The 144,179-nt window shown below is 43.9% G+C and overlaps 5 protein-coding genes, 2 long non-coding RNA genes and 1 pseudogene across 9 annotated transcripts in view; 7 read left to right on the top strand and 1 right to left on the bottom strand.

The window, feature by feature from the left end:
- The first annotated feature begins 46,453 nt into the window (after positions 1–46,453).
- On the top strand, positions 46,454–56,458 carry LOC123191917 (DNA ligase 1-like; annotated as a pseudogene).
- Positions 55,008–61,204, top strand: LOC123186181 (uncharacterized). Of its 2 annotated transcripts, none has more exons than XM_044597967.1 (10): positions 55,008–55,308; positions 56,544–56,962; positions 58,114–58,843; positions 59,025–59,105; positions 59,266–59,361; positions 59,735–59,845; positions 59,999–60,097; positions 60,265–60,393; positions 60,477–60,640; positions 60,725–61,204. In XM_044597967.1, exons 2-10 carry the CDS (start codon positions 56,579–56,581, stop codon positions 61,025–61,027), a joined length of 2,097 nt encoding a protein of 698 aa, XP_044453902.1. In that variant the 5' UTR covers positions 55,008–55,308; positions 56,544–56,578; the 3' UTR covers positions 61,028–61,204. The 2 variants fall into 2 exon arrangements, with proteins under 2 accessions (XP_044453902.1, XP_044453901.1); XM_044597966.1 differs by having other exon boundaries at positions 55,009–55,308; positions 60,256–60,393.
- Positions 61,205–66,646: 5,442 nt separating this feature from the next.
- LOC123186180 (CRIB domain-containing protein RIC10) lies at positions 66,647–69,571 on the top strand. Of its 2 annotated transcripts, none has more exons than XM_044597964.1 (5): positions 66,647–66,697; positions 66,779–66,890; positions 66,992–67,107; positions 67,180–67,261; positions 69,207–69,571. In XM_044597964.1, the coding sequence occupies exons 2-5, from the start codon at positions 66,827–66,829 to the stop codon at positions 69,458–69,460; spliced, it is 516 nt and encodes a 171-aa protein (XP_044453899.1). In that variant the 5' UTR covers positions 66,647–66,697; positions 66,779–66,826; the 3' UTR covers positions 69,461–69,571. The 2 variants fall into 2 exon arrangements, with proteins under 2 accessions (XP_044453899.1, XP_044453900.1); XM_044597965.1 differs by having other exon boundaries at positions 66,672–66,690.
- Positions 69,572–73,478: 3,907 nt separating this feature from the next.
- LOC123186179 (uncharacterized) lies at positions 73,479–77,858 on the top strand. The gene is made up of 4 exons (XR_006493565.1): positions 73,479–73,623; positions 75,929–75,992; positions 76,850–77,543; positions 77,649–77,858. It is a non-coding gene; the product is annotated as an uncharacterized lncRNA (long non-coding RNA).
- LOC123186178 (vascular-related unknown protein 4) lies at positions 76,295–77,153 on the bottom strand. The gene is made up of 3 exons (XM_044597962.1): positions 76,845–77,153; positions 76,653–76,727; positions 76,295–76,542 (listed from the first exon to the last, which is right to left on the bottom strand). The coding sequence occupies exons 1-3, from the start codon at positions 77,151–77,153 to the stop codon at positions 76,375–76,377; spliced, it is 552 nt and encodes a 183-aa protein (XP_044453897.1). The 3' UTR covers positions 76,295–76,374.
- A 9,766-nt stretch (positions 77,859–87,624) lies between the features above and the next one.
- Positions 87,625–88,680, top strand: LOC123190514 (ABC transporter I family member 1). Its single transcript, XM_044603168.1, has one exon. It carries the CDS (start codon positions 87,839–87,841, stop codon positions 88,511–88,513), a length of 675 nt encoding a protein of 224 aa, XP_044459103.1. The 5' UTR covers positions 87,625–87,838; the 3' UTR covers positions 88,514–88,680.
- Positions 88,681–89,347: 667 nt separating this feature from the next.
- LOC123190515 (uncharacterized) lies at positions 89,348–97,872 on the top strand. The gene is made up of 6 exons (XR_006496370.1): positions 89,348–90,647; positions 92,570–92,676; positions 95,137–95,255; positions 95,660–95,736; positions 95,828–96,094; positions 96,763–97,872. It is a non-coding gene; the product is annotated as an uncharacterized lncRNA (long non-coding RNA).
- A 40,832-nt stretch (positions 97,873–138,704) lies between these two features.
- Positions 138,705–144,179, top strand: part of LOC123190512 (homeobox-leucine zipper protein ROC2) — a 6,715-nt gene continuing 1,240 nt past the window's right edge. The window contains exons 1-6 of the mRNA XM_044603166.1: positions 138,705–139,366; positions 140,565–140,863; positions 142,004–142,121; positions 142,622–143,221; positions 143,323–143,791; positions 143,881–144,152. Of these exons, the coding sequence (XP_044459101.1) occupies positions 139,271–139,366; positions 140,565–140,863; positions 142,004–142,121; positions 142,622–143,221; positions 143,323–143,791; positions 143,881–144,152 (1,854 nt within the window). The 5' untranslated portion in view covers positions 138,705–139,270. The remainder of the gene's footprint in view (positions 139,367–140,564; positions 140,864–142,003; positions 142,122–142,621; positions 143,222–143,322; positions 143,792–143,880; positions 144,153–144,179) is intronic.

Genomic DNA, 144,179 nt, shown 5'->3' with positions numbered 1-144,179 from the left:
GAGACTATCTTCTCCCTTTTTTGTCTTCTCCACAACCACCATTCTATTCCACCTATAGTGCTATGTCCATGGCTCACGCTCATGTATTGCGTGAAGATTGAAAAAGTTGGAGAACATCAAAAGTATGAAACAATTGCTTGGCTTGTCATTGGGTTTGTGCATGATTTAAATATTTTGTGTGGTGAAGATGGAGCATAGCCAGACTATATGACTTTGTAGGGATAGCTTTCTTTGGCCATGTTATTTTGAGAAGACATGATTGCTTAGTTAGTATGCTTGAAGTATTATTGTTTTTATGTCAATAATAAACTTTTGTCTTGAATCTTATGGATCTGAATATTCATGCCACAATTAAGAAGAATTACATTGAAATTAAGCCAACTAGCATTCCACATCAAAAATTATCTTTTTTATCATTTACCTACTCGACGACGAGCAGGAATTAAGCTTGGGGATGCTTGATACGTCTCCAACGTATCTATAATTTTTGATTGCTCCATGCTATATTATCTATTGTTTTGGGAAATATTGGGCTTTATTATCCACTTTTATATTCTTTTTGGGACTAGCCTATTAACCGGAGGCCCAGCCCAGATTTTCTGTTTTATGCCTATTTCAGTGTTTTGAAGAAAAGGAATATCAGACGGAGTCGAAATGGAACGAAATCAACTGGAGAAGTTATTTTTGGAAGGGAACACACCTGATGGACTTGGACCCCACATCAAGGAAGGAACGAGGTGCTCACGAGGGTGGGGGGCACCCCCCTAGGGCGCGCCCCCCTGTCTCGTGGGACCCTCGTGGCTCCCTTGACGTACCTCCTGCACCCATATATACCTACGTGACCTAAAACTTCCAGAACAGAGATTAGATCAGGAGTTCCGCCGCCAGAAGCCTCTGTAGCCACCAAAAGTCAATCGGGACCCTGTTCCGGCACCCTGCCGGAGGGGGGAACCCTCACCGGTGGAAATCTTCATCATCCCGGCGCTCTCCATGACGAGGAGGGAGTAGTTCTCCCTCGGGGCTGAGGGTATGTACCAGTAGCTATGTGTTTGATCTCTCTCTCTCTCTCTCTTGTTCTTGATTTGGCACGATCTTGATGTATCGCGAGCTTTGCTATTATAGTTGGATCTTATGTTTCTCCTCCCCCTCTTCTCTCTTGTAATGAATTGAGTTTTCCCCTTGAAGTAATCTTACCGGATTGAGTCTTTAAAGACTTGAGAACACTTGATGTATGTCTTGCCGTGGATATCTGTGGTGACAATGGGATACCACGTGCCACTTGATGTATGTTTTGGTGACCAACTTGCGGGTTTCGTGACATTGGGAACCTATGCATAGGGGTTGGCACACGTTTTCGTCGTGATTCTCCGGTAGAACTTTGGGGCACTCTTTGAGGTCCTTTGTGTTGGTTGAATAGATGAATCTGAGATTGTGTGATGCATATCGTATAATCATACCCACGGATACTTGAGGTGACATTGGAGTATCTAGGTGACATTAGGGTTTTGGTTGATTTGTGTCTTAAGGTGTTATTCTAGTACGAACTCTAGGGCTGTTAGTGACAATTATAGGAATGGCCCAATGGATTGATTGGAAAGAATAACTTTGAGGTGGTTTCGTACCCTACCATAATCTCTTCGTTCGTTCTCCGCTATTAGTGACTTTGGAGTGACTCTTCGTTGCATGTTGAGGGATAATTATGTGATCCAATCATGTTAGTATTGTTGAGGGAAGTTAGACTAGCTAAAGTATGAACCCTAGGCCTTGTTTCCACACATTGCAATACCGTTTACGCTCACGTTTATCACTTGCTACCTTGCTGTTTTTGTTATTTCAGATTACAAAAACTATTATCTACTATCTATATTGCACTTGTATCACCATCTCTTCGCCAAACTAGTGCACCTATACAATTTACCATTGTATTGGGTGTGTTGGGGACACAAGAGACTTTTTGTTATTTGGTTACAGGGTTGCTTGAGAGAGACCATCTTCATCCTATGCCTCCTACGGATTGATAAACCTTAGGTCATCCACTTGAGGGAAATTTGCTACTGTCCTACAAACCTCTGCACTTGGAGGCCCAACAACGTCTACAAGAAGAAGGTTGTGTAGTAGACATCAGAAATGATATAGAATTTCTAGGTAGCATAAAAGGATACTTGAATAAGAATTTTTCAATAAATGACCTTGGTGAAGCTACTTATATATTGGGCATCAAGATCTATAGGGATAGATCGAGACGCTTAATAAGACTTTCACAAAGCACATACCTTGACAAGATTTTGAAGAAGTTCAAAATAGATCAGTCAAAGAAAGGGTTCTTGCCTGTGTTGCAAGGTGTAAAGTTGAGTAAGATTCAAAGCCCGACCACTTCAGAAGACAGAGAGAGAATGGAAGTCATTCCCTATGCCTCAGCCATAGGTTCTATAAAGTATGCCATGTTGTGTACCAGACCTATGATATACCTTGCCATCAGTTTGGCAAGGGAGTAAAATAGTGATCTAGGAATAGATCACTGGACAGCGATCGAAATTATCATTAGAGGACTAAAGAAATATTTCTCAGTTATGGAAGTGATAAACAGTTCATCGTAAAGAGTTACGTCAATGCAAGATTTTACATCGATCCAGATGAATCTGAGTCTCAATCTGGATACATATTGAAAGTGGGAGCAATTAGCTAGAGTAGCTCCACGCAGAGCATTGTAGACATAGAAATTTAAAAAATACATCTGGATTTGAATGTGACAGACCCATTGACTAAATCTCTCTTACAAGGAAAACATGATCACACCTTAGTACTCTTTGGGTGTTAATCACATGGCGATGTGAATTAGATTACTGACTCTTGTAAACCCTTTGGGTGTTGGTCACAAAGCGATGTGAACTATGGGTGTTAATCACACGGTGATGTGAACTATTGGTGTTAAATCACATGGCAATTTGAACTAAACTATTGACTCTAGTGCAAGTGGGAGACTGAAGGAAATATGCCCTGGAGGCAATAATAAAGTTGTTATTTATATTTCCTTATATCATGATAAATGTTTATTATTCATGCTAGAATTGTATTAACCGGAAACTTGATACATGTGTGAATACATAGACAAAACAAAGTGTCCCTAGTATGCCTCTACTTCACAAGCTCGTTAATCAAAGATGGTTAAGTTTCCTAACCATAGACATGTGTTCTCATTTGATGAACGGGATCACTTCATTAGGAGAATGATGTGATGTACAAGACCCATCCGTAAGCTTACCATAATGATCGTTGAGTTTTATTGCTATTGCTTTCATCATGACTTATACATATTCCTCTTACTATGAGATTATGCAACTCCTGAATACCGGACGAACTCCTTATGTGCTATCAAACTTCACAACATAACTGGGTGATTAAAAAGATGCTCTACAGGTGTCTCCGAAGGTCTTTGTTGGGTTGGCATAGATCGAGATTAGGATTTGTCACTCCGAGTATCAGAGAGGTATCTCTGGGCCCTCTCGGTAATGCACATCACCATAAGCCTTGCAAGCAATGCGACTAATGAGTTAGTTGTGGAATTATGCTTATAGAACGAGTAAAGAGACTTGCCGGTAATGAGATTGAACTAGGTATGATGATACCGACGATCGAATCTCGGACAAGTAACATACCGATGACAAAGGGAATAACGTATGTTGTTTTGCGGTTTGATCGATAAATATCTTCGTAGAGTATGTGGCAACCAATATGAGCATCTAGGTTCCACTATTGGTTATTGATCGGAGATGTGTCTCGGTCATGTCTACATAGTTCTCGAACCCGTAGGGTCCGCATGCTTAAAGTTCGATGACAATTTGTATTATGAGTTATGTGTTTTGGTGATCGAACTTTGTTCGGCCTCCCGGATGACATCACAGACATGATGAGGAGTCTCGAAATGGTCGAGAGGTAAATATTGATATATTGGAACGTAGTATTCGGACACCAGAAGGGTTTGGGAGTGTATCGGGTACATACTGGAGTACCGGAGGGGTTACCAGAACTCCCCCCGGTGGAAGATATGGGCCATATGGGCCATATGAGGGAGGCTAACCAGCACACAAGGGGCTGGTGCGCCCCCCCCCCACAAGGGAGGAGGCCAAATTGGTTTAGGGAAGGGGGTGCCATCCCCTTTCCTTCTCCTACTCCCACTCCTTCCTTCTCCCTCCAGTGAAGAAAGGAAAAGGGGGGCGAATACTACTATGACTAGGAGTCCTAGTAGGACTCCCCCATGGCGCGCCCCTCTTGGCCGGCCACCCCCACATGGCGCGCTCCCTTATATACGGGGGCGGGGGGCACCCCAAAGGCACATCAATTGTTCTCTTAGCCGTGTGCGGTGCCCCCTCCACAGTTTACTCCTCCGGTCATAGCGTCATAGTGCTTAGGCAAAGCCCTGCGCGGATCACATCACCATCACCATCACCACGTCGTCGTGCTGACGGAACTCTCCCTCGACCCTTTGCTGGATCAAGAGTTTGAGGGACGTCATCGAGCTGAATGTGTGCTGAACTCGGAGGTGTCGTACATTTGATACTAGATCGGTTGGATCATGAAGACGTTCGACTACATCAACCGCGTTAACCTAATGCTTCCGCTTTCGGTCTATGAGGGTATGTGGACACACTCTCCCCCTCTCATTGCTATGCATCTCCTAGATAGATCTTGCGTGTTCGTAGGAATTTTTTTGAAATTGCATGCTACGTTACCCAACAGTGGCATCCGAGCTAGGTCTATGCGTAGATGATATGCACGAGTAAAACACAAAGAGTTCTGGGTGATAATAGTCATACTGCTTACCACCAATGTCTTATTTGATTCGGTGGTATTGTTGGATGAAGCGACCCGGACCAACATTACATGACCATGTTCATGAGACATGTCGTGGAATTGTCACGGCAGATGTCCTAGTGTGAGGACTTTGTCATGAGGCCAGCACATCTATGTGGTAGCTTGAGAGGGGTTGAGCGGAATCGAGAGATGGAACACGCAAGACAAAGATTTTGACAGCTTCGGGCCCCGGGAAACATCATCCGGTAACAACCCTACATGTTGTTTGTGGCTAGTTCTCATTATCATCATGAGGGAGTCACCGTAAACCGGCCCTCCTAGTTATGTCTAATCCTTAAGATTATTTCTCCTTGATTGTCCCTCTTTGGGGAGCCCTGCCTCTCCTTATATAAGTTAGAGGGGCGGGTTACATGTGGAGTCCTATTAGGATTAGGACTAGTCTACCTTCTAATACAAACTAGATACAAGTCCGGGTCTTAACTCCTTGTAAGGTAAATGTTCCTCATGTCTTTCCTATTAAACTGGCCCACCATTAACATAAACCGACCTTCTGGGCCTTGGGCCTTATCATCCATCTGTCCCACCAGCAGGGTTACCAGTGAGTCATAATGCTCAGGCAGGTTGCTTGTAAACCGTCTGGTTAGTGCGGGTCACTAGTGAATCACCAAGTCCGGCTGGGTTATACTTCCGGCCGGGTTACACCGCGGGGTATATGCCCGACATTAGCCCCCAAGTTTAGCTTGGATTTATACATGGTAAACTTACGCTGCAAAATAAAGACAAGAAAAAATTTGACAGGTTGTGCTCTGGATTAAGAATTCTTGTAAACCAGCACCTGAACATCCTTAAACCTTGTCATTTACTTCTTCTAGAAAATCCGGGTCAATAGACCAGCTTCATAATCAATTTTCTTGTAGAATAAATATTGTAAATAAAGAATCCATTTGGATCGGCCTTCAATGCTCTGACTTGAAAAAAATATTGGTCTTCAAATATTCAACAGATATTCAGCCGGCTTGAAAATGTAGAACTTGCCAAGCTATGATTTCCAAAATTGGCGGGTTATAAAAACTGGTAATTCTGGGTCATGATTGTTGCCAACGCCGGTTCATGATTATGGATGACGCCAGGTTATGATTGTTGCAGACACCGGGTCAATCTGGTTTATTCAAAACTGAGAATTTGAAGATTTTTCTCCCGTATATCCATATTACATGTAGCTCCCAAGTGTCGGGTTGTCATGCTTGCAGCAACCTGGGACTCTTAATTGCCTTATGCTCATAAAAATTTCAACTAGTGTAGCCCCCAAGGGCCAGGTCATTATGCAATAATGAGCAGGGACTTTGTAAATATTATCATGTAAACTTGAGCAGCAACGTGTAGCCCCCAAGGGCCGGCTCAGTAAGATAATAGTGAGCTGGGACTTTATATATACTTCTTGGAAAAAGAAAATCATATGATGTAAGCCCCATCATGGGGCTTGAACCCGTGTCCATAAGGTTAAGAGCTTTGTGTTTTACCAATTGAGAAGTGGACCCTTCAATATAACAGATTAAGATTTGTGTACCTTGAATTTTTGACAGGAGCAATTAGTAGCCCCCAAGGGTCGGCTCATTATGATGTGATGAGTCGGGTCTTCAATGAGGCAAGTAAAATGTCTTTGCATTAGCCCCCAAGTGCCATGGTGCATGCTTGCAGCGACATGAGACTTGCATATTTTATGTAATCTCAACTTGAATGATGTAGCCCCCAAGTGTCGGGTTGTAAGCCTGCAGTGACTTGGGATTCCTTCAATTGTAGAATAAATCATATCCATTGATAATATAATAGCCATTGTGCTAAAGCTACTTTGACAACCTTATAATCATAATACTGGTTACTGATAACCATAATAAAATCCAGCCATGTTGGCTATTTGAAGATTTAAATAATATAATCCAATGATTTATGAGCGCATGATTCCAATGGCGCAATCCAAATGTATACTAGCAACTTATAATCCCAAGCCAGTCCGGGTTAATAAACACTGGATAATTTATCATTATACTGGTGACTTATAGTCGAAAGTCGGGCCGGGTTAATAAACGCCGATGATTTATAATCATGCTTTATTCAACCTGTTTCTGCATACAACAAGTTTAAAGTGTCCCAGCGGTTTACCACCGGACGGGTCATAATGCCCGACATATAACCCGGGTTTATAACCAAGGCTGCTCTTAAGAATAATCAAATATGAAATATATCATATCTGTGACATTGAATCACATCATTGGTTTAGCAACTTTTTTGTAGTACGGGTGATAACCCAAATCTTGAGTACTGGTAACTCCTCCCATGTCTTGTCGGTTTATAGTAAAACCGTACTGGGTTGTAATAAACACCGGATTATCCATATATAACACTGGCGACTTGTAGTCGAAACCAGACCGGGTCAATAAACGCCGGATTATAACTGATCATGTACTGACAACTTGTAGTCGAAAGCCAAGCCGGGTCAATAAACGCCGGTTTATCATAAGATATTATAAACCTCATTAAAGGAGAAAAAACTTGGCAAATAAAAGCATAAAAAGAACATGCGAGGCTTTTCATGGGCTGCCAGGCCCAAAATCAAGGCTTTTCATGGGCTGCCAGGCCACTGAGTGAAACCATTTTACAAAGCCTTTTAAGATGGACCTCAATCATTAACCAATCATAGTTTTAACTTTGACAAGTTCAGGGTCTATGACATTGACTTGTCAAACGTTCGGCGGGTCATACCAGGTTTACCTGGATGGAGTGGCTTACTTAAAAAGGCAGGATAGCCCAGGGTTTTATGTGAATACAACTGGCTTCCAAGCCTGGCTTGATAGCCTATTACAAGTGTAGACTCTTTGTTCTTTGAGAAGCAAAGAGCCCCCAAGCAATATTTTGAGTTGTGCTCAGTGGGTGCCTATGGTTGAGTTGTGCTTTTGCAACACTCTCTTTGGCCCTAAGTAATTTCCCTGGTGGCCTTACGCCGATCAAGAGGTGTAGCTATGGTTCAATCACGACCAAGCCCCCAAGTGATTTCTCTGGTGGCCTTACGCCTATCAAGAGGTGTAGCTATGGTTCGAATATGACCAATCCCCCAAGTGATTTTTATATATGGCTTTATAAGCCAGATCAATGGGTAAATAGGACTCCGCTTTATAAACAGAAGCCCCCACGTGATCAATAATATGATAAGCCAATAAGGCAGGATACCCATGTTTGAACCGCGCATCATGGCAGCAGGTCCTCTTCGGCAACCTTTAACTTTTTGCAAAAAGATAAATTCTTCTTGAACCGGGATTTTGAACAGGATATTGAGAGCGTTAGAGCTTTATGGGAGACATCTTTCCCTTGTACTGGATCTTAAACCGGAATCTTCATTTTCAGCCGGAAATTGTCTGACGGCCTTTAATCTCGAATTTGCGAGAGATTAATTCTTTTTGAATCAGAAATTCCTAAACCAGAATTGAGAGCCTTAGAGCCTTGTGGGAAAACAGATTTCCCTTGAACCGGAAATTTTCTGACGGCCTTTAAATTTTCATCAATATGGTAGTAGCCTCCGGGACCGGGTTATCTTTCCTTCCAACGTCCTGGGGTTCTTGAATTCACTGGAAAAAAAACATTTGCTGAGTCATATCATTGTAGCCCCCGAGTCTCAAGGTGACTCGAAGAGTTGGCTTGAGATTCTCCATATTTGACCGTGATAGAAACCGGAATAAGTTGTATATCATTGGTGTTGATAGCACGATGTGAATCCACAGAAGGTTGAGGTGACCGTGGTGGGTTATAAATGATCCCATATGAGCCGTGTCAGCAACTCGGCCAATGGTTCCTTCCAACTGGCTATTTGAAGTTATCCAAACTATAGTGGCAGTGACTTGTGCGCCTACCCGTTGAGCCATCCAGTGCAGACGGCGGCTAATGATAATTTGCCTCCAATTTGTTGAAAGAAAACGGGGCTACCCAAGCAGTGACTTGCTCATACTTAATAAACCGCTCATGCAGACAGGTGCGGCCATGGTTTGTCAATGTAGACAGACGGTAAAGACGTCCACAATATTAGAGGTGTCTCGGACAGATGAACCAGCCACGGCGTTGTAAACCGGTGCGGATGGGTGAGTCAATCGCGGCGTTGTAAGCTGGTGCGGACATGAGAGTCGGCCGTGGCGTTATAAGCCAGAGCGGACGAGAGAGTTGGTCGCGGCGTTGTAAGCTGGTGCAGATGGGTGAGTTAATCACAGGCGCGGTAAGTTGCCCAGACGGGCGAGTTAGCCACATGTGTGGATGTAGCGGGGGCGGTGACTTGCTCGCATATCCGTCCAGCAACACGACACGGATAAGCATTGGTGCAAAAATAATATTGGCGCACGCCCCTTGCGACGCCTTTGCAACAAATAATGGTCCTGCGAAAAAAAACACAGGCTAGAGTAATTGTTCTCAAACAATTTAACATGTACTAATAAAATATATATAAAGGATTGCACCTGGTTTTTTTCATTGGTTGTGCAACTAGCAAGCAGTACCATGCTCGTTTGTCTGCACGTACCAACTGTTTCTTGATTGACTAATACTGCTATTATATGGCCTGATGCTTCACGCGGGGTGACCCTCTTCTTCTCCTTTCTTTTAATCCTCACATGAGGTGAATGAGTCTCCTTTGGCAAACCCATATTTTATGCTCGCATCTCTCTTGTAGTTGGCAGATATATCCTCCACGTTTCAACCTCATCTTTTGGTTATCACAAACCATCACGTACTACTCAAGATTTGTCTTGCAAGTCCAGATGGCAACGGGGACGAAACCCATCGGGTTTTGCCTTCCCAAACCCATCCCCACGAGAAAATCGCAAACCCGTCTCTGTCCCCATCACCGTGCACGGGGCTAGTTTTCCGCCCGTCCCCTAAACACATCGGGTTTCGGGGAACCCACGGGGAACCCACGAGAAAATCAAAATATTTAAACAAACATAGTGGCGACAAAGAATAACATTTCAACAGCAAAATAAGCACATTTCAGCAGCATAACTAAAGCAAATTTCAACAAAAAACAACCCCACTTGGGACGTGAAGAGGCCACCATTGAGTTCGTCACCGGTGGCGACGCCCTTTCTCCAGATCAGACCGGCGGCAGGGGAGAAGACGTGGAGGGAGGAGGCTCGCCGGCGCAGATCGTGGTCGGCGGATCTTGCGAGATGGGATCGAGCCAGGCGACGCCTGGGGTCCTACATTTAGGGTTAGGTATTATGTGGGAGAGAGAGATGAGGGCTCGAGCGAGGGGGAAAGGAGCGGGCGATACTAGATGTTTGGCCTTCGACACTAGGGGGTGGGGGGCTCGGTAGTTTTGGGTTGGGCAGCGCAGGAGCACTGGTTGGTAAAAAATGTATTTTGCCGGGTTTGCCGGGTTTCGGGTTCAGGGACTACCGAAACAGGTGCAAACCCACAAAACATGTTGGGTTGTATAATGTGCCCAACAACAGCCCCGCGGGGATGAAAAGACGCCCATCCCCGTCCCCTAATAGGGTAAAAACCCGCGGGGACGCGGGTTTCGGGGCCCCGTTGCCATCTTGACTTGCAAGGCACTAAGATGTACAATCTCCTCTTGACACTTCAATTTCTGCCTCACTGATTAAGGAGGACTGCTTACAAAATTCTTCTTTCATTCCTTCAAAATCCCCATTACTGATCTGAGCTCGTCCTTTAAACTGACTAATTTGCTCAAAATAATATACTCCAGTCTCCTTTGTCTGCAGCAGAGGCGAACCCGGCTCAAAACGGATCGTCGCGGCTCAGTAAGCGCGGGCAGCGGGTTACGACAACTTGGAGCGGTGCGGCGCGGGAGACGGCGCAGGGCCGGACATGGTCGCGGTTGCTGTAACTCGAGGGTAGCGCAAAGTGAGGCACCTGGCTCGAGGACAAGGATAGACCCAGTAATGGCTAGGAGAAACCACGACGGGTTAGCGCAACGGCTCAAGCTAGCGACTTAAAGGCCGCGGGCGGGTCTCAGCCGTGGAAGCAGCAGGCGCTGGTGGCTCACGGATGTGAGAGGAGGTTCGGGGCTGGCACGCTATCTTGCCAGACGAGAGGGCGATCCAGGTGCGCTGCAGTGGAAAAGGCGGAGCTCAGTATGGAGGTCAGGCCGGTCTGAAACGGTCGTTTAATGCGGCGGCCGCGGCAGACCGGAGGACTTTTTGCAGACCATGCTAGCTTTGGAGACGAGAGCGGCGACTCAAGCTCCCCGACGAGGTTTGGCTGCAGGGGCACCCAAGCGAAGGCGGCTCAAAGCAGCAACAAGGGCGGAGGCGCTCGGATGGCGCCGTGACACTGGAGCAGCAGGAGGCATTCATCAGCACGAGGGACAGCGGTGGCGCAAGTGAGCCGGGCGGATGAGCATGAGTCACGCCGGCGGCTCACAGCAGAAGCAAGGCCGCGGGAACGGCGGCTTGCTGTAGCGCTGGCGGTTTGGAAGCGTGATCTCGCGACAGCAGAGGCGCAGTCGGTCAACGAGACCGGTCGCAGGAGAGGCCCAAGCCTGTGGACCATCCGTGTCCGGGTCGTTGAGAAAAACCACTTGACTAACTAGTCAATTGGAAAACTAATTCAATGGGTTTGTCTAGGGCACATCTAGATGTGCTCTAATTATTGCACATCTAAGTGAGTGAATCAAGCATAAAGAGAAAAAAAATATCCACACGAATCTCAACGTAAGATCAATGACATAGGACTTAGATGTGCAATACTTATGGCACATCTAGATGTGCTTTAGCAAAACTGTAATTCAATAGTACTCAACAGTATTAATCTTCATTGCGTACTATTGGGAATATCTTAGCATTGATTTGGCCTTCACGCTTAAAATAATAGGAGCAACCATTAACCCTTCAGGACTCGTAGCTTGGGACTTCTCTATTCTGAGTAGCAACAACCTGGCCGATTGGATCATTGCCTGAATACACAGTAGCAATCGGACACGACCACCAATCCTGCAATGGAAACCGCTAACAGCTTTGGCAGACTGCCACAGTAGTTTGGCTTCGGCGGAAAAAATTTCCCCTCAATCTCGGCGATTTACGGCGCTTGCGCTCAGTCAGCCCTGATTTCTTTTAATCTTCAGATATTGAACACGCCATTTTGACTGTTCGTCTTGGAGACGATGTAGATACTTCCCAACCGGTTCTTCTTCATCTAAAAAATTTCGAACTTCTTGATCCCTAAGAAAGGTCCCTCCAAGAACTCATCGCCACCGTACGCAAGCCTCATGGTGGGCGTCAAATGTCGTGGAATTGTCACGGCAGATGTCCTAGTGTGAGGACTTTGCCGTGAGGCCAACGCATCTATGTGGTAGCATGAGAGGGGTTGAGTGGAATCGAGAGACGCAACACGCAAGACAAAGATTTAGACAGCTTTGGGCCCTGGGAAACATCATCCGGTAACAACCCTACATACTGTTTGTGGCTAGGTCTCATTATCATCATGAGGGAGTCACCGTAAACTGGCTCTCCTAGTTATGTCTAATCCTTAAGATTATTTCTCCTTGCTTGTCCCTCTTTGGGGAGCCTTGCCCCTCCTTATAAAGTTAGAGGGGCGGGTTACATGTGGAGTCCTATTAGGCTTAGGACTAGTCTATCTTCTAATACAAACCGCATACAAGTCCGGGTCTTAACTCCTTGTAAGGTAAATGTTCCTCACGCCTTTCCTCTTAAACTGGCCCACCATTAACATAAACCAGCCTTCTGGGCCTTGGGCCTTGTAATCTGTTTGTCCTTCCAGCCGGGTTACCAGTGAGTCATAATGTTCAGGCAGGTTGCTTGTAAACCGTCTGGTCAGTGCGGGTCGCCAGTAAATCGCCAAGTCTGGCCGGGTTACACCGCGGGGTATATACCCGACAAGACCGGTTCTACCGATGTGTTTTTAAACATAGGTGGCTGGCGGGTGTCTATTTCTCCAACTTTAGTTGAATCGAATTTGACTACGGCCAGTCCTTGTTGAAGGTTAAAATAGTACACTTGACGAAAAATTGTTGTGGTTTTGATGCGTAGGTAAGAACGGTTCTTGCTAGAAGCCCGTAGCAGCCACGTAAAACTTGCAACAACAAAGTAGAGGACGTCTAACTTGTTTTCGCATGGCATGTTGTGATGTGATATGGTCAAGACATGATGTGATATAAGTTATTGTATGAGATTATCATGTTTTGTAGAAGTTATCGGCAACTGGCAGGAGCCTTATGGTTGTCGCTTTAATGTATGAAATGCAATCGACATGTAATTGCTTTACTTTATCACTATGCGGTAGTGACAGTAGTAGAAGCAATAGTTGGCGAGACAACAATGACGCTACGATGGAGATCAAGGTGTCAAGCCGGTGACGATGGAGATCATGACGGTGCTTTGGATATGGAGATCAAAGGCACAAGATGATGATGGTCATATCATGTCACATATGTAGATTGCATGTGATGTTTATCTTTTATGCATCTTATTTTCCTTAGTACGGCGGTAGCATTATAAGATGATCCCTCACTAAATTTCAAGGTACAAGTGTTCTCCCTGAGTATGCACCGTTGCGACAGTTCGTCGTGCCGAGACACCACGTGATGATCGGGTGCGATAATCTCTATGTTCACATACAACGGGTGCAAGCCAGTTTTGCACATGCAGAATACTCGGGTTAAAGTTGACGAGCCTAGCATATGCAGATATGGCCTCGGGACACTAAGACCGAAAGGTCAAACGTGAATCATATAGTATATATGATCAACATAGAGATGTTCACCATTTAAAACTATTCCATCTCACATGATGATCGGACATGGTTCAGTTGATATGGATCACGTGATCATTTAGATGACTAGAGGTATGTCTATCTAAGTGGGAGTTCTTAAGTAATATGATTAATTGAACTTAATTTATCATGAACTTAGTCATGATAGTATTTGCACATCTATGTAGTAGATCAATAGCTCGCGTATAGCTCCCCTGTTTTATTTTTGATATGTTCCTAGAGAAAACTAAGTTGAAAGATGATACTAGCAATGATGTGGACTGGGTCCGTGATCTGAGGATTATCCTCATTGCTGCACAAAAGAATTATGTCCTTGATGCACCGCTAGGTGACAGGCCTGTTGCAGGAGTTGATGCAGACATTATGAACGTTTGACAAGCTCGATACGATGAGTACTTGATAGTTTAGTGCACCATACTTTACGGCTTAGAACCGGGACTTCAAAAACGTTTTGAACGCCACGAAGCATATGATATGTTCCAAGAGCTGAAATTGGTATTTCAGACTCATGTCCGTGTTAAGAGGTATGAGACCTCTGACAAGTACTTTGCCTATCAGAAGGAGGAGAATAGCTTAGCTAGTGAGCATGTGCTCAGAATGTTTGAGTACTACAATCACTTGAATCAAGTGGGATTTAATCTTCTAGATAAGATAGTGGTTGACAGAGTTCTCTAGTCACTATCACCAAGTTACTAGAACTTCATGATGAACTATAATATGCGAGGGATAACGGAAACGATTCCCAAGCTCTTCGCGATGCTGAAATCGGCGAAGGTAGAAATCGAGAAAAAGCATCAAGTGTTGATGGTTGACAAGACCACTAGTTTGAAGTAAAAGGGCAAGGGTAAGAAAGGGAACATCAAGAAGAATGGCAAGCAAGTTGCCACTCCCGTGAAGAAGCCCAAAGCTAGACCTTAGCCTGAAACTGAGTGCTTCTACTGCAAAGGGAATGGTCACTAGAAGCGGAACTACCCCAAATACTTGGCAGATAAGAAGGATGGCAAAGTGAACAAAAGTATGTTTGATATACATGTTATGATGTGTACTTTACTAGTGTTCATAGTAACCCCAAGGTATTTGATACCGGTGAAGTTGCTATGATTAGTAACTCAAAACAGGAGTTGCAAAATGAACAAAGACTAGTTAAGGGCAAGGTGACGACGTGTGTTGGAAATGATTCCAAGGTTGATAAGATCACCATCGCACACTCCTTTTACCTTTGGTATTAGTGTTGAACCTAAAATAAAATGGTATTTGGTATTTGCGTTGAGCATGAATATGATTGGATCATGTTTATTGCAATATGGTTATTCACTTAAATCAAAGAATAATTGTTGTTCTGTTTACATGAATAAAACCTTCTATGGTCATACACTTAATATATATGGTTTATTGAATATCGATCGTAGTGATACACATATTCATAATATTGATGCCAAAATATGCAAAGTTAATAATGATAGTGTAACTTATTTGTGGCACTGCCGTTTAGGTCATATTGGTGTAAAGCGCATAACGAAACTCCATGTTGATGGGCTTTTGGAATCACTTGATTATGAATCAATTGATGCTTGCAAACCATGCCTCATGGGCAAGATGACTAAAATTCCGTTCTCCGGAACAATGGAGCGAGCCACTGACTTATCGGAAATAATACATACTGATGTATGCGGTCCGATGAGTGTTGAGGCTCGCGGTGGGTATCATTATTTTCTGACCTTCACAAATGATTTGAGCAGATATGAGTATATCTACTTAATGAAACATAAGTCTGAAAGTTCAAAGAATTTTAGAGTGAAGTGGAGAATCATCATAACAAGGAAATAAAGTTTCTACGATCTAATCAAGGAGGCGTATATTTGAGTTACGAGTTTGGTCTTCATTTGAAACAATGCGTAATAGTTTCGCAACTCACGCCAGCTGGAACACCACAGCGTGATGGTGTATCCGAACGTTGTAACCATACTTTATTAGATATGGTGCGATCTATGATGTTTCTTACCGATTTACCACTATTGTTTTGGGGTTATGCATTAGAGACAACAGCATTCTCATTAAATAGGGCATCGTCTAAATCCGTTGAGACGACACCATATGAACTAAACGTTTGGCAAGAAACCTAAGCTATCGTTTCTTAAAGTTTGGAGTTGCAATTCTTATGTGAAAAAGCTTCAGCCTGATAAGCTCGAACCCAAATCGGAGAAGTACATCTTCATAGGATACCCGAAAGAAACTATTGGGTACACCTTCTATCACAGATCCGAGGGCAAGATCTTTATTGCTAAGAATGGATCCTTTCTAGAGAGGGAGTTTCTCTCGAAAGAAGTGAGTGGGAGGAAAGAAGAACTTGATGAGGTAGTTGTGCCTTCTCTCGAATTGGAAAGTAGTTCATCACAGAAATCAGTTCCAATGATGCCTACACCAATAAGTAAGGAAGTTAATGATGATGATCATGAAACTTCAGATCAAGTTACTACCGAACCTCGTAGGTCAACCAGAGTATGTTGCACACCAGTGTGGTACAGTAATCTGATACGTCTCCAACGTATCTATAATTTTTGATTGCTCCATGCTATATTATCTACTATTTTGGACATTATTGGGCTTTATTATCCACTTTTAGATTATTTTTGAGACTAACCTATTAACCGGAGGCCCAGCCCAGAATTGCTGTTTTTTGCCTGTTTTAGGGTTTCGAAGAAAAGGAATATCAAACAGAGTCCAAACGGAATGAAACCTTCGGGAACGTGATTTTCTCAATGAACAAGACCCTGGAGACTTGGACCCTACGTCAAGAAAGAAAAGAGGAGGCCACGAGGTAGGGGGCGCGCCTGCCTACCCCAGGCGCGCCCTCCACCCTCGTGGGCCCCTGTTGCTCCACCGATGTACTCCTTCCTCCTATATATATCCATGTACCCCGAAACGATAAGATACGGAGCCAAAACCCTAATTCCACCGCTGTAACTTTCTGTATCCACGATATCCCATCTTGGGGCCTGTTCCGGAGCTCCACCGGAGGGGGCATCGATCATGGAGGGCTTCTACATCAACACCATAGCCTCTCCGATGAAGTGTGAGTAGTTTACCTCAGACCTTCAGGTCCATAGTTAGTATCTAGATGGCTTCTTCTCTCTTTTTGGATCTCAATACAATGTTCTCCCCCTCTCTTGTGGAGAACTATTCGATGTAATCTTCTTTTTGCGGTGTGTTTGTTGAGACGGATGAATTGTGGGTTTATGATCAAGTCTATCTATGAACAATATTTAAATCTTCTCTGAATTCTTTTATGTATGATTGGTTATCTTTGCAAGTCTCTTCGAATTATTAGTTTGGTTTGGCCTACTAGATTTATCTTTCTTGCAATGGGAGAAGTGCTTAGCTTTGGGTTCAATCTTGCGGTGTCCTTTCCCAGTGATAGTAGGGGAAGCAAGGCTGAAAGCACAAGTGCTCCCTGGGTGGTTTTGGTAATTAATGTCAACATATATCTTGTTGGACTAACACTTTTACCTAGTATGTTTCAGATAAGTTCAACAATGGAGTGGCATGGACTAGAGGATGTGGAACCCCTTCAAGATGCTAAGGACAAAGGATTGGCTCAAGCTTCAAGATCAAGACTCTACATTTTCTATTTTAGTGATCCAAGATCACATTGAGTCTATAGGAAAAGCCAATACTATCAAGAGGGGATGAGGTGTTGCTTAATGGCTTGCTTGCTCAAAGTGCTTAGTGATATGCTCCAAAACCCTCAACTACCTTCCCACATCCACATATGACCTAAACCAAAAGTCAAACTCGGCCCCACCGATTCTATCTATCCGGCGCCACCGAGTTTCAGATGTCATAGCCACTGCCACAAACCCTAGCAAATCGGTTTCACCGATAGGGATCTCGGTCTCACCGAGATGGGATTGTAATCTCTCTGTGTATGTCCATTACCAAAATCGGTCTCACCGAGTTTGAGCAATCGGTACTACCGAGATTACAATGCAAACCCTCTGGTTAGCTTATTACCAAAATCGGTCCCACCGAGTTTGTGTAATCGGTCTCACCGAGTTTGCCTGACCAACTCTCTGGTTAGCTTATTACCAAAATCGGTCCCACCGAGTTTGTGTAATCGGTCACACCGAGATTACGTTATGCCCTAACCCTAACCATATCGGTCCTACCGAGTTGCATCTCAGTCCCACCGAAAATCCTAACGGTCACTAGGTTTGCTGAATCGGTCCGACCGAGTTTAACCATTCGGTCCCACCGAGTTTGGCAAATTGTGTGTAACGGTTAGATTTTGTGTGGAGGCTATATATACCCCTCCACCCACTCTTCATTCGTGGAGAGAGCCATCAGAACATACCTACACTTCCAATACACATTTTCTGAGAGAGAACCACCTACACTTGTGTTGAGGTCAAGATATTCCATTCCAACCATATGAATCTTGATCTCTAGCCTTCCCAAGTTGCTTTCCACTCAAATCTTCTTTCCACCAAATCCAAATCCTGTGAGAGAGAGTTGAGTGTTGGGGAGACTATCATTTGAAGCACAAGAGCAAGGAGTTCATCATCAACACACCATTTGTTACTTCTTGGAGAGTGGTGTCTCCTAGATTGGCTAGGTGTCACTTGGGAGCCTCCAACAAGATTGTGGAGTTGAACCAAGGAGTTTGTAAGGGCAAGGAGATCGCCTACTTCGTGAAGATCTACCGCTAGTGAGGCAAGTCCTTCGTGGGCGACGGCCGTGATGGAATAGACAAGGTTGCTTCTTCGTGGACCCTTCGTGGGTGGAGCCCTCCGTGGACTCGCGCAACCGTTACCCTCCGTGGGTTGAAGTCTCCATCAACGTGGATGTACGATAGCACCACCTATCGGAACCACGACAAAAACATCCGTGTCTCCAATTGCGTTTGAATACTCCAAACCCTTCTCTTTACATTCTTGCAAGTTGCATGCTTTACTTTCCGCTGCTCATATACTCATTGCATGCTTGCTTGATATGTATTGTGTTTGTTAAACTTGTGCTTAAACTCCACTTAAACTTAAGAATATTAAAAACTGCAACTTTTGGCACTTAGTGTCTAATCACCCCCCTCTAGACACCTCTTCTCGATCCTTTCAATTGGTATCAGAGCTTTGGTCTCCATTGCCTTGGTTTAAACACCATTGGAGGAAGATGGATGTGTCTACTTTGGGGAGTCTTAGACATAGAGTGCCTATTCTTGATGGAGAGTATTTTCATGAGTGGAAAAATGAAATGCTTGAGATTTTCAATGAATATCATTTGAACAAGTACATTACTAGCCCTTGTGCACCTCATGTTGATCCTTTGCACCCTACCCTAGATGAAGATATTGACATGATTCGCAATCTTAGAACTGTTGAGCTCATCATTAGAGGCTTGCCTAGAAACTTGATTAGATGTTTGCCTACTCTCAAGTGTGCCTACACCATATGGAGATTTCTTGAGGAACGATTTCCAGATTATTCCTTGAAAAATTTAGACGAAATTCTCCATAAGTCTATTGCCTTGAGTAAGATGAACTCTAGTGATCCTAGCTTTGGTGATTGTCTATTTGAGCTTACCAATCTCATGCGTGCTAAAGGAAATGTTGGAATCATTAGCGATATCATATCCGAAGCTATTAGAATTCATAAAGGTAACCATTGTGATGATCATTTATCTAATGAATTACCCTCTCTAGGAATTGATCAATCACAAGATGATGTTGAACATGGATACTATGATGAAGATGATGATAGTGACTATGATCTTGATGATGCAATGAGGCATTTTGGTCTTATGGCAAATCTTCGCGGCTACATGGCTGGAGGAAAGGAATGGGTCCTTGATAGTGGATGTACTGATCATATGACCGGAGATAAAGATATGTTCCGTGAGCTTGCTGAAAACGACGGCCCTCGAAAATATGTCACTTTTGGTGATAATTCAAAGGGTAAGGTGGTTGGCCTTGGTAAGGTGGCCATCTCACATGATAGCTCCATACAAAATGTCATGCTCGTTGAATCCCTTGGATACAATTTACTTTCAGTTTCTAGACTTGCGGATTTCGGTTTCAATGTCTTATTCACTGAAGTAGATTGCCAAGTGTTTCGTAGAGACAATCATAAAATGGTCTTTACCGGTATACGTAGAGGAGATCTTTACATTGTTGATTTCACTAAAAAGGCTCAACCTAGAACTTGCTTAATTACCAAATCTTCTAAAGGCTGGTTGTGGCATAGAAGACTAGGTCATGTTGGTATGCGAAATCTTGATAAGCTTATTAAAGGTGATCATATCCTTGGAATAAAAGATGTCATATTTGACAAGGATAGACTTTGTAGTGCTTGTCAAGCAGGGAAACAAGTTGGAGGAAGTCACCGCGCGAAGAACATCATGACCACAAGAAGACCACTCGAGCTACTTCACATGGATCTCTTTGGTCCAAATGCCTACAAGAGTCTCGGTGGTAACTCATTTGGTCTAGTCATAGTTGATGATTTTTCAAGATTTACGTGGGTGTTCTTTCTTGATGACAAATCGCATGTCCAAAAGATCTTCAAAAACTTCGCTAGGAAGGCCCAAAATCAGTTTGACGTGAAGATCAAGAAGGTTCGGAGCGACAACGAAACGGAGTTCAAGAACGCAAATGTGGACACCTTTCTTGACGAAGAAGGGATTTCACACGAGTTCTCGGCTATGTACACACCTCAACAAAATGGAGTTGTTGAAAGGAAGAACCGGACTCTTATCGAGATGGCAAGAACGATGCTTGATGAGTACAAAACGCCAAAGCACTTTTGGGCGGAAGCGGTTGAGACAGCTTGTCATGCAACAAATCGCTTGTATCTTCACAAGCTACTCGGGGCATACGAGCTCCTCACCGATAACAAACCCCAAGTTGGATACTTTCGAGTATTCGGCTCAAAGTGCTACATTCTTGATAAGCATCGTCGTTCTAAATTTGCTCCTAAATCTCATGAAGGTTTCCTACTTGGTTATGGCTCAAACTCTCACACTTACCGTGTCTACAACAATTTCACCCGAAAGGTTGAAGAGACGGTAGATGTGAAGTTTGATGAATCTAACGGCTCGCAAGTAGAGCAATTGCCAATTGATGTAGGAGACAAAGACCCTTCGGAAGCAATTCAAGACTTGTCCATTGGCAAGATTCGTCCAACGGAAGTGAAGGAGAGTACCTCGTCCGTCCAAGTGGAAGCTTCTACCTCATGACAAGGTGAACCAAGAGTTGATACGGAAGCATCCACAAGTGGGACACGCCAAGATGAAGAAAACGAGGAAGCGCACCAAGATGAACATCAACAACCTCCTTCTCCACCACGACAAGAGAACGACAACGTCAACAATGAAGAAGGCCAAGAAGAAGCACAAGATGAAGAGGATGTTCCACCCCGACCCAAGCAAAAGCTTTCACGAGTTCGAGCAAGAATTGCTAAGGATCATCCCGTCGAGCAAATCTACAATGATATCCAAACCGGGAGAATCACTCGCTCTAAAACTCGTTTAGCTAACTTTTGTGAACATTACTCATTCATCTCTAGCATTGAACCTATGAAGGTTGAAGAAGCATTGGAGGATCCGGACTGGATAAACGCTATGCATGAAGAGCTACACAACTTTGAGAGAAATCAAGTGTGGACATTGGTCGAGAAGCCCGACAACAACCACAACATCATTGGTACCAAATGGGTGTTTCGCAACAAGCAAGATGAAGATGGACAAGTGGTTCGCAACAAAGCACGTCTCGTCGCCCAAGGCTACACACAAGTTGAAGGTATGGACTATGGTGAGACATATGCTCCCGTTGCTAGACTTGAGTCCATTCGCATCTTACTTGCTTATGCTAATCACCATGATATCACCTTGTACCAAATGGACATTAAAAGTGCTTTTCTAAATGGCAAAATTGAGGAGGAAGTTTATGTTAAGCAACCTCCCGGCTTCGTCAATCCTAAGAAACCTAATCATGTTTACAAACTTCACAAAGCCCTTTATGGTCTTAAACAAGCTCCTAGAGCATGGTATAAATGCTTGACCAAGTTCCTTATTGAAAAAGGCTTTGAAATTGGTAAAATTGATTCTACTCTTTTTACTAAAAGGGTTAATGGAGAACTATTTGTGTGCCAAATTTATGTTGATGATATCATATTTGGTTCAACTAACCCTCATTTTAGTGAGAAGTTTGGAAAGCTAATGTCGGAGAAGTTTGAGATGTCTATGATGAGTGAACTCAAATTCTTTCTCGGTTTGCAAATCAAGCAAACTAAGGAAGGTACCTTTGTCTCTCAAACGAAGTACACCAAGGACTTATTCAAGAAGTTCAATATGCAAGAATGCAAAGGTATGACTACACCCATGCCTACTAGTGGACATCTTGATTTGACCAAAGATGGTGAACCGGTTGATCAAAAGGTTTATCGCTCTATGATTGGTTCATTGTTATATCTATGTGCCTCTCGTCCCGATATTATGCTAAGTGTGTGCATGTGTGCACGATATCAAGCTGCTCCTAAAGAGTGTCATCTTAAGGCTGTGAAAAGGATAGTGAGATACCTAATCCATACACCAAATTTTGGCATTTGGTATCCTAAGAGGTCCTCTTTTGATCTTGTTGGCTACTCCGATTCGGACTATGCCGGAGACAAGGTTGATAGAAAATCCACTTCGGGTACTTGTCAATTCCTTGGTAGATCTCTTGTGTCTTGGTCTTCCAAGAAACAAAACTCGGTATCCTTATCCACCGCCGAAGCGGAATACATTGCCGCTGGTTCATGTTGTGCTCAATTACTTTGGATGACCCAAACTCTTAAAGATTATGGGATATATGTGAAACATGTTCCATTGCTATGTGACAATGAAAGTGCTATTAAGATTGCTCACAATCCCGTGCAACATTCTCGAACTAAGCATATTGAAGTTCGTCATCATTTCATTCGAGATCATGTTGCAAAAGGGGACATTAACCTTAAGCATGTTCGCACCGATAAGCAATTGGCGGATATATTCACTAAACCACTTGATGAGAAAGTGTTTTGCAGGTTGAGAGGTGAATTGAACATCATTGATGCTTCAAACTTGGAGTAGGAACTCCATTTGATACATGCGGGGCATGAGCCTATGACTAATCCTCGATATTTCTCTTATGATGCTATTCATATGTCTTGGATATATTTGTACCTTGCATGTTATCTAACCCGTGTAGGTACTTGGTTGAATCTAAATCTATGAGATTGCAACTCACTCACATCTTGAGCAATCTCTACATCACCAAGTCTCTACACAATGGTGGTTGAAGACAAGGAAGCACGAAACCATTCAAACATATCCTTTGGCAAATTCTATGTTGAGTCTCATGATTGTCATTTTGGATACACAAGTGCTCTTCCTTGCAAAGCTAACCCATGTAGGTAGATGAACTCAAACTCCAAGTGGTGCTCCCAACCCTTGATGAACTACATCAACCTTGAGCAACCCACACAAGTTCAACTACATGAGCAAGATCAACACCACCACCCAAGGTATGTTATTCCATCTTAGAGAAGCTTTACTCCAAGTCATGAGTCAAAGCAACTCGACAAGATGTGAATACATCAAAAGGCTTAAACGAAAAATGGTAACCCCATTTTGAGCTTAAGCGATGAGTATGACCTATGATCAAGTGCTCTCACTTGACTCCTAAGTCAATATACTCTAACATAGGTGACTTTGTCGCCGACCATCTCTAGATGAAGTTCTAAAAAAACTTCATCTAGAACTTTTAGTTTCTTTTCTTTCCTTTTTGTTCTGCATTTTCGGCATCCAATTCATTGCAAATCTTTCAGTAAATTCCTTGCATATCCTTGTGAGATCTTACTTGTCTAGTGAGCTGAGGTGACAAGTGGTTGCACTCTAATGAACTCGGTCACACCGGTTTGTTCTCTTTGGCCCAACAGAAATCTTTAGGTGCAACCGAAGCACACAACTCGGAGTCACTGATTCCACCACAGGGAAACCAACTCGCTACTTATTCCTGATTTCTGTTTGCTCCAGCTCCACTCAATGATTCTTGTCCTCTACCAGCATCATATTAGACATGCTGCTTTGCTCTGTGACTCGAGGACCAACCCATTTGTATCACATGTCCAGAAGAGCCCTTCTTGGAAATTGATGTCAAAGGGGGAGAGAGAGATCACATCAAAGCTTAATCCCTCCTATAGGGGGAGAAAGAGAGAATACTCAGGGGGAGTGAGTTTCTCAACTAGGAGAAAGTAATATCATCAAAGACCCCTGATGCTTGGTGTTCAAGAGGAGAGATGTCACATGTCTTTAAGAGGGGAAAGACATGTTTGGTTGCTTGCTTTAGCTCAAGCTCTGTTGTTTCCTTTTTTTGTTGCTCTGATTTTCTGTTCCCTATCTTCTCCCAATATCCCATGCAGATTCAGGGGGAGCAAGACATCTAAGGGAAGGAAATCTCTGATTTTATTGCATATCTTTACCTTTGGGGACATGTCTATATCCAATGTGGTACTTAGTACTCACTCTACATGTCATCCCAGTCTTGGTTCTCTTGTGGTTTCTCTTGCTTGCTCTGGTCAGTAGGTGTATCTGTGTTATTTAACCTTGTTTGCGCAGGTTCATCCCATCCTAAGCCAACTCAAGACCACAAGGTAAGTATATGCATCACAGTCATGTGAATGAGAAGTTCTTGCTGATGTACATACTGTTTGCAAGAAGGACTCATGAGCATGAAGGTACATTTCTCACATTCACATCATTTGCTCTGATGCATATAGCCAAGATACATGTAACACATTGCTTACTCTGTCATGTTTACGCATTCACATGCTCCTATATTCAATATTCACATGATTGCATACATGTAGGGGGAGCCTATGCATGTTACATGTCTTTCCAAAGCTTTACTTGCTATTCTCTATATCTTTATCTAAAGCTTTGATGTATGTTGTCATCAATTACCAAAAAGGGGGAGATTGAAAGCACAAGTGCTCCCTGGGTGGTTTTGGTAATTAATGTCAACATATCTCTTGTTGGACTAACACTTTTACCTAGTATGTTTCAGATAAGTTCAACAATGGAGTGGCATGGACTAGAGGATGTGGAACCCCTTCAAGATGCTAAGGACAAAGGATTGGCTCAAGCTTCAAGATCAAGACTCTACATTTTCTATTTTAGTGATCCAAGATCACATTGAGTCTATAGGAAAAGCCAATACTATCAAGAGGGGATGAGGTGTTGCTTAATGGCTTGCTTGCTCAAAGTGCTTAGTGATATGCTCCAAAACCCTCAACTACCTTCCCACATCCACATATGACCTAAACCAAAAGTCAAACTCGGCCCCACCAATTCTATCTATCTGGCGCCACCGAGTTTCAGATGTCATAGCCACTGCCACAAACCCTAGCAAATCGGTTTCACCGATAGGGATCTCGGTCTCACCGAGATGGGATTGTAATCTCTCTGTGTATGTCCATTACCAAAATCGGTCTCACCGAGTTTGAGCAATCGGTACTACCGAGATTACAATGCAAACCCTCTGGTTAGCTTATTACCAAAATCGGTCCCACCGAGTTTGTGTAATCGGTCACACCGAGTTTGCCTGACCAACTCTCTGGTTAGCTTATTACCAAAATCGGTCCCACCGAGTTTGTGTAATCGGTCACACCGAGATTACGTTATGCCCTAACCATATCGGTCCTACCGAGTTGCATCTCAGTCCCACCGAAAATCCTAACGGTCACTAGGTTTGCTGAATCGGTCCGACCGAGTTTAACCATTCGGTCCCACCGAGTTTGGCAAATTGTGTGTAACGGTTAGATTTTGTGTGGAGGCTATATATACCCCTCCACCCACTCTTCATTCGTGGAGAGAGCCATCAGAACATACCTACACTTCCAATACACATTTTCTGAGAGAGAACCACCTACACTTGTGTTGAGGTCAAGATATTCCATTCCAACCATATGAATCTTGATCTCTAGCCTTCCCAAGTTGCTTTCCACTCAAATCTTCTTTCCACCAAATCCAAATCCTGTGAGAGAGAGTTGAGTGTTGGGGAGACTATCATTTGAAGCACAAGAGCAAGGAGTTCATCATCAACACACCATTTGTTACTTCTTGGAGAGTGGTGTCTCCTAGATTGGCTAGGTGTCACTTGGGAGCCTCCAACAAGATTGTGGAGTTGAACCAAGGAGTTTGTAAGGGCAAGGAGATCGCCTACTTCGTGAAGATCTACCGCTAGTGAGGCAAGTCCTTTGTGGGCGACGGCCGTGATGGAATAGACAAGGTTGCTTCTTCGTGGACCCTTCATGGGTGGAGCCCTCCGTGGACTCGCGCAACCGTTACCCTCCGTGGGTTGAAGTCTCCATCAACGTGGATGTACGATAGCACCACCTATCGGAACCACAACAAAAACATCCGTGTCTCTAATTGCATTTGAATACTCCAAACCCTTCTCTTTACATTCTTGCAAGTTGCATGCTTTACTTTCCGCTGCTCATATACTCATTGAATGCTTGCTTGATATGTATTGTGTTTGTTAAACTTGTGCTTAAACTCCACTTAAACTTAAGAATATTAAAAACTGCAACTTTTGGCACTTAGTGTCAAATCACCCCCCTCTAGACACCTCTTCTCGATCCTTTCAAAGGCACGTATTGTATTGTTGCCATCGAGGATAACAAGATGGGGTTTTCTTCATATTGCATGAGTCTATCCCTCTACATCATGTCATCTTGCTTAAGGCGTTACTCTATTTTTAACTTAATACTATAGATGCATGCTGGATAGCGGTCGATGAGTGGAGTAATAGTAGTAGATGCAAGCAGGAGTCGGTTTACTTGTGTCGGACGTGATGCCTATATACATGATCATACCTAGATATTCTCATAACTATGCTCAATTCTGTCAATTGCTCAACAGTAATTTGTTCACCCACCATAGAATACTTGCTCCCGAGAGAAGCCACTAGTGAAACCTATGGCCCCCGGGTCTATCTTTATCATATTGATCTCCTACTACTTAGTTATTTCCTTTGTTATTTACTTTGCCTTTATTTTACTTTGCATCTTTTATCATAAAAATACCAAAAATATTATCTTATCATATCTATCAGATCTCACTCTCGTAAGTGGCCTTATAGGGATTGACAACCCCTATTTGCGTTGGTTGCGAGGATTTTTTTTGTGCAGGTACGAGGGACTGGCGCATAGCCTCCTACTGGATTGATACCTTGGTTCTCAAAAACTGAGGGAAATACTTACGCTACTTTGCTGCATCATCCCTTCCTCTTCGGGGAAAACCAACGCAATGCTCAAGAGGTAGCAAGAAGGATTTCTGGCGCCGTTGCCGGGGAGGTCTATGCAAAATTCAACATACCAAGTACCCATCACATACCCTTATCTCCCGCATTACATTATTTGCCATTTGCCTCTCATTTTCCTCTCCCCCACTTCACCCTTGCCGTTTTATTCGCTCTCTCTCTCTCTATTCTCCATCTCTTTCCCTATTTGCCTCTTTTTGCCCGCTTGCTTTTTGTTTGCTTGTGTGTTAGTTTGCTTGCTTGTCACGATGGCTCAAGATAATACTAAATTATGTGATTTCACCAATACCAACAACAATGATTTTATTAGCACTCTGATTGCTCCTCTTAACGATGTTGAATCTTGTGAAATTAATACTGCTTTGCTGAATCTTGTGATGAAAGATCCGTTTTCCGGCCTTCCTAGTGAAGATGCTGCTACCCATCTAAATAGCTTCGTTGATTTGTGTGACATGCAAAAGAAGAAAGATGTGGATAATGATATTGTTAAATTGAAGCTATTTCCTTTTTCGCTTAGAGATCGTGCTAAAGCTTGGTTTTCGTCTTTGCCTAAAAATAGTATTGATTCATGGAACAAGTGCAAAGATGCTTTTATCTCCAAGTATTTTCCTCCCGCTAAGATCATCTCTCTTAGAAACGATATTATGAAATTTAAGCAACTTGATCATGAACATGTTACACAAGCTTGGGAAAGAATGAAACTAATGATACGTAATTTCCCTACTCATGGTTTAAATTTGTGGATGATTATACAAATTTTTTATGCCGGATTGAATTTTGCTTCTAGAAATCTTTTAGATTCGGACGCGGGAGGCACTTTTATGGAAATCACTTTAGGAGAAGCTACTAAACTCCTAGATAATATTATGGTTAATTACTCAATGGCATACTGAAAGATCTACTAATAAAAAGGTGCATGTGATAGAAGAAATTAATGTTTTGAGTGGAAAGATGGATGAACTTATGAAATTATTTGCTAATAAGAGTGTTTCTTCTGATCCTAATGATGTGCCCTTGTCTACTTTGATTGAGAATAATAATGAATCTATGGATGTGAATTTTGTTGGTAGGAACAATTTTGGTAACAACGCGTATAGAGGAAATTTTAATCCTAGGCCTTATCCTAGTAATCCCTCTAATAATTATGGTAATTCCTACAACAATTCTTATGGAAATTATAATAAGATGCCCTCTGATTTTGAATCTAATATTAAAGAATTTATTACTTTGCAAAAGAATTTTAATGCTATGATTGAAGAAAAATTGCTTAAGATTGATGATTTGGCTAGGAACGTTGATATAATTGCTCTTGATGTTGATTCTTTGAAACTTAGATCTATTCCACCTAAGCATAGTATCAATCAGTCTCTCAAAGCCATGAGAATTTCCATTGATGAGTGCAAAGAAAGAACCACTAGGATGCGTGCTAAGAAAGATGTCTTTATAAGAGCGTGTTCTTCTAGTTCCTACGAAAATAAAGATGAAGATCTAAAAGTTATTGATGTGTCCCCTATTAAATCTTTGTTTTGCAATATGAATCTTGATAATGATGGGACTAATATGATCCACCTTTACCTAGAAGGCGTTCCAAGAATTCGGAATTTTTTGATCTTTGATGCTAAATTTGATAAAAGTGGGATTGAAGAAATTAAAACCCTAGATGTTGCTAAACCCACTATTATGTATTTCAAGGAATTTAACTATGAAAATTGCTCTTTGATTGATTGTATTTCCTTGTTGCAATCCGTGCTAAATTCTCCTCACGCTTATAGTCAAAATAAAGCGTTTACTAAACATATCGTTGATGCCTTGATGCGATCTTATGAAGACATAGATTGCAATCCTTCATGTCCTATTATTCTTGGTAGACCTTTCCTTAGAACGATTGGTGCAATTATTGATATGAAGGAAGGAAATATTAGATTCCAATTTCCATTAGGGAAAGGCGTGGAACACTTTCCTAGAAAGAAAATTAAATTACCTTATGAATCTATTATGAGAGCCACTTATGGATTGCCTACCAAAGATGGCAATACCTAGATCTATTCTTGCTTGTTATGCCTAGCTAGGGGCGTTAAACGATAGCACTTGTTGGGAGGCAACCCAATTTTATTTTTATTCCTTGCTTTTTGCTACTATTTAGTAATAAATAATTTATATAGCCTCTGTTTTGGTTGTGTTTTTTGTGTTTAATTAGTTTTTGTGCCGAGTAGAACCGTTGGGAAGACTTGGGGAAAGTCTTGTTGAACTTGCTGTAAAAAACAGAAACTTTAGCGCTCTAGAGAACTACTCTCATTTTTATTTGGAAAGTTATATTTAGTTAATTATTTTTGAAGATTATTAATAGATAAATTCCTCACGTCCAGAAATTTATTTTAGAATTTTTCGGGTTCCAGATCTTGTGCTAGCAACAGATTACTACAGACTGTTCTGTTTTTGACAGATTCTGTTTTTCGTGTGTTGTTTGCTTATTTTGATGAATCTATGGCTAGTAAAATAGTTTATAAACCATAGAGAAGTTGGAATACAGTAGGCATAACACCAATATAAATAAAGAATGAGTTCATTACAGTACCTTGAAGTGGTCTTTTATTTTCTTTCGTTAACGGAGCTCACGAGATTTTCTACTTTAAGTTTTGTGTTGTGAAGTTTTCAAGTTTTGGGTAAAGATTTGATGGATTATGGAACAAGGAGTGGCAAGAGCCTAAGCTTGGGGATGCTGATGGAACCCTCAAGATAATCTAAGGACACCTAAAAGCCAAAGCTTGGGGATGCCCCGGAAGGCATCCCCTCTTTCGTCTACTTCTATCGGTAACTTTACTTGGAGCTATATTTTTATTCGCCACATGATATGTGTTTTGCTTGGAGCGTCTTGTATTATTTGAGTATTTTCTTTTTAGTTTACCACAGTCATCCTTGCTGTACACACCTTTTGAGAGAGCCATACATGATTTGGAATTTGTTAGAATACTCTATGTGCTTCGCTTATATCTTTTGAGTTATATAATTTTCTCTAGTACTTCACTTATATCTTTTAGAGCACGGTGGTGGATTTGTTTTATAAAAACTATTGATCTCTCATGCTTCACTTAGATTGTTTTGAGAGTCTTAATGGCATGGTAATTTGCTTAAAATCCTAATATGCTAGGTATTCAAAGTTAGTAAAATTTTCTTAAGGGTGTTCTGAATACTAAGAGAAGTTTGATGCTTGATGATTGTTTTGAGATATAGAGGTAATAATATCAAAGTCGTGCTATTTGAGTAGTTGTTAAATTGAGAAATACTTGTGTTGAAGTTTGCAAGTCTCGTAGCATGCATGTATGGTAAACGTTATGCAACAAATTTGAAACATGAGGTGTTATTTGATTGTCTTCCATATGAGTGGCGGTCGGGGACGAGCGATGGTCTTTTCCTACCAATCTATCCCCCTAGGAGCATGCGCGTAGTACCGAGGTTTTTGATGAATTGTAGATTTTTGCAATAAGTATGTGAGTTCTTTATGACTAATGTTGAGTCCATGGATTATATGCACTCTCACCCTTCCATCCTTGCTAGGCTCTTCGGTACCGTGCATTGCCCTTTCTCACATTGAGAGTTGGCGCAAACTTCGCCGGTGCATCCAAACCCCATGATATGATACGCTCTTTCACACATAAACCTCCTTATATCTTCCTCAAAACAGCCACCATACCTACCTATTATGGCATTTCCATAGCCATTTTGAGATATATTGCCATGCAACTTTCCATCATTCCGTTCATCATGACACATTCATTATTATCATATTGCTTAGCATAATCATGTAGTTGACATAGTATTTGTGGCAAAGCCACCGTTCATAATTCTTTCATACATGTCACTCTTGGTCCATTGCATATCCCGGTACACCGCCGGAGGCATTCATATATAGTCATTTTTGTTCTAGTATCGAGTTGTAATCATTGAGTTGTAAAAAAATAGAAGTGTGATGATCATCATTTTCTATAGCATTGTCCTAAGTGAGGAATATAAAAAAAGAAAGGCCATAAAAAAGAGAAGGCCCAAAAAAAGAAAAAAAGAAAGAGAAAGGCCATAAAAAAGAGAAAGGCCACAAAAAATGAGAGAAAAAGAGAGAAGGTACAATGTTACTATCCTTTGCCACACTTGTGCTTCAAAGTAGCACCATAATCTTCATGATAGAGAGTCTCTTGTTTTGTAACTTTCATATACTAGTGGGAATTTTTCATTATAGAACTTGGCTTGTATATTCCAACAATGGGCCTCCTCAAGTGCCCTAGGTCTTCATGAGCAAGCAAGTTGGATGCACACCCACTAGTTTCTTTTGTTGAGCTTTCATACATTTATAGCTCTAGTGCATCCGTTGCATGGCAATCCCTACTCCTTGCATTAACATCAATTGGTGGGCATCTCCATAGCCCATTGATTAGCCTCGTTGATGTGAGACTTTCTCCTTTTTTGTCTTCTCCACATAACCCCCCTCATTATATTCTATTCCACCCACAGTGCTATGTCCATGGCTCGCGCTCATATATTGCGTGAAAGTTTATAGGTTTGAGATTACTAAAGTATGAAACAATTGCTTGGCTTGTCATCGGGGTTGTGCATGATGAGAGCATTCTTGTGTGACGAAAATAAAACATGACTAAACTATATGATTTTGTAGGGATGAACTTTCTTTCGCCATGTTATTTTGAGAAGACATAATTGCTTTGTTAGTATGCTTGAAGTGTTATTATTTTTATGTCAATATGAACTTTTGTCTTGAATCTTTCGGATCTGAATATTCATACCACAATTAAGAAGAATTACATTAAAATTATGCCAAGTAGCACTCCGCATCAAAAATTCTGTTTTTATGATTTACCTACTTGAGGACGAGCAGGAATTAAGCTTGGGGATGCTTGATACGTCTCCAATGTATCTATAATTTTTGATTGCTCCATGCTATATTATCTACTGTTTTGGACATTATTGGGCTTCATTATCCACTTTTAAATTATTTTTGGGACTAACCTATTAACCGGAGGCCCAGCCCAGAATTGTTGTTTTTTGCCTGTTTTAGGGTTTTGAAGAAAAGGAATATCAAACGGAGTCCAAATGGATTGAAACCTTCAGGAATGTGATTTTCTCAACGAACAAGACCCGGGAGACTTGGACCCTACGTCAAGAAAGAAAAGAGGAGGCCACGAGGTAGGGGGCGCGCCTGCCTACCCCAGGCGCGCCCTCCACCCTCGTGGGCCCCCTGTTGCTCCACCGACGTACTCCTTCCTCCTATATATATCCATGTACCCCCAAACGATCAGATACGGAGCCAAAACCCTAATTCCACCGCTGTAACTTTCTGTATCCACGAGATCCCATCTTGGGGCCTATTCCGGAGCTCCGCCGGAGGGGGCATCGATCACGGAGGGCTTCTACATCAACACCATAGCCTCTCCGATGAAGTGTAAGTAGTTTACCTCAGACCTTAGGGTCCATAGTTAGTACCTAGATGGCTTCTTCTCTCTTTCTGCATCTCAATACAATGTTCTCCCCCTCTCTTGTGGAGAACTATTCGATGTAATCTTCTTTTTGCGGTGTGTTTGTTGAGACCGATGAATTGTGGGTTTATGATCAAGTCTATCTATGAACAATATTTGAATCTTCTCTGAATTCTTTTATGTATGATTGGTTATCTTTGCAAGTCTCTTCGAATTATCAGTTTGGTTTGGCCTACTAGATTGATCTTTATTGCAATGGAAGAAGTTCTTAGCTTTGGGTTCAATCTTGCGGTGTCCTTTCCCAGTGACAGTAGGGGCAGTAAGGCACGTATTGTATTGTTGCCATCGAGGATAACAGGATGGGGTTTTCTTCATATTGCATGAGTCTATCCCTCTACATCATGTCATCTTGCTTAAGCGTTACTCTGTTTTTAATTTAATACTCTAGATGCATGCTGGATAGCGGTCGATGAGTGGAGTAATAGTAGTAGATGCAGGTAGGAGTCGGTCTACTTGTCTCGGACGTGATGCCTATATAAATGATCATACCTAGATATTCTCATAACTATGCTCAATTCTGTCAATTGCTCAACAGTAATTTGTTCACCCACCGTATAGAATACTTATGCTCTTGAGAGAAGCCACTAGTGAAACCTATGGCCCCCGGGTCTATCTTTATCATATTGATATCCTACTACTTAGTTATTTCCTTTGCCTTTATTTTACTTTGCATCTTTTATCATAAAAATACCAAAAATATTGTCTTACCATATCTATCAGATCTCACTCTCGTAAGTGGCCTTATAGGGATTGACAACCCCTATTTGTGTTGGTTTCGAGGATTTATTTGTTTTGTGCAGGTACGAGGGACTCGCGCGTAGCCTCCTACTGGATTGATACCTTGGTTCTCAAAAACTAAGGGAAATATTTACGCTACTTTGCTGCATCTGTTGGGGAACATAGTAATTTCAAAAAAAATTCCTACGCACACACAAGATCATGATGATGCATAGCAACGAGAGGGGAGAGTGTTAGCACAACGCGGTTGATGTAGTCATACGTCTTCACGGCCCGACCGATCAAGCACCGAAACTACTGCACCTCTGAGTTCTAGCACACGTTCAGCTCGATGACGATCCCCGGACTCCGATCCAGCAGAATGTCGGGGAAGAGTTCCATCAGCACGACAGCGTGATGACGATCTTGATGTTCTACCGTCGCAGGGCTTCGCCTAAGCACTGCTACAATATTATTGAGGATTATGGTGGAGGGGTGCACCGCACACGGCTAAGAGATCAATGATCAATTGTTGTGTCCATGGGGTGCCCCCTGCCCCTGTATATAAAGGAGCAAGGGGGAGGAGGTGCGGCTAGGCAAGGGGCGCGCCAGGAGGAGTCCTACTCCTACCGAGAGTAGGACTCCCCCCTTTTTTCCATGTTGGACTAGGACTTGGGGGGAGGAGAGAGAGAGGGGAAAGGAAAGGGGGGGCGCCGCCCCCCCTCCTTGTCCAATTCGGACTTGGGGGGAGGGGCACGCAACTGCCCCTTGGCCTCCTCTCCTCTTCCTCCAATAGGCCCATTAAGGCCCATTAGGTTACCGGGGGGTTCCGGTAACCTCCCGGAACTCCAGTAAAATGCTGATTTCACCCGGAACACTTCCGATGTCCAAACATAGGCTTCCAATATATCAATCTTCATGTCTTGACCATTTTGAGACTCCTCGTCATGTCCGTGATCATATCCGGGACTCCGAACAACCTTCGGTACATCAAAACATATAAACTCATAATGAAATTGTCATCGTAATGTTAAGCGTGCGGACCCTACGGGTTTGAGAACAATGTAGACATGACCGAGACACGTCTCTGGTCAATAACCAATAGCGGAACCTGGATGCTCATATTGGCTCCTACATATTCTATGAAGATCTTTATCGGTCAGACCACATAACAACATACATTGTTCCCTTTGTCATCGGTATGTTACTTGCCCGAGATTCGATCATCGGTATCTTAATACCAATTTCAATCTCGTTACCGGCAAGTCTCTTTACTCGTTCTGCAATACATCATCCCGAAACTAACTAATTTGTTGCAATGCTTGCAAGGCTTAAGTGATGTGCATTACCGAGAGGGCCCAGAGATACCTCTCCGACAATCGGAGTGACAAATCCTAATCTCGAAATACGCCAACCCAACAAGTACCTTCGAAGACACCTATAAAGCACCTTTATAATCACCCAGTTATGTTGTGACGTTTGGTAGCACACAAAGTGTTCCTCCGGTAAATGGGAGTTGCATAATCTCATAGTCATAGGAACATGTATAAGTCATGAAGAAAGCAATAGCAACATATTAAACGATCAAGTGCTAAGCTAACGGAATGGGTCAAGTCAATCACATCATTCTCCTAATGATGTGATCCCGTTAATCAAATGACAACTCATGTCTATGGCTAGGAAACATAACCATCTTTGATCAATGTGCTAGTTAAGTAGAGGCATACTAGTGACACTCTATTTGTTTATGTATTCACACAATTATTATGTTTCCTATTTAATACAATTCTAGTATGAAAAATAAACATTTATCATGATATAAGGAAATAAATAATAACTTTATTATTGCCTCTAGGGCATATTTCCTTCAGTCTCCCACTTGCACTAGAGTCAATAATCTAGATTACACAGTAATGATTCTAACACCCATGGAGCCTTGGTGTTGATCATGTTTTGCTCGTGGAAGAGGCTTAGTCAGCGGGTCTGCAACATACAGATCCGTATGTATCTTGCAAATTTCTATGTCTCCCACTTGGACTAAATCCCGAATGGAATTGAAGCGTCTCTTGATGTGTTTGGTTCTCTTGTGAAATCTGGATTCCTTCGCCAAGGCAATTGCACCAGTATTGTCACAAAAGATTTTCATTGGACCCGATGCACTAGGTATGACACCTAGATTGGATATGAACTCCTTCATCCAAACTCCTTCATTTGCTGCTTCCGAAGCAGCTATGTACTCCGCTTCACATGTAGATCCCGCCATGACGCTTTGTTTAGAACTGCACCAACTGACAGCTCCACCGTTCAATGTAAACACGTATCCAATTTGCGATTTAGAATCGTCCGGATCAGTGTCAAAGCTTGCATGAACGTAACCATTTACAATGAGCTCTTTGTCACCTCCATATACGAGAAACATATCCTTAGTCCTTTTCAGGTACTTCAGGATGTTCTTGACTGCTGTCCAGTGATCCACTCCTGGATTACTTTGGTACCTCCCTGCTAGACTTATAGCAAGGCACACATCAGGTCTGGTACACAACATTGCATACATGATAGAGCCTATGGCTGAAGCATAAGGAACATCTTTCATTTTCTCTCTATCTTCTGCGGAGGTCGAACATTGAGTCTTACTCAACTTCACACCTTGTAACACAGGCAAGAACTCTTTCTTTGCTTGATCCATTTTGAACTTCTTCAAAATTTTGTCAAGGTATGTGCTTTGTGAAAGTTCAATTAAGCGTCTTGATCTATCTCTATAGATCTTAATGCCCAATATGTAAGCAGCTTCACCGAGGTCTGTCATTGAAAAACTCTTATTCAAGTATCCCTTTATGCTATCTAGAAATTCTATATCATTTCCAATCAGTAATATGTCATCCACATATAATATCAGAAATGCTATAGAGCTCCCACTCACTTTCTTGTAAATACAGGCTTCTCCAAAAGTTTGTACAAAACCAAATGCTTTGATCACACTATCAAAGCGTTTATTCCAACTCCGAGAGGCTTGCACCAGTCCATAAATGGATCGCTGGAGTTTGCACCAGTGCATAAATGGATCGCTGGAGTTTGCACACTTTGTTAGCTCCCTTTGGATCGACAAAACCTTCCGGTTGTATCATATACAACTGTTCTTCCAGAAATCCATTCAGGAATGCAGTTTTTACATCCATAAGCCAAATTTCATAATCATAAAATGAGGCAATTGCTAACATGATTTGGACAGACTTAAGCATCGCTACGGGTGAGAAGGTCTCGTCGTAGTCAATCCCTTGAACTTGTCGAAAAACCTTTCGCAACAAGTCGAGCTTTGTAGACAGTAACATTACCGTCAGCGTCAGTCTTCTTCTTGAAGATCCATTTATTCTCAATTGCTTGCCAATCAACGAGCAAGTCAACCAAAGTCCACACTTTGTTCTCATACATGGATCCCATCTCAGATTTCATGGCTTCTAGCCATTTTGCGGAATCTGGGCTCACCATCGCTTCTTCATAGTTCGTAGGTTCATCATGATCTAGTAGCATGACTTCCAGAACAGGATTACCATACCACTCTGGTGCGGATCTTACTCTGGTTGATCTACGAGGTTCGGTAGTAACTTGATCTGAAGTTTCATGATCATTATCATTAGCTTCCTCACTAATTGGTGTATGTGTCGCAGAAACCGGTTTCTGTGATGTACTACTTTCCAATAAGGGAGCAGGTACAGTTACCTCATCAAGTTCTACTTTCCTCCCACTCACTTCTTTCGAGAGAAACTCCTTCTCTAGAAAGGATCCATTCTTAGCAACGAATGTCTTGCCTACGGATCTGTGATAGAAGGTGTACCCAACAGTCTCCTTTGGGTATCCTATGAAGACACATTTCTCCGATTTGGGTTCGAGCTTATTAGGTTGAGGCTTTTTCACATAAGCATCGCAGCCCCAAACTTTCAGAAACGACAACTTTGGTTTCTTGCCAAACCACAGTTCATAAGGCGTCGTCTCAATGGATTTTGATGGTGCCCTATTTAACGTGAATGCGGCCATCTCTAAAGCATAACCCCAAAACGATAGCGGTAAATCAGTAAGAGACATCATAGATCGCACCATATATAGTAAAGAATGATTACGACGTTTAGACACACCATTACGCTGTGGTGTTCCGGGTGGCGTGAGTTGTGAAACTATTCCGCATTGTTTCAAATGTAGACCAAACTCATAACTCAAATATTCTCCTCCATGATCAGATCATAGAAACTTTATTTTTCTTGTTACGATGATTTTCAACTTCACTCTGAAATTCTTTGAACTTTTCAAATGTTTCAGACTTATGCTTCATTAAGTAGATATACCCATATCTGCTTAAATCATGTGTGAAGGTGAGAAAATAACTATATCCGCCACGAGCCTCAACATTCATCGGACCACATACATCTGTATGTATGATTTCCAACAAATCTGTTGCTCTCTCCATAGTACCGGAGAACGGTGATTTAGTCATCTTGCCCATGAGGCACGGTTCGCAAGTACCAAGTGATTCATAATCAAGTGGTTCTAAAAGTCCATCAGTATAGAGTTTCTTCATGCGCTTTACACTGATATGACCTAAGCGGCAGTGTCACAAATAAGTTGCACTATCATTATCAACTCTGCATCTTTTGGTTTCAACATTATGAATATGTGTATCACTACTATCGAGATTCATCAAAAATAGACCACTCTTCAAGGGTGCATGACCATAAAAGATATTACTCATATAAATAGAACAACCATTATTCTCTGATTTAAATGAATAACTGTCTTGCATCAAACAAGATCCAGGTATAATGTTCATGCTCAACGCTGGCACCAAATAACAAGTATTTAGGTCTAATATTAATCCCGAAGGTAGATGTAGAGGTAGCGTGTCGACCGCGATCACATCGACTTTGGAACCATTTCCCACACGCATCGTCACCTCGTCCTTCGCCAGTGTTCGCTTAATTTGTAGTCCCTGTTTCGAGTTGCAAATATTAGCAACGAAATCAGTATCAAATACCCAGGTGCTACTGTGAGCTCTAGTAAGGTACACATCAATAACATGTATATAACATATACCTTTGTTCACCTTGCCATCCTTCTTATCCGCCAAGTACTTGGGGCAGTTCCACTTCTAGTGACCAGTCTGCTTGTAGTAGAAGCACTTAGTTTCAGGCTTAGGTCCAGATTTGGGTTTCTTCTCCTGAGCAGCAACTTGCTTGCTGTTCTTCTTGAAGTTCCCCTTCTTCTTCCCTTTGCCCTTTTTCTTGAAACTAGTGGTCTTGCTGACCATCAACACTTGATGCGCTTTCTTGATTTCTACCTCCGCAACCTTTAGCATTGCAAAGAGCTCAGGAATTGTCTTGTTCATCCCTTGCATATTATAGTTCATCATGAAGCTCTTGTAGCTTGGTGGCAGTGATTGGAGAATTCCGTCAATGACGCTATCATCCGGAAGATTAACTCCCATTTGAATCAAGTGATTATTATACCCAGACATTTTGAGTATATGCTCACTGACAGAACTGTTCTCCTCCATCTTGCAGCTATAGAACTTATTGGAGACTTTATATTTCTCAATCAGGGCATTTGCTTGAAATATTACTTCAACTCCTGGAACATCTCATATGCTCCATGACGTTCAAAACATCGTTGAAGACCCGGTTCTAAGCCGTAAAGCATGGCACACTGAACTATCGAGTAGTCATCAACTTTGCTCTGCCACACGTTCATAACATCTGGTGTTGCTCCAGCAGCAGGCCTGGCACCCAGCGGTGCTTCTAGGACGTAATTCTTCTGTGCAGCAATGAGGATAATCCTCAAGTTACGGACCTCGTCCATGTAATTGCTACCATCATCTTTCAACTTTGCTTTCTCAAGGAACGCATTAAAATTCAACGGAACAACAGCACGGGCCATCTATCTACAATCAAACATAAACAAGCAAGATACTATCAGGTACTAAGTTCATGATAAATTTAAGTTCAATTAATCATATTACTTAAGAACTCCCACTTAGAAAGACATCCCTCTAATCCTCTAAGTGATCACGTGATCCAAATCAACTAAACCATAACCGATCATCACGTGAAATGGAGTAGTTTTCAATGGTGAACATCACTATGTTGATCATATCTACTATATGATCCACGCTCGACATTTCGGTCTCAGTGTTCCAAGGCCATATCTACATATGCTAGGCTCGTCAAGTTTAACCTGAGTATTCTGCGTGTGCAAAACTGGCTTGCACCCGTTGTAGATGGACGTAGAGCTTATCACACCCGATCATCACGTGGTGTCTGGGCACGACAAACTTTGGCAACGGTGCATACTCAGGGAGAACACTTTTATCTTGAAATTTAGTGAGAGATCATCTTATAATGCTACCGTCAATCAAAGCAAGATAAGATGCATAAAAGATAAACATCACATGCAATCAATATAAGTGATATGATATGGCCATCATCATCTTGTGCTTGTGATCTCCATCTCCGAAGCACCGTTATGATCACCATCGTCACCGGCGCGACACCTTGATCTCCATCATAGCATCGTTGTCGTTTCGTCAATCTTATGCTTCTACGACTATCGCTACCGCTTAGTGATAAAGTAAAGCATTACAGGGCGATTGCATTGCATACAATAAAGCGACAACCATATGGCTCCTGCCAGTTGCTAATAACTCGGTTACGAAACATGATCATCTCATACAATAAAATTTAGCATCATGTCTTGACCATATCACATCACAACATGCCCTGCAAAAACAAGTTAGACGTCCTCTACTTTGTTGTTGCAAGTTTTACGTGGCTGCTACGGGCTTAGCAAGAACCGTTCTTACCTACGCATCAAAACCACAACGATAGTTTGTCAAGTTGGTGTTGTTTTAACCTTTGCAAGGACCGGGCGTAGCAACACTCGGTTCAACTAAAGTTGGAGAAACTTACACCTGCCAGCCACCTATGTGCAAAGCACGTCGGTAGAACCAGTCTCGCGTAAGCATACGCATAATGTCGGTCTGGGCCACTTCATCCAACAATACCGCCGAACCAAAGTATGACATGCTGGTAAGCAGTATGACTTATATCGCCCACAACTCACTTGTGTTCTACTCGTGCATATAACATCAACGCATAAAACCTGGCTCTGATACCACTGTTGGGGAACATAGTAATTTCAAAAAAATTCCTACGCACACGCAAGATCATGGTGATGCATAGCAACGAGAGGGGAGAGTGTTGTCCACGTACCCTCGTAGACCGAAAGTGGAAGCGTTAGCACAACGCGATTGATGTAGTCGTACGTCTTCATGGCCCGATCGATCAAGCACCGAAACTACGGCACCTCCGAGTTCTAGCACACGTTCAGCTCGATGACAATCCCCAGACTCCGATCCAGCAGAATGCCGGGGAAGAGTTCCGTCAGCACGACGGCGTGATGATGACCTTGATGTTCTACCGTCGCAGGGCTTCGCCTAAGCAATGCTACAATATTATCGAGGATTATGGTGGAGGGGGGCACCGCACACGGCTAAGAGATCAATGATCAATTGGTGTGTCCATAGGGTGCCCCCTGCCCCTGTATATAAAGGAGCAAGGGGGAGGAGGTGCGGCCAGGCAAGGGGCGCGCGAGGAGGAGTCCTACTCCTACCGGGAGTAGGACTCCCCCCTTTTTTCCATGTTGGACTAGGACTTGGGGGGAAGGAGAGAGAGACGGGAAAGGAAAGGGGGGGGCGCCCCCCTCCTTGTCCAATTCAGACTTGGGGGGAGGGGCGTGCGGCTGCCCCTTGGCCTCCTCTCCTCTTCCTCCACTAGGCCCATTAAGGCCCATTAGGTTACCGCGGGGTCCGGTAACCTCCCGGTACTCCGGTAAAATGCCGATTTCACCCGGAACACTTCTGATGTCCAAACATAGGCTTCCAATATATCAATCTTCATTTCTCGAACATTTTGAGACTCCTCGTCATGTCCGTGATCACATCCGGGACTCCGAACAACCTTCGGTACATCAAAACATATAAACTCATAATGAAACTGTCATCGTAACGTTAAGCGTGCGGACCCTACGGGTTCGAGAACAATGTAGACATGGCCGAGACACGTCTCCGGTCAATAACCAATAGCAGAACCTAGATGCTCATATTGGCTCCTACATATTCTACAAAGATCTTTATCGGTCAGACCGCATAACAACATACACTGTTCCCTTTGTCATCGGTATGTTACTTGCCTGAGATTCGATCGTCGGTATCTTAATACCTAGTTCAATCTCGTTACTGGCAAGTCTCTTTACTCGTTCTGTAATACATCATCCCGCAACTAACTCATTAGTTGCAACGCTTGCAAGGCTTAAGTGATATGCATTACCGAGAGGGCCCAGAGATACCTCTTCGACAATCGGAGTGACAAATCCTAATCTCGAAATACGCCAACCCAACAAGTACCTTCGGAGACACCTGTAAAGCACCATTATAATCACCCAGTTACGTTGTGACGTTTGGTAGCACATAAAGTGTTCCTCCGGTAAACGGGAGTTGCATAATCTCATAGTCATAGGAACATGTATATAAGTCATGAAGAAAGCAATAGCAACATACTAAACGATCAAGTGCTAAGCTAACGGAATGGGTCAAGTCAATCACATCATTCTCCTAATGATGTGATCCCGTTAATCAAATGACAACTCATGTCTATGGCTAGGAAACATAACCATCTTTGATCAATGAGCTAGTTAAGTAGAGGCATACTAGTGACACTCTGTTTGTCTATGTATTCACACAAGTATTATGTTTCCGGTTTAATACAATTCTAGCATGAATAATAAACATTTATCACGATATAAGAAAATAAATAATAACTTTATTATTGCCTCTAGGGCATATTTCCTTCAGCATCATCCCTTCCTCTTCGGGGAAAACCAACGCAGTGCTCAAGAGGTAGCATAATCCTGTTTTGGAAGTCATGTTACTAGACCATGATGAACGTACGAACTATGAGGAAGCGATGATGAACCCAGATTTCGATAAATGGCTTGAGGCCATGAAATCTGAGATATGATCCATGTATGAGAAAAAAGTGTGGACTTTGATGGACTTGCCTGATGATCGGCAAGCCATTGAGAATAAATGGATCTTTAAGAGGAAGACGGACGCTGATGGTAGTGTTACGATCTACAAAGCTCGACTTGTCACAAAAGGTTTTTTGACGAGTTCAAGGTGTTGACTACGATGGGATTTTCTCACTCGTAGTGATGCTAAAGTCTGTCTGAATCATGTTAGCAATTACCACATTTTATGAAATCTAGCAAATGGATGTCAAAACTGCATTCCTTAATGGATTTCTTAAAGAAGAGTTGTATATGATGCAACCAGAAGGTTTCATCGATCCTAAAGGTGCTAACAAAGTGTGCAAACTCCAGCGATTCATCTATGGACTTGAGCAAGCATCTCAGAGTTGGAATATATGCTTTGATAAGGTGATCAAAGCATATGGTTTTATACAAACTTATGGTAAAGCCTGTATTTACAAGAAAGTGAGTGGGAGCTCTATAGCATTTTTGATATTATATGTGGATGACATATTATTGATTGGAAATGATATAGAATTTCTGGATAGCATAAAAGGATACTTGAATAAGAATTTTTCAATGAAAGACCTCGGTGAAGCTACTTATATATTGGGCATCAAGATCTATAGGGATAGATCGAGACGCTTAATAAGACTTTCACAAAGCACATACCTTGACAAGATTTTGAAGAAGTTTAAAATAGATCAGTCAAAGAAAGGGTTCTTGCCTGTGTTGCAAGGTGTAAAGTTGAGTAAGACTCAAAGCCCGACCACGGCAGAAGATAGAGAGAGAATGAAAGTCATTCCCTATGCCTCAGCCATAGGTCCTATAAAGTATGCCATGTTGTGTACCATACCTATTTTATACCTTGCCATGAGTTTGGCAAGGGAGTACAATAGTGATCTAGGAGTGGATCACTGGACAGCGGTCGAAATTATCCTTAGAGGACTAAGGAAATATTTCTCAGTTATGGAAGTGATAAAGAGTTCATCGTAAAGAGTTACATCGATGCAAGCTTTTAAACCGATCCAGATGACTCTGAGTCTCAATCTGGATACATATTGAAAGTGGGAGAAATTAGCTAGAGTAGCTCCATGCATAGAAATTTGCAAAATACATACGGATCTGAATGTGACAGACCCGTTGATTAAACCTCTCTCACAAGCAAAACATGATCACACCTTAGTACTCTTTGGGTGTTAATCACATGGCAATGTGAATTAGATTACTGACTCTAGTAAAACCTTTGGGTGTTAGTCACATAGCGATGTGAACTATGGGTGTTAATCACATGGTGATGTGAACTATTGGTGTTAAATCACATGGCGATGTGAACTAGATTATTGACTCTAGTGCAAGTGGGAGACTGAAGGAAATATGCCCTGGACGCAATAATAAAGTTGTTATTTATATTTCCTTATATCATGATAAATGTTTATTATTCATGATAGAATTGTATTAACCGTAAACTTGATACACGTCTGAATACATAGACCAAACAAGTCTCCCTAGTATGCCTCTACTTGAGTAGCTCGTTAATCAAAGATGGTTAAGTTTCCTAACCATATACATGTGTTGTCATTTGATGAATGGGATCACATCATTAATAGAATGATGTGATGGAAAAGACCCATCCGTTAGCTTAGCATAATGATCGTTGAGTTTTATTGCTATTTCTTTCTTCATGACTTATACATATTCCTCTGACTATGAGATTATGCAACTCCCGAATACTGGAGGAACACCTTGTGCGCTATCAAACATCATAACGTAACTGGGTGATTAATAAGATGCTCTACAGGTGTCTCCGAAGGTGTTCGTTGGGTTGGCATAGATCGAAATTAGGATTTGTCACTCTGAGTATCAGAGAGGTATCTCTGGGCCCTCTCGGTAATGCACATCACTATAAGCCTTGCAAGCAATGTGACTAATGAGTTAGTTGTGGAATGATGCATTACAGAATGAGTAAAGAGACTTGCCGGTAATGAGATTGAACTAGGTATGATGATACCGACGATCGAATGTCGGGCAAGTAACATACCGCTGACAAAGGGAATAACGTATGTTGTTTTACGGTTTGACCGATAAAGATCTTCGTAGAATATGTGGGAACCAATATGAGCATCCAGGTTCCGCTATTGGTTATTGATCAGAGATGTGTCTCGGTCATGTCTGCATAGTTCTTGAACTCGTAGGATCCGCGTGCTTAACGTTCAATGACGATTTGTATTATGAGTTATGTGTTTTGGTGACCGAAGTTTGTTCGGAGTCCCAGATGAGATCGCGGACATGACGAGGAGTCTCGAAATTGGTCGAGAGGTAAAGATTGATATATTGGAAGGTAGTATTCGGACACGGGGAAGGGTTCCGGAGTGTATCGGGTACATACCGGTGTACCGGAGGGGTTACCGGAACCCCCCAATGGAAAATATGGGCCATAGGAGGGAGGCTAACCAGCACATAAGGGGCTGGTGCGCCCCCCACAAGGGAGGAGGCCGAATTGGTTTAGGGAAGGGGGTGCCACCCCCCTTTCCTTCTCCTACTCCTTCCTTTTCCCTCCGCTGAAGAAAGGAAAGGGGGGGGGCGAATCCTACTAGGACTCCTAGTCCTAGTAGGACTCCCCCCATGGCACACCCCTCTTGACCGGCCACCCCATCCTCCCCTCCTTTATATACAGGGGCGGGGGCACCCCAAAGGCACATCAATTGTTCTCTTAGCCGTGTGCAGTGGCCCCCTCCACAGTTTAATCCTCCAGTCATAGTGTCATAGTGCTTAGGAGAAGCCCTACACAGATCACATCACCATCACCGTCACCACGCTGTCGTGTTGACGGAACTCTCCCTCAACCCTCTACTGGATCAAGAGTTCGAGGGACGCCATCAAGCTGAACGTGTGCTGAACTCGGAGGTGTCGTACATTCGGTACTAGATCGGTTGGATCGTGAAGACGTTCGACTACATCAACCGTGTTAACCTAACGCTTCCGCTTTCGGTCTACGATGGTACGTGGACACACTCTCCCCCTCTCATTGCCATGCATCTCCTAGATAGATCTTGCGTGTTCATAGGAATTTTTTTGAAATTGCATGCTACGTTCCCCAACACTTTGACCCATTGGTATGATCATGTCTCGCCTTATTATTGTATAAATTCACTATGTATCATGCTTTTGTTATTCCTAACACAAGGATGGGTGTATCCATGTTCATTGTTTGTAAATGTTTTAGTTGAGCATAGATCAACATGTGGGATACAACTAGAGGTTTTTTTGATAAGATTGATGTATCCGTCTTCTCACTTTGAGAGGGGGTGTAGATTCTTGTGGAACCCACAATAATGGTGTCGGTGTTGTCATCGTCGCATTGGAAATTTGGCCATGTGGGAAGAATGATCTAATGCCCTATATATATGGAAGAGAGAACCCCCACTAGGATTTTTTTTATTTTTGATATAGCAAATTAGTATAGTGCTACATTTTCTCTTGTGATAACCGTTGGTTTACTTGTTGGGCCATACCTTTCTTTTCTCAAGGCAAGGATGGTAACATATGAACACAATATGCGCATGTTTCTTGGTTTACTAAATTTTCATAACGGAATCTCCGAATTTGTAAGCCTCATCAAGACAATTTTTTTGGCAAATTCTTGAGAAGGATAAACATGGGGAGCACATGAAGGTCTATTAGTGGATAATTCAGATAAGGTATCACAACCGAATTGCCTGGCTAGATGAATATATACAAATATGCAAGTGTGCCTCCCCAAAATATTATGAATGTGGCCACTCTATACATATTCCTAGCATTGATGTATGATGTGTACATGTCTGTACAATATTTAAATATAAATATGGGATAAATAGTGTTCTACTTTCTTCCATAAAGAGCTTATATGGAAGTTATATTTATGATGGTTCTTAGATCTATAACAAAAGGGCCTTGTAGGAGTGTTTTTAATATAACTAATACATGTTGGAATAATAATTGAATAGTCATAACAAAAATCCAAACTTGGAAAGGTTTTCATACGTAGATTCAACTCACGAGTGAAACTTGAGTGGTATTATATGCCACTATTACCATTGCAAAATATTATGCTAATGTATCATATATCTCATATTGTATTGCAAAGGGAGAAGTACCAGCCATTAGTAAAGGACCAATCATGGTATGTCATAAGAAACAGTATAACACTATGGGCATGGTGGATAATAAGCAAAATGTCAAGGTAAAGGAAGAGGATGAGGAAGATATGAATACAAAAGTGAAAAGGAAGCAAAATAAAGATGAAGGTGATAAGAAAATAGAGGAGAAGCAAAATTCCTCGAAGAGGAAGATGGCTAAGTACAAGGAGGAGAAAGAAAAGAAATCAAGAGTTGTTGATAAGAAGGATGATAAGGAGAAGGAGAGGGAGAGGGAGGATCAGAGGAAATAAAAGGTAAATGAGAAGAATGTGAAGTCGCATAAGGAAAGAAAGGAGGAGAATGAGAATGAGAAAGAAGAGCAGGAGCAGCAAGAAATTCAAAAGGAGAAAGAGGAGGAATAAAAGGAGATAAATGAGCAGAAGGGAAGGAAGGAGATTGATAAAGAGGAAGAGGGGTGAAAGAAGAGGCATGAGAAAGACCAGGATGGCAAAAAAATCGCCCACTTCTTTAGGGCATTGACATCCCATTCATTTATGGACATGTGGCAAGTTTTCTTGATCACCAACAAACAAAAAAGACTAACTCATTTTAGCCATTCCATTTTTAACTACCATATTTGCATGATTGCTGCGAAGGTTATATTTTCCATTGTGGTTCAGTTTTAGAAATTGTGCTCTCTAATTGTATAGATTTAAAACGATAGATATATCTATTTCACCCAATAGATTCTTAGTTCAATTAGTGATTGATATGTTTCAAACATGGACTATACAATGTTTTCTGCCGTTGAGAAGGATAAACAAGATAACATATCCAAAATATAAACTACTTCATGAATGTTGATATTTTTCTGTAGATTATAAATAAAAGAGACATATGTAACATTTCCGCAAAATATAATGTCAATTGAGCGATGACTGATAGCTTGGAAATAATTAGTACATGTAGTACTTTATTTATTGGTATGAGATGGCTTGATTTTGTAAAATGATTCTTATATTCTTGTTATCGTGCTAATGTTTGTCTATGTGCACATCAAACTGTAAGAAGAATCAGAGCATCGTCCACCCAAGAAGTCCAAGGCTAAGGTGATATGGTCGCCATCTGGTGATTCATCTTCTAAGGCAGCAGCATCAAGTGATAATTTGGCAGGTAATTAAGAATAGCAGTACAATGGATTGATTTCATATTAGCTATTGTGTTGGCTGAATGTTGTCAAATGATTCCTAGGCTCTTGTTATCTACCTAACCTATATGCACATCCATTGTAAGCAGAGTTGGCCAGTCGTCCATCCAAAGAATACAAGGTTGAGGGCAAAAGCTCTGATGCTCCCTTAATTGTTTATACCAGGTATGTTGCTTCAGCATCTAAAAGAGTTCCCCTCAAAAAAGCGTCTGAAGGAGCAGCGTCAGGTGAAAATTTGGATAGTATCTAAGAAGCCTCGGATGGAGAATCGAATTCAAAATGAGTAGTCCTACTTGTTTTACGCACACACACACATATATATTGGCTTAAGATGGCTTAGATGTTGTGTTAGTCTTGGCTCTGCTAGCTAGATATCACTACTAGGGAAAAGGCTAGCAGCAGCGTGGGTTTTAGGCCTATCAGCAGCGCGGGTGCCCGCGCTACCAATAAGGCGCTACAGCTAACTCTTAGTAGTAGCGCTATCTGTACCCGCGCTACTACTATTGACTATAGCAGCAGCGCTTTTCAGGAACGCGCTGCTATTAGTTAGTTGTAGCGATTTTCTGGTCCCGTGCTACTGTTATATCTTTCACCATTTCCCCACTCCAGCTTCGATAAACTGTAATTTCCAGATACTAGGTACTACTAGATATCAATTTCATAAAGCATTATAGGTACTAGGTAGTACTCCCTCGGTTCAAAATTACTCGTCGTGGTTTTAGTTCAAATTTGAACTCAAACCACGACGAGTAATTTCGAACCGAGGGAGTACTAGATAACAATTTCATATATACTCAACATGCATCCTCCGTTGGGGAACGTAGTAATTTCAAAAAAATTCCTACGCACACGTAAGATCATGGTGATGCATAGCAACGATAGGGGAGAGTGTTGTCTACGTACCCTCGTAGACCGAAGCGGAAGCATTGACGCAACGTAGAGGAAGTAGTCGTACGTCTTCCCGATCCGACCGATCCAAGCACCGTTACTCCGGCACCTCCGAGTTCTTGGCACACGTTCAGCTCGATGACGATCCCCGGGCTCCGATCCAGCAAAGCGTCGGGGAGGAGTTCCGTCAGCACGACGGCGTGGTGACGATCTTGATGTTCTACCGTCGCAGGGCTTCGCCTAAGCACCGCTACAATATGACCGAGGTGGAATATGGTGGAGGGGGGCACCGCACACGGCTAAGGAACGATCACGAAGATCAACTTGTGTGTTCTAGGGTGCCCCCTTGCCCCCGTATATAAAGGAGTGGAGGAGGGGAGGGCTGGCCCTCTCTATGGCGCGCCCTAGGGGAGTCCTACTCCCACCGGGAGTAGGATTCCCCCTTTCCTGGTCCAACTAGGAGTCCTTCCATGTAGTAGGAGTAGGAGATAAGGAAGGGGAAGGGAGAAGGGAAGGAAGGAGGAGGCGCAGCCCCTCCCCCTAGTCCAATTCGGACTAGGCCTTGGGGGGGCGCGGCCTGCCCTAGGCAGCCCCTCTCTCTTTCCCGTATGGCCCAATAAGGCCAAATACTTCTCCTGGCGAATTCCCGTAACTCTCCGGTACTCCGAAAATACCCGAACCACTCGGAACCTTTCCGATGTCCGAATATAGTCGTCCAATATATCGATCTTTATGTCTTGACCATTTCGAGACTCCTCGTCATGTCCCCGATCTCATCCGGGACTCCGAACTCCTTCGGTACATCAAAACTCATAAACTCATTATATAACTGTCATCGAAACCTTAAGCGTGCGGACCCTACGGTTCGAGAACAATGTAGACATGACCGAGACACGTCTCCAGTCAATAACCAATAGCGGGACCTGGATGCCCATATTGGCTCGTACATATTCTACGAAGATCTTTATCGGTCAGAGCACATAACAACATACGTTGTTCCCTTTGTCATCGGTATGTTACTTGCCCGAGATTCGATCGTCGGTATCTCAATACCTAGTTCAATCTTGTTACCGGCAAGTCTCTTTACTCGTTCCGTAATACATCATCTCATAACTAACTCATTAGTTGCAATGCTTGCAAGGCTTATGTGATATGCATTACCGAGAGGGAGATACCTCTCCGACAATCGGAGTGACAAATCCTAATCTCAAAATACGCCAACCCAACAAGTACCTTCGGAGACACCTGTAGAGCACCTTTATAATCACCCAGTTACGTTGTGACGTTTGGTAGCACACAAAGTGTTCCTCCGGTAAACGGGAGTTGCATAATCTCATAGTCATAGGAACATGTATAAGTCATGAAGAAAGCAATAGCAACAAACTAAACGATCAAGTGCTAAGCTAACGGAATGGGTCAAGTCAATCAGATCATTCATCTAATGATGTGATCCCATTAATCAAATAACAACTCTTTATTTATGGTTAGGAAACATAACCATCTTTGATTAATGAGCTAGTCAAGTAGAGGCATACTAGTGACACTCTGTTTGTCTATGTATTCACACAAGTATTATGTTTCCGGTTAATACAATTCTAGCATGAATAATAAACATTTATCATGATATAAGGAAATAAATAATAACTTTATTATTGCCTCTAGGGCATATTTCCTTCATCCTCAAGCAGTACAAGGTGACATCAACGACAATCATCATATTTAGTTTTAGATGATATCGACGACGATCATCATATGTAGTTCTACATGATATCGGCGACGATCATCATATGTAGTTCTAGATGATATAGCCACACACACATATGTAGTTCTAGATGATATCAACGACGATCATCATCCTCAAGCCTGGGCGGTGGGTGTTCCTGCTAGTAATTAGGATGGCATGTCCAACACGAAGATTCTTGCCAACGAGGAATCTCTTCCACCCAACCGAGTTCAAGTGTGTGCGGCCATCTGTGTCCATGCGGTAAGTACAGGTGGTGACGGAGCCCCTTGCGGTAAGGCGTAGTCCAACTGAGCCTTCTTCATCAGGCTCGATACCACAACTCACAGATAGGTTCTTTGGCAATCTCTGAATAAGAAAAACATATCAATTAATAAATAGCCTCACACATACTCTTGCAAATATATTTCTATTAAGTCTAGATTTCTACACTATTAAAAGACACGGTACTACGCATTTGTACTAATTAATCATGAATTCTACTAATAAGTATATATGGATTATCTACACTATTAATAGTTCCTTGGATTCTACACTAATAAGCATGTGATCAGACTCTACACTAAAGTATATCATTGACTAGATTCCACAAAGCATATCATTGGACTCTACACTAAGCATATCATCGAATTCACTAAGCATATAATCGGATAATTTGCATTTGTAAGTATAACAATAAAGCATATATATATCATCAAATTACTACATGCAGTACGTATAACATACCATTTCATGTCGATCGACCATGGTACTTGTCAGGCGGGTCACGAATGGCACCCTGACAAAGTCATCACGTGGTGGAATTATGTCCCATAGGTTGCACACCTCCTCCTCGCTCAGCCTCATTCTTTGAGCTATGATGGCTTCATGAAGTGGGTTCTCATCATCTTCATTGAGTGGGTCCTTATTATTTTCATCATCTTCATCATCTTCCACCAGGTTGATATAAATGACAACCAGCTTGGGTCTTTCTGCTCTGAAGGAGAATCTGATCAACTCACCACCAGTAAGACGCATGCGAGCGAGGAAACGGGCACATCCATCTCCTCCAATCTGCGACATATTGTGTCCTTTCTCGACCTCCATAGTGTACGTCCCCCCAGGAGCCTCAAATGTCACAGTGTCTCCTGTCAGCTTGTTGAATTTCAACCTCACATTGCATGGGACGATCTGTGTAAGAAAAGCAAAATGACACAATGCAGTAATGCCAACACTAAAAATAAAATAGTTGTTACATTTCATCTAATTTCTTACCGCCGCATGACGAAAACTCAAATGGAAGTAGATGTTGAACAGCTTGCCAGTTGCAAGGCTGCTAGCGCACCTTGACTTGCACAGTCGACATAGTGGTGCTGGTGGTGGCGCCATTTTCCTAAAGCAATATGAGCAAAGGATTAACGATTCACTTCACAGGAAAGAAAAACAGTAGCATGCGATATTTTTGGTTCTTCCGCGAGAAACAATTTTATGGACAATTATAATCCTAATTTGGCCCCTATTGCCTAAGATAATTGTTTAAACAAACAAGTGGCAAATTTAACTAAATTGGCACCTACATTTTTCCAAAAAATAACTTATTACAAAAAAACTAAATCGAGCATACTAAATCAACTAAATCAACTAGCATACTAAATCAACTAGCATACTAAATCCACTAGCATACTAAATCAACTAAATCAAAATGTTCTAAATCAACTAGCCTACTAAATCAACTAAATCAACTAGCCTACTAAATAAACTAAATCAAAATGTTCTAAATCAACTAAATCAACTAGCCTACTAAATCAACTGAATCATATCAACTAAATCAAAATGTTACATATGAAATCCTACTAAATCAAAATGTATCAGGGAGGAGGGACAAGGAGGGGCGACTCGAGGAGGGAGAAGATAGTAGGACGGAGGAGGAAGGCGGAGCGAGGAGGGGCCGACCGGCGGCGAGTGGAGGGAGGACGGATCGAGGAGGAAGGCGGAGCGAGGAGGGGCCGGCCAGCGGCGAGTGGAGGGAGGACGGAGGAGGAGGCCGGTACCGAGTCCAGCGAGGAGGATGAGGCGACAGCGGCGCAAATCGGGGGAGGGGCGACGGGGGATGACCGGCGGCGCGGGGGGTGAGGAGGAGACCGAGTGAGTATGTGTGAGTGTGATCTGTGGATGAGGCTAGTGAGTGGGGGGAGATGGAATGGCATAGCAGTGGCGCACTATAGGGAAATGCGCTACTGCTAAACGACCTATCAGTAGCGCCTTTCGGCGTGGACGCGCTACTGCAATGTGTCAGTATGTAAAAATAGACATAGGCATAAAAATACATTGATCATCAATGGTCTTTTTGTGTACAATCTGATTTGTCAATAGGAATCCTCGCCGGTTGGTTTAAGAACTGGCAAGGATTCCTATTGCGGCCACAGATCCTACACATAGAGTTCAATGAAGACCAAGTGCTTGTGAAAGTTGTAGAAGAAACATATTTAAGGTGGGTAAAAGGCATAGTAAACACAATCAATTTCCAATGTTCAACAAGAGAAATGGTGAAAACCAACCTCACAGAGGTAAAACTTATTTTCTTCCTTCCTTCCTTCCTTGCTCCTGTAAGCGTGCTCTTCTATTATACTGCTAGTACTAATTCGAACAAACTTGAAGTGAACTATCTTGATATAAGTCTGCATCTCTTTATACTAGTTGTAATCTAGTTTACGGGAAGGCTGGGATAAACGTTGCACCAAAAAAAGGCTCACGTCCCACTTTATATATAAAGCAATGATGATGCAAATCAAGCCATACAACATGAACCGGCAATATACGCACACAAGGCTAGATACAAGGATGTTAAGGACAACTACACAACCCCGAAAACTCGAAGCACACTACACGAGGAAGCAACTTGGAGACGTCGGAGCTCTCAACCGTGAACGAGTCACCGCGAAGAGATGAAGTCGTGCACGACGAGCCGTGTACTTCAAGGGCGCGCCATCAAGAAGGGCAAGACATTGGAGCGCCGCCACCGCCTGATCCAAGGATTAAGGTTTCCCTCGAAGCAACATGAAGGACGAAGAGTAGCCACGACAACGCCTTCAACAAGGAAATGACGCCCATAGCCGTTGCCTCCGTCGTCCTGGCAGAGCCAGAGCAGGCTTCCACCCTGGCAAGCACTTCTCCTTCAAAACATAGTACAACAGGCTATGGCTCCTGCGCCAACGCCACCGACCACCGGACTCTGGCTACCACGCCGCCCACATGGCCAAGTCACCTAGTCAATACCCGAGCCGCGAGCTCTGCCCCTAAGCACCGCAGCTCCCACCACCAAGGCCGCCGCCCCGACATCCATAGCTCAAACTTCACCCTTGCCCCACGCTTGCAACCAAGATGACAAAAGAGACGGCCGGGAAGGCACCACCTTCCCAACCCCTGGACAACGCCCAAGACCACACTCACCCCCGGTCTAGCCATCTCTAGCCTCCACCACCCCACCTTGCGCCTCCGGGCAAAGGAGAGCTCCCCAGTAGCGCACCACCACTAGACAGGAGGCAAGGATGATGTCAAGGCACCCCTGCCGATAGAACATCCCTCAACGATGGGCGAAATTGGAAAAGTCTAGCCCTTTGGGCACCCTGCACACGCCTATCTTGGGGATGGAGCGGACCCGCTCTCAGATCGACACCGCCACCGAAGACCGCGCCATCCACCACCGCTACATCTGTCGTGAGCAGCAGGTGTCGCAACTCCCTCGACGAGGGCGGCCACGAAGGCAGCAGCGGCCTTGCTGCACCCAGATATGTGTCGACAGCCTCGGCCGCCGCAGCCCCGCCCCCGCCACATACCTGGGCTCCTCGACGCCGCTGGCTCCTGCCCGACGCCCACTAAGATCCGACGCCTCATCACGGCGCCGACGCACGCAGATCGGGCGAGGTCTGCTGTGCTGCCGCCACCAGCCACGAGGTTGGGAGAGTTGGGCGGGGATTGCGCAGGGGTCCGCTCCGCAGCCACCTTCCTTGGAGGCTGTCCGGACTTTACAGGTGGCGCCTCCGGCGGCTACACGACGAGAAGGGGGAAGAAGGGGAGTCGGTGGCACGCAAGGATCCCCCCCCCCCCCCCCCCCCCCCCGTGTCGCCAGACGCGGGAGAATTACTATTACAATCCCAGGATAAACGTCGCAGAGGCGTCCAGTAACTCAAAGGGAGAAGGAAGACGCCATGGAGAAGACGCGGAGGTTCAAATCCGAGAGGCCCTCCACCGTCAAGGAAATGAAGCTCACCGATGTCTAAGTCTCGTACTTCATGGTAACTACCGTCTTCCTCCTGAGTCACAATGCACATGTTCAAAGCCAAGCATTTAGTATCCCTCTCTTTTTACTCTCTGTATTACTTGTTGACAATACTCATATGTACAACTATTTGACTCCATTGCTCGCTTACTGATCGACTTGGGACACTTTAGATCATCCTAAACATGTTCATCGAAAATTTCCTCCCGAAGGACAGCAGGTAGATGATGCTGTGGGACCCGCAGGCGAAGCCATGGAAGGTGCGGGACGGGTACACCAGCGGCGTGTGCCCCCATGCGGCATTCAATACCGGGTGGGGCGTGCTCGTCATGGAGAACAACCTGGAGAGGTGGGACGTGTGCGTCTTCGAGCTCCTGGGCCATGACTACAACATCAAGCTGCACATCTACAGGGCCGTGCCGGAGATGACCCCTGCGTCATCGCCACAAACCCAGTCACAGACGAGTGATTGTGTGCCTGAAAGTGGCAGACATGTTATATTGTCGTTGTCAAAACATAACGTTTGGAATTATGTGTTTCCGTTTGTTCGCCGTGACCTAGGGTTTTTCCCTTGCCCCGAATTCCCTTTTATATGTATATATATGTAATCCCGAAATATTTGAAAGTTCCATCCAGCCGCCGGGCCGCCGCCCCAACCCATCTAAATCTCATCGAGATCTTCTCCCGTCCTCACAACCAACGAACCTCCATCTAAATCCACATCCAGATCTTCTCCCGTCCTCTCCTTCGAATTTGAATCGATCGAACACCCCTTGGAGAGGCCTGTATTCTGATCCATCGAGATCGCGATTGGTTCACTGCTACGCGCTTGGTAAGCCCTACTACGGTATATCTGATCTATGCTAGATCAACAAAATCTTTAGCTTTTCAATCACCTTGGCGTTCTACAAATCCATGGTGTGCATCGTGATTTTGTTCTTTCCACCCCAAGAAATGGTGTTCGTTGTTCCTACATGATTTAGTTCAGCGTAGATTCAACTTGTGGGATATAATTACAGGTTTTACCGGTTGACAAGATTGAATTCCTTCTTCTCTCGCCCTGGGCGTATGTTCCTAATGATGCATTCTGTTTTATGCTACCTCTTCTCCAGTGATAGTCGTTGTGTTGCTAGTTAGGCCATACTTTTCTTGTCTCAAGACAAGGATGGTGCAAATTTGAATCATCCATATATGCATGCTCTTGATTTCCTGAATTTGCACAAGAATGGTCGAATTTGTAAATCTCTTCAAGAAAAATAAATGTGTTAATTTGGCAAATACTCTAAAAGGATAAAAAAAAGGGGACCACTGTTAATGGATAGATCAGACAGGGTATCAAAACCGCATTACCTAGCGACATGGATATATACAGATATACAAGTATGCCGCGACACAAAATTATGTGTGCATGTAGCCACTATATATATATATATATATATATATATATATATATATATATATATATATATATGTTAATATGTATGTATGTATACTTGTGTGCACTGGTGAAGCATCGTTAGGGCAAAAGTGTGTCGTTGCCCGCCTCAGCCTTTCTAGATACACCCAGCACAACCTCACCTCGCCCTGCTCAGCAAGAGGTGGGGCGGAGGTCTAGCCGAAAAGATTAGCTTAGTAGAAGCGTGAAGTAGTGCCAAGGGCGACCCATCTCTCGTGCCGTGGTGGCGTGGCCACAGCCATGCCCAGGCAGCGGCGAGCGACTTTTTTATTCTCCTGTGAGGTCAGCCACCATGTATTTCCTTTGTAGCTCCGCCACTGCTTGTGTGTCCAACATTCAAATATAAATATGGGATACATTTTGTTCTTTTTCCATCCCTCAAGAGCTTATATAGTAATTATATTTATGTTGATTGTTAGTTTTATAACAAAGGAGTCTGTAGGAGTGTTCTTGAAAATAAGTAATGCAGTTGGGAATATCCAATGCAAACAAACTTGTGTTTTATGTAGATTCAGCTCTCGAGTAAAACTTGAGTATATATATACATCATTGTTACCTTCGCCAAAAGTGTTATACTAATATATGCATATATTTCTCCTATTGTATTGCAGAGACAGAAGTGTGTGGCATATGTAAAGGTCCAATCATGGTACACCATCAAAAGCAATATAGCACTATGGGTATGATAGATGATAAGCAGAATGTGAAAGTGAAAGAAGAGGGTGGTGAAAATACGAATGCGAAAGAGAAAAAGAAACAAAGCAAAGAAGAAGGTGATAAGAAAAAGGAGGTGAAGAAGATGACTAAGTATAAGGAGAAGAAAGAGAGAACGAGGGGTAATGACAAGGATAATGAGAAGGAGAAGGAGGATCAGAGGAAAAGGAAGGAAAATGAGAAGAAGATGAGGGCACATAAGGAAAGAGAGAAGAAGGAGAATGATAAAGAGGAGGAGTTGAAGGGGCAGAATGACACAAAAAATTGCCCACAGTTCTTTAGGTTCCTAATGACCAGTTCATCTATGGAACAAGAGGTAAGTTTTCTTGATTCATAACAGAAATTAAGGAGACTAACCCATTTTTGGTCCTCCATTTTTATGTATCGTATTTTCATGATTGTTGTGAAGGTTCTCTTTCCGTTTGCTGTCCACTTTAGGAATGGTGCTTACTAATTTGACAAAGTTAAAATGGTACATATTTCATCAGAATTTTTGTTCGATTAGTCATTGATATTTTTCAAATATGGACTATACTATGTGGTCTGACTTTGAAAAGGAATAAAAGAGAGATAACATATCCGCAACATATATGAGTATGTCATCCAATATATAAACTAGTTCATCAAAGTTGATTTTATTCGTATTTATAGTTTTGTAGATTGTAAAGAAAAGAGACACATGTAAATTTTCCCCCAAAATATAATGCCAAGTGAGAGTGACCGAGACAATATATGCTTGTTTGGATAGGGGCTTGGACCCAAGCCTTGAATTCGTTTAGACTGATTATTTACACCATTAACTATTACCAAACTCTTGAAATCAATCTCCAACACTACTATCAAACATGTCACTACTAAAGGGGCAGAACTGATCGCTTTTGATGGGTGCCAGGATCAGCACTAATCTGTTGTCTGTGGAGACTCATCCATCACTCGTGGGATAGAGCCCATCAGTGGAGTGCCTATGTTTTAAATAGCGGGCTATGGCATTTAGCGGCGACCCTTAAAAACAGCTATAGCTGGCTATAGCGGGCTATAGCGGAGCTATAGCGGCAAATTCTACGTGAAATCATTTAGTGGCAACACCCTCAAACAGCTATAGCGGGGCCATAGCCGGCTATTTAAAACTATGTAAGACACGGACAGTCGCTCGTCACTGACCATGTCAGCACTCTGACGTATATATGACCGTCCTTATGTGGTGACAAGTTAAATGCTATGTATTCATAGCATGCAGCACATATCATTTTTCACTATAACAAACATTTCATATATTCAGAACATTTGCTTGAAAGATTCTGAAAAACTGCATCATCACATAGACAGAAACTCATTACACATTCATCTGAACATAAAATCCATCGGCCATTTGTAAGACATAGCACACAACCTTTTTATATTATTTTTTAGTTTTGGGTTGTGCTCGACATACTTAGTCATTGATTTATATGATAACATATGTTGCAGACAATTCCCGAAGACTGCCACAAATACTTGGAAGAGTGTACAGGAACAGTTTCACTGAGAGGTCCAAGCGGAAATTTATGGCCCGTAGAGCTGGCTAAAATCTCCGGGGAGCTATGCTTTGCATGTGGATGGAAGGAGTTCCTCTGCGACCATCGCATCGTGTATGGCTACCTGCTGGTTTTCCGTTATGATGGGAACTCACAGTTCTCAGTCACGGTATTCTTGCCATCATCCTGCGAGGCACCGTATGCGTTTCTAGCCCAGCCGCAGCGCATGGGCGCCACCGCTGTGGCAGCAAAGGATGAGAATGGGCACACGGGCACCAATGCAGATGGTACTGCCCCGCAAGAAGAAGACTCTCACATTGGCACAGGTGCAGATGGTACTCCACAAAATGAAGGAGAAGAAGAAGATGCTTCAGAAGAATATGAAGGGAGCGACAACATGAGTGTCGATGCTGACGGCGCTGGTCCACAAAAGGAAGAAGAAGATGCATTATCAGAGAATCCGGATAATGAGGAAGAAAGTGAATGGCGCAGCTCACCATCGCAGCAACAGAAGGAGGATCAAGACAAGATCGACAATGGTTTTGTGGTCGGGAAGAGGACTAGGTTCAGGAAGGTTGATGATATCATGACAGAAGTGGTCGGATCCAAGAAGTCCAAGGCTAAGGAAGGGAAAAGACATGAAGCTCAATCTAGTGATTCGAAGTCTGAAGGAGAAGCATTAGGTGACAGTTTAGAAAGTAATTAAGAAGAACCCTCCCACACTGATCGATTGATTTCAAAATTATTAGTACCACTTCTACTTTTTACATATATGTTGGTTTGAAATGGTTTAATGTTGTCAAATGATTCTTATGATGGTTTTATCGAGCTAATTGTGACTGTGTGCACATCAATTAAAAGCAGAATCGGGGCTTCGTCCACCCAGGAAGTCCAAGGCTACTCAGGAGAAAAGGCCTGAAGCTCCATCAGGTGATAGTTTGGCAGGTAACCAAGAATAACCCTCCGATGGATGATTGATTTCAAAATAATTGGTAGTACTACTTTTTACATACATATTGGTGTGAGATGGCTTGGTGTTGTAAAATGATTTATGTGCTCTTGTTATCGAGCTAACATGTACATGTGTGCACATCGATGTAAGCAGAATTGGTCCATTGTTCACCCAAGAAGTCCAAGGCTGAGGGGAAAAGGTCTACTGCTTTAGCTTCTAAAGGAGCAGCATCAAGTGACAGATTGAAAGGTAATTAAGAGGAAGCCTCTGATCGAGAATCGGTTTCAAAATAAGTAGAATTTTTCTTGCAGGTAAAAAAGTATTACTTGTTTCACACACATGTATTAGTTTGGGATGGCTTAAATGTGTGTCAGTTTTCATTCTGCTATCTAGATAGCAATGGTCTTGTACCGTAAAATGATTCCTATATAAGCATTAGGTGACAGTTTAGCAAGTATTAAGAAGAACCCTTCCACACTGATCGATTGATTTCAAAACTATTATTACCATTACTTTTTACACGTATATTGGTTTGAAACGATTTAATGTTGTAAAATGATTCTTATGCTCTTTTTATGGAGCTAACCTGTGTCTCTGTGCACATCAATCCAATTATAAGCAGAATCAAAGCGTTGTCCACCCAGGAAGCCCAAGGCTGCGAAGGGGAAAAGGCCTCAAGGTCCATGTGGCCATTCGGAGTCTGAGGGAGCAGAATCAGGTGACAGTTTGGCAGGTAACTAGAATAACCCAATCAATGATTGATTTCAAAATAACTGGTGCTGCTTTTTACGTATATATTGCTATGAGATGGCTTGGTGTTGTAAAATGATTTCTGTGCTCTTATTGTCGTGCTAAAATGTACATGTGTGCATATTGATGTAAGCAGAATTGGTCCGTCGTCCACCCAAGAAGTCCAGGGCTGAGGGGAAAGGGTCTGCTGCTTCATCAGCTTCTAAAGGAATGACGTCAAGTCACAGTTTGGCAGGTAATTAACTTGAAGCCTCCGATCGAGTATTGGTTTGAGATGGCTTAAATGCTGTGTCAGTTTTGACTCTGCTATTTAGATAGCAATGGTCTTCTCCGCTGAAAAAAGATAGCAATGGTCAATTGGTCATGTCATCGAGCTAACTTGCGCGCATATAGTTCATACAGGTGTACTTGCGCCAGAATCCGTATGCAAGGACTTAACCAAATTACACAAATCTTTTGGTAAAAAATATAGTATGAAGGCTCAGTTCCCGATGTTCAATAACAGCAATAGTGAAAACCAACCTGGTAGAGGTAAATCTTCTTCCTTCCTACGCTGATTACAACAAAATTTGAACTGAACTATCTTAGTAATTTGCATCTTCTTTTATACTTAGTTATCGTCAAGGTTCAGAGAAGGCCGGAATTAAAGTCGCAGAGACGTCAAGTAACCCAAAGGGACAAGGAATATGCTATGGACAGGGCACAGAGGTTCCAATCCAAGAGGCCCTTCGTGATCAAGGAAATAAAGCACACCGATGTCTATGTGTCGTACTTCATGGTAATTGATTGAATTCTTCTCTGGATGGATACACATATTCTAAAACTGCATTGCTCGCTTACTGATCGACCTGGGACACTGCAGATCATTCCAGAAATGTTCGTTGAAAATTTCCTCCCGAAGGAAAGCAGGAAGATGACGCTGTGGGACCCACAGGCGAAGCCGTGGAAGGTGTGGTACGAGTACACCGGCGGGGAGTGTCCCCGTGCGGCGTTCAGCGCCGGGTGGGGCGCGCTCGCCATGGAGAACTACCTGGAGAACAGGGACTTGTGTGTGTTCGAGCTCCTGGATGATGACTACAACATCAAGCTGCACGTCTATAGGGCCGTGCTGGATATCACCCCCTTCGCCCTGGCCCCAAAACATCATCAACAGGGTTGTGCATAGCCCTTTGTTTTTGTTCTAGTATATCGTTGATGATGGAGGTGTGTGTTGGTGACTATTTTGTTGAATTATTATCAGATCATATTACTTGGTGAATCGTGTTTTTGGCTGTTTTATTGAATATTGGCATTCATTGCTTTTCTTGTCGTAGCAAATATCAATATATATGTGATTTCTTTACAGAGAAAGCCATTAGATAGCTCTTTTTTACTGCATTGTTGATCAAAAATGGTACAAGAAAGTTCGGCAGTTCGGTCCAATTAAGGCACATTTCTTCTTGCGTCACTCGCTTAAGTACGGGATGCCAGATCTCTTAAAACTTTTTTTGAGGAAAGCTGTCATGGGCTCATGGCCGATTTTATTGATCAGGATTCAAAGATATATCATTTTCTAAGGCAGCCAAAATCAGGAGGATCGTCAAGCCATTGATGGTTACCCTTGGTAAACTTTGCCAGATTATGAGTAGCCCTATTGGCCTCCCTAGGGGAATGTGAAAAAACTACCCGAGAGAAATTGTGACAAAGAAAAGTACGCTCTTCATATATAGCAGCCGCCACACCTAGAGAGTTTCCGCCATTGTGCATGAAACTTCCATGCAATCACTTTCAACTAATAGTCTATTGCACCCTACGTTCCCAGCAAGAATCAAACCGTCTCGAAGGGCGGTAGCTTCAACAGTAGGGGCATCCAGTGGCGGACCTCGAGTTTGACGACAGGGGGTGCTAACCTTATCACTTACAATAAAAGTACCATGTATAACCATAAAAAATTATCAGTTTAGCATTTTAACCCTATAATACACGTAGAATTAGACTAATTACTACTAGGTAAAAAAAGTTTAGCATTTTGGAGGGGATGCATGGCACCCCCACTAGATGAGCCACTGGGGCCATCATCAACAAATGGGAGGTTCCAGCTTCCTCCTATGACAGGAACAACATGATGATCCCGGACGAATGTGCATGTCCATCCCGAGCCAGTGTCCTCGTTGAAGGTAGCGTCAACATTCAGATTTACAAAATCTTCAGGTGGTTTAATCCATCCTTGTCTAACAATCTGAGCACTACTCAATTTGTTAACTCTTGCAAAAAAAAATTGAGACCAACTCTTGCAAAATTTAATGCCAGCACAGAGATAGACTGGGCCGATCTAACCGGCGCTTGCAAGCTGTCACCACGAGTACATTTCCTTCGCTCCCACCAAGCATACCAGGCAACAACAACGACTAGATCACACCTTCAAACACCTACCAGATACGGTGCAGCATTCTCATCCATTAGCAGTCGCTCGAGAGGCCCAATTCCATCAGCCACTTCAAAGCAAGTGTCTTCAATAATTTGCATCATTCCAAGGCATGACCATATTTCCTTTACTCTACCACATTTGAAGAAGACATGATTCATACTTTCACAGTCCACTGAACATATAGGGCATTGGCTAAAATTCTGCATATGCCGATTTGCAAGGCCAACATAGGAAGGAATCGCCCCATATAAAGCACGCCAACAATGTATCTTCACCTTAACAGGTGTTTTCAAGGCCCACAAAGCTCTCCAGATAGGGTTGGTCGACGAAGAATTATTAGGCCTTGTCATCCGTAGTTTTCGACCATGCTAATTATTGCATTCAATATAATAAGCAGACTTGACCGTAAAAATTCGATTCTTATTATAGTGCCATGACACAAAATCCTCCATCATCACAATGGCCAGCGGGATTTCAGAATTCTTTCCACGTCAATGGCCCAAAATAGTTCTCTACCCAATGCTTCATCCTATACACGGTTTTCATCATCAATTAGTTCAGCAACCTTTGTAATTACTATATTTCCTCTCCTTGTCATTAATTACCTTCCTAGTTGGCCTCCTAGGAATCCAACAATCATTCCAAATATCAATTTTATTACCATCTCACACCCTCCAAATATGTCATCTTTTAAAAGTTCGAATTCCTGCCCAAATGCTTTGCCAAGTGTATAGGAGCTTCCCTTTTTCAGTTCACAATTTAATAGAACACCTGAGGGAAAATACTTAGCACGAAGAACTTGGGCGCATAAAGAATTTGGCGCACAAAGCAACCTCCAACATTGTTTTTACAAGATAGCAAGATTGAAACTCTCCAAATCCTTGAAACTCATACCTCCTTGTTTCTTTGGGATACACATTTTCCACCATGCAAACCAGTGCATATGCTTCTGTTGGTCAACATATCCCCACTAGAATTGGGACATTGCAGAGATTATCCCTTTACAAATCCGTTGGAAAACCTGCAAACTGACATGACATATGTTGGTATAGCTTGAATGATGGATTTCAATAATGTTTCCTTTTCGCCAAAAGATAGCATTTTTTCCTTCCAACTGTAGAGAAGTATGCAAACTCTATCAATAAGATACTGAAATTGTTTGAAAGGGGGTATTATTTTCTTAGTTCTCTATCAACTTGACAACTTGTAGGCTTTGATAAAACAGTCCACTTGTGAGCCGTCAGACCCCGTTTTGTCCCTTCTACTGAAAACAAGGGTTTGGCTGATTTTCTGAAACAAAATATACACTTATTTGTTACTATTAATTTGAACTGGATCACGCCAACAATTTTGAAACGGAGGAAGTACTATTTTATTCTAGCTGAGACATCAATAATAACAACGTTCCCGGTATGGGCCCCTCATAGAAGAGATTAAGGAGCTTCTTGACTCTCGGGATGAATTTCGTTTGTGTTGGGCTAGGCATTGCGCAAATCGCGCAGCACATAATCTAGCTAGGGATGGTTGCCTTAATAAGTTGTGCAAGATCTGGTTTTCAATTCCCCCCTCTTGTATTCATGACATTGTTGTGGGTGAAGCCGCTTAGTTAATAAATTGGCAGCGATGTTCCCCTAAAAAAACGCCGGGTGACAAGAAACTCACTTTCCCTGGTCGTCCTAGATACCTTTTGTGCGCCACAAAATAATACTTGAATCTTTGCCAAGAAGTGAAGAAACCAGGCACATCAAAACTATAATTTCTTCAAATTACATTATCTGTGTTACTAGTGGAGAAAACTGTTGACAAATCTTCATATAGTGCCAACGCTGATTTTTTAATTACCTGAAAGATTCTTGAAATGTATTTCCTAGTCACTCTTGACTTCTCTTTCGAAGTGAATCACTCTTGATTTCTACTGCGGGACTATATATCATTATCTCTTTCCTTAGGTCCATGAATTACCCCACTAATATGTATAACAAATTTGCCTGCTTATTTTATCCCGGTCGTAGAACTTAGAATGACACAATCCCTTGTCAAAATGCATCCTTCTAGACACCTCTAATTTGAACATACCAAAGATCGAAAATGGTGTCCTGGACAAAAATTGTAGGATGCTCCAAATTCATCTTTCAGTATGAACTATGACTAAGGAGAAGCATTAACATTGACACCCACAAACTCTGTGAGGTATGCACATCAATCCTTTAGACACAGTTCATCAATCTGTCATTACACATCCCGTGTTTGATTCATGCTGCACGAGACGAGGTCATGGTACCTGTTTGATACATCTTTGTCATTTCTAGTTCTCATATTTGAATATCGTAATCTACTGCTATAGAGACACAGCCTGTGAGTTTCTCGTTTATGAGAAGTAAGTGACAACTTACCCCCTGATGTACCTTTCCGTCTAGCTAGGCCTTGCAAACTAACCTAAATAATTTCATCTGCCAAGTACAGCCTCATTTCTTGCACGTAGATAGACTCCGGACTAAATAAATTTCCACAGGAGGAGCCCCCACCAGGAAAATCAAGATCGTCTACAACACATCCTTCCCCCACTCAACGCCACCACAGCGAGCCGACGGGCAAAGTCCACACGATGTCAACGACAGGCAGGGAGTTCCTACTTGTGGATGGTGTCCTGATGCATTCATGTATGTAGTCCATATGAAAATATGTTGGAAAATTAGGCAAATTCATGGTTAGTTCTATTAAATAATTTATGACTAGAATGGTAATTAGCATGCGAAGCTCTAGCATACTGGATTGTCGAAACAACAACATCGCTCATGCAACAACTATCATAATTAGAGACAAGATCAGATCACGGTACACGTACTAATTGTCCGTAGATGAAGTTGCCATGACTGTTGCAGGAGCGACGATGTTGTTGACGTCGATGTTGGTGGTGACAACTTGTCCCGTGTTCACGAACTTCCGCAATCGCGTGGAGCGCTTCCCGAAAACCTTATTCACCATCTCCCGGTGTAGGATCAAAAGGGTGAGAGATTTCGAAGACCTGCTCTCCCGTTGCCGGCGATCGGGTGGAGTAGACTACGGTGATGGCGCAAGTAGAGAGAGGAGGCAAAACCCTAACTCGATTTCTGTGTGTCTTTGGGCATGGCCGGTAGCAGTATATATAATATATAGGACCAGAGGCAGTATCGTGCGGTGATCACGATCACAAACCTACTTTGGATTCTATGTTGTATACTTACCAAACAAGAAATAATTAACTTGTCACCAATACATCAAAAAATAAAACTGTAAAAGAAAGTTGCACCTATGCAAGGCAATGGACCGGTTTTCGGCAGACCATTCACGCATAGGTCGCATGTGTGCCCCGCCCCTGTCCGGCTAGGCAAGTGAGGGCGCTTGTGGTCTTCTATTTCTCTCCTCAACACCCCACATAAAGTGGCGAAGAGAACCCACTATATATACAGGTCTCACACCTCCTCAACTTTCGGGACGAGATTAAACATTAGAGTCACCACTTGTTATTTTACACATGGACCACTTTGAGATTTTAAAAATTGTTAATGGGCCATGCCCATTCAATTCCAATATATTACTAGCATTGACTTGTAAAATAATGACCCGAAAGATTATCCCACAAGTACATGCTTCCTATGCACTTTTAACTGCGGGACTAAAACTATTAGATCATGATAAGTGACATACGTGTGGCACGGACACATGATAATTTCGAACGTTTTTTATGCTAAGTTTAGTAATGCGAGGATGGCAACTTTAGTTGTGAAGCATGCCAATTTCCTTTTCGGATTCAGTCTTTTTTTGTTGTTTTTCTTTTCAAATTGCAACTTTAACTGTAAAAATGTTAGGTCCAGATTATTTCATACCATACGTGTGGAACTTATCATTTGGGAAACTATTTTCACGCTTTCCGAGATTCAAGTTTGACCGTAAATTTAACCAACGAGACGGACTGCGGCGGGAACAAGAATTATACCACGGAATTATAGTATATTTTTTGTTCCCGACGCAGTCGGTCTCGTTGGTTAAATTTACGGTCAAACTTGGATCTCGAAAAACACGGGCGCACTACATTGTGAAATGGAGGGAGTAGCATCATGACAAATCCTTTCAGTCCATCTCATCCCTGTCGCAACACTCACAAACCCTGACTAAATACGTCCTAGCAGCTTCTTAATGACAAAATGCAAACACTACCAAAGCTCGAAAAGGACGGGCGGTGACGGGTCAGGAATCGCCGGTACACTCCAGACCATCCTTCAGTAGGAGCTACGGCTAAGGAGGAGCATCAACATCGGCGACCAACCACCCAATCTCCTCTCTGAGGTGGTACGCACATCAGCCTTTCAGACACATTTCACCAATCGGTCATTATTTACACGCCCGACGTCTCATTCCGCACGAGACCATCACGGCATCCGGTTGATAGTACATCTCTGTCACCCATTTCTCGTCCCGATGTTTGCTTCTAAGCTCATCCTTGACGTACTGTGTGTGTTCTCGTCCTAGGAAGGGCGTCCGTGGGCGGCAGCAAGCAGCCAGCAGGGTGCGATCGATATGGCGTCCAACTACAAGATGAAAGGGTTCTTCAAGGGCTTCAAGATCATCTCCCAGATCTTCGGTGAGCGCGTGTAACTAACTAGGACTAGCTAGTGTGGGGGTTTCTGAATTTGATCGTGCAGAACAAGGACAGACAGGCGTGATCTGAATTTGTTCTTGCAGCGGCCAAGGAGCAGGAGATGGTGATCGGCCGGCCGACGGACGTGAAGCACGTCGCGCACATCGGCTGGAGCAGCTCCACGCCGGGGACGCTCACGGGGAATGCTTCTCCAAGCTGGGTAACCATTTCAGTGCGACCGTACACGCAAATTCTGGTTCCATCTGCCTGCCTGATCACCTTTACTTCCCAGATGAATGTCATCGAGGGGTCGTCTGACTTCTCGTCCTTGGGCTACTTCGCGCCGTCCGCAGGGATGTCCTGGACTTCTCAAGGTATGTTCAAACGTGCAACGCCGCTGTTTTCGTATGGAGTGAGAGCAGTTTTGTGTCTCTTGTCTCGGCATAATTCTCTATTTGGTCTGGCGGCTTCTTGTGATTGTGCCTTGTTTTGGGAAGATTATGATTCATCATCTGAGACTTTGAGTGTACATGTGCAAACATGGCAACCTGCACTATTTTTATGCTGGGCACGAGGCCACGTTCAACAAATTTTATTGGCTTGATCTTGATCTGGTATCCCGAAGCTGCGCCCGGAACACATGTTAGTAAACAATTCGCATGCTAGTGAGCTCTCAACCACCACCCAGTCCACAAGCGTGTTTTGCAGACATTTTGATAAAACTAGCATTTTATTGAAAATTATTAGTACCGATAAAACCAAAGTTACCTTTATCCCTTTTTAAAACTTGAAGGCAAGAGTTTCCCGGTTAATGTGGAAAACCAGGCTAAAACTATAACAGCAACCATCCACACCGACCGTCATAGAACATGACAACCCATGGGGAACCACCAGCTTGGCTTACAACAGAAACCTCACTCAACCTTCTAGGTGCATGCAAGTGTCACCTTCATCGCTCCTCCACAAACTAGTGGTTCCAACTTCGTTTCAAATGGCCATCGACCATATGTGTGATAGTCCACTTAAGCGCTACCTTTGTCTTCACATTCCAGAATTAAGGGATCACACAAATCATGTTCAAACTATAAAATTGTAGAATTGTTTGGTCAATCTACCGATAAGTTACGTATTTGACAACAACATGCTAGGATACATGTACAACTGCCTACAAATGGCAAACATTGTCTGCATTACACGGTTTTCGCATTTTTAGGACATGAGCTTCTTCAGTGATCAGACGTATACATTAGGAAAGGGTGCATTTTTGGTCTCTCAACTACTAGCGAAATCAAATTTTGACCCCTAACTCTATTACTAGAAATCCTTGGTCACAAAAGTGTCAAACACATCTAGGTTCGGTCCTTTGCCCAATCAAAAGGGTTTCAACAATGCCTAGCAGTGGCACATGATAGCTCAGTCAATACAATTTTTTTTAACAAAAATAAGAAAAGTAGGAACGACGGATGGAGGGCATTAAATTAAATATTTTACTTTTTAGTTCAAAACTCGACAAATTTAGATAAAAACAAGAATACATATTTTTTAATAGAAATTTAGAAGAAAAATATGGATTTTCTTCAGGAAAGTAGATTTTGTTAAGATTTACAAAAATAATAAATACTTTTTTATAGGAAAACTAGTTTCAACTTTAGAAGCAAAAATCAGGAATATTACCAAAAAAGGCCTTAAAATATGTGGAGCCCAAAACACAAAGAAGCGAATTTTATTAAAAAACTTTTGAATCTTATTTATCCATGGGTTTCCAAAATCTTTTCCATTGTAATAGACTTTATAAACCCTTACAATCTTTAGTTACTTAATCGAAATGCTTTCGTTTTTCCTTACTTTTGCTATATTTTATTTTCCTATTATTTATGATTGATTTTCCAACCCTCGATGCTAACTAGGTCGCCACTAGTGGCGATTCTACTAGGGGGGCTTCGATAGGCTTAAGCCCGCCCTCCAAAAATCCTATTTTAACTAAATATACCACTTGAAAATTATATTGAGGTGTTTTACATGCACCAATTGCAATGCACTTGTTAATTAGATTAAAAACTTATGTTTTGAGCCTGCCCTCCATTGTCATGCTAGATTTGCCACTGGTTAGCACATGTATGAAACCACCGCATCATCAAAGACGCTTTTGGTGAAGTAAGGGACTAGATCTAGACGTTTTGACACTTGAGGGGCCAAAAATTCATGCTTTTAAAATGGAACTAAAATTATTATTATGTAGAAATTGGAAAAAATGGATTTTTCAGTTGTTTTCTTGTCACCGATGAGCGTATAAAACAACTATATGTGACTCTTGGGCAGACTTCGAGCAGCAGCACCAACTCCCACGGGACATGTTGCCTCTCGGGATAGCTTCAGAGATCACCGGGGAAGACGTAGCGGCAGCTCCACGCCCTGATGTTCCACGCCCGCCACCGAGAAAGACAAGGCGAAAGAAGAAAACAACGGTTGGCTCTCTAGTAGATTCGTCAATGCCAAATGATTCATCTACATCAGTCTCGAAGGCAGCAACAGCCGTTACCGATACCATTGACACCAGTGGCGTGATGCAGTGACAGGCAAGGCTGCAAAGTGTGTTTGTAAGTGTGGGTGTGCGGTTCTAAAAAACTGAGAATTGTAAATGTATTGATTTCATAGGTAGCTGAATACAATGGATTGTTCTAAAAGCGTGCATTTCTTTTTTTCTCTTACTAAATGATGAAGTACAATCAAACAAGTTGGGATAGCAATGAATATCAAAATATCCTAATAAGATCTAAAGTTTCAACAGGGTCTTTTGATGTCTCCATTTCTAGTTGGATCTGCTTGCATCTCAATATTTCTTGAACCTTCTGATGAAACCCCATAATGAACCAACGAAAATAGGTCAGAAGTTAAAACACGATGACCTAGGACACAATTTTTACAAGGATATGTAATTTTATATCTTTCACCGAAAACTATACAAGAAAAGAGAGAACCAATGATCAAAGCAAACTCGGCATCATAGTTGTCGCTACCGTCACCATGAAGCTTAGGCCTCAATCTGCGTTGTCGGAAAGCCGTTAACCCACCTGGCCGAAATACAATAGTCTCCTCTCCACGGCAGCCATAACATGACGAGATAGAGTTGTGAGACTCTAATTTCTTGTTATGTATCTCTACCGCCAAGGCATAGCCGCTAGCCCACACAAGACATATAAACCTCATAGAGATCCACACTTACCCGTGTTCTCCTAGTGTTGATAAATAGATCACCAAAGACTAGTATGGCAAAAATCGCGTCCTTTGCCCTGCTCCAACCAGGTTTGTTGTTTGCCTCACTTTCTCTCTATGGAAGCTTTTAAAAAAACACAACAGACGCATTGTAGGCAATCAACATCTGAAATCCTGGCAATCATCAAGAACAAAGCTACTCTTGGGGTGACAATGGTTAGTGTTGGTCTCGGAGGAGGAGATGATGTTGTACCTTATTTTCTCTCCTAGTAGTGTGGCTTTTCTAAACATCCTTGTATAGCTACATTTATAACTATGTTCCTTTCCTGTGTTTTGTGTAATTTGTGGATTGATTTCTTCTCAATTTTTCTTTGGCAAAATGAATGGCTCGATGAAGTTATTTCATTTTTTTAAATGGTGAAGTTATTTTGTAACCTTTCTTTGCACTGCGAGGAAATAAAGATCCAGTCTAGCCCGGCTCGTTTGAGTGACCCTCATATTAGGTTTTTTTTTGAGGGGCCCCTAGAGGGAACGACTATGTCTCGCTGTAAGCGAGACATAATCAGCTCAAGCAGAAGGCGGCGGCCTAAATGAGCCGGCCCAGCTCGCGCGAGGCCACTGCCTCTTTTTTGTTTGTTTGACCTTTTGTTTCTTTTTTTGATTTTTTACTTTTGTTTAGTGTTCCAAAAATTCTAAACATATATATTACAAAATGTACTTTTCGTAATGTTTTGAAAAATGTTAATCATGCACTGAAAAATGTTAAATGTGTATAGAAAAAAATTATAGCGTACATACAAAAAGTGTATACAAAAAATATACAATGTGTGTTAAAAAAGTTGATCATGTATTTAAAATATGTTAATCAAGCATTTGAAAAAAATGCTAAACAAGTATTTGGAAAAATGTTGACTATATATAAAAACTGTTGACCATGTATTAAAAAAATATGATTTTTTTATCATGTATGTGAAAAATTAATCAAGTTTTTTAAATAATGTTGAACAAGTATTTAAAAAATTTAATCAAGCATTTGGAAAATGTGTAGAAAAAAGGTTGATTATGCATTCAAAAAATGTTAATCTTGCAATTTAATAATGTTAAAATGTGCATAGAAAAATATTGATCATGTATTAGAAAATTGTTAATCTTGTATTGAAAACATGTCAATCAAGCATTTGAAATTTTCTAACTGTGTATGGAGAAAACGATGACCATGTATTAAAGAATGTTGAGCGTGTATTCGAAAAAGTGTTCAAAAACATGCATTTAAGAAAAATGTAGATCATGTATTTGAAAAAATTCAATGTGTATCGAAAAATGTTTCATGTGTATACTAAAAATGTATATTGTATACTGAAAAAAGCACGAAACAAAAGAAAAATGAAGAAAACCAAAAAAATAAAGAAAATAATCAAAACAAAGAAACAAAACTGGACGGAAAAAACAAAGAAACCGTTCAAAAAAGCAAACTAAAGTATAATGAAGAAAACCGATGAAAAAACAACGAAATCATAGAATATCAAAGAAAAAATAAAAAATAAATAAAACAGATGAAGAAATAAAGAAAATCAAAGAAAAAAAAAGGAAAAATGAAGAAAATAACCACCAAAGGAAACCAAAGTAAAAACCAAAAACAACCAGCAAAGAAAACCATCAGAAGAAACAAAGGAAAAATAAAAATAAAATGAGAAAAAATACAAGCGAGACGAGCGAACGAGCGAACTCACTCGATCAAACAAACTCAATGAAGGAAAAAAAGACAAAACAGGCCGGCCCGGTAGCTACACTATGGGGTAAAAAGCTTCAACGGTAGTATCTTCTATCTCGCATAACACGAGATGTGATTCTCGCAAAATCACTACTTAAAGAGCACTCTTTAAAAAGTCACTCCCACCTCTCATGTTGCAACAAGTGACGCACTGCATGTGCGACACTTGTCGCAATTTGGGAGTTTTCATTTTCTTATAAGTGCGTTTATTCAAAATGTTTTATCTTTTAAATTGTGCGTCCAAATCTCGAACTATTTTCACCATTGAATTCCTCACGTCGAGATCTACGAGACTAGATCCCATGTTGATAGGGGAGAAGGCCAATTTGGCTCCCGGGCTCAGCTGCACCTGCTTCGATGAAAAAAATCAAAACAAATACTAGAAAAATTCAAAAAAAAATTGTGTGGTAGATAATATGATGCGTGGGGTTCGCTGCAAATTTCAACCCGTTTGGATATTTGAGCAGCTCTCCACAAAAAAGAAAAAATCAGGGTCTGTAAAAAAGTTTATTGTTCACGAACTGTTTTGACCCAATTTGTCTTTTTGCCGAGAGCTGCTCAGATATCCAAATGAGTTGAAATTTGGAGCGGACCTCATGCGTCAAATTATCTACCACACAAAAAATTGGAATTTTTTGAATTTTTCTAGTATTTGTTTTGAATTTGTTTCTGAGCGGGAGCATCTGAGCCTGGGCTCAGATGCGGATTTTCAGGTCTTGACGAAAAAAAATTCTCGAAAAAACCGAATCGAAACCATGTTTTTTCCCTTTCCAAAAGAGGCATGGCCATGCCTCTCGTGGAAGCAAACCCGTGCCTCTTGCGAAAGGAAAAAAATGTGTTTTTTTCGTTTTCAAGAGGCACGGGTGTCCCTCTCGCGGAAGCTACTCCGTGCCTCTCGTGGAACCAAATCCATGCCTCACGGGGAAGTAAAAACAATGTGTTTTTCACACAATTTTTTCAAATTTTATTTTTGGTCCAAAAGATAAGAAAGACCAGTGAAAGCCTAAAGGAACCATCTAAAAAGTTAAAAACGCATGCGAAAAACAATACAGAGGAAGCATCCAAAGCGCGACACGTGACGACGGCTGAAAGCACGCCAAGTGGCATGCTCCCAGCCCATCCCTAGTGACACTTGGGGAGGCTCTCAAAGGAGCGCTCCGTCTCGCGCACCCCTCTTATTAGTTTTTCTTAGGGGTGCCCCTCTTTTTAGATACGATTTTTTAGGTGATTTTTTAGGGGTTTATTTAGGGTTTTTTTAGACAATCTCGCAAAACTTTATTAACCCATCACAATGTTTACAGGAACGAAATGAAGATCTCCCGGCTGGCCTAACCATACATGGCGGCCAACCGCGAGGGAAAGAGAATGTTTCGCTAGATTGTGAGCTTCAAAATTTGAGCTCCTAAATTCATGATCTATATTGCAAGATAAAAAACTAGAAGAATGTTCCAATATCTCCTGCAGGGTTTTTTTTAGGTGATAAGAGAGAGTGAATCGAAAGTGCATCCCTGAAATGGTCAGTCCAGCCCATTCTGGCAACCTAAATTTGGTACCGTCAAGCCCAGCCCAACTCCAGTCGAAACCGGCCCGAGGAACGGAACGCGATCCTCTTCACTTCTTCCGTCCGTCTCGCTCTCCGGCAAAGACGAGGCAACCCGCCGCCACGCCGCCGGTGGCAAAATCATCCATACAACGGCGGCAGGCTGCCGGCTTTTTCGCCCCATCACCGGCGAAGTTGTACCACGTGACTATGTAAGTGGATTTCACTCGTGGCTCTCGCTATCCTCCCCATCTCGTTCTTCACCTCTCCCCACGAGACCTGCCGACCTGTAAATCAGCGACCAACTTGTTAAATTAACGAGAGAATCGAGGTGGTGGCACTAGACATTGCCTCGGAACCGAGAAATTTGGAATTGATTATTGCAAGTTGCGCGTTGGAATTGGATAATGCCAACCGATCCCAAACCCTTGGCGAATTTTCGCCGCTTGCGGCAGCGCAATAGCCCGGTAATAGGGCTACTGGTGTGCCAGTGTGGCGCCGGCTCCTGCCTGCAGCATTTTGGAAAGATCAAGTTGGGCAAGTGGCGATAAATTCAGATTTCTTTTTCGACGAAGCACCAGATTCCATGCAATGGTGGGTTGTTTTATATGTGTGCTTGGTCTGCAGTTCCAACCTGTTGTAAGTTCCTTGTCTCTTTCGGACACGGTGATGCCGATGCTGATGCCGATGCTTTGGCTGCCTATGATGATGGTGGTGGTGATGCCGCCGCTGCGCGTTCGCTGGATCTGTCTTGTTTCTGGTTTGCCCTCTGGAGTATGATATGTTCCCCTGGAATATGGGTTAGGCCTCTTGCCGACTTGACCAACAGCATATGCGATTTAGGTGCACCTTTCGCCTTTGATGAATGGTGAGTAGGAGACTGACTTCGAGGGGAAAAAAATGTTTTCAGCTCAGCGCTGCCACTATTTCTTCTTTTATATCTTCCTCAATGTCAAATTACCATAAATGGTACTTTTGGTGGTTAGAAGGCTTTTGATTCAGAAGTTGATGTCTCATACAGGTCATTCTCCTCTGTTCTCCCCAAACCAACCTTGACTGCCAATAATGCAACCAAAGGCCTTTCAAAAAAAAAAAATGCAACGCTGAACTTCTCGTTGTTATTAGCTTGATGTTTTCAACCTTGAAATGCTTGAACAACATCTGGAGTTTAAAGAAATATTTTCTTCTGCCTTTGCGCATCTTGCTGACTTAACTAGCAGCACATGGATTTAGGTGCACCTTTTGCTTTTAATGAGTGGTGATTAGGGGCATTGTCAAAAGGTCTTGTTTTATGCTCACAGTATCCCCAAATGTCAAATTACTGTAAATGGTACTCACTTGGTTGTTACAAGGATTACTTCAGAAGTTGTTGGTCATACGGCTCTGCTCTGTGCTCCCCAGACCAACCTTGATTGATAACGATGCGGCACCCAACTGCTCAATGTTCTTACATAGATGTTTTCAGCCTTGAAAAACATTTTGAATAACATCTAGAGTTTTTATAAAAGATGGTCCTTCTGTGTTTTGCCCATCTTGTCCATTTTACCCTCGATATCTTCAAAAGTACCACCAGATTCAGACTGTTGCACTTTTTCTATACATTCCAACCAATCCCTTTCATGGATGTCTTAGAAGTGGATCCAGTATCCTAAGAACTTTCCAACTAAATCTTATCTTACGATCTACATTCTATAATATCCAGGTTGTCATCGAAAAGTTCAGCATATATAAAAGATGAGTTAAGGATAACAGTCAGACCTGCAAGTGGGCATTTTCAGACTTATCCGCTGTATTCTATGGAAAGAGAATTTCCTGGCAGCGCTGAAGATTGTGTCATATGGAACAGAAGAAATGTAGGTTCACTAAATAACATAAATGTGACTTTTCCTGCCAGAATTTGATGAATGAGTATCACATACCTGCGACAATCCTGTCCTTTAAATTGCTAATCCTTTGTACTATTTTGGAGGAATCCGAGGAATGTGCTTATAGGTGTCTAGTATTGAAGGTCCACTGGATGCTAACTGCCTCCTTGTGATGGCATATGGAAATTTCTTACTTTGTTAGAGAAATGGGTTGCTAGTTGCAACCTCCGTAAAGACTGCTGTATCATGTAAATATACTACTGACTGAACTTATTCCTAGCAGACTAATAAAGAACTTGTTTTGATTTGGTAGGTTTTGATACTTATAGAAACTCAGAGATACCCCTTCTGCTTACTCTGATTAATTAAGCAGGCCTCTGGTACTTTCTAGTGAGTAGCGATTAGAGAAAGATTAGCCTTTGTGTCAGAAGAGTATTGCAGCTTGCCTGTCAGTTCTACTTCTACCTACTGGTCACATCATTGACGTGTGCGTATAGGCTTAACGGAATCTTTTGACCATGTGATTGTCAAACTCAGATTTCAAACTGAATGAGCCAGCTCACTAATCATTATATCATGAAAGATTGAGAATTACATAATCCGTATTTCACTTGATGCTATTGCTAACCTGATATCTTCTACTAATTTCAAGGTAAATGTCTTCATTTCGGCAAAATGTTGACAGCATAAAAATCTGACCGAAGCTTTCTGCTGAGGTAAGATACGTTTTACATTCAAGTTTTCAACTTGGATGCCACTGATGAATCGCACTGAGGTTTTAACTCAACTTGAAATTTGAAATGTTTCGGTACACATACAATGTACCGAAGCAATATACAAAGTTTTCCTCACTGTCATGCACTTGAATATTTCTCACTTCTTGTTTATTATTTCTCGATAGTTGAATGCCTGTTTTTATTAGTTAATGGCATGATTGGACAGCTCGACGGCATGATGGAAGTAGTGTTCTCAGCTGACACAGTCCACAAGAGAGTGATGTACGAACTATATATATATATATATATATATATATATATATATATATATATATATTGTATATATAACTGAACCGGCGTTCTTACAGTACATGAACAGTAATCAACCTAGGTAATCTATCAACATGGAGAGAGGGACTAAGCAAAGCCCTTTCTTTCTCAGATCATTGAACTCATGCAGCTGCTTCTCGTTGCTATTTCCACCGCTGATCACTTCTGGAACCGCACCAGTCGCCTGCTTCCTTGAGCTCGCATCGAGGAAATACTTGGCCTGCAGTATTTCAGGAACACACAATTGTAAGAAAAAGCTTATACTATAATATCTAAACAACCTCTGAAGGAAGCTAGAAAGAGATGATAGTGATTGCTTCTCGAACATACCAGCTGGGCGGTGTTCATGTCCTTTGCATCCATGGTTAGAATTGACTTCATGAGCATATCATGCATGCTGGTTACCTGTACAACAATAATCATAATCATGTTAGAACCTAGAATAAAGGCTAAATATGTACTGCTGTTCATCAAGCTATCTATGACTAACTAGAGAAAGTTAATTTTTCTTCCTTTACTAACCTTAGGGCGAGCGGCGGAAGAACAGGCAGTGTCCTGCAGAGAATCATCCTCATCGTCTTCATCCATGAGGTCCGACGTGAGGAAGGAGTCGGTGTCGGAGCCATCACCCAAGGAATCAAATGAGGAAGAGAAGCCAGAGGAGAAATCACTGTCAGAGGCCTCTCCTCCTTGGTGACCCATCTCCTGTTTGTTGTCTGTTGATGCCACGAAGTTTGCAAAGTGCATAGCACAGCTGCTCTCGCCGGCCGACATGGCCGCCGCCGCCGGCTGGCTGATGCAAGAAGATTGTGGCGATGTTGTGTTCTCCATGTGTATGAGAAACTGCAAGCAGAAGCAGGCTAGCAGCAGTGATAAAGCTTCTAGGTGGGTGTTGTGTTCTGGATGGAATGCAGGGTACGGCTCGTGCTGACCGTATATATAGCTCCGGCTCCGGCTCCAGCGAGTGGATATGAATGGAAGTACATGAGCGTGAACTGTCTGTCAGACACTGGCGCCCGTTTTAAAAATTGAGAATGGATGAATCTTATCGTTGTAATGGTCTCTTGATCGAGAATAATTCCGTGATCGATCATTGTGACCGATCAATCGATCGCCATCATGCATATTCTTTGGTGATTGGGACCCAAGCAGCAGCAGCAGCAGAAGCAGTTGGGATGCATAGCCGGCTGGTGATACATGGAGAGCTACACTCCACCTACTGTAAGCCTCTCTTGCCAATCACAATGTGGTACGCTGATAGCTATCCAGTTTTCTGCTCTTTTCTAACTGCAGCTTTGTTTAACTAACATATGTTGGAGATTGCAGTATTGGTTCTACTAGTACTATCTCTCCATTTGTGCCACGTTTCTCTTATTTGAATGGGTTGATAGAGCTGCTGTACTGGTGGTAACTGCTTTGGATCCGGAGCTCAAGGGGTTACATATTCTAAAAAATGAAATCAAAAGTGCATGCACATGTTCTAAAAGAATGTCCCACATGTATATGTGGGAGAACACTGTGAATCTACAAAGTTTTCTGAAAAGATACACATTCATTTGTGAGTAGGAAAAAGAATGTGTGGTTCAACATTACCTCCCTTTCAGTTTATAAGGGACACGTGTATTTCTAGATTATCAATATGATGAATGAATATGCATTGTACGCTACAAAAAGCAATACTCCCTCTATTTCTAAATGCAAGTTTTTTTTAGATATTTCAATATGGACTACATACGAATATATATAGACATACTTTCGAGTGCAGATTCACTCATTTTGCTCCGTATGTAGTCCGTACTGGAATCTCTAAAAAAGACTTATATTTAGAAACCGAGGGAGTACCATTGAATTACTGCTCAAAAAGGTTTTTCTAATGGTATATATACTTTTGGTGGCATGTAACTTATACTATTTCGTTTGGTTAAATTAGTGATCTAGAAATACGGGCATGCCTATATAACAAACCGAAATTAAGAGAGGGGGTATCTAACAGGAACACTACTATTTGCTCTTATGGATAATGACATTCCTCTTTTCTTCGCAGCCAGCCTATGCATGCTTTTTCCATCAAAATTTGCAGATTCATGGATCTTTTGGCATTTTTAAAAAACCAGAACGTTCAAGTAATGATAGGCTCGTTGTGGCTCAGGAATAAAAAAGACCTGCGCTCCCGCACGAACCACTACTGAGCTTTCGCCGGGGATGGACTTTTCGAGCAGTAATGGCGAAAAGGTGCAGCGGGGGAGGAGATACGCTACAGTTCATCGTGATCATGGTGGCGCAGACGTGTGCTGGCCACCATGGACCAATGGCCGCGGGCCACGTCACGGGATTCATGGAGTCGTCGCCGTCGTCGTGGCCGTGGCAGCTAATCTGATCGTGGTGATCCCGTGGCGATCGCGGTTACGCCGAGGATCTGCAACCCCGATTATTTACGCGCGCACAAGGATCCGATCGGTCGGTCGCCGGCCCGGAGCGGAGCGACCGTCCGCGTGCATGCCGACCGTATCCTGGGAAACCGTAGTTTAGTTGTCTCGTGGGGATTAACTCAACTCAAATGAGCACGCTTATTTTTCAAATAACGCCATAGCTTAGGCTTTGCCTATGGGGGTGCCCGACCACCTATGTCAATTAGAGTACTTTCTCCGGTCCTTTTTAGTTCTCATATAAGATTTGTTTGAAGTCAAGCCTCGTAAAGTTTGATCAACTTTATGGAAAAAAAATACCAACATTCACAACGTGAAATCAATACTAGCAGATGCGTCATGATTTAAAGTTTCATACCGTATAACTTTAACATGGTAGATGTTGATATTTTTTCATATAAATATGGTCAAACTTTGCGAAGTTTGACTTCAGACAAATTCTTATATGCAGAGTAAAAAGGACCGGAGGGGGTAGTTCACATGCGTGCACCACCAGCTTGATGGGTTAGCTGCAACTGATTTGCACATGCCTAGTTATATGCATATTGCTAGGAACTTTTTATTATTTTTTCGCAAGTAGACAATTATACTTTTTGAACTAAATTCTTTGGGTCTGCCTGTTGTAGCATACGCCATCATAGTAAAAACCTTCACGTCTTTTTTGAGCAAATTAAACTTTAAACAAGAAAGTTGAGGAAATAGCTTTTCTAGATTTAACTCCGGTAATTCCAGTTTATCTGAAAATGCAGACTAACTCTTGGATTTCTCTGAGTTTTACTATATTTATTTAAGAATGCGGACAGCCTTCCGTAGTTTCAAATTTTTACTACTCCCTCCGATCAATATTAATTATCGCTCAAATGGATGTATATAGACATATTTCAATGCTAGATACATCTGTTTGAGTGACAAGCAATAAGGATCAGAGGGTGTAGATATAGTTAATACTGCAGATTAATTTCTGAAATTCCCCGACTTTTACTATATTTATTAAGAATGCAGACTACCTTCGCGGTTTCAGAGTTTTACTAGATTTATTTAAGAATGCAGATTAACTCCCGGAATCCCCTAGTTTTTACTAGATTTATTTAAGAATATAGACAACTTCCCGTAGTTTCAGATTTTTACTAGATTAACTTCCTGATTTCGGTGAGTTTTAGTATATTTATTTAAGAATATAGACTACCTCTCATAGGTTCAGATTTTTTTACTAGATTTATTTAAGAATGCATATTTGTTTAAAAAATGCAGATTAATTCCTGGAATTCCATGATTTTACTATATTTATTTAAAAATGCAGACCAATTCCTGGAATTCTGTGATGTTTACTTGTTTTATTTAATTATGAACACTACCTTCCGTTGTACTTTCATATTTTTACTAGACTTATTTAAAAATGTAGATTAATTCCTGGAATTCCCTCCCCTAATCAAACTCCTTGAATTCCATGTCTTTTACTACTAAATCAGCAAAAATTAATATGGATCAGAGGGAGTATAACTTTTTAAGAATGCAAACTAACTCTTGGAATTCCTCGATTTTTACTAGATTTATTAAAAAAATGCAAACTACCTTCCGTAGTTTCCAATTTTACTAGATTTATTTAAGAATGCTAATTAACTCCTCGAATTCCTGATTTTTACTAGATTTATTTAAGAATGCAGATTAACTCCCGAAATTCCCCGACCTTTATTATATTTATTTAAGAATGCAGATTAACTCTCGTAGTTTCGGAATTTTACTATATTTATTTTAGAATGCGGATTAGTTCCTGAAATTTCACGATTTTTACTAGATTTATTCATTTATTCAAGAATACATACTACCTCCGTAGTTTTAAATTTTTACCATATTTATTTCAAAAAGCAGAATAACTCTTGGAATTCCCCTAATTTTACTATCTTGTTTAAGAATGTAGGTTAACTCCCATAATTCCTTGATATTTACCAGATTTATTTTAAAATGCATACTATCTTCCGTAGTTTCAGATTTTGACTAGATTTATTTAAGAATGAAGATTAACTCCCACAATTCCTCGATTTTTACTAGATTTATTTTTTTGTAGAATGACCTCACGTAGTTTCAGATTTTTACTAGATTTATATAAAAATGCACATTAACTTCCAGAATTCCTTGATTTTTACTAGATTTATTTAAGAACACAAACTACCTGCCCGTAGTTTTAGATATTTGCTAGATTTATTTAATAATGCAAACTAAATCCCGTGATATCAGATTTTCACTATATTTATTTAAGAATGCGGATTAATCCCAATCTTCCCATTTACAAAGGCAAGATTTGATTGATGTGGTATATAACTATTTGAGTTGTTCGGTGGGAGGATCAAATTCAAAAATTGATGGTAAAGCATGGACAAGGTTATGGAAGCACAAATTACCAGGGGAAGTTAAGGTGTTTGCATGGAGATTAGCTTAAGAGAGCCTTCCAGCGTGGAATGTTGCATATGATGGAAACATGGCATGAGATAGTACATGTGACGTTTGTGGGTGGTTTGAGGACTCATGGTGACACTCATTTCTTGATTGTAGAATGGTAAGGAGTGTTTGGGTTCTTGTGGATGAGGATGTACATGAACAAATTATGGGTTGTAGAAAGCTGAGGGCGAAACAATGACTTTCATGATGGATGAAGTTGGTCGAATCAACAAGGATCCGGTGAGGATGGCCAGCGCTCTCGCGACGTCCGCGCCCCACGTGCGTGCGCCGCCGCCGCCCCCACCTCTGCCGCCCCTGCCGCTTGCCCTCCCTCCGTCCCCATTCAAGCCCACCACCCTCGCCATCCCTGCATCCGGCCCGTCCGCGCCGCGGCACCTCTCCTCCGCGTCGGCATCGGGGCTGGTTCCCGATCCAGATGCGCCGTCGCCGTCGCTGCATCCGGGGCTCTGCCGCTCGTCCCCCGGGATGGTCGCCGGTTTGCCCCCATCGTCCGGCGACTCGGCTCCATCGACTGAAGCCTCTCCGCCCCCGCCTCGTCTTCGATCCATTGTGGTCCGGGAGCCCGCCGCCGGGATTTGTGCTGACGGCCGTTCCGATGTCGCACGGGTCGCTGCTGGAGTGTCGCGGTCTGCCTGCTGCGTGCGGGCTTTCCCGGAGGTTGGTGTTGTTGTTGTTGCTCCGCCCTCCTCTTCACGGACTCGCCCCAATCTGTGGTAATCCGGGACGCAGCCTTGGCTCCGGAGTCAGCCGCAAGCATTTCGCCAAGGAGTGCGAGGAGCCGCTAAAGTGCTGGTGTTGCTACAAAGATTTCCATCTTGCCAGCCAGTGCCCTGGCCCTTCGCCAAAGCTCTCCTCGACGGTGCCTTCCCACGGTCCTTGACTTGGTGTTGGGGATCGCCGTGACGCGCCGACCAGCCATGCTTCTATGCAGCGCTCATACGCCGAGGCTCTCTTAGCGCCACCCCTTGGAGATCGCTTGGCTCATAGTGTGGACGGATGTGTCTTCCCTCTCACTACGGTTGAGCAGGATCTCCTTGCTGCTATGCTCTTGGCTAGGCCGGTGGGCATCGATCCGTGCCCTGATGATCCTATGCTTGATGAAGCAATGGCGCCGCCCCCTCAGGTTTTGCCTGTCATCCTTGGTCCTAGGGACTGCTCCGCTTGGGGCGATGACATGTGGTTCAGCCATGGTGCCTCGTCCGTAGGGAGTGAGGAATATGTTGATCATATGTGCTCGGAGGCTACTCTTCTGTCGCCACACCATGGAGGCTCCTCCTCGTCTTCTGTGGTGCACTCCCTTGTACGTCCGATGCCAAGTCCAGAGGAGCCGCTCGGTTTCAACGCGCCTGATGTTCTAGTTGAGCCTATGGATGAGGTGTGCAATGTTGTTGCGAAGGTGGTGCAAACTAAAGCGGCACCACTATCTCTGGAGGATTTTCTCAGCAAGGTTACTTGTTCGCTCTCACAACCTCTGCTTGGGACCCCAGTGCCTTCGCATGGGGAGAAGAATGGCGGGCGACGGAGCGGGCGTCTAGATAAGAAGAACAAGGCACGCAACATCCCGCCACCCAAGCGTGCAGAGTATAGAATGTTGGAGGCTTTTGATGAGTTGCCGGAGGTCAGCAAAGCAGAGGGGCCAGAGCAAAAGATGTAAGCATACCTGGACATGTACAAAAAATCGCTCTCACCGCAAGTGATCGAGGCGTTGAGCTCTTTGGCGAGGATCGCTGGAAAGTCAAAGTTGGACCAGTCAGGATGTTTGCCACCTGATAATGTTAGCACATGATTCTTTGAGGCCGAGTCAGAAGAGTTTTTCGGTATGGACAGTTTCCCTTCGGCGAGTGGCAGTTATTTTGGTTGCACTTGAGCCTCGCCTAACTGCCTTGGGCTTGGGTGCTTTGGTGTCTGGCTCTGATGATGTCACTTGATGCTGCAGTTGTCTTGTCCCTGTCCCCAAGTTCTAGTGCCTTTTTTCTTGTTTTCTTTTTTTCTTTCTTTTTGGGTTTTCATTCGTTTTTCCCTGATTAGCCGAGAATGTTAGGTTTTCGGGTCCGGTTTTCCTTATAAACTGGACCAACTCTCTTCTTCTCAATGAAATGCAAGAACCCCTGCCCCTTTCGAGGTGTTCTCGAAAAAAAATGATGGATGAAGTTCTATTAGAAAGAAATTATACAAAGATGATCGTAACTTTATGGGCCATTTGTAAGACGAGAAGGGATGTAATGCATGAAAATGTTATTTAGAGTCCATTTGCGGCGTACTGCTTTGTAGAGAGGTTCTTACATGAGCTGGAGTTACTCACCAAACCGCGGAAAGGAGAGGGATCGTTCCTCGTGAAAGGGTTGCCTGGCTCCACCTCAGGGTTAAGTAAAAAAGGTAATGTGGATGGTGCAATTTCACAATTGGAAGGAAAGCTTGCAGCAGTGGCTATTTTCCCCGGGCTATGTAAACTCGGTGATCTTTGACTAACAAAGCTAGGGTGTTTCTCTCAGGAAAAATTGTTGGTAGACCATGGATTTAGAAAATCCCATGAATTAACTTGGGTCACATGTCTGATTTTGGCTACATCATTTGATGTAACTGATTATTCTTTGCCTTGGAATAAAACTGGCTATTGGGCAGCCAAAACTATCGTGACAATACACTTTGACTCGTTTCTATAGTTTGCATGCCTTTGTACTACTTTTATTGCCGTATTTATGTTAATGCACTTTCCAATGATACATAAGCAAGGTATTTCGGGTCCTTCGTAGGGAAGGCATATCATAGATAATTATACTTCTCACTCATATATCATATCTGGTAGGTTGTGGTACTTCATTGCTACAAACATGGGTTATTGTAAAATAATACATGTCATTTGGATACTTCTGTTCAATTCTGAAGTATTTTTATACAATACAAACAGTTGAAGTTAATTTTACGAAAGAAAAAAGGCGGATTATGGGAGTGTGTGACTTGAATATATTATACGCTTGTTGCGTTGTGCTGTGCCACGCCAGTATTGGCGTACGTGGGTGATGCGCATGCGTACGTCGTTGGTTCGTCACATCGGTCGATCTCATCCACAGTAGAGAAGAAAAGAAGGAGAGGCAAGTCAAAGCACGCAGCGCGGCCTAGCTATGAAGCTACCTGCAAGTGAACGAACGAACTCACTCGTGGCTCGCCCGGCGACCGCAGACGTAGAGTTGTATATACACAACGTAGAGTAGGTCGTATATGTATATCTTGTGGCCGATCAGCAGCCACCAGCAAGCAAAGCGCAGCGATCGAGCCCTGATGGAAACCGCCCAACAGAATCGATGCATGGACGCACGCGGACCAGGCAAGTTCACGGCCAAAACGTACGTTACTCACTCAACCAAGAACCAAAGAGAACTGCCCAATACGTTAGGGCATCTCCTACACCGAACCCCAAATCGCGCAGCGACTGCACGGTTCGAACATGTTTTGCCATCTAACATGATACATGGTACTATATCAGCTATGGCTGATTCAGACGTCTTTTTTCCTACAAACCAGAAGTAAACCGAGCTTCGTGAGAGTTCAGCCCGCTGCCACGCAATGGTCTGACAAACTTCGCCTACCCAAAACCCCTCTCCCTCACCAGCATGCTTTCCCGCCAGAGCATCAGCTCCACATGCCCGTCCAAAGGGGACGCGGATGCTCACTGAGGCCGGCATTGAAGCGACTCGTCGTCCGAGAGCACCATCCGCTGCATGCCCGCTCTACACCCCTTCTCTTCACATTGAAATGACATCCGTCTGCCGCCTACAACCATTAAACCACCGTGTGTGCCTACGAACCTACTCCAGCGTCCCGAGCACCACAGTCTGTGCCTATGCCGGCCGACATTAAACACCTATCACCGGCTGGTGCCTCGCATCCACCGCTATTTAAACGTGGTCCGGCGCCGAGCAAGAACCACACCATACATCCACCACTATATACACAACGTAGAGTAGGTCGTATATATATCTTGTGGCCGATCAGCAGCCACCAGCAATACACAACGTAGAGTAGGTCGTATGTATATATCTTGTGGCCGATCAGCAGCCACCAGCAAGCAAATCGCAACGATCGAGCCCTGATGGATACTGCCCAACAGAACCCAACAGAATCGATGCATGGACGCACGCGGATCAGGTAAGTTCACGGCAAATACGTTACTCACTTGACCAACCAAACAGTTGATGGATACTGCCCGACCAGTTTGAGATTGGATGTTTAGAAGAATGATTGTATCATTAGCCTATTACGGCATCCTCAACGATGACCCGCAAATTGGCTTTGGCATTCGTCCGTAGACATAGAGACCAGTCAACGGAACTGATGCGGGAGCCGGTCATTCAATGCAGTCTTATATATGTCTGCCAGTAAATGGCAATATGATGTTCAAATAAAGTTCAATCCATAGCGCTTGCTAGGTCAGCACGAGCGCTTGATCACATGCCTGATCATCACATGCTCGATCACAAGCAAAAAGAGGCATGTAATGCTCCGGCCATGGTGGCGTCTTTAGTCTTTACGGTGGGTGACACGATGGCCGCGACCTCCACCATGTTCGTGACCAGCATGCCCACTGCCACGTCCTCCACCAGCACGCCCTCCGCCGGCCTTCTGCTTCTTAAGCTTCTCCTCCTTTGCGGCTTTCCCCGCGGCGATTTTGCTGCGTTGCTGAGTTGATCTTCCGGGCGAGCATGATGCTCGGATCCTCCTGCATCTCCACCACCTCCAACTCAGGCAGGCTATCCTCCGGTTCCATGAGTTGGCGGCGGGGGAGGGAAGAAGTGAATGGAGAAAAGGGCAGGAATTGGATGGAGAGTGACGGGATGGAAGAATAGAGTGGGGGATTTTGCCATGGAAACAGGGCGACGAGCTACAAAGCGCGGGCTCCGCCTTTCTTTTGGGTGGGCCAAGGTTGTTAGCGTCCGACGTGTTTCGTGTCCGGACTCCAGCGAAGCCCCCCACCTTTGGTTCCAGCTTGCAGGGAAATCGTGGTTCGGACTGCTCGCCGATGGATGGGGATCGGCGTTGGATGGCTTCTGCGGTCCGGGCAGCTACGTCTGGATGGATACGGGCGGTTAGAGGGTCCGCATTAGAGATACCCTTAGGGTGTGTTTGGTTGGAGAACGAGATGGAATGGAATGTCATGGTATTTTCGTCAATAGCGAGGCCGAGGTGTCTATGATAAATTTGTCGGTCTCAAGATCTATAAGCTCAGTCTCTTGTGAAGATGCTCATAGAGATAGAGTGTGTACATACGATTTAAGAATGAATGTGGGCGTGTACATATGAGCATCTGCTTTTGTATTTGTATTTTAAAAAAACAAGCATCAAAACTTCAAAAGTCCACTCTTCTTCTCCTATGCGGTGTTCTGCGTTGGCCAGCTAGAGGTAGCTAGGCACCCGATCGAGATTTCGCGCCTCGATCCCGGCTTCTGGGCGGCACTACTGGCCAGTCGGTTTTTTTTTTTGAGGGTTATGGCCAGTCGATCTTTTTTTTTTTGAGGGGTTGGCCAGTCGATCTTGGCGTACGTGTATCACACATGTGAGTGGTTCGTCTCCGACGACTAGACATATACAAGGGCCAAATTGCACACACTCACACATGTACTACTACAGGAGATCAGCCAGCAGGGCGCGAGGTGTACCGCTGTCCGATCGATTTCCCTCCAACGGCCGGGTAATGGACCTACACTCCATGCCTTTGCTTAGCAATGGATGGATTAGTTTTTGAGCCACATGCACGGAGCCAACGCGACGGATCAGGCCGTTGGTGGAGATTCTCCTTGGGGCGTCTCTGGCCCATGCATGCATGCATGCATGCAAATGGACACAGCAGCGTACATGCAAGCAGTCGCAGTGCATGCATGGTCACGATGGTCTCGTGATCTCGTCCAGCACAGAACAGTTGCGAGATATCCAAAGTTGAGCAAGCGTGATTTACCCTCGTCGATGAGCTAGCGGCGGCGTTCTTCATTATTTTTTTTTCTTTCGAAACGGCGTGCTCCATTATCACATCCTGATTCCTGAAGCCGTTATGCATTATTGAACTGTAGAGTTACCTGATTTTCCAACTTGAGCTTATGGGTGGCATTATCGCGTCGTCTTATGGCTCTATCTTAACCTTGAGCTTATGGGTTCTCGTTGAACTGTGGAGCTACCTGATTTCGAAGTGTATGTGCATTAGAAATGCTATTTTCCTCCACGCGAAAAAGAAAAATTAAAATTAAATGCTCTTTTCCTACGCAGAGAATTCAGAAATGCTATTTTTCAGGCTTTCAGATAAATGCTGTTCTATTTCACGAGGCCGTAGGACCATTTAGGCCCATTCCCGCAAAGGCCACCCACGGGCCTCCACGTTTCCCTTCCCGCACAGCCAGCGTAGGCCAGGCCGTATCGACCGTCACGTTGTCCTCACGGCACGGCCCAACCAACCCTCGCGTCTCCCCCCGCTTCCACCTCTCCGCGCACCGCCGCCGCCGCCGCCGCACTCCCACGCACGCTGCCGCGGCGGCCACCCACGCCCGCCGCTGCGCTCGCTTTCGCGCCTCCACCGGTCCCACCCGCACCGCGCCCGCGCGCCCGACCTGATCCTCCGCGCCGCTCGCGAGCCGCCATCCAGCAGAGATGCCGGCCCTGAGGCCGCCGCCGCCGCGCCTCATGCTCAACGCCGTCTCCTGCATGCGGAACGCGCAGACGGTGCTGCGGGACATCAACGTCAGCGTCCACGACGGCACGGCGCTCGTCCTCACGGGCGCCAACGGCTCCGGCAAGACCACCTTCCTGCGGATGCTGGCCGGCTTCTCGCGCCCCTCGGCCGGGGAGATCCTCTGGAACGGCCACGACGTCACCACCCCGGGGGTATTCCAGCAGTACAAGCTGCAGCTCAACTGGATGTCGCTCAAGGACGCCGTCAAGGAGAAGCTCACCGTGCTGGAGAACGTCCAGTGGTTCGAGCTCCTCGAGGGCAAGCACGGCAGGTCCGCCCCAGCCATCGAGCTCATGGGCCTCGGCAGGCTCATGAACGACAAGGCCAGGATGCTCTCCATGGGGCAGAGGAAGCGCCTCCAGCTCGCCAGGCTGCTCGCCATCGACCGCCCGATCTGGCTCCTCGACGAGCCCTCCGTCGCGCTCGACTCCGAGGGCGTCAAGCTGCTCGAGTACATCATAGCGGAGCACCGCAAGAAGGGTGGGATCGTCATCGTCGCCACGCATCTGCCCATTGAGATCGAGGATTCCATGAACCTCCGTCTTCCGCAGCGGTTCCCCCGGAGGAAAACTCTGGTTGATCTTGTGCGTTGATTGATGGGAGCTCAAAATATTTAGCTGTATCTTTCTAATTCTTCTCCAGCCATACAAGTTTTGCGTTGGAGCAACTTCTGATGGTGCAATTTTGTGACACTTTCTTCTGGAAAATAAGAACATACTATTTGCCATGTCAATATATATGCTGGTGCCTGCTTTGCTCACATACTGCATTTTGGAGATTTGTGGTCGTTCTTTTGACTTTGATTTATTCACTCAGTCATGCCAATATGCCATTGCCACCTGGTAGTGCAATCTTCTGTTCTTATTCAGTGTCTAGCAGTTTTAGTGATGAGATGCAGTGTATTGTCCTGAAGCTTCGATTGGCGGAAAGCTGCCCAGATTTGGAGATCTTTTTACAAGGTAATGGACTACTGGTTTAGGAATTAGGAATTTTCTGTATACAACCAAATTTTATCGTTCCAGTATCTCGTGTATCCAGTATTGACTTCTGTCCTGAATTTTGGTAGTGATGTTTACCCTGGTTTATGGTGTTAGGGCATATCTTTGTCTAGCTAGTGCTATGATATTTGAGTGGTCTACTGGTCTTGCTGTCCATTTTTAACACGATGTTTGAGTGGTCTTTGTCTAGCTGTTGCTATAATCTTTGAGTGGTTTTCGATGTCGCTGCGGCTTCTGCAGAGATTCCCTCGAAGGAGAACTTTGGTTCATCTTCTGCGTTGATGAGGGCTTGGGAATGTAGCTGTATCTTTCTAATTTCTTCTCCAGTCATACAAATTGTGTGTTGAAGCAACTTCTGATGGTGCAATTACACTCTAAAAAATTTCAACATATTCGCCATATCAAAATATAATGCTGGTGCCCCCTTTGCTCACACACTGCATTTTGGAGATTTATGGTCATGGTTTTGCCTTCGATGTGTTCACCTATTCATTCCATTGCCACCTGATGGTAGAATCTTATGTTCCTAACTCATTGTCTAGCAGTTTTAGTCATGAGATGCGGGGCATTGGCCTGAAGCTTTGATTGGCTGGAAAGGTGATGAAATTTGGAGATCTTTTTACAAGGTAATGGGTTGGAATTAGGAATTCTCCATACAGTCAAACTGCATTCTTCCAGTATCTCATGTGTCCAGTATGGTAGACTTCTATCCTGAATTTCTGTTAGTTATGTATACGCCGAACTCGTTTATGATGTTAGGGCGCATCTTTGTCTGCTATTGTTATAATCTTTGAGTGGTCTACTCTGCATTTTTTTTTAACATGATGTTAGAATTAGGAATCCTCTGCCAGCCTACTGAATCAAGCAGGTCCTGTTTACCTTCAAGAAATTTGGCAACTAGTGGAAGCGCCCAATTGGTATGAAGTTGAAGAGGTCTAATAGGATGATTTTTTATCGCCATGATAATCCACTAGTGAATCACAATTAGAATGAAAATGATGCTACTTGTACTCCTTCCGTGAAAAAATTGTTACTCATACTGAATTTGCCGTGCATTGTACTGTGTATAGATAAGTTTAGTATATTGCAGATTGTTAATTTGCTATGTAGATGGTCTAAAAACTTCTTTGTGGGTATTCAGAAAAGGCGAACCACCAAATAGTTCTATAGTTATTTCTGGTGTGACTGGAACCATTTTGTAAATTGCTCACTTAAATGGAACCTTCAAGTGCATCACTAGGATCAACATCTCTCCGTAGAATGTGGCAATCTGAAACTTCTGAATAATGTCTAGCTATTGCTCTAATCTTTGAGTGGTTTTCGATGTAGCTGCGGCTTCTGCAGAGGTTCCCTTGGAGGAGAACTTTGGTTCATCTTCTGCGTTGATGAGGGCTTGGGAATGTAGCTGTATCTTTCTAATTTCTTCTGCAGTCATACAAATTGTGTGTTGAAGCAACTTCTGATGGTGCAATTACACTTCTAAAAAATTTCAACATATTGGCCACATCAATATATATGCTGGTGCCCGCTTTGCTCACACACTGCATTTTGGAGGTTTATGGTCATGGTTTTGCCTTTGATGTGTTCACCTATTCATGCCATTGCCACCTGATGGTAGAATCTTCTGTCCTAATTCATTGTCTAGCAGTTTTAGTCATGAGATGCGGCGCATTGGCCTGAAGCTTTGATTTGCTGGAAAAGTGATCTAATTTGGAGATCTTTGTACAAGGTAATGGGTTGTAGGAATTAGGAATTTTCCATACATTCAAACTGCATTGTTCCAGTATCTCATGTGTCCAGTATGGTAGACTTCTATCCTGAAACTTTTTTAGTTATGTATACCCTGAACTCGTTTATGATGTTAGGGCGCATCTTTGTCTGCTATTGTTATAATCTTTGAGTGATCTACTCTGCAATTTTTTTAACATGATGTTAGAATTAGGAATCCTCTGCCAGCCTACTGAATCGAGCAGGTCCTGTTTACCTTAAAAGAAATTTGGCAACTAGTGGAAGCGCCCGATTGGTACGAAGTTGAAGAGGTCTAATAGGATGATTTTTTATCGCCATGATAATCGACTAGCGAATCACAATTAGAATGAAAACAATGCTACTTGTACTCCTTCCGTGGAAAAAATGTTACTCATGCTGAATTTGTCATGCATTGTACTGTGTATAGATAAGTTTAGTATATTGCAGACTGTTAATTTGCTATGTAGATGGTCTAAAAACTTCTTTGTGGGTATTCAGAAAAGACGAGCTACCAAATAGTTGTATAGATATTTCTGGTGTGACTGGAACCATTTTGTAAATTGCTCACTTGAATGGAACCTGCAAGTGCATCACTAGGATCAACATATCTACGTAGAATGTGGTAATCTGAAACTTCTGAATAATGTCTGATTGGCTATTTGGCATGCATATTTTGCACGCAGAGATGCCAAAATAGTGTTGTTTCATGAGTGGGACATGTACTTTGTCATTTGCTGCTCCCATTGGTTCATGTCTGCTGGAGAAGATTCTCAAGGAAACAGATGGGTTTGCCAAATTTATAAATGTACCGTTGTACCATAGATTAACATTAAATTTCTTTGATCTGCTGCATAGGAGGGGATTGGATTCTTTTACATTGTTTGACATAAGTATTTATCTTGCAGTGATCTGTCTTTGTAGAGAGAAAAAGAAAGCAGAAACTAGGTTGACAAAAATTGCTAAATTAAATCTTAGCGGCATTATATATTGCTGATATGCTTATATGGCCTCCATCTGAATCTTGAGTAATGTCACCATGCTGGTTGCAAGTTTATATATTGATAAAATAAATCTCAGTGGCATTATATACTGTTGATATGCTTATGCGATCTCCTTCTGAATCTTGAGCAACGTCACCATGCTGGTTGCGAGTTTGAATATATTTGGTGCAGTATGCATTCTTTATACTAGGCTGGCCTATGTACTCTGGTACTTCATTGGCGCAGGCTGTAACAAGGGAGCACTGAATGGTGTACTGATAAGCCCCCAGGGACCATTGGAGAGGTGCTCTCTGACCCCATTCTGCAAGTAGCTGGCCCACTATTCAAGACAAGGTGTTAAGCCACTTCCCAGGCCAGCACGGAGCCACCAATACTACATAAATGCCCACTGTTTCTTTTGCTGTATTTTGTTTGGTTGTTTGTTACTTCCTCTCTAGTCCCCCACCTACAGGATTCTAGCGTGGAGTCTGTTTACAACGGATCAGGATTGAAGATTGATCTTTATAGTGCAAATGCTCAGGCCTAGCTCAGATCCTTGATAGCTTGATCTTTCTTGTAAATGAAAATGACATTTCTGTGTCTAGAGAGTTCATTATGATCCAGGCCATCTGGCCCAATACAGTTGAGCTGAAAGGATCCTGTTATGATGTTCTGACTTAGATTTGATTGCTCTAAACAAGAGTTAAGATGCGTGTTAAAATCACTCACCATTCATTATATAGTGCCTTAATGGTGCTTTGGTAGATGAGTAGGTGGAGTATTTGATGTTGTAAGAGTGAGGTCTTCTCTTTTCTATTATTAAAATATATACTCCATGTACTCATAGTTATTCATTTATATTTTTTCTGTTGTATATTAGGAGGTAGATTTTATTTTCTGTAACGATTTGTATTTTCTGCAGAGCATATATCTTAATTGTGTGTGATTTGTGATGGAACGAGAAATAGAGCCGATCTGTACTGAAAAAGGAGGCCTGAAGATCCAAAGAGAGAAAAGCTTCAGTATCAGGTTAGCATATGAACAGGGTTGCCTTTCTTCCTTTCAACCTAAAGTTTCCGATTCCTAGTGCAGATTACTTATTTCCGCTTTCATGTGTGTGATCAGGGAACATGGAAAACTACTAGTAAAACATGAATAGGAATGAAAATGCAGATAAACCTCCCAATTAATTGAGCCTATGTCTATTTTAGAGCTGAACAGTGTTTTGAGTTATGGGGTTACTTAATTCAAAGCTGGAGTAGAAGGAATATGACAGTGATACCTAGAGTATATTTATGGCATTAAAACAAATGTTTGCTGGACATTCAAGTGTCATGCTGATTTAGCCTTAAAGAATTACCTAAAAGTGGAACTTCTTTGCTGTTAGTGGTTAAGACAACAGGCATGGGCCCAGCCCTTATAAATATTGCCAAGTTAAATTGTTCATCATGGGTGCCTTTTGTTAGGATTCTCTTTAAAGGCTGGTGTCTTTGACCACATCAAACATTTAATCACAGACTTGAAATCCTATTCCATTCCTTAAAGGAGCACATGACATGCACACACACAGGACCTTATTAATACACATACTAATGTTAAATGGCGTAGTGAAGTGCTTGATCCCCCAAAAGTCTAGGAGGGAGACATGGAGGCATAGCCATAATGTATTGCTGCCAGTACATTGTCTCTCTAGGGCATACTATAATAACTGCAATCACCTCTGATGTAAATGCCATCCTGCTTTAGGACAGGAAGCTTATATCACCAAAAAAAAGGGTATCTGCACTTCTACTTCAACCAGCACAATAATAATACATGATCAGGTGTGTGCCACATGTCAATATCAATTTGGCATTATTGATAATACTAGTATAATTTTGTATGGAATAGGAGACGATATCTTGCACATGTATATCTAATCAAAACTGATTATCCATGGTGAGATGACACCATCAGAAGGGTGCTCTTAAATGACACACACTCTTAGCCAAAGTTCATTCAGCAAACGTACAAATGTTAACTTTATTTGGTGGTAGTTTCTGTGAGGTCTACTACCAGGTTGTGTATAATGTTGCATTGATTGTGACACTGACACGTTGGTTAGGAGGTGACAGGCCGTATATAAAGTAAGAGAGAACTGTTGAGCAGTTATTAGGATTGACAATTCAGGATTGTGGCCCCAATGATAGTAATGCTAGGCAGAGAAGGCAACCACATCTTCTGTTCTAGCCCATTATCAGCAAAGGGAAAATTGATTTGTCATGATAATTAGGAGCTACTTGTCATGCACGACGTCCATGGATTATCTATATGGAGAGGGAGATGCCATGGGTGTCCCAGTGGGGTGTAGAATAGACCAGTTTCACTTTCTAGATTTATTCCTATCCTCCATCATCGTTTCAATTCTTGAAAGGGAGAAATTTATCCGTCCGAACAAGTTGGTTGCCCGTGAAGGATAGATATCACCATCGCTGTGGTGTAATGTTAGGGTTGATTGGAGGTTTCTCTTTCCAACAGATTGATATGCCTAGCCTACCACAGCGTACGAATACGACACACTCGCAAATCCTGACCTGGAAATTTCCATTGCTGTTTGCTATACGTGCACGGCAAGCTGTATAGATTTGTATGCAATTAAAGGGAAAATTCGACAAATAAAGAAACGGTACTGAATGCCTGTCCATTGAAGGAGAAAGATACCGTACATCTAGGTTGCTTAATCCGGTACATAGTTCCTTACTCTTGGAGTAGACTATCAATAGATGTTCATTAATACCCATAGGCAGTTTGCTTGTTAACATATGGTAATCAATGACCATCAGGGGACATCTTAATAAAATTTCTGACCTAGAGGTTTAAATGATCTTGTGCTTCCTAGTCTGCGAATATTATTTCCGTGTACAACTGTATACTATTGAATGTTCAAGTCAGTAGACATACACCTTCCTGCAAGTAGGAGTAGGTAGCACTTATACCTGTGGATGCTATGACAATGAACTAGTACATGTCACATAGTAGAATGTATTACATGCCACAAATTTTTTGAGATAGGCCCTTTAAACCGAAAGGGAGGGAGTAGGTCGTAAGTATTGAACACTTAGTTAACTATGTGTCACATAATAGACCATACGCATTGAAGTGTGTACAATTAATTAAACCATCTGAAAGCCCCCTAGAATACATACTCGATCTGCACATGCTTGTATTGAAAAAAAAAAGTATACGTGGAATGCTATCCTTCATGAGCTTAATAATTAATATCCATTAAACTATTTATGCTGTCGTTTTTCTTCTGCAGAAATATAAGCGTGATTTTGTCGACCGCGCATAATGTGCCGCATGAGCGGGCTACAGCTGGTGTTCCAGCAAACCCCTCGCTTAGTTGATCTTGTCAACCCAAATCATCAAATTCCAAACAAAAAGAAAGAAATAACTTGTGGAGAGCTACTTCTGAGTTCTGACAAATGTAACTATTCTTTTCCTCTGCAGAGGGAGTTGTACGAGCTGGAGCATTCCGCCGATCAGATGCGCCTTCAGTAGCCCCTGGACCAATCAATTCTTGTTTCTCCGCGGACTGTGGCAATTCTTACGTGCGGTAAATGCATATGGTATATCTGTGTTAACCCATTTCCCCCTTTACGAGTTTTATCATCAACCATATATATGTAGGAAAGCAAAATTTCGACAAGCGAGCAAAAAGTTGAAGAAGCGGATTAGGCAAGAATTTGCATGAAAAGCGCATAATCATTTTAATTTAGCTCAAAATACGAACTTAATGTGCATAAACTATCTCCGCTGTCGTTTTTCGCCTGCGCGGATATAGGCGCGACTTTTTCGGCCGCGCATAATGTGCCGTGAGCGGGTTACAGCTGGTGTTCCTCCTGCAAACCACTCGCTTAGTTGATCTTATCAACCCAAATCTCCAAGTTTAAGAAAAAAGAAAAGGAAAAAAAATCTTTTGGACAGTTACTTCTGAGTTCTGACCGATGTTAAACTATTCTTCCATCTGCAGAGGGAGGGCTGTGTAGTACGTGCTGGAGCTTTCTGTACCGGTATAGCCAATAACTCGCAATTACGCTCGTCGATCAGGTGCGCCTCCAGTAGCCCCCTCGGATCAATCAATTCTGGGTTTTCTCTTTAGAATGTGGAAGTATTTACGCGCGGTAAATGCATCGACAAGTTGTTATGCAGTTGGACAGTCCCATCGACCGTGCTGCTGAAGTCAGCTGTAATGTCATGGCATGGCATGAGAAGAACGTTTTCTTGACAGGACGTGTTTGTAGGAACAATTTGTGAACCACAGCTTAAATGCTAGGGGCCTGCTGCACTTAATCGAACAAGGGGAAATGAAGAGGGGGATTTTAATAGAAGAAATCGTAGCGGATGGCCAGCAATAACTCCTCCTCAACGCACATCCTGACAAGTCCATTGCTCCTCGGTAACACAGGTAACAGTAGAAGTAGTTTGTTTATCTGTCTATAGGGCTCCTTCGCCTCTTGCATATTTTACTGTGTTGTGCCGCACAATTACTACTACATTCTTCAGCTAGTAGTGAGTTTGTTACTGCCACTGATAAAAATATACGGGCGGTTGATACACGCCATCCTGGTATAGAGTAGATGACCATTGGTATGAAAATTGAGCGGGAAATTTGGGTTTGAACTGAGACCCGACGAAACCGGGCGTTAACCAACGGTGAAAAGAGGCAGCCAGATCCAAACTCCCCTGTCGAAATCGGGTTACCGTGCCCCGGTAGCTGGTATGGCGCGGTCCGGGGGCCGGTATTTCATAATAATTTGGTGTAGGTCTTGTATTTCTTGTTTCTCCCCTCGACCTGTTTTGAAATCAACTACTCCCTCCGTTCCTAAATACTTGTCTTTCTAGGCATTTCAACAAGTGACTACATACATAGCAAAATGAGTGAATCTACACTCTAAAATATGTCTACATACATCCGTATGTAGTAGTTATTTGAAATGTCTAGAAAGACAAATATTTAGGAACGGAGGGAGTACTAACCCATGCTCGTAGGAGGATCTTGGTTGAGGGGGTGGCAGTTGACCCCTAATAAATGGCACTAGATACTAATCAACGCCTTTTGCTCTCGCTGTGCAGAGAGAGGGAGGGAGGGAAGAAGATTAGAGGAAGACGCAGACTGATGAAGCAAAGACCTGGCATTGGCCGGGCGTAGCTGGGTGGCTGTGGGCGGGCCCATGATTGTAAATGTGCGCCTGTCCCGTTGCTCCAGCCTCCAGCCTCCAGCAGCCAGCAGGGAGGCCAGGTGCTTGATCATTGCGCCGGGCCCATCCGTCCGTCCACGCGTTCCCGGGGATCGATGCAAGGTGACAGTGGCGAGTACGTGTGCGCGTGGGATGGCGCAGCAGCCCCAAAGTTGTACTACGTGGTGGCTTGATGAGATGAGAAGAAGGCGCTGCCGCCTGCCGGTGGATCTCGCAGAGTCGTGCGGGGCTGAGGTGGTGGTCATGAAAGGTGTACTTTCGTCGCCGGCCGAGGCGAATTCCAATTCCAATGGCCGAAGACGGCGACGGGTCCAGAGTCCAGACGCCCAGCGGCGTGGAAGAGAGCGCAGGCTTTCGATGGTGTGATGCGTGGTTCGTCCCTTTCTTCTTCGTTCGTTTCTGCTCCTTGTTCTGTGTTTTTCCATGGATGGTTTGCTGAGGATGAGTTGCGCGTCCATGCAGGCGGCACGGGGCGTGACCGGGTCTGGGACCGATACCCGATGCCCCTGCTTGCCGTGCGCCATGGGATGGGGTTTACGTACGTACGGGTTGAGCCGTTGCATTAATCTCATGTACTAGCTGCACTGTAGTGCTTTCAACATGCATTTACGTAATTGATCTCATGTACTAGCTGTACGTGCGTGTATGTACGTACGTGCATTAATCTCATGTACTAGCTGAGGACCTTCCGGTTTAGGGATTGACACAGGTACGTAATTGATCAAGTCAGGTGAATCGACCTATGTTGATCATTCGTTCATGTTGCCACTGAGCCACTGATCATGTGAGAGCGATACCACTTGACCTCTTCCAGCCGAGCGAATCCATTCATCAACTGAGAAAGGCACAAGTCCATCATGCCTGGGCATGGCATGGGAGATGCGAGTCGTCCCGGAAACGGTTTGTTCGTTTCATCAAAGCGAGTCGAGTCAATGCCGGCCCGCCCATGCAACTATGCAAGGAAGAATTGAGGCCGCCAACTTTGAGCGAGTCGTCAGGACCATACCCACACCAACAAGGTCAGGCAGCCTCCCTATTCCTGGTGATAATCAGGACAGGTTAACAAGTTGAAGAGATCAGAGTCAACGTACGTATACAAGTCCATTCCATTCATACCAAGAGGGAGCTAGTAGTAAACGGTTCGACCCGGTCGTCAATACGTTTCTACACTGATGGAGATGTGACGACCATCAGGATTTGACATTGTCTTGTGTACTATATCGCCATGATCGACACGAATGAGAGGTCTCCATCCATCAGAATTGAAACGGCGATCGAACACCGGGATCACGTTGCCGGGTGGGTCCCTGACGCTCCTCCCCGGCGCGGCCGGCTGCCGGTGGTGGAGCCTCGATCGCGTGGTCGCGTCGGGTGACCGGTCGACCCATGGATGCGAGGGAGGCATGAACCTCGTAAATGCTCGCCGGACCATCCGGCCCGGCTAGCCCCAGCCCCAGCCTCTCCTCCTCTCCTCTCCTCTCCTGTGTGGGCGTCCACCTCACGCGGTGACGCTCAGGGACCATTCAATGCGGCGAGACAGAGGGATATGCAAGCGCGTCTCCAGCTAGCGCTAAGCCCATCTCATGTCACGCGTGCATGGATTCATCCAGCCCTGCCATCCATCTCCGGCCTCTGCAGGCGGCGCCGCTCAGTTCGCGGCGCAGTCCTAGAGCTTCCTGTTGGCTTATATTACCCCGGCGATTGTGACGTCCAGCATTTTATTACAGGTTTTTTTTTACCGCGTTCCACCTTGTGCATGCTACGTGCGTCTGCTTCGTCGTGGCATGCATGCCAGAAGCCAGAAGATCTCGTGCAGCTCCGTGACGCCACTCCAAGCAGTGCAAGTAATAAAATCGACGAAGCACGCATACGGGTTCGGACTAGGAGGCATAGCTACAGGCAATGCAAATGCCAATGCATGCATTTGCATGTGCATGCATGCGTCGATCCTTGCCGAAAGAAACGCCGGTCGAGCGAGTCTCCAGGTTGGCGTCACACCTATACCTAAACCTAAAGATTGATCGCGAGTGACAGAGAGGCCGGAGGAGAGAACCCATTGATGGCTTGCTGACCTTGGTACGTGGACGAGCACAGTGTAATCGGTCGTGTTCCGATCGATCGATCGGTCATGTGGTTTCTGCTTCATGATTGAGAGGGTGCTTAGGTCGCTTGGCCTTGGTGTTGGTGTCTGTTGGTTTTGCCCATCCAAGGTGCGAATAGAGGTCTTCTGCGTGACTGGATCGAGCTGGATTAGGGTTTGTGTCTGCTATTGCGGTGCACTATGATCATATATGTTAGCATGGGCCGTGCTACGGTGAGTCGGGTGATAACTTCCGGTTATCCGCCGCCTCCTCCATCGCCAGGTCAGCCACGATCAAACGGCCTGCAGTGTATCCTTCATCTCGCTCCTCTTTCCTTCGCAACACTGCTCATGTTTCTGAAACATCAGCGAAGCTGCAATTCGCCACACGCATCCATCCTTCGCGAGAACAACATCGAAACACGGCCATGTTTTAGAAACATCGGTGAAGTTGCAATTCGGCAAGCTCGCAGACTCGCATCTCCACAGCATCAACGATGTTTCGGAAACGATGGTGAACTTGAAATCCAGCGAGCTCGCGGCACCCACACCTTCGCCAGCAAGAGTCAAAATATTTTCTCCTATTCCAACCTTAATTATTCTTCACTTGTCAAGCATCATGTGGTGGGGAATGATCCATGCACACATATCCAGTTCAATATATATACCTGGGTTTAATAAGTCACCTCCCAATTTCCTTACCACTGGATATAAGCCTCCATATAACCCACGTCTTCCTCTGGGTCCGATGAAAACAGTTTTTTCTTCTTCTGAAAATATGCTTTTAGTGTCAGCAATCATGGAAGATTATATGATAGTTGAGTATGTGGAGTTTGCTAAATCAAAACTCTTACATAGACCCTTTCTGAAACTAAGATGAATTAAAATTGGTTGATGACTAAAAATATAGTTTGTTAAGTTTCAAGAGAGTTTATGATCTAACATGTGAATAGTTTGCTACTTGATCATTAGAAGTTTTATGAGAAATAAGGTGTTGTTTATGTTATATAATGATGGTAGAAAAAGTTCACATGGCGCGCCTTAGGGGGGTCGGGAGTGCCATCTGAGCTTGTGGGGCCCTCGTAACTCCCTTTGATGTGAGGCCCTCAACGCCTCGTGGCACATTGAGTGGGGCAGCCGCTCCCGCGACCCGCTCCCGTCCCCGCAACCCTAGCCGCCGCCGCCTCCCCCTGCCCGTCGCCGGCGGGATCCGGCCGCCCTTGCCGGCGCGCAGCCCGGATCCGGCCCTCCCTCCCCTCGCCCTTCCTCCCCCTCCCCTCCTTCCGCCCTCGCGCCGCCTCCCCGGGAGGCGGCCGGGGCGGCCCCCGCGCCGCTGCACTCGGCCTCGCTCCGCTCTTCCTCTCCCCTGCCGTCGCCGGCGGGCGCCCCCGGCTCCGGCCCGGGGGGTGCCGGCGGCGGCAGGATCTCCCTTCCCCGCGCGCGCGTCCTCCTGGCCCGGGGCAGGGGGCGGCGGCGGTGTCGCTCGGCTTGGCGGCGGTCCGGTGACCCGGCGGGGTGGCCGGCGGCAGACGTGGTGGCGGTGCTGCTCCTTGGCGGCGAGGCGGCGTGGTGGTGCTGGGTGGCCAACGTCGCGCCCCCGGCCCAGATCTGGGCCCGGCAGGCCCCATCTGGGTCCTAGCGGGCCGGCCCCCGGCGTGGCCTCGTTGTCTGCGGCGCGGTGAGGAGGAGGAGCGGCTCGGATATGGGGCGTCGGCGCCGATGGCGTGCCGGCAGCAGCGCGAAGGCGGGAGCTTTACGGGCCCACGAGGGCTCGGCCGGGCCTGTGGGCCCACGGGCCTGGTGTGCTCCTGCTATTGCGCCCGGACGGCTACCGTCGTTGACGATGGAGGTGGGGCCCTCCCGCGTGCCGACGGTGCTGATGCCCTAGTCCCGGCTCTGATCCTTCGCCGCACTGTCCTCATTTCGTGGTGCCGTGGTGAGACGGCATGGGGGCCTCATGACCGCGTTGGCGCTGGGTGGTGGTTGGTTTGGTGGATGGATCCGGAGCGCCCGAGGTGCGGGTTGGGATCGGGGGAAACCCCTGTCGGCGTGGCCGACACCGGCGCGGTGGTGCCTGAGGGTGTCACCTGACCTTCCGGGAGGGCGTCGGGGGCTACCCTGCCTCTCGCCTCGTCGTGTACCGGGGGAAACCCTTGGCAGCAACGTCGTCATCGTCGCGATCCTTCTTGGAGGTGTTGATAGGTGCCGACGCTTCGGAGTCTTGGAGCCTAGGGGTAGATTCCGGTGGGCGCAGCGATCGCGAGGCTTCTTTGTTTTTGTTGATCCGCCGTTGTCGGCATTTGTTTCTTTTGCTCTTTCTCTGTCGTTTCTTTTGGGTGTGTCTATGCTGCTTCCGCCCCAGCACCTATCTCTGTTTGGTTCGGTTGGTTGCTTTGTATACAAAGCGGGGGAAACCCTTTTTCGGTAAAATCCTATAAATTGAGAAACCCCCAGAAAGAAACCTAAAACTTTTACTCTGCCGCCGTAAGCCTCTATTCCGAAGCGATCTCATCTGGAGGCCTTTTCCGGCTCCCTGCCAGAGGGGGAAGCAATCACGGAGGCCATCTTTATCATCCTTGTTGCCTACATGGTGATGCGTGAGTTGTTCATCCTTGGGGTTGAGGGTTTTGTACCAGTACCTATGTGTTCTCTCTCTCTCTCTCTCTCTCTCTCTCTCTCTCTCGATTTGGTACGATCTTGATGTATCATGAGCTTTATCAATATAGTTGAATCTTATGGTGTTCTTCCCTCTATCTCTTTTGTGGTGAGTTGGGTATTGCTCTTTGAGGTCTTTTTGTTATCGGATTGAATACTTTAGATTTGAGATTACATGATGCATGTCTCACTCGCGAATACTCGTGGTGACATTGAGGTATCTAGGTGACATTAGAGTTGATTGATGCATATCATATGATGTTGTCGTAGCACGATCTCTAGAACTATTTGTGACACTTTGGGATGGTTCATAAGATCGATTGAAAACGCAACTTTAAGGTGGTTTATTACCTACACGATTTCATCCTACTTTCTTTGATGGGAATAGACTTTGGAGTGATTTTTTGCCGCACTTTGAGGGATTATTATATGATTCAATTATGTTAGTGATGTTGAGAGATTGCATTAGTGAAAGTATGAACCCCATGCCTTGTTTTCAAGCATTGCGATACCGTTTGTGCTCACTTTTTATCACTTGCTACCTTACTATTGTTTATTATTTCAGATTATAAAAATCTACATCTACTATCTATACTACACTTGTATCATCATCTCTTCGTCGAACTAGTGCACGTGCACCTATACAATTTACCATTATATTGGGTGTGTCGAGGACACAAGAGCTTTCTTGTATTTGATTGCAGGGTTGTTTGAGGGAGACCATATTCATGCTACATCTCCCATGGATTGATAAATCTTAGGTCATCCACTTGAGGGATATTTGTTGTGGTGCTACAAAACTATGCGCTTGGAGACCCAATATAGTCTACAAGAATAAAGTTGTGTAGTAGACATCAACGCCCTCCTGGGCAATGAAATAATTCACACGTGCGGAAGATCTTATTCACCATGCAAAGCGTCGAAGGACGACCAAATAAGCATGCCAGTCTTCCTATTGGGCCTCAGTCTATCTGGGGAAGTGAAGAAAAAACAAAGAGGAAGGAAAAATGAAAAAAAAACATAGAGATAATATTTAAAATATTTCAAAAACAATAAAATGTTTAGAAATTTTGAAAACATTGTATTAAATAATAGAAAATATGTATATATTTGAAAAAATGTTTGTGAATTTTGAAAATGTCCATAAATTAAAAATAGTCGCAAATTTAGAAAATTATCACAAATTTAGAAAATTATCCCTAAAATTAAAAACATGTTCACTTATTTAAAAAATGATCTTGAATTTTAAAGGAAGTTCCCAAATTTCCGAAATTTTACCGGGTTTAAACAAAATCATGAACTAAAAAAAGTTTACAGATTTGAATATTTGTCTATCAATCAGCATAGGAACGCCACATCCGATTCACTCTTTGACATGTAGGGCCATGAATTAATGCCTGGATGCACCAGAAGGCTCTCATTCCTGAACAACTTTTGAGGGTAACTAGGGACTTTATTAAATGATCAAAGTGTCTGGGATACAAATTATGTCAGGCACTACCCCTAGCCCTGTTACAAGAGTGGAAGCTACTTTAGCTAAATCATGCGCTTCAGAGTGAACAGCTTATAGCTCAACAGAAACCAGCTCGGTAGGCTGGGCTTTCAAGGCCCAGAGGCTCAGGAACATCCCTGTTTGGCCCGTCTATATCGCTTGGCAGGCAAAAAAAGATTCTGCTACCGAGGGAAACGTTGTGGTGCGAGTCTACTGGGTGGAAAAGACCCAAAAACCCACGAGCATGCCCATGCAGCAGCGCGGGCAGCGGCGTGCCCAGGTATGCAAACAGCACCCGCAGCAGTGAAAGAGCATCGGTCCCTTCGCCCACGCGGCTCCTTGAGACTCGAGACCAACCAAAATCGTTTTCTTTAGGCTGGTCACAGTGGGGAGGAACTTAGGAGTAACATCACACACTCCAATACAACTTTGCTTATGTGGCACATATTTAATGAAGAGAGAGGTGCTTGTGGTAACTAGCTAAGTTACCGGAACATCACACACTCCAAGAAACAATGAGTCTATAACCTAATAAATACATCGTTGCATGACACTACATAGATGTTCCTACCCACTATGGAGGTAGTAACATAGTCTAGAAAAGTGTGAAGTTACTAGCTTATGTTCTTGCCCATTGTGACCAGCCTTATCATCAGCCCAGGTCAAAACGGACGCGGCTCCCCTGACGTGCCGTTGACATACTGGCATGTGGACTCGGGCCCGCACGTCAGTGGCTCCACGTCAGGGGGCAGTACGTCAGAGGATCCACTTCCGGTCAAAACTTGCAGTAGTGCTGCTCCTACTCTGTGCGTACGTACTACTCCTACACAGCTGTGCTTCACGTATACTACATGGATGTATATGTGAAGAACTGATATCACACGGTGATCCAACTCAAGACAGAAAAAGATCACACGGTGATTAAAGCTAGCAAACAATGAGATGCCGTCGTATTGACATCGATATATTACGTGCATGCGCACACGACCATACAGTCTGGATGGTCTTGTCTTTATCCTTGGCTTCAAGCTAGAGATGAACTGTACGTGTACGCTCCAGCAGTCTGTCTGTGAATGTAACAGGTAACAGCTCACTCGGTAATTACGCCGGGTTACGGGGTCCAGCACATCTGTCCAGCTGTGCATTTTTTTTTCTCACGCTACCCAGGAAAAAAAACCGACCCTATACTAGTTTTTTTTTCCAAAAGGAGTACCCGGCCTCTGCATCAAGCAATGCACACAGCCCGCTTTATTAATTATTTAACAGAGTCCGACAAAGTAGATACACGGATCACCCAAAGTTATCTTTATGGCGATCTCAATCGCTACACCTACAAGTCTTATGAAGTTCCCTGATGCATCCACGCACACCATCTAAATCCGATGGCCATCCCAGGTTGCCTGACTGAGCCGAGAGCATTAACCGGTGTAGCAGACCCTCAACACACATTGCATGCGCACAATGAAGAATTTGCCACCGACATCTTCCGTCGTCTCATCTTTAGGAGAGATCAATGCATATGCCTTGTCAGTCCCAACTGTCGTCGATGCCAACACGACGCCATACAGCGCCACCATCCTGCGCGCGCCCATCAACATGCGACCATCGCCGAGACCACACTGTCCCATGCCACTAAGACCCGTTGTTGTCCCCGCGTCAGATGCCACACCACTCCACCTTCGCGAACACCACCTGCTACCACTGGTCCCATCCCCTTCACCTGCAAGTCCTCCGACCGAGCACCCGAATGCCCCAGGTGGCACCTCCAAGAAGGACACGACGTACGTTGTGCCACCGCCGCCCAATCCAAGGGGATTTTGGGTCTTCACCCGAACATGGGTCGGGGTGGAGGGGAGGACCTCGACGACGCCTATGAGAAGGAAAGCGACGATTGTGGCCGTTGCCACTGTCGGGACGAGCGGACCATCCAGAGTTTCTTCAGGTCCGGAGCCACCTCTACCAACACCCGCCGATGCACCGGGGCCGATGACCGAGGTCGCAAGACACCAAGTGCAGTCGGAGAGAGGATGCAACGAGGAGGAGATACATCGGCAACTGACCGCCCACGCGGTCAAGAAGTCGTCCATCCACCACCCGCGAGTTCAGCCTGCCAAGGACATCGCCACCACGCCTACTGGGGTCGCCGCTCAAGGTCCAGATTCCTCCGTGAGGATCGGTGCGATGAGATCCGCCGCTGCACGGCTCACGCCGTCTCACGAGCCCGTCGCCGCCGGGAGCCACCACGTCGTCGGAGACCTGCACTCCATGGTCTGGGCGCCCGCGCACAACGCGTCGCAAGCCCGCCGCCGCGGGAGTCACCGAAGTCGAGGGAGGGCACCCCACGGATCTGGGAGCCTGCACCGCCTGTGGATCCGAGAGAGGAAGGACAGGCCCTCCGCCGCTGCCATCGCATGCACGGGCTTTGCCCATTGCCGACCACTGGCAGCGGCATAGGTGGAGGTGAGTCGTTGGGAAAGGTCTCAATGGCGGGGGTTGAAGCTTCCCATGTCGCCCGCGAGGGGGGCGAGGCGAGAGGGAGGAGAGAAGAGGTTAAAATCCCGGCGGTTGAAGCATCGAACCCTTACTAGTACAGTATTGTATGTCGTATTTGTATCCTCATTTAAAACTTCATGCCATGTTTTACCATATTTAAGAGCAATGATTCCCTGTGTTTAACATATTTAAGGATGTTAATGTTTTCCCCATAAAATAACTTAAAAATTTGCAAAATTTGTCTTAAGAAAACAACTAATATGCCATGCATTTTGAAACTGGAGGATTATGTGCTTATGTTAGTTGCAGGCAGCAGCATGGGAGGATGTTCGACTTAAGAACTGAAAGATTTATTGGGACTCTGGTGTAATTCAACTCAATTCTTAACAAACAAACCATAGCAAAACAACACTAATAAAACAATGCAAAGGTTCCGTGCAAAGAAAACATGAAACACAAGGGATTATAGATTCTAATTTTGTGCTTCGTCATCGTGTTCTTGCAAATGCCAAATTCACATATTTGTATGGCTTGATGAATTAATAACATTATATAACCCCCAAAAATGGAAAATATTTGTTATTTATTGATTTGCATGAACGGGCTAGTTCATCGAAAGCTGAATTGGTGAGTTGACTGCAAATTAATACTTTAGTTGATAGTAGAACCATATGGAGGGACCAAATCATTTTTTAGTTTTGGCATCTAAAAACTCCAAAGTAATTGTCATTGTCCACTAGTGTATTAGTACTAATTTCGTCATGTATGAATATAAATGATACGTGGTACAATTGAATATACATTTATTTGTTTAAAATCTCTGAGACCCTTTAACTTAATTGTGGTGGGCCGTTCACCATCAAAGTTACGATGTCGGCTAGGATTATGCCAGTCTGGTATGACTCACCCAGCGGCACGAACAAAGCTCAGCGAATTCATCAACTACCCTACTGGCACTGTTTACCTATCCCATGACTGAATTTCATTGGACAAAAGATCCTTGACAATTGGATATTTGTGTCCTTATGCCATTTTTTATCCTTGACAATTTCACATGATTGAATTTCATTGGACAAAAGATCCTTGACATGTTTTACCGTAATAGTTCCACGCATTAGCTGATTTATTAAGGATTGAGACGGATTTGAGCATTGTTGCCATGTTCAATTTATATGCACTTGACCATCAAAACAAGTTTAATTTATTTGTGCTTGTGTTGACTATAGCCATTTTGGCAATGAAGGAGGGTTTCAACCTACCTGTCGTGCTGGGAAAAAGATGGCTCAAAAGATGTATTGCAAAACGCAAATCAAACACGAGTCTTAAAAATGAACCCTAAATGAAACCGTACACCACAAACGATGTAGGGAATTAGTAGACCTTGAGCCATTTAAATAATTTTTATGTTCTTTATTTATTGAAATGTAATCGTCGCCCTATTGAACCCTTAGGTCAAAAGCTTAATACTCGAACATCATGACAAAGATAATAAATATATAATTCTGACATCGTGTATATATCATCATTTACGTTAGCATCAATCTGATGTGTAAGGCCTGGAGGTCACGGGTGAAGGGGGCGTTAAAATAATTACCAGTCACCTTCTTCAATACCTTGATCTTTTTGAATGAATTTGTCGTTACATGCCTTCAATACTTATTATAGATATATTATCGTATTTATAAACTTGGGATCACAACTACATCTTTGAACCTGGTTAAATTCCCAAAAACTTAATCCTCTTGTGAATTAACACTACATCTAGCATGTTACAAACTCTAAGGACACTAAGCTAATTTAGCTTGGATTTGAATTATCAGTGACACAATGGATACATATTGTATCTACGCATAAATTGTTCTTAGGTTTTTGGGTGACTTTATGATAAGGTTTTCGAAGGGGAGCCTTGGCGCAGCGATAAAGCTATTGCCTTGTGACCATGAGACCACGGGTTTGAGTCCTGGAAATGGCCTCTTGCAGAAATGTGGGGAAAGGCTGCATGTTATAGATCCAAAGTGGTTGAACTCTTTCCTGGGCCCTAAACAAGTCGGAGCTACATGCACTGGGCTGCCCTTTTTTATGATAAGGTTTTCAAATTTAGGAGCATCATGTAACTACTTGCTTGTAAAAGAGGATATGACTCCATAGGAAATGTGTAATGTAGTACAATTAAATGTTTAGTTTATGGCACCCAAGAAACTCCAACTCAGCGTCTTTATACTGCTACTAAATCAATACAAATGTCGCCATAAGAATATTGTAAAAGATGTGTAGTACAATTGAATATATTTTTATTCTTGTAAAACTCAGACACCCTTGAACTTAATTATGGTGAGGCACTCACCATCAAAAATATAATGTCGCCTAGGTTTCACGAGTATAGTATGACTTAACCCAAAATGCAAACGAAGCTTAGTAAGTTCATGAACTACTCTTTGGCAATTTTGACCAATCGTGCGATTGAATGTCATTAGGCTAAAGATCCTAAATTGTTGGGTGCTTGTGGATTTATGATATTTCTATCAAATATAGAACTTTATGACATGTCTTACCATATCCAACAATAATAGTTCCTTGCATTACTATATTTAAGGATTGAGTGATATTTGAAAATTGTTGTCATCTCCAATTTACGTGCACTTGAAGGTCAAATGAGTTTCATTTATATGTGCTTGTATTGACTACAATCGATTTCTTAACAAAGGATGGTTTAAACTTACCTGTCTTGCAGGGAAAAAGGAAAGATAATTCAAAAGATATACTCAAACTAGAATCTTGATAACGAACCCTAAATGACACCACACAAATCAAAAATATTGAGGAATTAATACCCCTTAAGCAATTTCAACTAACTTATGTTCATTATTTATTGAACCTACGCATCGACAAGTTCAAACCATGAGGTCTAAAGCTTAAGACTTAGATAACATGACAAAGATAATTAATATTTGCATATGTCAGCATGTAGTTAATCAATAATTATGTTGACATTGATCTCACATGTAAAGCCTTGTAGGTCTCGGATGAAGGGGGGAGTTAAAATAACTATACCAGTCACCTTTTTTGAAATACCTATATCTTTTCAAATGAGTTTGTCGTTACATGCCTCTAGTAGGTATTATAGACATATTCAAATAATTGTATACTGGTGATCCAAATTTGATCTTTAAACCGGTGGGAATGCCAAAAAAAAGGTGTTGTTAATTTGTTATTGTGAACTAGAGTTAGATACAAGGCAAGAGGAAACTTATAAAGATAATCAAAAACATATACACTACTTTACACGTGGTGTACTCCCCGTGCACCCACGTATCTTGACACATAGTAAATTTCCTAAAATTTGTGAAATAATTCAGAACATTAGTGCTACATGTATATACCATTTTACAAACTCTAAGTGAAAAAAAGATAATGCGAGACAATTCATACATATTGTATATATGCCTTCAATTTTACATAGCTTTTTTGGTAACTTCTACGCTGATATTTTCCAAGTTAGGAGCACCCGGTGACCGCATGCTTAGAGTAGAGGACACAACTTCATTGGAAATGCTAATGTAGTACAATTAAACATTCTTGTTGATGGCACCCAGGAAAATCCAGGAACAAGTGCCTTTGTTCTACAAGTATCAATACAAATTTCACCATATATGAGTATTGGAAAATGATATGTAGTACAATTGAATATTTTTTTCGTTCTTTTAAAACTCAGACCCCGTTCAACTTAATTACCTAAGTTACATGAAGGGCGTATTACTCACTTACGGTATGCTGATGACACACTTATTATCATCAAGAATGATCCAAATAGTGTAATAAACTTGAAGATCCTTTTTTAGAAAAGGAGGATGACCCCCGGCCTCTGCGTCTGGGAGATGCATACGGCCATTTTATTGATTATTCTCGAGGACCTTACAAAGTAGTACAACAATATGCCTGAATCCGCCATCTTGGCAACATCTGCCGCTACTCCAATCCATATGATGAAGGGGTGCAAGCTGGGCCAAATACCCAGACCTCTCACCTAAGCCTAACATCTAAAGCCGGAGGCCCCGACCGAGCCACATACCGGGTTCGGGGCACAAACCGGTTTGACGCACTCACATGTGTCGTCGCCGCCATTTTCCACTAGTTCATCTTCAGAGCACATTGAGGTGCCAACCTTGGTAGGTGCCTCCGCCATCGACGCCACCTTGACGCCAAACGACGACCGCCACCTACATGAGTCCATCTCCGAGCAAGGGACGCAGATCCATGCCAGGATAGGTCCGCACCACTGATACGTCTCCAACGTATATATAATTTATGAAGTATTCATGCTATTATATTATCAACCTTGGATGTTTTATATGCATTTATATGCTATTTTATATGGTTTTTGGGACTAACCTAGAGCCCAGTGACAGTTTCTGTTTTTTCCTTGTTTTTGAGTTTTACAGAAAGGAATATCAAACGGAGTCCAATTGACTTGCCAATTTTTGACGATTTTTTATGGACCAAAAGAAGACCCCGGAGTAAAAGAGTTGGGCCAGAAGAGTCCCGGGCTGTCCGCGAGGGTGGGGGGCATGGGCCCTTGCCTCGTGGACGCCTCGGGCACCTCCTTGACGTGAGACCGACGCCAAAAATTCCTATAAATACAGAAACCTCGGAAAATTAACCTAAATCGGGAGTTCGGACGCTATAAGCCTCCGTAGCCACCAAAAACCAATCTAGGCCCTCTCTGGCACCCTGCCGGAGGGGGCTATCATCACCAGAGGGCATGGAGGAGGATCCCGGAGGGGCCATCATCACCACGAAGGCCAAGGACCAGAGGGGGAACCTCTCCCCATCCAGGGGGAGGCCATGGAGGAGGAAGCCCAAGGGGGAGAATCTCTCTTCCTCTCTCTTGGTGGCACCGGAGTGCCATCGAGAGGGGAATCATCGCCACGGTGATCATCTTCATCAACATCACCATCATCATCACCATCCTCAGCTATTTTACGCGGTCCACTCTCCCGCATCCGGCTGTAATCCCTACTTGAACATGGTGCTTTATGCCACATATTATGATCCAATGATGTGTTGCCATCCTATGATGTTTTGAGTACATATCTTTTGTCTTTGGGTTGATTGATGATCTAGATTGGTATGAGTTGTATGTTTTACTTTGGTGTTGTCCTATGGTGCCCTCCATGTCGCGCAAGCGTGAGGGATTTCCGTTGTAGGGTGTTGCAATACGTTTATGATTCGCTTATACTGGGTTGCGTGAGTGACTGAAACACAAACCCGAGTAAGGGGGTTATTGCGTATGGGATAAAGAGGACTTGATGCTTTAATGCTATGGTTGGGTTTTACCTTAATGATCTTTAGTAGTTGTGGATGCTTGCTAGAGTTCCAATCATAAGTGCATATGATCCAAGTAGAGAAAGTATGTTAGCTTATGCCTCTCCCTCATATGAAACTGCAATAGTGATTACCGGTCTTGTTGACAATTGCCTAGGACAATTCCGCACACCGATCCACCATTATTCCACACTCGCTATTTATAATATTTAGTAATATATTCTAACTTCATGATAATAGCACCTACTTTTATATTTTACCTCTCTGATATCATGCAAAGTTATCCACTTCATACCCACAACATAGTTTTATTTCTCGTTGCTAGTTGGAAGCAAACGTTCGGTGTTCGTAGAGTTGTATTAGTGGCAGATAGGGCTTGAGAGAATATTGATCTTACCTTTAGCTCCTTGTGGGTTCGACACTCCATACTTATCACTTTCAGCTTTGGAAATTGCTATGATGATTCCCTGCACTTGGGGGTTACCAAGCTCTTTTCTGGTGCCGTTGCCGGGGAGCAATAGCGTGGGGTTGATATTCTCGTGTGTGCTTGTTTGCTTTATTCACTAAGTAAATTTTGTTTTTCCTTTTTGTTTCTGTTTAGTTGTGGGTGAAACATACAATTTTTTTTTCAAGAATGAAAATACAAAAAAATTACTTGCCTCTCATGCCTAAAAAGTTTTTCAAAAAGAGAAGCGATTGGAAAGTTATGCATTGAAGAAGTGAGGGTCGACCTTGAGCACTTGTGTTCATGCTCACGGAAACAATGTAGAATTTTTCGTGGAAGTTTCTATGTAAATAATTATCCCCTTGTATATATCCATTGTATTATAAAAATAATGTGCCAAGCTTTGGGTTTAGGATGATTAGATTGCTTGTTTACTATGTGCAGAACAAAAACAGAAACTTTGGCTGTAGCGCATGAATTTACATTTTTTACTGGAAAGTCAAATGGGTCTGAAACTTTTTGCACATTAAGTTTGTACAAAATTTTCAAATTGTACAATTTCTTTCATAATTATTGGAGTTACAGAAGTTTACTAAACTTCCAGATTACTACAGACTGTCCTGTTTTAGACAGATTCTGTTTTTCGCGTGTTGCTTGCTTATTTTGATGAATCTATGGCTAGTATCGGAGGGTATAGACCATGGATGAGTTGGAATACAGTATATATTACACCAATATGAATTTATAATGAGTTCACAACAGTACCTAAAGGTAGTGATTTGCTTTATTATACTAACGGATCTCACAAAGTTTTTGTTAAAGTTTTGTGTGGATGAAGTGTTCGAAGAACGAGGAGTTACCAATGTGAGAAGAATAAAGAGAGGCAAGAGCTCAAGCTTGGGGATGCCCAAGGCACCCCAAGTAAATATTCTAATGATACTCAAGCATCTAAGCTTGGGGATGCCCCGGTTGGCATCCCATCTTTCTTCTTCAACAATTATCGGTATACCTCGGTTTTCATTTTGTTCACATGATTTATGTCCTTTGTGTTTTTATTTTTTCCTTTAAGAACCATGCTAGTATGAGATATCTCTTCATTGGTTTATAGAATGCTTCATGTGCTTCACTTATATCTTTTAAGTATGATCTTATAGAATTGCTCTTTGAGCTTCACTTAAATCTTTTGAGTGTGGTTTCATAGAATGCTTCATGTGCTTCACTTATACATTTTGAGCTTGGATATTTGTTAGTCTATGTTAATTGTAGAACGCTCCATGAACTTCACTTATATCTTTTGGAGTATGAATAATACTACCATCTAAAGCGGGTTTGGAAGAGGGTCAACTTTAGGAACTAGTGATCCCGCTATTCCGAATGAGAAGAATTTTGCTTATGTGGAGAGTAGAAAAATTTCTATGCTTGTAGATCTTGAAAATAATGCTTTATGAGATGGTTATATTGTTGAATTCATTCATGATGCTACTGAAAATTGTTATGAGGGAGGAATATATGCTTGTAGAAGTTGCAATAATATCAAGTTTCCTCTCTATATGCTTGAAGCTTTGAAGTTATACTTGTTTTGCCTTCCTATGCTAGTTGATTCTTGCTCCTATAAATTATGTACTCAAAAAATCCCTAGGCATAGGAATTGGGTTAGAATTAAATATGCTAGTCATATTCTTCATCATGCTCCCTTTATGTTTTAATCCTTATCTTTTATGTGAGCATCATTGAAATCATCATGCCTAGCTAAAAGGCATTAAATAAAAGCGCTTGTTGGGAGACAACCCAATATTTACCCTTACTGTTTTTGTGTGTTACCATGGTTAAGATACTGTGGTAATCATGTTTTATAGCTTTTGTTTCAATAAAGTGCCAAGTAAGACCTTTTGGGAAGACTTGGGTGAAAGTTAATGTGATCTTGCTGTAAAAAACAGAAACTTTGCGCTCACGAGATTAGCTGCCAGTTTTTTTACAGAAGAGTGCTTTGGTGCTGATTCATTTTGCAGAAGATTAATATACAAATTCCTCACGTCCACCAATTTATTTCATAATTTTTTTAGTAGCAGAAGTATGGTTAGTGTTCAGATCATTACAGACTGTTCTGTTTCTGACAGATTCTGTTTTCATTGCATAGTTTGCTTGTTTTCTAGTTTCCATGACTTATATTCCTCAATATAAATTACAGAAATGATATGGTACAGTAGGCATTGTGTGAGAACAATTATGAACCTTGTCTTTGACAGTACCAAAGTGAATGGTTTACTCTTTATCATACTAACCTATCTCACGAAGTTCCGTTAAGTTTTGTGTGATTGAAGTTTTCAAGATTTGTGTGAGATATCGATATGAGGAGAATAAGGAGTGGAAAGACCATAAGCTTGGGGATGCCCGAGGCACCCCAAGGTAATATTTATGGAAGACTCAAGCGCCTAAGCTTGGGGATGCCCCGGAAGGCATCCCCTCTTTCGTCTTCAAAACTATCGGTATACCTTACTCGGAGCTATATTTTTATTCGTCACATGATATGTGTTTTGCTTGGAGCGTATTTTCAATTTTACTTGCTTTTTGAATAAAATCATTGGATCTGAATTATTAAATGAAAAATAATCCTCCCATGGCTAGTTAATTATTTGACTACTCGGTGTCCTTCACTATTATCTTTTGGAGTAGTTTGTCATTTACTCACGTGCTTCACGTATATCCTATGAGTAAATGGTTGAATAATTGAACATCATAAATCTGAATTTATATATGTTTCATATGCTCATACCTTGGGGAGTAATGACTTCACATAGAATAAGTATAGGTAGTAAACTTATTGAAAGTTAGCAAACATAGAATTGGTCACTTGAACAATTCATGAAAGAATATTGAAGGAAGAGAGACTTCACATATAAATATACTATCTTGGAAATCTTTTGTAATTGTGAGCACTCATTAAAATATGACATGCTAAAAGGTTGATGTCGGACAAGGAAGACAACATAATGGGTTATGTTTTCTTATATCCGAAATAAAATATATTGTCTTGGATCATCCAACATGTTGAGCTTGCTTTTCCCCCTCATGCTAGCCAAATTCTTTGCACCAAGTAGAGATACTACTTGTGCTTCCAAACATTCCTTAAACTAGTTTTTCCATGAGAGTTCACCCTACCTACCTATGGATTGAGTAAGATCCTTCAAGTAAGTTGTCATCGGTGCATGCAATAAAAATTGCCTTCTAAATACGTATGATCTATTAATGTGGAGAAAATAAGCTTTATACGATCGTGTGATGTGGAAGAAATAAAAGCGACGGACTGCATAATAAAGTTCCATATCACAAGTGGCAATATAAGGTGGCGTTCTTTTGCATTAAGATTTTGTGCATCCAACCATAAAAGCGCATGCCACCCTCTACTTCCCTCTGCAAAGGGCCTATCTTTTACTTTTATCTTCTACCATTATGCAAGAGTCATGGTGATCTTCACCTTTCCTTTTTACATTTTATCCTTTGGCAAGCACATTGTGTTGGAAAGATCCTGATATATATATATATATATATATATATATATATATATATATATATATATATATATCCAATTGGACGTAAGTTTTCATGAACTATTGTTGTTGACATTACCCTTGAGGTAAAATGTTGGGAGGCAAAACTATAAGCCCCTATCTTTCTCTATGTCCGATTAAAACTTTGAACCCATAAATATCACGCGAGTGTCAGCAATTGTGAAAGACTAAATGATAGTTGAGTATGTGGAGTTTGCTAAATCAAAGCTCTGACATAGACCCTTCCTGAAAGTAAGATGAATTGCAATTGTTTGATGACTGAGAATATAGTTTGTTAGTTTCAGGAGAGTTTATGATATATACTTTAACATGTGAATAGCTTGTTACTTGATCATGAAAAGTTTTATGAAAATGAGCTACTGTTATGATATATAATGATGCTAGAAAAAGTGATTGGAACTATCATTGATGAAACTTATGCACTTGCTAGCATTCACACTTCATAAATTATTTCTTTTATCATTTACCTACTCGAGGACGAGCAGGAATTAAGCTTGGGGATGCTGATACGTCTCCAACGTATCTATAATTTATGAAGTATTCATGCTATTATATTATCAACCTTGGATATTTTATATGCATTTATATGCTATTTTATATGGTTTTTGGGACTAACCTATTAACCTAGAGCCCAGTGCCAGTTTCTGTTTTTTCCTTGTTTTTGAGTTTTACAGAAAGGAATATCAAATGGAGTCGAATTGACGTGCCAATTTTTGACGATTTTTTATGGACCAAAAGAAGACCCCGGAGTAAAAGAGTTGGGCCAGAAGAGTCCTGGGCTGTCCACGAGGGTGGGGGCGCGCCCACCCCCCTGGGCGAGGGCCCCTGCCTCGTGGAAGCCTCGGGCACCTCCTTGACGTGAGACCGACGCCAAAAATTCCTATAAATACAGAAACCTCGGAAAATTAACCTAGATCGGGAGTTCCGCCGCCAGAAGCCTCCGTAGCCACCAAAAACCAATCTAGGCCCTCTCTGGGGCCATCATCACCAGAGGGCATGGAGAAGGATCCGGGAGGGGCCATCATCACCATGAAGGCCAAGGACCAGAGGGGGGAACCTCTCCCCATCCAGGGGGGAGGCCATGGAGGAGGAAGCACAAGGGGGAGAACCTCTCTTCCTCTCTCTTGGTGGCACCGGAGTGCCATCAAGAGGGGAATCATCGCCACGGTGATTGTCTTCATCAACATCACCATCCTCAGCTATTTTACGCGGTCCACTCTCCCGCACCCGGCTGTAATCCCTACTTGAACCTGGTGCTTTATGCCACATATTATGATCCAATGATGTGTTGCCATCCTATGATGTTTTGAGTAGATATCTTTTGTCTTTGGGTTGATTGATGATCTAGATTGGTATGAGTTGTATGTTTTACTTTGGTGTTGTCCTATGGTGCCCTCCGTGTCGCGCAAGCGTGAGGGATTCCCGCTGTAGGGTGTTGCAATACGTTTATGATTCACTTATACTGGGTTGCATGAGTGACTAAAACACAAACCCGAGTAAGGGAGTTATTGCGTATGGGATAAAGAGGACTGGATGCTTTAATGCTATGGTTGGGTTTTACCTGAATGATCTTTAGTAGTTGTGGATGCTTGCTATAGTTCCAATCATAAGTGCATATGATCCAAGTAGAGAAAGTATGTTAGCTTATGCCTCTCCCTCGTATGAAACTGGAATAGTGATTACCGGTCTTGTTGACAATTGCCTAGGACGATTCCGCACACCGATCCACCATTATTCCACACTCGCTATTTATAATATTTAGTAATATATTCTAACTTCATGATAACAACACCTACTTTTATATTTTACCTCTCCGATATCATGCAAAGTTATCCACTTCATACCCACAACGTAGTTTTATTTCTCGTTGCTAGTTGGAAGCAAACATTCGGTGTACGCAGAGTCGTATCAGTGGTAGACAGGGCTTGAGAGAATATTGATCTTACCTTTAGCTACTTGTGGGTTCGACACTCCATACTTATCGCTTCCTCCTTTGGAAATTGCTACGATAATTCCCTGCACTTGGGGATTATCAACCACCACCGTCGCCCACCACCCACAAGCGCCACCCAGCCCCAAGGTTCCTGTCGTGGCTTCGTCACGGCAGATGTCCTAGAGAAAGGACCTAGTCGTGGAGCCATCGTGACGGGTTAGCTTGAAGGGGTTAAAGCAGACACAGGGACGCAAGAGAGTTTATACTAGTTCGGCCCCTTCGATGAAGGTAAAAGCCTATGTCTAGTTGTGATGGAATTGATGGGGTTTCGATGACTAGGGAGCAAACAAGCTTCGCCTATGTCTCGAGTTGTTATCTGTTGTCCTTGAACCGCCGCCGGGTCATCCCCTTATATACACGGGTGACTCCCGTCGGCTTATAGAGTCCCAATACCGGCTCATAGATGTGTCCGGTTTGGTCTCTACTTATTCCTAACTTACAATACAAGTTAACTACTAATGCCGGTTTACGGCTACAGGCCTTGAACCGACCATAGGCCTTGAGCCCTCATCTGCCTTCTTGGGCTTTAACATACTTAACTACTGACGAAGTTAACCCGGCCCAGATAGGCCGGTTTACGCCTAGTAGTAATATCCCCAACATTAGGCCCCAGATTGATTTGAACGGGTTCATGTCAATCCTTTAACAAAAACTTCATCTTCAACATCTTCTCATAAATTGGTAAACCGCCATGATGTCATCTTCTCTGATTGCTGTAAACCGGAGTGACGTCACCTGTCATAACGAAGTTATCCATTATGCTTCTTTGTTTAATAGATCTACGGAAATCAAGGTGACAACTCCGTTTCGTGGCCCCTTGATTGTCGCGCCGGACACATGTTCTTTCGCCTTATAAATAGAACCGAAGGGTCATTTCTTTTCTCCCCTTCGTGCCTTCTTCGTCTTCCTCGCGTCGCCAGCCTCGGAGCTCCGCCGCCGCCGTCGACCTCTGCCTCAACCTTGGCCACTGCATCAACCTGAGCGCACCAGAGCATCGCGGCAACCTTCCGCGTCTTCCTCAGCTTCGGTAAATCTTCTATCCTTTCCCCCGTAGATCTGACCTAGGGTTTCACAGTTCTTCAGTGTTCATCATCTGCCTCTTGCTCATACGATAGATCTTTAGATGGCTCCGCAAATCTTTATTCTATGCAATGGTAGCTGTTTACCCTTCGCTTTCACTTACACATCTCAAAACCATAGGTCTGTATGTACGTTTTGCTCATTGATTCGGTACTGCTCCTTTTGGACCTCTGAATATTTATCTTTTTTCTGAACTTGCTTCAGATCCATCGCTGTAGAGAAATCTTACGAAATTTGTTTCTATAAACTTACTCATCTGCTTCAATGTTTAAACCCGGCGGTTTAACCTTGTAGGAAAAAATTGTCAAACCGCTATATACCATTAGTCCCCTTGTTGAACCGCCAGATGTTGTTGCTTCATAAAACTTCGGTTCAGATAGATCTGTCTCCGGGTTAACATTGCACATACCAATGTACCTTGATCAAATGCATTTTTAAACCGGGATCTTCTACCTTGTAGATTCCATCATGGCCAAGCAAGTATATGAATGCAATTGGGTTCCTTCTCGCGTCACAGAGGCTCAGCTGGACGATCTAGTCCTGATCGGCGCTTTAGGCAGCAAAGATACCATCCATTGGAGGGCTCCTGGCAAAGAAGGCCCTCCCACTCCTCAAGAAGGAGAGGTTGTTGTTTTCGTAGATCACTTAGCTCGGGGCTTTAAGCCACCCGGTTCTAAATTTTACCGAGATGTTTTGACCGATTTCCAACTCCATCCACAAGACACTGGCCCCAATTCTGTTACAAATATGTGTCACTTCCAAGTGCTCTGTGAAGCGTTCTTTCAAGAGGAGCCCACAGTGGAATTGTTCCGAGACATTTTCCATCTAAACCGCCGTACTGAGTTTACTGACGGCTCCAATACGGAGTTGGGTGGCGTGGCGATCCAGAAAAGGAAAGAGGTCACATACCCTCATGCCAAACTGCACAGCCACCCCAAAGAGTGGAATCAGACATGGTTCTACTGCAAAGACACCTCCCTTGCTGGTGAGAATCCCTTGCCCGTCTTTCGTCCGGAGCGGCTCAGCAATACACACCCTTTTCCGCAAAGATTGACTGCCCAGGAGAGAAGCAAATATGCTCCTCAACTGTCGAAGCTCAGAGCCTTTATGGCCAATGGTTTAACAGGGGTTGATCTCGCTCGCTGTTGGATATCATGGAGCATACTGCCCCTTAGTCAGCGCTCCGGTTTGATGTGCGAGTATACCGGCAGTGTTGATGACCCACTGCGACATTCCAAAATTCAGCTCACCGATGAAGAAATCACAGAGGCTGTGAATAAGATGCTGAATGAACCGGAACATATCTATGCTAAAAACGGCCTGCTTCCCTTCTGTGCCACCAACAAACCGCCAGCGGTAAGACCTTGATTTTTCCTTTTGCTGAATCTGTTATTGATATATCTGGTCATTGTTTAATATCAGTGTCTGTGTAATTAGGGCAATGATCTGTTTTGGAGCAAGAAATTGCCGCAGGAGAAACTGGAAAAACCAGACAAACCAGAAAGAGCAACCCGGCAAAAGACTAAAGCTGTAAAGAAGATTGCCCACAGGAAAAGAACTACTGCATCTTCTAATCCGGCCCCTGATGATGATGTGGATAACCCGGACCTTGAGGTAGAGTTTGACTCACTTGGCTTATTTTTCATGCGTCTTATTGATGATGATATTTGTCAGGATGATGCCGAAGCCAGCCACGCTGATGCTGCAGAGGTAATTATTCTCTCTTCTGATTCAGAACCTTTGCCTTCGCTAAAAATCCGTCAGGAAAACCGAAAAGTTAAATTTTCTCATCCTCTTGCTTATTTGGATCCCAAATTTCTTATGAAGACCCAACAGCACGAAGCTCGTCGCACAACCCGGCACAGCGGCCAGGTAGTTACCTCCGCCGGTTTACCGAACAGTCTGGTTCGGAAACGCCGTTCAGGGGTCTCTAATTTGCTTGTCAGTGATTGTCCTGAAGCGGGCTGCTTTCGTCAACCTCTTAATCCATCTGACTCCGATTACCAGGTTACTTCCCACTCATCTTCTGGTGAGTCATCGGCTACTCAGCTGCCACCGCTCAAAACAGTGCTTGGGTAAGCTATACTTATTATGATACTTGCAGCACATCGCCTTAGAACATATGCTGTATTTGATTTTGTTATTCTTTTCAGGGCCAAACCTAGGCCAAGCAAGAAGGCCCGTCTGGACAAAGCGGCCGAAGAAGATGTCGTTCTTGAGCCAGGCAAGACACCCGATCTTGAAGCGACTATTCCTGAGGATATACCAAACGATCCACCGCAGCAAGACGACGATCTTATTGCTGAAGAGAGACCTACTGATGCCTCAGGTCCTGTCAATCAGCCCACAGGCTCCATCCGGATTGAGAGATCCACCGGTCCAGCAAAAACTACCGACAAGCCAACAGCCCCCGTGCAAACCGGCGATACTCAGGAGGACGAGGTTGTCATTACTGGCACTGGCCATACCGAGCCAAGCAATCCTGTTGCTTTGTCCAAACATTCTGCCAAGGAAGAATTTTCTACCTTTGGTAAAGGCAAGTGGAATGCTGATCTGGCAACTTACGCTGCTCTGAATGCCCAAGATATCCATTCCGGCTACCTGAACCGGTTGTATACCAGCCGTGACTATGAAGCCAGTCTGGTTAATATGATGAAGGATAAATACGAGGTAACTTCCATATGCTCTTTCCTGCTTGTATGCTTCAATACTTGCTGACTCTCCTAGCCCCCAAGGGCCGGTTTGTAATCTTCTTTCAAACTGGGACTTACTAACATAAATCTTAATACTTTGAAATTCGCCGATGTAGCCCCCAAGGGCTGGTTCAACTTAGCGTAGTCAAACCGGTACTTTAAGTAATTGAGATTGCCGCATCAGAATATATATACGAGCAAATAGCCATTAGCCCCCAAGTGCCAAGTTGAATACTTGTATTGATCTTGGGACTTTGTAAGCAATTGAAAGATGAAGATCGAATATGCATTAGCCCCCAAGTGCTAAGTGCATAACTTGTTATGTGGTTGGTACTTCAATCCTTGTACCATTTTGTTGAAGCATATAACTGTCTGCATGCAGGCGGAGCTGAAAACGAAAGAAAGCCAAGTCGCCGATCTCCAAGAAAACCTGAAAACCCAACAAGCTGAAACCTCCAAAGCAAAAGAGGAATTAGCCAACGCTTTAAGCGCCATGGAACAGCTTAAGGAGAGCTTCAAGAAGAAGCAGACGGATTGGGCCACTGAAAAGTCCGCTTTAATCAAACGAGCAGAGGATGCCGAGGCTGCACTAAAACCAGTAGCGGATGAACTAACCAGCATAAAGCGGCACGTGCATGCCATGACTACTGCTATCTTTGGTAAGTCAGTTTGACTTCTGAATTGGCTCTGCCTTCTTTCCTTTTCTTTGGTAAGTCTTTGGTAAGCATCTTGCGGATTGCCGGTTCCTACTCCTGGAGTGTTGAAAAGGTCTCTGGCCTCAAAAAACGGAGGCAAACGGGATCAGTACTTCCTCCTCATGACTTCCTGCGACGCACTCTGGTCTAACATGAGCATGTAGCTTGTGCGTCTAAAGTGGCCCGCTCCGTGGCCATCCTGGTGTCCTCAGCTGCCAGATCTACCTTGGCCGTCTTGTAGCTGTTCCTTCACTTTTGCAATCTCGGCGTTGTGAATGCCCTGATCCGCCGGATTAACCTCCGCCATAAACACAGCCAATGCATCAAACAACTCTGATAGAACTTGAGCCGGCGGGTGCACAGGGCCTCCTGCCCCGGCAGCCGTCGCTGCTGCTGAACCGGAGGTTGTTGCCGCAGCGGTCGAAGAATGAAGCGCCGCTTTTGTGCCAGTCATGAATATTCCAACCCGGTTGGGCAGATCAGAGGGGTCCGGAATACTGTCGCCATCGGAACAGCCCTCAATCCGGCCGTCTTGTAGCTGATAAAGAGATTCGGTTTCTCCGGTCGATGACTCTGTTGGAAATATGCCCTAGAGGCAATAATAAAAGTATTATTATTATATTTCTTTGTTCATGATAATAGTCTTTTATTCATGCTATAACTGTATTATCCGGAAATCGTAATACACGTGTGAATACATAGACCACAATATGTCCCTAGTGAGCCTCTAGTTGACTAGCTCGTTGTGATCAACAGATAGTCATGGTTTCCTGGCTATGGACATTGGATGTCGTTGATAACGGGATCACATCATTAGGAGAATGATGTGATGGACAAGACCCAATCCTAAGCATAGCACAAAGGTCGGTTAGTTCGTTTGCTAGAGCTTTTCCAATGTCAAGTATCTCTTCCTTCGACCATGAGATCGTGTAACTCCCGGATACCGTAGGAGTGCTTTGGGTGTATCAAACGTCACAACGTAACTGGGTGATTAGAAAGGTACACTACAGGTATCTCCGAAAGTGTCTGTTGGGTTGACACGGATCGAGACTGGGATTTGTCACTCCGTATGACGGAGAGGTATCTCTGGGCCCACTCGGTAATGCATCATCATAATGAGCTCAAGGTGACCAAGTGTCTGGTCACGGGATCATGCATTACGGTACGAGTAAAGTGACTTGCCGGTAACGAGACCGAACAAGGTATTGGGATACCGACGATCGGGTCTCGGGCAAGTAACGTACCGATTGACAAAGGGAATTGTATACGGGGTTTGATCGAATCCTCGACATCGTGGTTCATCCGATGACATCATCGAGGAGCATGTGGGAGCCAACATGGGTATCCAGATCCCGCTGTTGGTTATTGACCGGAGAATCTCGGTCATGTCTGCATGTCTCCCGAACCCGTAGGGTCTACACACTTAAGGTTCGGTGACGCTAGGGTTATCAGGAAGACAAGTATGTGATTACCGAATGTTGTTCGGAGTCCCGGATGAGATCCCGGACGTCACGAGGAGTCCCGGAATGGTCCGGAGGTAAATTTTTATATATGGGAAGTTGTTAAACGGGCACCGGAAAGTTTCGGGGTCATACTGGTATTGTACCGGGACCACCGGAAAGGTTCCGGGGGTCCACCGGGAGGGACCACCCCTCTCGGGGGGCCACTTGGTCTGCGTAGGGATAGCAGCCCACCCCTAGTGGGCTTGGCTCCCCCCTTGGGCCCATGCGCCTAGGGTTGGGGGGGAAACCCTAAAGGGGGCGCACCCCCCTTGCTTGGGGGGCAAGCCCCCCACCCTTTGGCCGCCGCCCCCCTCTACGGTTTCCCCTAGAGGGCCGGCCCCCTTGCCCCTTCCCCTATATATAAAGGGGTGAAGGGAGGGCTGCAATACACCACAACTCAAGGCGCAGCCCCTCCCCTCCCCAACACCTCTCCTCCTCCGTACGTGCTCGGCGAAGCTCTGTTGGAATACTGCTGCACCAACTGCACCACGCCGTCGTGCTGCCCTTGGAGCTGCCTTCCTCAACCTCTCCTTCCTCCTTGCTGGATCAAGATGGAGGAGACGTCGACCGTCCCGTACGTGTGTTGAACGCGGAGGTGCTGTCCGTTCAGCACTTGGTCATCGGTGATCCGAATCACGATGAGTACGACTCCATCATCACCATCCCCTTGAACGCTTCCGCACTCGATCTACAAGTGGTATGTAGATGCAAACTCTTCCCCTTGACTCGTTGCTTAGATGAACTCATAGATGGATCTTGGTGAAACCGTAGGAAATTTTTTAATTTTCTGCAACGTTCCCCAACAGTGGCATCATGAGCTAGGTCTATGCGTAGTTCTCTTTGCACGAGTAGAACACAATTTTGTTGTGGGCGTGGATCTTGTCAACTTACTTGCCACTACTAGTCTTTTCTTGCTTCAACGGCATTGTGGGATGAAGCGGCCAGGACCAACCTTACACGTACGCTTACGTGAGACCGGTTCCACCGATTGACATGCACTAGTTGCATAAGGTGGTTGGCGGGTGTCTGTCTCTCCCACTTTAGTTGGAGCGGATTCGATGAAAAGGGTCCTTATGAAGGGTAAATAGAAGTTGACAAAATCACGTTGTGGTTATTCGTAGGTAAGAAAACATTCTTGCTAGAACCCAATTGCAGCCACGTAAAAGATGCAACAACAATTAGAGGACGTCTAACTTGTTTTTGCAGCGATTGATCATGTGATGTGATATGGCCAGAAGTTGTGATGAATGATGAATTGTGATGTATGAGATCATGTTCTTTGTAATAGGATTCACGACTTGCATGTCGATGAGTATGACAACCGATAGGAGCCATAGGAGTTGTCTTTATTTTTTGTATGACCTGCGTGTCGTTGAAGAACGCCATGTAACTTACTTTACTTTATTGCTAAACGCGTTAGTCATAGAAGTAGAAGTAGTCGTTGGCGTGACAACTTCATGAAGACACGATGATGGATATCATGATGATGAAGATCATGGTGTCATGCCGGTGACAAGATGATCATGGAGCCCCGAAGATGAAGATCAAAGGAGCTATATGATATTGGCCATATCATGTCACTACTTTATATAATTGCATGTGATGTTTATTATGTTTTACGCATCTTGTTTACTTAGGACGACGGTAGTAAATAAGATGATCCCTTACAACAATTTCAAGAAGTGTTCTCCCCTAACTGTGCACCGTTGCTAAAGTTCGTCGCTTCTAAGCACCACGTGATGATCGGGTGTGATGGATTCTTACGTTCACATACAATGGGTGTAAAACAGTTTTACACAGCAAAACACTTAGGGTTAACTTGACGAGCCTAGCATGTACAGACATGGCCTCGGAACACGAAGACCGAAAGGTCGAACACGAGTCGTATGGAAGATACGATCAACATGAGAATGTTCACCGATGATGACTAGTCCGTCTCACGTGATGATCGGACACGGGCTAGTCGACTCGGATCGTGTAACACTTAGATGACTAGAGGGATGTCCAATCTGAGTGGGAGTTCATAATTTGATTAGAACTTAATTATCATGAACTTAGTCTAAAACCTTTGCAAATATGTCTTGTAGATCAAATGGCCAACGCTCATGTCAACATGAACTTCAACGCGTTCCTAGAGAAAACCAAGCTGAAAGATGATGGCAGCAACTATACGGACTGGGTCCGGAACCTGAGGATCATCCTCATAGCTGCCAGGAAACAATATGTCCTAGAAGGACCGCTAGGTGACGCTCCCGTCCCAGAGAACCAAGACATTATGAATGCTTGGCAGTCTCGTGCTGATGATTACTCCCTTGTTCAGTGCGGCATGCTTTACAGCTTAGAACCGGGGCTCGAAAAGCGTTTTGAGCATCACGGAGCATATGAGATGTTCGAAGAGCTGAAACTAGTTTCCAAGCTCATGCCCGGGTCGAGAGATATGATGTCTCCGACAAGTTCTACAGTTGTAAGATGGAGGAAAACAGTTCTGTCAGTGAGCACATTCTGAAGATGTCTGGGTTGCACAACCGTATGACCCAGCTGAACATTAACCTCCCAGATGAGGCGGTCATTGACAGAATCCTCCAGTCGCTCCCACCAAGCTACAAGAGCTTTGTGATGAACTACAACATGCAGGGGATGGTGAAGACCATTCCTGAAGTGTTCTCGATGCTGAAGTCAGCAGAGGCTGAAATCAAGAAAGAACATCAAGTGTTGATGGTCAATAAGACCACTAAGTTCAAGAAGGGCAAGGGCAAGAAGAACTTCAAGAAGGACGGCAAGGATGTTGCCGCGCCTGGTAAGCCAGTTACCGGGAAGAAGTCAAAGAATGGACCCAAGCCTGAGACTGAGTGCTTTTATTGCAAGGGAAAGGGTCACTGGAAGCGGAACTGCCCCAAATACTTAGCGGATAAGAAGGCCGGCAACACCAAAGGTATATTTGATATACATGTAATTGATGTGTACCTTACCAGTACTCGTAGTAACTCCTGGGTATTTGATACCGGTGCCGTTGCTCATATTTGTAACTCACAGCAAGGAGCTGCGGAATAAGCGGAGACTGGCGAAGGACGAGGTGACGATGCGCGTCGGGAATGGTTCCAGAGTCGATGTGATCGCCGTCGACACGCTACCTCTACATTTACCTACGGGATTAGTTTTGAACCTTAATAATTGTTATTTGGTGCCAAGTTTGAGCATGAACATTGTATCTGGATCTCGTTTAATACGAGATGGCTACTCATTTAAGTCTGAGAATAATGGTTGTTCGATTTATATGAGAGATATGTTTTATGGTCATGCTCCGATGGTCAATGGTTTATTCTTAATGAATCTCGAACGTAATGTTACACATATTCATAACGTGAATACCAAAAGATGTAAAGTTGATAACGATAGTCCCACATACTTGTGGCACTGCCGCCTTGGTCACATTGGTGTCAAGTGCATGAAGAAGCTCCATGCTGATGGACTTTTAGAGTCTCTTGATTATGAATCATTTGACACATGCGAACCATGCCTCATGGGCAAGATGACCAAGACTCCGTTCTTCGGAACAATGGAGCGAGCAACCAACTTGTAGGAAATCATACATACCGATGTGTGCGGTCCAATGAGCGTTGAGGCTCGCGGAGGATATCGTTATGTTCTCACTCTCACTGATGACTTAAGTAGATATGTGTATGTCTACTTAATGAAACACAAGTCTGAGACCTTTGAAAAGTTCAAGGAATTTCAGAATGAGGTAGAGAATCAACGTGACCGAAAGATAAAATTCCTATGATCAGATCGTGGAGGAGAATACTTAGGTCACGAATTTGGTACACACTTAAGGAAATGTGGAATCGTTTCACAACTCATGCCGCCTGGAACACCTCAGCGTAACGGTGTGTCCGAACATCGTAATCGCACTCTATTAGATATGGTGCGGTCTATGATGTCTCTTACTGATTTACCACTATCATTTTGGGGATACGTTCTAGAGACAGCTACATTCACTTTAAATAGGGCACCGTCAAAATCCGTTGAGACGACACCGTATGAATTATGGTTTGGGAAGAAACCTAAGCTGTCGTTTCTGAAAGTTTGGGGATGCGATGCTTATGTCAAGAAACTACAACCTGAGAAGCTCGAACCCAAGTCGGAAAAATGCGTCTTCATAGGATACCCTAAGGAAACCATTGGGTATACCTTCTACTTAAGATCCGAGGGCAAGATCTTTGTCGCTAAGAACGGATCCTTTCTGGAAAAAGAGTTTCTCTCGAAAGAAGTAAGTGGGAGGAAAGTAGAACTCAATGAAGTACTACCTCTTGAGCGGGACAGTAGTGCAGCTCAGGAAGATGTTCCTGTGATGCCTACACCAACTGAAGAGGAAAATAATGATAATGATCAAGGTACTCCGGATCAAGTTGCTACTGAACTTCATAGGTCCACAAGGACACGTTCCACACCAGAGTGGTACGGCAACCCTGTCCTGGAAATCATGTTGTTAGACAACGGTGAACCTTCGAACGATGAAGAAGCGATGGCGGGCCCAGATTCCAACAAATGGCTAGAAGCCATGAAATCCGAGATAGAATCCATGTATGAAAACAAAGTATGGACTTTGACTGACTTGCCCGATGATCGGCGAGCGATAGAAAACAAATGGATCTTTAAGAAGAAGACGGACGCGAATGGAAATGTCACCATCTATAAAGCTCGACTTGTCACTAAGGGTTATCGACAAGTTCAAGGGATTGACTATGATGAGACTTTCTCTCCCGTAGCGAAGCTTAAGTCCGTCCGAATCATGTTAGCAATTGCCGCATACTATGATTATGAGATATGGCAGATGGACGTCAAAACGGCATTCCTTAATGGGCATCTTAAGGAAGAGCTGTATATGATACAACCAGAAGGTTTTGTCGATCCTAAGAACGCTAACAAAGTATGCAAGCTCCAGTGATCCATTTATGGGCTGGTGCAAGCATCTCGGAGTTGGAATATTCGCTTTGATGAGATGATCAAAGCGTTTGGGTTTATGCAGACTTATGGAGAAGCCTGCATTTACAAGAAAGTGAGTGGGAGCTCTGTAGCATTTCTCATATTATATGTAGATGACATACTCTTGATGGGAAATAATATGGAATTTCTGGATAGCATTAAGGCCTACTTGAATAAGTGTTTTTCAATGAAGGACCTTGGAGAAGCTGCTTATATATTAGGCATCAAGATCTATAGAAATAGATCGAGACGCCTCATAGGTCTTTCACAAAGCACATACCTTGATAAGATTTTGAAGAAGTTCAAAATGGATCAGTCCAAGAAGGGGTTCTTGCCTGTATTGCAAGGTGTGAGATTGAGCTCGGCTCAATGCCCGACCACGGCAAAAGATATAGAAGAGATGAATGTCATCCCCTATGCTTCAGCCATAGGATCTATTATGTATGCCATGCTGTGTACCAGACCTGATGTAAACCTTGCCGTAAGTTTGGTAGGAAGGTACCAAAGTAATCCCGGCAAGGAACACTGGACAGCGGTCAAGAATATCCTGAAGTACCTGAAAAGGACAAAGGACATGTTTCTCGTTTATGGAGGTGATGAAGTGCTCGTCGTAAAGGGTTACGTCGACACTAGCTTCGACACAGATCTGGATGACTCTAAGTCACAAACCGGATATGTGTATATGTTGAATGGTGGAGCAGTAAGCTGGTGCAGCTGCAAGCAGAGCGTGGTGGCGGGATGTACATGTGAAGCGGAGTACATGGCAGCCTCGGAGGCAGCGCATGAAGCTATTTTGGTGAAGGAGTTCATCACCGACCTAGGAGTCATACCCAATGCGTCGGGGCCGATCAAACTTTTCTGTGACAATACTGGAGCTATTGCCCTTGCGAAGGAGCCCAGATTTCACAGGAAGACCAGGCACATCAAGCGTCGTTTCAACTCCATCCGTGAAAATGTTCAAGATGGAGACATAGAAATTTGCAAAGTACATACGGATCTGAATGTCGCAGATCCGTTGACTAAACCTCTCTCGCGAGCAAAACATGATCAACACCAGAACTCTAGGGTGTTCGATTCATCACAATGTAACTAGATTATTGACTCTAGTGCAAGTGGGAGACTGTTGGAAATATGCCCTAGAGGCAATAATAAAAGTATTATTATTATATTTCTTTGTTCATGATAATAGTCTTTTATTCATGCTATAACTGTATTATCCAGAAATCGTAATACACGTGTGAATACATAGACCACAATATGTCCCTAGTGAGCCTCTAGTTGACTAGCTCGTTGTGATCAACAGATAGTCATGGTTTCCTGGCTATGGACATTGGATGTCGTTGATAACGGGATCACATCATTAGGAGAATGATGTGATGGACAAGACCCAATCCTAAGCATAGCACAAAGGTCGGTTAGTTCATTTGCTAGAGCTTTTCCAATGTCAAGTATCTCTTTCTTCGACCATGAGATCGTGTAACTCCCGGATACCGTAGGAGTGCTTTGGGTGTATCAAACGTCACAACGTAACTGGGTGATTATAAAGGTACACTACAGGTATCTCCGAAAGTGTCTGTTGGGTTGACACGGATCGAGACTGGGATTTGTCACTCCTTATGACGGAGAGGTATCTCTGGGCCCACTCGGTAATGCATCATCATAATGAGCTCAAGGTGACCAAGTGTCTGGTCACGGGATCATGCATTACGGTACGAGTAAAGTGACTTGCCGGTAACGAGACTGAACAAGGTATTGGGATACCGACGATCGGGTCTCGGGCAAGTAACGTACCGATTGACAAAGGGAATTGTATACGGGGTTTGATCGAATCCTCGACATCGTGGTTCATCCGATGACATCATCGAGGAGCATGTGGGAGCCAACATGGGTATCCAGATCCCGCTGTTGGTTATTGACCGGAGAATCTCGGTCATGTCTGCATGTCTCCCGAACCCGTAGGGTCTACACACTTAAGGTTCGGTGATGCTAGGGTTATCAGGAAGACAAGTATGTGATTACCGAATGTTGTTCGGAGTCCCGTATGAGATCCTGGACGTCACGAGGAGTCCCGGAATGGTCCGGAGGTAAAGTTTTATATATGGGAAGTTGTTAAACGGGCACCGGAAAGTTTCGGGGTCATACCGGTATTGTATCGAGACCACCGGAAAGGTTCCGGGGGTCCACCGGGAGGGACCACCCCTCCCGGGGGGCCACTTGGGCTGCGTAGGGATAGCATCCAGCCCCTAGTGGGCTTGGCGCCCCCCCTTGGGCCCATGCGCCTAGGGTTGGGGGGGGAAACCCTAAAGGGGGCGCACCCCCCTTGCTTGGGGGGCAAGCCCCCCACCCTTTGGCCGCCGCCCCCCTCTAGGGTTTCCCCTAGAGGGCCGGCCCCCTTGCCCCTTCCCCTATATATATAAAGGGGTGAAGGGAGGGCTGCAATACACCACAACTCAAGGCGCAGCCCCTCCCCTCCCCAACACCTCTCCTCCTCCGTACGTGCTCGGCGAAGCTCTGTCGGAATACTGCTGCACCAACTGCACCACGCCGTCATGCTGCCCTTGGAGCTGCCTTCCTCAACCTCTCCTTCCTCCTTGCTGGATCAAGACGGAGGAGACGTCGACCGTCCCGTACGTGTGTTGAACGCGGAGGTGCTGTCCGTTCAGCACTTGGTCATCGGTGATCCGAATCACGACGAGTACGACTCCATCATCACCATCCCCTTGAACGCTTCTGCACTCGATCTACAAGTGGTATGTAGATGCAAACTCTCCCCCTTGACTCGTTGCGTAGATGAACTCATAGATGGATCTTGGTGAAACCGTAGGAAAAATTTTAATTTTCTGCAACGTTCCCCAACAGACTCGTCATCGGAACAAACGACGGTATCACCGCGAGATTCCGATCCATCTTCATAACTTCCTCCATGGATGACTCCCATGAAGGCACGCTTCATGGCCGGTTTAACCCGGGCGGATCGCGCACGCTGAGCCGTCTCGACGAGGTCGGTGCAGATGTCCGGCTCAGGGCCTGGTTCACCGATCTTGCCAATGAAAATGTGAATGCCTCCAAAGGGGACCCGGTACCCGTACTCAATTGAGCCGGCCTCGGGGCCCCAGCCTGCGTCGTCGATGTAGAACTTGCCGCGATGACTCTTAGTCATCCGGCCTACAGCGTAGCCCTCGAGTCCTTTAAAGCGGCCCTCCAAGAACCAGAAACCATCGTGCGATAGCCCCACGGTGGGCGCCAACTGTCGTGGCTTCGTCATGGCAGATGTCCTAGAGAAAGGACCTAGTCGTGGAGCCATCGCGACGGGTTAGCTTGAAGGGGTTAAAGCGGACACAAGACGCAAGAGAGTTTATACTAGTTCGGCCCCTTCGATGAAGGTAAAAGCCTACGTCTAGTTGTGATGGAATTGATGGGGTTTCGATGACTAGGAAGCAAACAAGCTTCGCCTATGTCTCGAGTTGTTATCTGTTGTCCTTGAACCACCGCCGGGTCGTCCCCTTATATACACGGGTGACTCCCGTCGGCTTACAGAGTCCCAATACCGGCTCATAGATGTGTCCGGTTTGGTCTGTACTTATTCCTAACTTACAATACAAGTTAACTACTAATGCCGGTTTACGGCTACAGGCCTTGAACCGACCATAGGCCTTGAGCCCTCATCTGCCTTCTTGGGCTTTAACATACTTAACTACTGACGAAGTTAACCCGACCCAGATAGGCCGGTTTACGCCCAGTAGTAATATCCCCAACAGTTCCCAAAGCGGCGCCTTCAAGAAGGGAACGACACCGTGAGCGCCGTCGTCGCCCAACAAAGTTAGGGCTTTCGCCCGGGAGACCTAGGGGAAGGGGAAGTGAGGGGATCAGTCCATACCGACGCCTCCAAGGAGGTGAACGGCGCCCTCAGGCGTCACCGTCGACGCGGTTGGCGATGGCCAACCAGGGATTTCTCCCAAACTAGATCCCCAGCACCAGCAGCGCCTCCTGTACAGAACCGGCGACCCAAGGAAGCGCGGCCCGACGAGGTTGGCCCGCACGCCAAACAGGGGAGGAGGGGAGGCGCCAGATCGCGCGCACCGGCCACCGCAGAAACCGCCGCCAGCCGCCAACGACCACCGGATCCCGCCGCCCGCGCGGCCAGGACGCCAGATCCACCGCCCGCACGGCTGCTAGCCGGCCGTGCCTTGCCAATGAAGCCGGCCGTGCCTTGCCAATGACGCCAGATCCAGATCCGAGGTTCCCCATGCAGAGACGGGGCAACTGAGGCCCCGCCGCCACCATCCTTGGCGCCTCGGGCTTGCCCGGCGGCTGCCTCAGGGGCGGCGAGGAAGGGAAGAGGAGGAGGGGCGGATAGGGAAGAGGAGGAGGGGCGGCTAGGGAGTAGGAGGAGGGGCGGCTAGGGAGGAGGAGGGGCAGCTAGGGTTCAGGTTCAAAGATCTGGAGGTAGAAGAAAGCCAAACTTGAAGATCCTGCTTATGTGTTTTGAATCCATGTCGGTCCTAAAAATCAATTTTGACAAGAGCAAGGCGTATGTCACTAGAGGGAGTCTGGAGGACCACCATAGGGCCGCCCACATTATGAACTATCGTTTGGGAACCCTTTCGATCAAATACTTGGGTATGTCCTTAACCAATAAACATCTGACCATTGAGGACTTTCTCTTTATTACCGATCGGGTGGCTACAAGAGTTCAACCATGGGTTGGCAAATACTAGTAAACCGGAGAGAAAACCACCTTGATTAGTGCATGTCTTTCTAGCTTACCGATGTTCATCATGGGATTCTTTCTGCTTAAAGATGTAGTTCACTGACCTTGCTAGATCCAGCTTCATGTGGGGTAAAGAACTTGGAAAACAGAAAGGTCACACGGTACACTAGAGTACCAATTGTGCTCCACAAGAGGTTGGGGCCTCGAAATCCTAAACATCAAGCACATGAGCTGGTGCTTAATGAGCAAGTGGGCATGGAAAATGCTCACCGGTCAAGGGGGGTTATGGCTCGACATTATCAAACATAAATATCTCCAGCTAGCTCCGGTCTCTACTGCCTCATGCAGAAATGGTTTGGAATTATGGAAGTCAATTTTGAAAATCCGTCATCTCCTTCGTGTAGGGGCGGTACTACTATTGGGAATGGCTAGATGTGTGGTTAGGTACGAAACCGTGTGCTTCCTGATTTCCAAGACTTTTTGCCACCTCATCACACCCAAATTCCTTAATTGGTGACAACAGGTGGAACGGACAGTGGTGTCTGGAATTCCGCCTCTCCCCAGTACCAATTGAGGTTGACGAATGGACTAGCCTCGTATCTTTGTTAAGGGAGGTTGTCCCATCTATGGAAGAAGATTCATTTAGGTGGAAGCTTGAGCCTTTGGGCGAGTTCTCTCCCAGCTCGCTTTATCGTGTGTTGCATAACGGTGTTGCCCCTTTCCACATGATGGTTATTTGGAAAGCCCGAATCCTTTGGCAACTTGTGCGGGATAGATTGCCCTCGGGTGTAGAAATCCAGAAACGGCATGGACCGGGGGACGGTTTATGTCCGATGTGTGGGCAAATTGTGCAGGATAGATTGCCCTCAGTTCGCTAAAGCCAGGCAAGTGCCTCATTTCTAAAAAAGGTATGAAGCTTAATGCTCGGACAAGGAGGAAAAGATAATTAATTTCTGCATCTGACATCATGTAGGTAATCAATACTAACGTTGACATCGATCTCACGTGTAACGCTCTGAGGTCCCGAATACATGGGAAGTTAAATAACGGTACTACTCACCTTTTCAGCACTTCGATCTCTTTCTTTTGAAAATTTGCCGTTACATGCATTCAATATGTATTATACATATATTACAATACGACACATAAACCATGTCTTTCTTTCCCCTATCCCAAAGCGACTAGGGCAAAACCTTCCTCCCCTAGAGCTCCGCCGGTGAGACCGGGGATTCACCTCCCCTCCATCGGCCGCTACGACCACCCATGGCAGGGCAGGGAATCTCGGTGCCTCGGCTCCCTCTAGTAGATAAGTTAGGATTTTAGTCCTCACAGGGGCAGCACCTCGGACGGATGGTGGCGCTTCTTCTTCGAGTCATTCTTTCGTGCTCCAACCCTCCTCAAGTTCATGGTGATGGATTGGACAGAGTTCTGACATAGATTCCTACCAGTCCCTCATGGCGACGAGGTTAGGGTTTCCCATTGAGCGTGAGAATTGGTGTTGGGTTCTTTGGATCAATTCAGGGTTCAATGGCGGCGAATGCAACTACATGGCACTGGTCTTAGGGGCACGTGCATGAAGACTTTCTAGTTGCCATTCACAAGGCCATGCCGGCTTCATATGGGACTAGTGACAACGACACATTGGCGGCTCGTTCTGGTAGGGGCAATGGTCATTTAGTGGTCCAGGGATCTCAATGTAATTTTTATTATGTTATGGGTGCTTTTTACTTATGGTGAACCTTAATAATAGATTTGAACCCTTCTAAAAAGTACATATATTACAATAACTATAGAATAGTGATTACAGTTACGTCTTTAAGGCTATTTAAATGCCCCCAAACATGTGAAGCTCTTGCGAATTAGACCCGGATACATGGCCAAGAGGAAAATTTTGAATGTAACCGAGAAACTATCCAATAATTCCACACATGCACCCTTTGAAACATCTAAAAATTGCTAGAAATTTTGAAATAATTCATAACACGAATACTACATGTATATATCATGTTGCAAATTATAAGGGCAAAAGGGTAGGTCAACTTGGATTTGAATTTATGGTGAGATGATTAATACATATTGGGTCTATGCCATCAAATATTCATGGTTTTATGGTGAATTTACGATGATGTTTCCAACTTTAGGAGCACGTGGAGACCGCATTCTTAGAATAGAGGATACAACCTTATTGGGAATGTCTAATGTGGTGCAATTAAACATTTTTGTTTGTGGCACTCAAGAAACTCCAAAAGAATTGTCTATGCTCTACCAATAAATTAATACAAATTTTACCATATATGAATGTATTGTAAATTATATGTAGTATAATTGAATATTTTTTCCTTTAAAACCTAAACAACCCTCAACTTAATTATTGTGATGCTTTCACCATCAAAGGTACAATGTCGCCCAAGATTTTTCCAGTCCGGTGTGACTACCCCAGTGACGTTAACTAAGCTTAACTAGTTTATGAACTACAGTATTTGGCACTGTTTAACATTCGCATCATAGATATTTATCAGACTAAAGATCCTGAAGTATTGGGTATTTGTTGCCTTATGCAATTTTCTGATATAAAAATTTATGACTTGTTTTAGCATTTTCAACAATAATAGTTCCATGCATTTTCAGATTTAAGGATTGAGAGAGATTTGAAAATTGTTGTCATGTTCAATTTATGTACACTTGACGGTCAAACAAGTTTAATTTATACTCCCTCTGTAAATTAATATAAGAGTGTTTAGATCACTACTTTAGTGCTCTAAACGCTCTTATATTAGTTTGCGGGGGAGTATGTGTTTGTGTTTGTTGCAACCAATTTGGCGTCAAAAGAGCATTTTAACTTACATGTTTGCGTCAGAAAATAAAAAAGATGACTTGGAGGATGTATTGCAGAATGCAAACTCAGAATCCAAATCTCAACACTAAACCCTAAATGAAACCACATAAATCAACCAACACGGGAATTAATAGCCCTTAAGCATTTTAAACTACTTCATTGTTTGTTATTTATTTAACTAGACGCATGAATGAGTTCAACCATGAGGTCTAAGCATAATACTCTAATCATGCGACAAAGAAAATTATTATTTGCATTCGACATCGTGTAGAATCTCCATTGCGGGATTCAAACCTAACCATTCAAGGAGAAGCAGTGGGAATGTCAGAACCTATGATCCCATAGGATTTTATTGAAAAGAATCCTAACACTTCATTGGGTGGGAAGGTGGAACAAACCAAAAAAAATATCTTGTTCTTGAGAAATGGCCGGGTCTGGCCCGTTCCACAAAAGATGTTTTTACAGGATCCCTATCCACAACAAATTTTACTTTTGGTTCTGGCAAGCATTTCGGAAAAGCAAGTCATGAATACGATGGCGATGCAGCAACGATACACATTCCCGCAAGGGGCCGTGAAATTAGGGGGAAGAGATATTTCTTATTCTAAGACAAATTACTATATCATAAGAAGTTTACCATTATGAGATGGCACTTGAGAGAGAACTTTAATCATACAAGCAATGCGGATTAATATAGAGATGCGAACCAATATTGTTTTCCTTGTGGGATATGAAGTAGTCGTCTTTTGCGCAAGGCCTCGTGTCAAAAAACTTTCAACCATGTCCTACTACCTCGCCCATTTGTAGAGACCAACAGGTAAAAGGAGTTTTTGTTTCCTCTCATCGAGATAGAGGGAGGCAAAAGAGGGATTTTTGTCGGTTGTGTCTCACGGCATTCTGAACCTGGCTCACGTACTGCATTAATGGGCAAATAGCCCAACCCTTGGAACCACCTACGGCTTCAAGTAGCAAAGAGCCGACATTGAGTTGCCAAACCTTTCCGTCTGTGTGGACTCTTGGGGAAGGTCAGCCTGTTATCCCTAAAGTAACTTCTATCCGTTGAGCGGCGACCCTTCCTACTCGTTCCTTTAGCTCCCACCACTGTCTTATGCAGCAAATAACCACCTAGGGAGTAGAAGTTCCTTATTCTTTTCTGTCCTTTTTGCTCTTTTGATGAAAACTCTTGTTTCACTCTCGCTCGCCGCTACAAACGGGGTCTTAGTTGATTTTCCTTCCTTTAGCTATTAGATGTGAATATAGTGAGTGTTCAACAAAGTATGCTAGCCATTGGCCTTATGTTCAGGATACTCCTTTCTATCCTTCCAATGTTTGGTTATAAGAGAATGTTGCTCTCCAAAAAAATACCAATCTCTATCTGAATGACCAAACAAATACCTGCTAACGAACCGAACCCCCACCAATAATAAGATTGCTAGGGGTTGGATAATCTATCAAATGCTGGTTAAGAGTGGGGATTATAGATTAGCTCAGTACAGGTAGTTACTTGATTGATCTAAGATGAAAAGGAGTCCAATTTTATTTTATTTTTGCAATTTCCATTATGTGCTTCACCTAGTGTTCAGACCAAAAATGCATCCATCCCACACTAAGTCATGAAATTCTCTGGAGAGACCGTTTTGTCTTTTGTGTCGAAGCTGTTTATAAATCACATGCCGGAAATACTAGAATACCTCGACTACCTAACTCTTTCATTTCTTGAGTAACCAACGTAGAGGCAGAAGAATGCCTTCTCGAGTCAAAAGAGTGCATTATATATTACGGCATTATTATATTCATAGAAAGGAGATGAAATGAGAAATATTTGCCATTCAATTTGATTAGAATATCATAAAGTATAAGTGGCAGATTTTTTTGTAGGAATGTTTTATCAATTCATCTGTACCCCTGGCAAACTCGAATTTTCATCAAAATGGTCCCGATATACATATGTATGAAATGCATATATGAAATTCATATGTGGAGTTCCCTAGAATTTCATGTGATTCAGTAAACAAAATATAGATTCCATGATTGCTAGACCGATCCATAGGGATTGATAAAGAGTGAGGATCAATACTTACGTTGACATCGATCTCACATGTAACGCATGGATGTCTCGGATACAACTGAAGTTTAAATAACTGTACTACTCACCTTTTTCAATACTTTGATCATTTTGTTTGAATTTGCCGGTACATACCTTCAATAGCTATTTGTACATATATTAAAATATTTATAGAGTAGTGGTTGCTGTTACATCTTTAAACCCATGAAAATGCCCAAAAATGTGATGCTCTTATGAACTAGAGTGAGATACATATTGGCCAAGAACAAAATTATAAATATAATCAATAAATTATCATGTACTTCCACTTGTGGAGTACTCCAAGTGCACCTTAGTGTTTTGACACATGTCAAAATTGCTATTTTTGGAAACAATTCAAAGCATTAATGTATACTATCTATCTATCTTGTCACAAATTCTGATGACAAAAGGGTAATTCAACTTTGATTTGAATTTTGGTTGTCACGATTGATACATATTGTATCTATGCCGGCAAATTATGTTACATTTTTTCATGAATTTTTATGATAAGGTTTTAAATTTAGGAGCAAAGGGGAGCACCACACACGTGGAATAGATATACAACTCAATAGGAAATGTTTAATGTAGCACAATTACATGTTATTTATGGCACCCAAGAAGCTCCAAACAAGATCTTTGTAGCAATACTAGTACATTAATACAAAAATCTCACCTTATAGCACAACTAAACATTTTGTTTATGGCACCCAAGGAATTCAAAACAAAGATCTTCGTAGTAATACTAGTATACTGATACAAAAATCTCAATGTATATCGCCGAGAGTGAATTACACACTCTGCTTGCATGGAATAGAAGGTACAAAGTCATCACAAAATGTTTAACGTATAACACAATTAAACATTTTGCTTATGGCACCCAAGGATCTCCAAACAATATCTTCGTAGTAATACCAGTACATTAATACAAAAATCACGTCATATATCGCCGAGAGTTTAAATACACACGCACTGATTGCATGCAATAGAGGATACAAACTCAATACGAAATGCTTAATATAGCACAATTAACACAAACAAGATATCTTCGTATTGATACCAGTACATTAATACAAAAAATCCCAGCGTATATCGCCGAGTGAAAATACACACACACACCACTGCTCCCCCCATCTCTCCTCTCTGACTCTACCCCTTCTTTCTTTCTTTCTCTCCCCTAGCAATTGCACTACGCCTTCCTCTTCTCAATAAATGCGATTGCACCGTCTCAACACTCTCCGGCAATAACTCCTCCTTCCTCCTCCACCATCCGCTCCACATTCCTCTCCCCCTTTCTTCCTCCTCCATCCTCCCCCCTCCATGGCCGCCCAGCTCGTCGTCCCCTTCCTCTAGATCTCTCTCCGTCGTCTCGCTGCCCCTCCTGAGCTCGCCGAACTTTGTCTCACGCAGCGCAACTCCTTCTAGACACAAGCCACGGGGAGGGATCGGAGCTGCAAACATATATAGACACATACGATTCTCATCTTAGATCTCTCTCTGCCAAGTTCCTCCGGGCTGCCTCCTTCTACTAGATCTGCTGCTGCTCGTGCTGTTGCGTGGCAAGCAAGATATATATACCCCTCTCTCCATATATAGGACTGTACTAGCACTATCTTTGTTGGAGGGGAAAGGGAGAGAGAGAGAGAGAGAGAGATGCAGATGTGTATGTGAGGAAATGGAAGGTGCGGGAAGCAGGAGCCGAGCGCTAGGGTTTCGGTGTTAGACAGGCTAGCAGCAAGGTAGAGAGTACCATGATGATCCCGGCGAGGCACATGCCGTCGTCGATGATCGGCCGGAGCAGCGGCGGCGCGCCCTACGGATCCTCATCAGCACTGTCGCTGGGCCAGGTATTACGTTTTGTATATCTCCAGAAAGTTCAATTTCGAGCTGAAAGAAATCTTGAGATTGGCTTAATTTTGCGTGTATTGCTTCCATTTCCGTTCTCTTCCTTTTGGAAAGAAAGATCACTGCCTCGCAGGAGTCATTGCTGTTGGTGTTGCCTTTAATTTCTGCGTGATTACAACTCTCTTGTTTTGACTTGCATGTACTCATCTGATCCTTAATGATTTGCTCCTTTAATTTCTCCTTTGTTTCTATTTGCAAGTACTGATGCCGTCTGATTTGCTTCTTTAAATTCCCCTTGCTTTGATTTGCATATTTTGCCACTTTTTGTAGAGATGGAAGAGACATGTACTCCTTGATTTGCATATAGGAGTACCGATCCGTCTCAAAATAATTTGTACTTTACCACTGGCTTTTTTCCCTTGGGAAGAGGAGAGAGAAGGAGGGGGGTTACCTCCGGGTACTTAGGCGCGGCTGCTGTTCACACATAGATTAGGTCACCAGAGCTCAGGGCACACGAGCCCCCTTTCTTTAAGACCCGCTACTATATAAACGGAGCAGATAAAGAAGACTACTGCAGCTATAGGTTGGGGGGCTAGAGAGAGGGGGGGAGACTTCACTCTCCTCAGTTCTTGATCTTGCACACATCCAGAGGGGAGGGGAGGGGAGTGGAGAATAGTGCTTGCTTCCACAGGTTTGCTGTTGCTTGCTTCCTTGTTCTTCCAAATCTATTGGTCTTTATGGCCAAACCTACCTTCTATTCTTCCTCTTCCTCCTCCCCCCTTTCTTTTTGCAATCTTGCTTTCACATCTCTGGGGAGGAAATGAGACATCAATAATCAAGGGAGAAATCAAAAGTTGCTTCACTTCTTCTCCCTCGATCCCTGATTTCTAGCTTAATTTTAGCTAGCTTTTCCATTCTGCCCCCCAAATTATTTGCCCGCACGAACACGTTTTTTTCCTCCCCAAACAGATTAGCATGAATTTTTGGATGGTTTTTACACGAAATTTTTCCGTTTCATCTTGGCCCTGAAACCTCTCCCCTTTCTCTGGCTACTAATTAATTAATACGCATACTTTCTCGCCTATATGCGGTGTACTGCGACTTGCTACTTCGTAATTGAATGGATTAATCGCTTCTATGTTTAGCGGCACACCACTGACCGACGACGGACCTAAACTTTGCTTCCTCTATAAATTGCAGCCAAACCTGCTGGACGGCAGCAACCAGCACCTCCTGCCGCACCACCTCCTGGAGCAGATCCCGGCGCGCGCGGCGGAGAGCGGCGACAACAACAACGGCAGCGTCGGCGGCGGCGTGGGCATGATCCGCGGGCGTGACTCCATAGACCCGCTGGGGGACGAGTTCGAGAGCCGGTCCGGCAGCGAGAACGTGGACGGCGACGCCGTGGACAACGCGGAGCAGGACCAGGACCCCAACCAGCGGCCGCGCAAGAAGCGCTACCACCGCCACACCCAGCACCAGATCCAGGAGATGGAAGCGTACGTATACCCAATCTCCTCCACATTTTGTTAATTACCACTGTGTATACTCTTCTAGTCCGTAATTGATTAGTCTCACTCACATCAAGCATGCTCATTCATATCTGGTACCACTCCTTAATTCGTGTTCAATTCCTTCTTGTTATCTTTCCTTGAATCTTCGCTTTGTTCTTGAATCGAGATTCATGGAAGCATACGTTGATATACACTCCCCAATCCTTAATCATGCTCATTAAATACATATGTATCTTGTACTTTTGGTTAATGATCTGTAGTCGGATTAGTGCTATACTTTTCTGTTCAATTCTTTCTTGTTGTTGTAATGTCCTGGATGGATGTTATCCATCCCTGCTTAAATAAATATGAATAAATTCTCACTTGTTCTAATTGCAATTTGATGGAAGTCTAGCTACTATACCAAGGAAAGAATACATACATACCAAATTTTGCTCATTCAAGCATCAATTCCCAATGAATGAATGATTCCCATTGTTCTAGAGATTTCAATTACTGCCAAATAATAATAGAGAAAAAACACATGAAACGCTTGTTGTTGGGTTCCCCGATGGATGTTTTCCGTTGTTCTAAAGATTTCAATTACTGCCAAAAAACTATATATAGAGAAAAAAACAAATTTCATGTTTGTTGTTGGGGAGGGGAGGTGGCCGAGGAGATTGGAGGGGAAGACGAGAAGAGAACAAAACAGTGTGGGTGGAACTGGATGGATGGATGTTCATACGAGACGCGCAAGTCAAATTGAGTCCTAGTAGTGTGGAGTGGACAAAGAGCGTACGTACGTACGCACCCCTACACGTTTCTAAGTTGACCGGGCCGGCCTGGGCCGAAAGCCGAGCGGGCAACCGTTTCTGTTGTCTTGCGCCCTTCCCCAAACGAACGGACGACGGGGGACGCAGCATTCATTCAAGGCCTACGTACGCGTTCACGGTTCACACTGCTGCTGTTGCTGGACTTTTTTGTTATTTCCTCTGGCTTTTTGGCCGCAACAATTAAATCGGGGATGCGTGCATGGGTCGTGGAATTTTATATTAGTGACATGTTTTTCCGTTGCCGCATTGAAAATTGGGACGATGCATGATGTAATGCGCGTGTATCGATGTGTGTTTGTGCTTGTATATGCAGGTTCTTCAAGGAGTGCCCGCACCCTGACGACAAGCAGCGCAAGGAGCTGAGCCGGGAGCTCGGGCTGGAGCCGCTCCAGGTCAAGTTCTGGTTCCAGAACAAGAGGACCCAGATGAAGGTAATTTTTTTCACCCCTGACTAATTACTACATCCTCATCTAATTAATCACCATTGGAGATGAAAGTGGTGTCTTGCATTTCGGCTGTTGGGAAATTTGGTGGCGGCCGGCCAGCGTCGCAACCACCTCATTTAAGCCTCTGACCGGGGCAGCCAGCCATGCCGCTGCAGCACGCATTCATGGCCTGTTGCTATATCTGGACAGACTTCGCCCACACACTCCCATACACACACACACACACGCTGGCAGTCAGGTCATGCAGGCAGGCGGCAGCCCCGTCTCCGCGTCTGCGTGCACACTGCCCGACGCTCCCATAGTCAAACCCCACAAACTTTGCTGCCATGGCGCCTACGTGTACAGTGACCTGGCCTGCCCACTGCATGCACCGTCAGCCGCATGCACATTGCACTGTCAGCTCACCCCACCTGTAAATGCAACGTGTTATGGCTGTTAATCTGATGGCGTTGGCGGTGCTGACTGCTGATCATGGATGGGTGCAGAACCAGCACGAGAGGCACGAGAACTCGCAGCTGCGGGCGGACAACGACAAGCTGCGGGCCGAGAACATGCGCTACAAGGAGGCGCTCAGCAGCGCGTCCTGCCCCAACTGCGGCGGCCCGGCGGCGCTCGGCGAGATGTCGTTCGACGAGCACCACCTCCGCGTCGAGAACGCGCGCCTGCGCGACGAGATCGACCGCATCTCCGCCATCGCCGCCAAGTACGTCGGCAAGCCCATGGTGCCCTTCCCGGTGCTCTCCAGCCCGCTGGCCGCCGCCCCGGGGGCCTCTGCCTACGACGTCTTCGCCGGGGCCGCCTCCGTGCTGCAGGCGCCGCCCGACGACAAGCAGCAGGGCGTCGTGGTCGAGCTGGCTGTGGCTGCCATGGAGGAGCTGCTCCGCATGGCGCGCCTCGACGACCCGCTCTGGGCCACCACCGTGGACCAGGCGCTGGCGCTGGACGAGGAGGAGTATGCAAGGATGTTCATCGACCCGCGCGGCGGCCTTGGGCCGAAGCAGTATGGCCTCGTCTCCGAGGCCTCCCGCGACGCCGCCGTCGTCATCATGACCCCCGCCAGCCTCGTCGAGATCCTCATGGACGTCGTAAGTACTCAGCACTCATTGATCATTTCTACCTTTTTCCGATCATTCATCGTGCATTGCACTGATGTTCAGCTTCACTTTTGTGTGTGGAATTCATGCAGAACCAGTACGCGGCGGTGTTCTCGAGCATCGTGTCGAGGGCGGCGACCCTGGAGGTGCTGTCCACCGGCGTGGCTGGGTGCTACGACGGCGCGCTGCAGGTCATGTCGGTGGAGTTCCAGGTGCCGTCGCCGCTGGTGCCGACGAGGGAGAGCTACTTCGTGCGCTACTGCAAGCGCAATGCTGATGGGGCCTGGGCCGTCGTGGACGTGTCGCTGGACGGCCTACAGGGGGTCAAGTGCCGGCGCAGGCCCTCCGGCTGCCTCATCCAGGAGGCTCCCAACGGCTACTCCAAGGTGACTTGGGTGGAGCACGTGGAGGTGGACGACAGGTCCGTGCACAACATCTACAAGCCGCTGGTCGGCTCCGGCCTCGCCTTCGGCGCCCGCCGGTGGGTTGGCGTCCTCGGCCGCCAGTGCGAGCGCCTCGCCAGCGCCATGGCCAGCAACATCCCCACCAGCGACATCGGAGGTACGTCCTATGTCATACACATGCATAGTTCATCTGCTCGTGATCACTAGCAGATCACTGACAGAGGTGCTCCACGTCCATGTGTGCAGTGATCACTAGCTCGGAGGGGAGGAAGAGCATGCTGAAGCTAGCGGAGAGGATGGTGGCGAGCTTCTGTGGTGGCGTGACAGCCTCCGTTGCGCACCAGTGGACCACTCTGTCGGGGAGCGGCGCCGAGGACGTCAGGGTCATGACCAGGAAGAGCGTCGACGACCCCGGGAGGCCGCCCGGCATCGTCCTCAACGCCGCCACCTCCTTCTGGCTCCCTGTCCCACCCAAGCGCGTCTTCGACTTCCTCCGCGATGAGACCTCTCGCAGCGAGGTACACACATCATCTATCATGAAAATG

This window comes from Triticum aestivum, chromosome 2A (assembly GCF_018294505.1).
Source record: "Triticum aestivum cultivar Chinese Spring chromosome 2A, IWGSC CS RefSeq v2.1, whole genome shotgun sequence".
In the NCBI taxonomy this organism is placed as follows: Eukaryota; Viridiplantae; Streptophyta; class Magnoliopsida; order Poales; family Poaceae; genus Triticum; species Triticum aestivum.
The sequence above is the reverse complement of the archived record's forward strand: the minus strand, read 5'-3'. Positions and strand labels throughout refer to the sequence as shown.

Excerpts from the sequence above, each read along its gene's own strand:
- LOC123186181 (XM_044597966.1), top strand. The coding sequence starts at position 56,579 with ATGGTACACCATCAAAAGCAATATAGCACTATGGGTATGATAGATGAT. Across the intron at positions 59,362-59,734 it reads ATCAAGTGACAGATTGAAAG|AATCAAAGCGTTGTCCACCC; the intron begins GTAATTAAGAGG and ends AATTATAAGCAG. Across the intron at positions 59,846-59,998 it reads ATCAGGTGACAGTTTGGCAG|AATTGGTCCGTCGTCCACCC; the intron begins GTAACTAGAATA and ends TGATGTAAGCAG.
- LOC123186180 (XM_044597964.1), top strand. The coding sequence starts at position 66,827 with ATGGCGTCCAACTACAAGATGAAAGGGTTCTTCAAGGGCTTCAAGATC. Across the intron at positions 67,108-67,179 it reads GGAATGCTTCTCCAAGCTGG|ATGAATGTCATCGAGGGGTC; the intron begins GTAACCATTTCA and ends TTTACTTCCCAG. Across the intron at positions 67,262-69,206 it reads GATGTCCTGGACTTCTCAAG|ACTTCGAGCAGCAGCACCAA; the intron begins GTATGTTCAAAC and ends ACTCTTGGGCAG.
- LOC123186178 (XM_044597962.1), bottom strand. The coding sequence starts at position 77,153 with ATGGAGAACACAACATCGCCACAATCTTCTTGCATCAGCCAGCCGGCG. Across the intron at positions 76,728-76,844 it reads CTTCCGCCGCTCGCCCTAAG|GTAACCAGCATGCATGATAT; the intron begins GTTAGTAAAGGA and ends ATTGTTGTACAG. Across the intron at positions 76,543-76,652 it reads ACATGAACACCGCCCAGCTG|GCCAAGTATTTCCTCGATGC; the intron begins GTATGTTCGAGA and ends GAAATACTGCAG.
- LOC123190514 (XM_044603168.1), top strand. The coding sequence starts at position 87,839 with ATGCCGGCCCTGAGGCCGCCGCCGCCGCGCCTCATGCTCAACGCCGTC.